Consider the following 113481-nt stretch of genomic DNA (forward strand, 5'->3'; position numbering starts at 1 on the left):
AGATTAACAAAAAAAAAAAGACTTGTGTAATATTGTCAGCATATTTATAAAGTGTTTGCAGTGAATGTGAAGACAAAGTGAACAACAAAAGGAATAAGAACAGAGACTACAAGGCATTTGTTTTAATGCATTGCAAGACTAACAAAATTTAGCTACCGTATATGTTCTCGTATAAGTGGGTCTTGAAACCCAAAAAATCGATCATAAAATCAGACCTCGACATATACGCCCATTCAAAAATGCAACACATTTTTTTTTTTTTACATCTTCTTGCCTCCTTCAATCTCGCACCATTTTCTCAGACGCATCAAATTTTGTTGCAGCAGCACAGTTGCCAATTTCTTTCGCCACTTCAATGACTTTTACTTTAAAACCAGCTTCATATTTTCCCCTGATCAAATGTTCCATTGTAGATAAGGGATGCTCTTACAATAAAGATGCATGAGGGTGTGAGATACAAAAAACACAAATCAGTACAAATGTTGCTTCAGAATAGTTTGGATATTACCGTGTGGTCACGTAGGCACAACAGAGTGAGAGAGAGGTTAGTTAGGAGCACACGCTGATACAGTACATTACCGCACCCACATAGAAAAAAAGGCAGTGTGCGCCATGGTTACTCTCTCAGGTGTGCTTTAGCTTATCATAATCTCTTGGACCAATAGCATGAGTTTTCCACATTCGACTTATACAACCATCATTATAAAATACCAGAAATTATATGATAAAATCAAGTCCCGACTTATCCACGGGAGAACTTATCCGCGAGTATATACGGTAAGTCTCACTTGCTGGCTACGGTTCACAAGGAAGTTCTACAGATACAAAATTAACTTTGAATTAACCTAAAGTTCTATCAGCTTATCAGTACTGAACAGACTGCAGAAATCTCCAAATAAACCTTTACTACCCCGAATATTTGAAAATGTTGTTAGGCGTGATTAACCTCAAGACTTCTTGCTACTTAATACGCATTCTGTTTTGGGTCTAAATGGGATGTCACCTTCAGGTGAGCAAGCTTTAATGCATTTTTCAAAACACTACCTTGTTACTGAAACTTAACAACTTGACATGGATCATTAATTATCCTTGATGTATTGTTCAATGGCACAGGGACGTCCCTGATCCACTCAAAAGGTTAAGGACTACCTCACAATCCACTAAAACAGATTCTAAGAAGGGTGTGCTATTGGGTCTGCTCATGTTTTTATAGTCTTCAAAGTACTGCAGTACCATCTAGGCCATGAGATTTCTTGGTTTTCCATGTTTTAAATTCCAATCTTTTAACATCCTTAGTTATTTCATTGTCTATGGTAGCTGGAACATGACTTGAATGCTGTTAGCCATTTGTAGCTGCTTTTGTCCAAAATTACCAAAGTTCTTCAGCTTTTAGTTTACTTCATAGAACAGTTCAGGCAATAGTGTGATGTATGTTGAATTAATTCCACAATCCAAGCATCTTCATTTTAAAAGTTTTAGTAAAATTCAAAGCAAAACACTTCACACAAAAATAGACAAAAAATGGTATTGCTAAGCTAAGAAAGTTTTATTCCAGTTAACTTACAGGGGAGTGAAGAATATACTGTAATTTAAGTAACCACAAGAAACGGATATTCGATTGAAATTAAGAAGACGCTTATGTAGATTTAACATTAATATTAACTTCCTAAGACTGGCTCTAACAATATTATCTGTTCTAAAATAAAGTCATTACTAATAAACCTGCAGTCAGAGTGAATCAGATTGCTTGCCAATAGAAGATGATTCTCCCCAGTAATACTACATCTCTGGGGTTTACAGACAGTTCTTGTTTGTAATCCTTGCCGGACTTTCTGTTCATCATTCTAAACGGACGCTTTTAGATTAACTTCATATTGAAATAATGTTCTCCATAATAAGCCTCTGCATAATTAAATTCTCACCTCCATTTGCTGCAGGAGACATCTTATGTAACTACTAACACATTATTACTTTTGTTTGTTTGTTTTTCTTTCTGATTACTCCAGTTTTCCTCACAATCCTTAAAGAAGCGCTTGTTCGATTAATCAGTCAGTCTAAACTGGTTTCATTTGAAGTGTGAACTCTGTCGGGAGCTGACGTTCCGTGAATAGTTTGTTCCTGTCTACCTTGCAGCACTGCCAAGAGAGGCACCCTGCCCATCTAATCCTTAATCAAGCTGCTTTACAAAAAGGATGCATGGATAAAATATAATTAAACTCAAGTTGTCAAAAATACTTGTTGCAACAGTCATCCTTTCACAACATTATTAGAAAAAATTATTGGTATTTCTTATCTTCCTGTGTTTGGTGCAGAAAATACAAGTGCCTTCTTGCTGTCTGTTTTTTTTTTTTTGTGTAGCACTTTCCACCTCATGACATCTGGGATTTTCTTTTCTGATATTGTTGCCAAGTCCAATTAAATCATTTACATCAGGCCTGTGCAATAACTAAAAAGGAACAGAGCTTAACCATGTAAGCAGAAACATATATATAGTTAGTTTACAGTGCTTATTCACCCCCTTGTAAGTTATCACATTTTATTGATATTTAATTTGGCTTTTCTGACACTGAACAACAGAAAATGACTTTAATGTCAAGGTGAAAACAGGGATGTACGGGCAAGGGAGGCAGTCATCATGAAAAGTAAAAAAACAAACAATGATAACATACAATAAATGTGTCCACTGGTCTGTGCTATAAATCTGTTTTCTGTATGATTCCAATAATTTTGATCATTTATATAGTCAAAATCGCTGAATTGGCACATTTTCTATTCAAATACAGGGGAGAAATGCGAGGTGTGGCAGTGACGAGCCTCACCTCACCTCGGACTGTGCTCTCCCACACACTCTGGATTGTATGCAATTAGAATGTGCCTGTCGCTGTCTCTCTGTATGTCGCCAATATAACGTTTGCACACACGTTTATTATACGCCCTGACTTTCCACAGTCTAGCTAATATCTCTAATAATTGTGTGAGACATATTTAGTCTTTCTGATCAGACATTAAACCACAGTGAAAAGGCACAAGGTGAGGCAGACAGTACCGTGCCGCACTGAAGGGGGCGCATGTGAGCCCAAAAGGTGTTTGTTGCTGCTGTTCTTCAACACAGAGGCGCCAATAAATTACAGATTTCATAAAGTCCAGTGCACTGCATTGGTCTGTTTATTTTTATGTTTTGTTCCGACTGACTGCCAAAATGGAAGATTGACTTTTAAAACTAAAGGAAAATAGTGCTGAAGATTTTTGTGGAGATGGATAGGTGCATGGACTTCATTTACAAATAAAGGTAAGACCATAAATAGTTTTCAATTTTATAAAAAATGGGATCAGACTAAGAAAAAAAATCCAAAATTTAATCACTAAATTTTGACCTTAAATAAAATATTCCTTTTTTTCTTGTTATCCTTTTGTTGAACAGTCTGTATTAAAATTGATTAAAGCATCAGAATTAAAAGCTTTTAAAAACAACAAAATATTTTAATTAAGGTCAAAATTGAAATCCGTTTTTTTTGTACACCACTGTATACTTGCATTTGTTTTAAATGAGTATGAATTGTGGAATTGCAACGGAAAATTTAGAATACATGGAGGGTGCCGAGCAAATGAGCTCTTTCTACTTGCTCGCTGCTATAAATCTAATGTTCTTTCTTAGCCAAATATGCACCTTACTTATGTGTGTGTAAAGAATGCTAATGAGATATGAAACATAACCAGTAGTCAATGTGCATGCTGCCAAATGAATGGTGAACAAGCTACTCTTTTGGTTTCATATATTTGTAAATCTGACTCTGAAGGAGTCCGTGCCTCACCAGCCATGAACCTCACCGCACGTCACTGGGTGAAAATGGATCTGTGCAGAATAGTTTAAATTAATTACAAATTTAAAACACAAAATGATTGATCACATAAGTATTTGTCCCTTGAAGTCTGTTTTTAGTAAATGCCCCTTTGGCAGCCACGACAGCCTTAACTATGTGTTGCCAGGTCTTGCAAACCTGGATACTACCATTTTTTCTTCTTTGCAAATCTGTTTAAGGTCTGTCAGGTTGCATAGTGTCCAGTTCAGTGGCCTTAGAATGGTGTAACTGCTTTTTTGCTGACAACATGGTGTTGTTGACTTTATCAGGCTGTGAACTCCAGTGAACATTTGGGTGTTTTGCAACCGACTGTGAAGCGAAATGGATGAGGATCAGGATCTCCAAATCTGAGGCCATGGTCCTAAGTAGGAATAAAGGTGGACTGTCTTCTCCAAGTGAAGGGTAAGTTACTGCTTCACGTAGAGGAGTTTAAGTACCTTAGAGTCTGGTTCATGAGTGACGGGAAAAGGGATGGAGAGGCTGACAAACGGAGAGGGGCGGCAACACAGTTATGTGGTCCCTATACCAATCCATAGTGGTGAAGAAGGAGCTGAGCCAAGGTCTGAATTTAGCAGTCGATCTACACCACTACCTTTATCTATGGTCATGAGCTTTCGGTAATGGCCAAAAAAATGACATTGTGGGTAAAAGTGGAGAAAATGAGCTTTCTCCACAGGATGGTTGGGCTCTTCTTTAGAGATAGCATGAGAAGCACAGACATCAGGGAGAGGCTCAGAGTAGAGCCATTGACCATCTGCATTGAAAGGGTTCAATTGACATAGTTTGGGAGGTTTTAAGGGCATGAACAGCTGGGAGGAGGCCACAAGGAGGCTGAGAGGATTATATCTCTTATATGGTCTGGGAATGTCTTGGGATCCCTAAATATGAGTTAGCAAATGTGACTTGGGAAAGAGATTTTTTGGCCACATTGCTAAGACTGTTGCCCCTGCAACTCGGTCTCAGATAAGCGGTTGCTTGGGGATTGTGAGTGAACAGCGTTTGTAAAGTTCGGCCACAGATTTTCAGTTGGATTGAGATCTTGGCTCTGACTCAGCCAGTCCAGAACATTATCATTGTTGCATTTCAGTTACTCTCGTGTAGCTATGGCTTTGTGCTTGGGATAATTGTCTTGCAAAAAAACAAATCTTCCTCTAAGGTGTCCATTTCTTACTGATTGCATCTGATTTTTCCTCCAGGATTTTGTCATATTTTGCTGCATTCATTTTATCTTCTGTAGCTTCAGAACTCTTTTAGGACCTGCTATAGGGAAGCATCCTTGCAGCATGATGCTACCACCACCATGCTTCACAGTGGGGATGGTGTGTCTGTGATAATCTGAAGTGTTCAAACATGGTGATGAGTCTAATAACCTCATTAGACCATTGAATCTTTTTCCAACTGGAGATCTGTAGCCTAAACATCGTGAGTGTTTTTTTTTTAACAGTGGCTTTCTCTTTGTCACTCTCCCACAAAGTTGTGACTATGAAGCACCCAGGCAACAGTTTCTAGTCTCTTCCACTGTAGCTGGTATCTCCTTTAGAGTGCTCATAGATCTCTTGGTAGCCTCCCTCACTATTCTTCATCTTGCACCAGCACTCTAGGCACATTTACAGCTGTGCTGTACTCTTTCCACTTCTTACTGAGGGATTTAATTGGATATTCAGTGACTTGGATAGATTCTTGTGTCCATCCCATGACTTTTTACCATGTTGTTTTGAGTGTTTTTTTGTCTTTATTTTGTAGGTTAGGCCATCATATTGACTCACCATAATTTGGACCTTCCAGATAAGGTGGATTAAATCCTACAACCAGTTGAAACCCAGACAGGTGATGTCCACTGAAGCAATTATGGAACCTCTGAAATCAATTGGCTGTGCTAGTGATGATCTAGGGATGACATATTAAAGGGGATTACAGTGTATTTTACATTTCTACATTTCAATTTGATCCGTGACAAAAAAAGCCAAATTCCATCCACTGTGATTCAATGTTGTACACTATTAAAATATGAAAACTTCTAAGGAAATTAATACTTTTTGTAGGTACTGTACAGGCAAAGCAAAGAAATTCAATCTGAGCTGTATATAGCAAGTTTTGAATAACCTGCAAGAATATCTAATTCTGTGAAAAGTTTGCTTTGTTCAGTCCCAGCAGCAGTAACACATGTGATGTGCATAAATAAGTAGAAAATGAAGAGGCCAGGAAAGCCTTGGTGGCAGATATGATAACTTGTTTTTTACTAGCCATGTAAAAGACAGGTAACAGAATAAATGTACAAATATTTGATGTATTTTGTCCTACTTACAGTACCTACCTTCATCACCTTTCCTCTGTACCCTAGTGTGTCTGAACTTCCCTTGATCGGCATTCCCTCTGTTGACATGTTCTCGTAAACCCTGCTTCTCAGACTCTGCCATTATTTTTGAGGTGCCTTGTTCACCTCCTGTCTGCTTTTATGCTTTCCGTCTTTGAAGGCGACTCTCAGTGGGCCTTCTGCACCTTGAAACCTCCTTGTGTATCTGACACTTGCACTTCCACTTTAGATTGCGTCACTAAAGCCAAACTGACCAACCACACAAGCTAAACTGATTGCTTATAGGGACTGGGCACACACATAAACCTTTGTGTTTTACTATATAGTAGATTTCCATAATGGCGTAGTGGCAGTGCTGCTGCCTCTCAGTAAGGACAACCTGGGTTTGCTTCCCGAGTTTGCATGTTCTCCCCGTGTCTGTGTGGGTTTCCTCCGGGTACTCCAGTTTCCTCCCACAGTCCAAAGACATGCAGGTTAGGTGCATTGGCGATTCTAAATTGTCCCTAGTGTGTGCTTGGTGTGTGTGTGTGTGTGAGCCCTGCGGTGGGCTGGCGCCCTGCCTGGGGTTTGTTCCTGCCTTGCGCCCTGTGTTGGCTGGGATTGGCTCCAGCAGACCCCCCCGTGACCCTGTAGTTAGGATATAGCAGGTTGGATAATGGATGGATGGATAGATTTCCATAAATAAAGACATCATCCACTAATACAGGTAACATATGTTGCATGTTTTATCCACTCTCATGTAACAATTATATAATATGAGTTAATAAAAAATGAGATTTTGAGCTATATTAAAGAAATTCAAAACAGGATTCCTAAACGTACATAACATTCAGTTATTCTAGTAGTTTATGTTATTCTAGCTGTGCCTTCTGGCATTTTCATTGTGGTAAATTTTACTTTACACGCATCAGATCAAGTGACATACAGTTGATTGTGAGATACGAAAATTAACTAATACAAACAGTCAGCAGTTACTGCAGCCATTTGCAACTGATGAGGCGATTTGACAAAATGAGAAGTATTCAGTGTTAGAAATTCACAGGCTGCCCTGAGCTGCTCCAGTTGGACTGTCACCTTTAACCAATCAGTTTTAAAGTTATCCCCTGACATCATAAAGGACAATACAGTCTAGAAAAATATTAGATTCGCCTAAGCTCACTACTACATCGAGATGCCATATTGCCTGTATTCTGTGTTGGACCAGAGTGATGCCTGAACAAACATGCAGACAGACTCAATGTCAGCTTTATTTATGTAGCTGTGTTTCTTTTCTTTCCCCAGACATTATTTCAAAAGTATCCTGTAAAGTTCAAGTGGGAAAATTATTGTGTTTGGACTAAATACGATTGGCAAGAGATGTGACTCTGATGTGGCGTTATGACTACATGTTAGCAGAATCCGGCTTCGAGTATGACAAGTTTGAGATGGTGGGTTCATGGTGAGAGATTACACTTGCAACCAGTAACCACAAATTGAAATAACTCCAGAAACAATATGACCCAGGGATATTTGGCTCCACATCAAAAACAGTGACTGATAGGCATGATTAAAGAAAAGACTTCAGAGCATTCCCTGCTTGAAAGGCAAGATTTCTAGCCATTACTCTTCCATTGCAACCTGGGGGGAGGTTTGAGGTTGGGGGCATTCTGTTTCTCTGTGGACAGATCTGGCATTAAGCTGCCTGAGCAGCCCTTACAGGGGATCAGGTTAAAAGTCAGTAAGTCATCATCCAACCCGCTATATCCTAACTACAGGGTCACGGGGGTCTGCTGGAGCCAATCCCAAGGCAGGAACACCAGCCCACCGCAGGACACACCCACACACCAAGGACAATTTAGAATCGCCAATGCACCTAACCTGCATGTCTTTGGACTGTGGGAGGAAACCGGAGTACCTGGAGGAAATCCACGCAGACACGGGGAAAACATGCAAACTCCACTGTGCCACCGCGCCACCCCAGGTCAAAAGTTATATGTCAAAAACCTGACTTGTGATGAGAAGTTTCTGTCGGCTCAGCTTTCAAGTCGTTGGCATGAAAAACTAAACAGCAAACAAAGACAAAGATGTTGAGATGTATATTGATTTTTATAATTTGCCTTGGACAGAGGCATCTGCTTTATACTATCAATAACAATAACCATAATATCCTATCATCTTCCACACTACATATCCACTTTAGGGTTGTCTATCCTGTTAGTTTTGGATGCAAACCATGAACCAACCGAGGGCAGGGTGCCTGTCCAACAGTGGATCCAAACACACACACAGTTACCCTCACACATTCTTAGTTAGTTTAGAGTTGTAGATTAACCTCACAAGAATACATTTGGTATGTGAGAGGAAAACACAGTATCTGGAGAAAAGGAGGGGAAATAAATTAGATTTTTTTTTGTTCTACACATTTTCCTGTTTGTTTGCCATACACACATTTTTATGCTTTATAAATGAGGTACAGGGTGTGTATTGTTATACCAGACCCAATGGACAATCCATGTATTAAATAAAAACATAAGGCCTATGTTGATTACTTAGATTTCATCTCATCTTAGACAGGGAGCACAGCTAGTCTACTCCATACATGAGTGTAGTCAGACATATTTTCATTATAAATTATCCTGCTACCTTGTTACCTTTTTCCAGAAACTGACAGTAAAGTTTACAATTGCTCATAATTCTGTTTCTGGGGTTTTGTAATCTCCATTACTTATTTAATGTGAAGTATGTGTCTTTTCCAAGCTGCAGAGCAGCAGTACTACAGTAAAGGCTTCCAATTCCTAGTAGGACATCCTGATAAGTCAAATTAACAGCATGGAGTAAGAATGAGTTCAAACATTCAGTGTGGTGTTGTGGTGAAGGCTTTGGACTTCAAATCCTGAGGTTGTGGGTTCAAGTCCTGCTACTGACACTGTGTGACTCTGAGCAAGTCACTTCACCTGTTGGTGTTCCAATTGAAATGTGACCAATTGTATCATAAATGTTTCAAGTCACCTTAGATAAAAGAATCAGCAAAATCTGTAAATCATTAATCACTTTTTCTGCGTCACATTATGTCCTTCTGTTTTTTAATATCCCATTTGTCTGCTCTGGTTTTAGACACCTATTACAAAGACATGCATGCTAGATGTATTGGAAACACCAAGCTAGCCCTGTGCGTGCCCACTGCATTCACACCAGCCCTTCCAGAGCTGATTCTTGCACAAGGTTTGAAGGTGAAGTGTCAGACTCCTGTAGTCCTCAGTTGGAGAATGCAGCTTCTTGAAAAGAAAGGATTCAGCTTTCCTTACTAGCGGCCCAGTCTGGGAGACAGTACATCAGTTGCCTTTTTGTGTTTTTCTTTTTTTAAGTGACGCTGCCCTAATATAAACTAAGTATACGTTCATTGTGAATTCTAGATAACTACACAATCAACTGAAGTAGTCTGTATAATTCCTATGTGCAATTTTGAAAAAACTGGCTGTACGTGGTGCCTTTGCAAATGAAATGATTTTATATATCTGTTGTTCGCTTTTCCCCTTTTACTGTAAAACGTTAACAGGATGAACTCCCAAATGCTTAATTTTCTCCGGTCAACTTAACTAGTTAGGAGTGCTGCTCCTTTGTTTCATACAGAGTTTGTGAAAAGTCTTAATGAATTGTCTTCTAAACTGATTAACTCATCCCTAACTTACCATGAAGTTAAACCATTCAAGAGGCAGGTGTGCCATCTCACCTTCCACCTCAAATGGTAACAGACAACACAGGATTGAAATATATTTGTAAAGTGCATTCATTGTGAGTATTTACATTACACAGCAAACATTTGGCTTGGCATTTTGAAGACTTTTGCCGTAATTCTGCTCCTTGAAAAGTTTTGTTGGCCACAGGGTTTGGAAAAATTCATACCTTTGTTCCCATTTCCTCGAGCATGTAAAGAATTCTCTACATAAAGAGACTCATCTGTTCTTCATTATACTCCATTGTGCCACAGCCTCTTTCAGTTTAAAGGTTTCCTCGCTAAATATTAAGTTTCATAATTTAAAAAACCATAGTACTGAAAGTTTTACACACATAAACAATGTAGCCTATAAAAAAACTGACATGGAATTGTCTCAGCGAGTCAGCAACTATAGGATGCCACATGAATGGTTGCTGTACTTTTCCTCTTTATTTATTATACAATGGACTAGCATCCCTTCCTCACAAACCAGTGTGTTTCTTTGTGCCGGTCCCAAGCCTGGATAAATAGGGAGGGTTACATCAGGAACGGCATCCGGTGTAAAATTTTGCCAAAGCAATATGCGGACAGCAATACAAATTTCCATACCGGATCGGTCGAGCCCATGGTTAACAACGACCACCACCAGTACTGTTAGACAACAGGGTGCTTGTGGAAATTGGGCTACTGTTGGCCGAAGAAGAAGAAGATGGGGAAGACGTGTCCGAAAGCAGAAGGAGAGGAGGAAAGTAAAGGAGAGTGGAACTCATGTTAGGAACTTTGAATGTTGACAGTATGACTGGTAAGGGGAGAGAGTTGGCAGATATGATGGAGAGAAGAAAGGTTGATGTATTGTGCGTGCAAGAGACTAAATGGAAGGGGAGTAAGGCCAGGTGGATCGGAGGTGGATTCAAATTGTTCTATCATGGTGTGGATGGGAGGAGAAATGGGGTAGGGCAGCGTTTCTCAACCTTTAAGTACTTGCGACCCGAGTTTTCATAACAGTTTTAATTGCACACCCTAACGTTTTTTTGAAAGGAGCCCACTAATACCAATTTGTTCTTGTTTAATTAATGATATATCATAGATGCATATTTTCTTATACCTACTTAACTTTTATCGACATTTATCTAACTCTATATTTATTTTTCTAGTATCAGAATGTAGTTTAAGTTAATTTGTTTTGGTTTCAATAGATGTATTTTTCATATTTTTGATTCTTGTTTTCTTTCTTTCACGTCTTCATGTCCCCCTTTTTGTTACTTCGCGCCCCCCTAGGGGGGCCCGCCCCACAGTTTGAGAGCCACTGGGCTAGGGGTTATTCTGAAGGAACAGTATGTCAAGAGTGTTTTGGAGGTGAAACGAGTGTCAGGCAGAGTAATGATTATGAAGCTAGAAATTGGAGGTGTGATGATGAATGTTGTTAGTGCACATGCACCGCAAGTTGGGTGTGCAATGGGTGAGAGAGAAGATTTCTGGAGTGAGTTGGATGAAGTGATGAACAGAGTACCCAAGGGACAGAAAGTGGTGATTGGAGCGGATCTCAATGGACATGTTGGTGAAGGGAACAGAGGAGACAATGAAGTTGATGGGTAGGTATGGTGTCAAGGAGAGGAATGAAGAAGGTCAAATGATAGTGGATTTTGCCAAAAGAATGGACAGGACTGTGGTGAATACGTATTTTAAGAAGAGGGAGGAACATAGGGTGACGTACAAGAGTGGAGGAAGATGCACACAGATTATATCCTATGCAGAAAAGTCAATCTGAAAGACATTGAAGACTGCAAACTGGGGGAAAGTGTAATTAAGCAGCATAGGATGGTGGTCTGTAGGATGACATTGGAGATCATAAAGAGGAAGAGAGTGAGGGCAGAGCCAAGGATCAAATGGTGGAATTTGAAAAAGAGAAACTGCAAGGTTGAGTTTAGGGAGAAGGTGAGACAGGTACTGGGTGGCAGTGAAGAATTACTAGACAGCTGGGAAACTACAGCAGATGTAGTAAGGGTAACAGCAAGAAGGGTGCTTGGCGTAACATCTGGACAGAGGAAGGAGGAAAAGGAAACCTGGTGCTGGAATGGGGAAGTACAGGAGTGTATACAGAGGAAGAGGATGGCAAAGAATAAATGGGATAGTCAGAGAGATGCAGAAAGTAGACAAGAATACAAGGAGATAAGCCTCAAGGTGAAGAGAGAGGTGGCGAAGGCTAAAGAAAAGGCATATGATGAGTTGTATGAGAAGTTAGAGACTAAGGAGGGAGAAAAGGACCTGTACCAACTGACTAGATGGAGGGACAGAGCTGGGAAAGATGTGTAGCAGGTTAGGGTGATTAAGGATAAATATGGAAACATACTCACAAGTGAGGAGAGTGTGTTGAGCAGATGGAAAGAGTACTTTGAGAGAAGGGGGATGTGCAGAACTGCAGTAACTACAGGGGAATAAAATTGATGAGCCATAGCATGAAGTTATGGGAAGAATAGTGGAAGCTAGGTTAAGAAGTGAGGTGATGATTTGTGCGCAGCAGTATGGTTTCATACCAAGAAAGAGCAGCACAGATGTGATGTTTGCTCAGAGGGTGTTGATGGAGAAGTATAGAGAGTTGCATTGCGTCTTTGTGGACCTGGAGAAGGCATATGATAGTGTGCCTCAGGAGGAGCTGTGGTATTGTATGAGGAAGTCGGGAGTGGCAGAGAAGTATGTAAGAGTTGTACAGGATATGTGCAAGGGAAGTGTGACTGTGGTGAGATCTGAGGTAGGAGTGACGGATGCATTCAAGGTGGAGGTGGGATTACATCAGGGATCGGCTCTGAGTCCTTTCTTATTTGCAATGAGGATGGACAGGGTGACAGACGAGATTAGATAGGAGTCCCTGTGGACTATGATGTTTGCTGATGACATTGTGATCTGTATCGATAGTAGGGAGCAGGTTGAGGAGACCCTGGAGAGGTGGAGATATGATCTAGAGAGGAGAGGAATGAAAGTCGGTAGGAACAAAACAGAATACATGTGTGTAAATGAGAGGGAGGTCAGTGGAATGGCGAGGATGCAAGGAGTAGAGTTGGCAAAGGTGGATGAGTTTAAATACTTGGGATCAACAGTACAGAGTAATGGGGATTGTGGAAGAGAGGTGAAGAAGAGAGTGCAGGCAGGGTGGAATGGGTGGAGAAGAGTGTCAGGAGTGATTTGTGACAGACGGGTAGCAAGAGTGAAAGGGAAGGTCTACAGGATGGTAGTGAGACCAGCTATGTTATATGGGTTGGAGATGGTGGGACTGACCAGAAAGAACAAGACAGAGCTGAAGGTGGCAGAGTTAGAAATGTTAAGATTTGCATTGGGTGTGACGAGGATGGATAGGATTAGAAATGAGTACATTAGAGGGTCAGCTCAAGTTGGACAGTTGGGAGACAAAGTCAGAGAGGCGAGATCGTGTTGGTTTGGACATGTGCAGAGGAGATATGATGAGTATATTGGGAGAAGGATGCTAAGGATAGAGCTGCAAGGCAAGAGGAAAGCATAAGAGAAGGTTTATGGATGTGGTAACAGAACAAGAAGCAGAGGACAGAAAGATATGAAAAAAGATGATCCGCTGTGGCAACCCCTAACGGGAGCAGCCGAAAGAAGAAGGACTAGCATCCCTTCCTGCAATGGCTCCTGCTTTAATTGTCCTGCATGGCATTTCCTCCAGTGTAATTGAAAATACAGCTTAACTAACAGGTAGAAAGAACAAATGCCTTATTTTTTGGTTGCTTTAAAATGCTGATGAACGCCTTCAATAGTATCAAAATAAAATATTCTCATACCCCTAAAATATGTTGGTGGAATGACAGAGGGCCTATCTTTCATCACACACATCAGCCCCAAAAGAGATGCCAGAGACAGTGGTATGCCACACTCACATATACCCACATGGGCCAACATCAACTAAGGGAAACTTTTTTGCTATGTGGGATGAAAACGTGACACACTAAAAACAAAACTACATGCAGACTACCATGGAAGTGATAGTGCTAGTCACTGCGTCACCATGCCCATCCATCCAGTAAAACATTAGAAAAGAAATTAATTGTAAGATGAGTTTGTGTTAAGTAAGGCTCCGGTTTAGCCATCTTATATTTGTATATATCTGCAGGTTCTCCGCCAATCAGGTTTTCGATGTTTCATTTTCCTTCATTGGGTTAGTAGTGGGAGGACAATGGAGTAAGAACGCTGTCGACATAAAGGACACCTAGCCTGCAGCTGTAAATGGAACCGAAGCGAAAGTGGAGTGGTGCAGAAGTGCTTAGGATTGTGGAAGTTTCAGCAGAGCCTCAGATCACGTGTGCCCCATTCTAGCTTCGGGTCGCGCCGAGTGCAGCCGTTCACGGCACCAGGTGAGCTGAGACACTCAGTCCGCTTCTGATGAACGCGACATACTTGCGCTTCCTCTGCCCTCTTTGTCTTTGCTTCAGAGTTGCAGGCTGCTAACTCGTTCGTTGTGTTAAGTGGAAGGTTGAAATATTAATAAGCATTCTAATGCTACGCAGTTACATCTTATATTAACCATCATGAAACTTTAATTATTTCTTATCGATGTTCAGTTCTGTTAACTGTTAACGCAGATCAGTCAGATTTCCTCTAAATACTGATCGATAATAAAAAATGTATTTAAACCAAGTGCACAATCAATTAGTGGTAAATGGATTGGAATTCTCACAATTAAATCTGACGATGAAATTCAATTAGAGCTAAATTCCCGCCTGTGCAAAAAGAAGCCGGATGCGATTGTCCGTGGACCGAGCCGCGAAAGAGTCGAGCAGATGAGGCAGTGCCCTCTCGGGGGTCCTCCAGTGCTGAACATGCCTGAGTCGTTCATTTCTTTTATGACTGACATAATAGAGATTCTGGTGTGCCTGGTGACGCAGCGAGTAATGCCTTGGGAGACGAACCATAAAAAATATTTGCATTGTTTTAGAATTAAAATCGTACTGCTACATAGTTACTCTTTATCTAGTCACATATCAGAAATTATTCGTAATATAAAGTTACAATATAACCTAAATTTCACTTAGGATAATGTTTGAGTTTCAAATTCTGACAAAGTACACAAGCTCCCTTAACGATATTTAAACAGCAGAAAACTTTTTTTTGTCTGGTTATTGTAATTCTGGCAAAATAACACATTCTAATTTTTTTTTACACAAGTTAGAAAATGTATGCATGGCATTGAGTGTTTCCTGGGTTTGGTTAACTTATTTGAAAGGTGGGTTGGCGATGCTAAATTTGCCCTTGATGCTTGTAAGTGTGTGTTTGTGTGTGTGTGTTTGTATGTGTGTGTGTGTGTATTTATGTGTGTGTGTGTTTGTATGTGTATGTGTGTGTTTGTGTGTATTTATGTGTGTGTGTGTGTTTGTATGTGTATGTTTGTGTGTGTGTTTGTGTGTGTGTGTTTTCCCTGCCATGGGCTGTCATCCTTTCTAGGGATTTTTCTGTCTAACGCCCAAAGAGTTTCCCTGTATCTTGGCAGTGGAAAAGTGGGTTTATGGAAAGTTGGAGTAAAAAAAAAGAACTTTTTAAAACAATTTATTTACTTCATCAAAGAGACGTTTTTGTTTAATAATGATTTTGTTACGGTGGTGTGTGTGACGTGACTGAGGTTTGCTCAGACCGCCGTATCACTGATTGTACAGACGACACATCCAGACATAAGACGCAGACACAGGGACAGTGTGTAACTTTGCGGTGATTTAAACAGTTGCTGGAGAATCTGTTTGCCACCATGAGTGGCTATTTCACATATAAAGTACGATAGGGCATCTGGTGGGAGCGCCATGACACCCCAGCCAGCCCCCTTAAACTGTGCGTATATCTCTTAGACTCTAAAGTTGTCAGTGTGAAGTTTGCATGCGTGCCACCGTGTAGATTTGTGAATTTCACATTGGCGCAGTGTGCGTGTGTGTGGCCCCCGAGGTGGACTGGCACCCTGCCTTGTGCTGATGCCATGGGCTCTGCCCCCCACAATCCTGAGTTACATTTCGCAAGGTTTGATGATGTCATGCTGGTATATGAGATCCTTGCTTAAAGAAACAACACATTTAAATGAATATGAAATTGGGCCAGCAAGATTTTTTTTTATCAATTTTGTCTATTCCTTTGCATTTTTCTTTATCTAATAAAAATAATTAATTTATTGCATGCTTTCCTAACTATTAAAAGCGTTTTACATAGACAATGTGGAGCCCCTTCATCCACCACCAATGTGTAGCATCCACCTGAATGATGCAACAGCAACCATTCTTGTGCCATTACACTCTCCACACATTAGGTAGTGAAGGGATGAGAGAGATAGTTAGCCAGTAAGAGACAGGGGATGATTGGGGGGCCAGTACGGACAAGGCTGTGGTGGGCAATGTAGTCAGAACACTGGGAAACACCACACTCTTTTTAAAAGATGCACAGAGATCTTCTCTGACCACAGTGAGTCCGGACCTCAGTTTTATGTCTCATCCCAGGGACCGTGTCATTTTTACAGCCAACACTGCACTGGGGTATCGGCATCCACACACAGGTGCCAGAGCAGGCGATGCCCCAACAACACCTCTTCCAACAGTAACCCAAGCTGTGGTCTGTCATCCAAGCACTGGTTGGCCCAAGCATGTTTAGTTTCTGGTGGATTACCTATTCTGAAGAGCAGGTTAGTGTACTGAACTCATGCTAATACAGGATTATTGTCACACTCTACTGATAGATATTCCTATGTACCCTACAATACTGATTCAACACTCTATTAACTTGTAACAAAGCAAGTCATAATAATAAATAATAATAATAATATATTTTATTTATATAGCGCCTTTCCTATGCCCCATGGTAAAATCAGCTGCACAAGAGAAATGATCATTAGAAGAGACAGACATCGTGGCACGTCACTGCTAACCGGATTGGCGTTCTCCATCAGTCTGCCCAAATGAAACAACAACGCCATTGCATTTGCTTTTCAGCTGCAGGGGCCGGAGTTCAGTTCCCAGCCGGGGCACAGCCTTAGGGCAGCTGGAGTTTTATTCAGGTATGCTCGTTCCCACCCTCATTCGAAAAACACATCTCATTGGTCTAAATCATGGGAGTCAAACTCCAGGCCTGGAGGGCCGCAGTGGCTGCAGGTTTTCATTCTAACCATCTTCTTCATTAGTAACCAGTTTTTGCTGCTAATTAACTTCTTTTGCCTTAATATGAATTCACTTGATTCAGGCCCCTTAGTTGTCTCTTTTTCCTTAATTAGCAGCCAAACAACAATGAGACACGAAACAAGCCGCCCTATGACCAGCTCACCTGTGCCCATCACACAATATCTGAAAATAAAGAAAGGTGAAGGTCTCAGGAAGGTTGATCTCTCAGGTCACCAACAGTTTTGGAAATGTCTACTGTGGCAGAAGTAGAACAGCAATGAGCCATGGAATTAAATAACGGGCTTAATTAATAGCAAGAATCGACTTCTCATTAAGAGATTGGTTGGGGTTTGAAATCCCAATCCATTGGCTTGTTTCACGTCTCATTTCTGTTTGGTTGTCATTTAATGAAGAAAGGAATAAATATAGAGGAATGAATCGTTAAAGACAAGGCTATTAAAATGAATGGAAGTAGTGAAAACTGGTCACTGATTAGGAAAAGGGTGAGAATGAAACCCAGCAGACACTGTGGCCCTCCAGGCCTGGAGTTCAACACCCCTGATGTAAATTGACCCTGAAATAGACTGATACCTGTAACATACGTTTAACATGTCACTGTCCTCTGTACAGATATATTTTATAAATCTACTTTTCTTTCTACTCACATGCACTGTTGACACAGATTTAGCACAGAGGCTCATCATTTAGAACTGCTAGGCAAAGCATAAGACAAGACAGATAAAGACAGACTTATTCATCTGTCAGAGTCAGCAGGAAATTGTATCTTCTTTGCCTTGCTTGGAATTGTATTATTCACCTAAGTGGGGGTCTGCACTTGAAGAAAGAGTATAAAGCCTTGGAACCTTGCATTTATATAGCGCTTTTCTCACTACTCAAAGCGCTCACCAATTGCAGGTTAAGGGCCTTGCTCAATGGCCCAACAGAGCAGAGACCCTTTTGGCATTTATGGGATTCGAACCGGCAACCTTCCAATTGCCAGTGCAGATCCCTAGCAGATCTCTAGCCTCAGAGCCACCACTCTGTCTGGCACGCCTTTGAAGGTGACAGACAGATGGGAGATAATGTCATCCAATTCTGAAAATCCTTCCAACGCAGCGATGAGAATGGCAGACACTACTCATCGGGCCCCCACTCCTGGGTTCTTGTCATGGCTTTCTTCATCTGTTATGCAGTGTAAGCCGTCAGTAAGGAAAGCCAAGTTATTTCTCCTATGTGATTTCTTATCGCCGTATCACTAAGGGAGAGGTATCACCTTTTTATATTATATCTATATAGGTTTGGTTTATGTAACACGCCACAATCACAAAAGAACTCATTCCAAAGCTGGATACAATACCCTACTGCCGAGGCAGGCTCTGACCTCTCGCGACTCTTAATTACATCTGTGAGGGCCACAGTGCCTGCAGATTAATTAATTTCTTATTTGAAAAATGTTTATTTACTACGTTTTTGGGGGTGGCTTCGTTTTAGTTGACTCACTTGTTATGATTTAGAACCCTTAATTCCCTCCTTTAGCTTTCAACTGCTCCATGAAGGTTTAATTGTTGCCTGTTTTCTTAACCAACCATCAGTTAATAATGAGGTGAAAATGACAAAGGAACCACCAGCTCTCCAGCTATTGTGCTTCCATTTAAACCTGTGCATATGCATCATGAAGTGTCTGTGTTAATACAATGTCTGGAAATAAATGAAATAGAAAGGATGGACCAAGAACTAAGTACAGAGACCACAAAACATATGGATAATGTTCTCAGAAAAGTAAAAATCTACAATGCGATAAAGATTCACCATGGATGATGTCTTTCACCCTAATTTTCCCTTTTGGAATTAACCCTTCTCTTTCACCCTAATTTTCCCTAACGTAATTAACCCTTCTCTTATACCCTAACTTTCCCTTTTGGAATTAACCCTTCTATTATACCCTAACTTTCCCTAATGGAATTAACCCTTCTCTTTCACTCTAATATTCCCATCCGGATGGAATGAAAGCACTAATAAGACATATCATTAAATACCAGGTTTTCTTATCTGCTGGGTTTGGCTTCTAATTACAAAACTGGAGGAATGAAGACTTGCACTCCCTGTGTACAGTCCAGGACCAAAACCGAAGACCCCTGGATTAGGCTGTCTGGGTAATGGGGTAAGCTAATTTAATTATGCCGTCCAGCTCTTGTTTTTGATGGTTGTAGGTTCTTGCTTCTCACAACCTAATAATGAAAAATCAAGTGCATTAACTGGGTCGATGAGTTGGTTGGTTACTGTGGAACTGTGCCTCCAACAATGGAAAACACAGGTCCTAAAATGGATGGTTATATCATGAAACAAAACGAGCACTCAAACTCAGATTGCTTCCATTTGTACAGCACCTTTCATGGCAGGCTCTAAGACAAATAACAAATGTGGTTGACATCACGGCCTGGCACGCACTCACTGATGGACGTGTAAGGCAGTAACCATTCAGGATGAGGGGTAGCAGTCCGTCACTTACTGCCGTGTAACAACAGGCTCAGTTACTTTGAAAAAGTGTTCAATAGATGAATCCAACTGAATTTTATTGTCACAAGAGGGAAATTTTGCTTGTCAGTAGGTTTTACAGAGTGATAATGACATGACATTAAAAACACAACAGCAAAGAACGCAAGCATCAAACATAAACTTAGTACAAATAAATAAAATATAGCGGTGAGCGTAATACTTATGGTAAAACATTCCATCATTCATCTCAGACATAAACAATCATTGAACATTTAGACTTGACTAGTGAGTGATGTAAATTCTACCTCTTCATCCTTTGATTAAGCCCATGGATGTTTATTAAAATTCAACTTATTTAGAAAATTAATAGCAGTTGACATGAAAGAGTCTTTGAACAGGTTGCTTTTTATCCTCGTAACCTTAAACTCGTGACTTGATGGCAGGATGTTGCGGGTGAGTCCTTTATGAGAGAAGACACTCTGCTGTGCTTGCTTATTAAACAGGTCTATGAGATCGGACTGTTGACACCTTGTTACAGTTTTCTTGCTCCATTTTACAATTTGATTTTGTTGCTGACATTAAGATTTCCAAAGCAGGCCAGCAGAACATAAATAAAGACCGACAAAAGAGTGACATAACAGCAAGGCTCGCATAAAAATCCTCTGCCTCCTCGAACAGTACAGGCACTGCTGTCCATCTTTGCAGATGGCTTCTGTATTTTCCTAATTTTGAGTCGTTGATTGTCAGTCGATATTAAACCTGTCGACAATGTCCACTGTCTGGTCTTTGATGAATGTTTCTTGTGAGTCAATGGTGTTTTCTCTAAAATCCATTATGAGTTCTTTACTTTTTGTATCGTTAAGACTCATCACACCAGTTAACAAAATTGTCTACCACTGGACCATGATGTGTTTTGTTCTCATTCAGTAGGCCGACAATTACTCATTATCAACATATTTTAAGATAAGCCTGTTTTTAAATTTACAGCGATAACCATTAATTTTCGAGGATGTACAACAGACGTGAAAGAACAGAGCCCCGAGTGGGCGCTGCGGATGAGGACTGCGTGTCATTCAGACAACCACTGACTTTCTGTCCTTGAGTCTGGTTTGTTAAAAAGTCAATCAGCCACCCCATTAAATTGAAGTCCAAATTAAAATCTTGGCAACACAAATGCAAAAACACATCCATTCCTCCCTTACACTTATGTAATAAGACCTTAACAAAAACTTCTTTGGGTCTTCATAACATGTACAAACCATCGGTAAAGTATCACCGCAGTGATAAGACGCATCACTGGTGGGGATGAGGCGGCCTACACGAGGGAGGTGGACAGTCTGGCGTCATGGTGTGAGGACAACAACCTCACCCTCAACACAGACAAGTCGAAGGAGATGATAGTGGACATGAGGAAGGAGAGGAGACGTCACCGCCCACTGTTCATCAGAGAGCTTGAAGTGGAGAGGGTGAGCAGCATTAAATACCTGGGCGTCTACATCAGTGAGGACCTCACTTGGACACTTAACACCACACAGCTGGTCAAGAGGGCTCAACAGTGGCTATACTTTCTGAGGAGGCTGAGGAAGTTTGGTATGTCGTCTAAGATCCTTGGCAACTTCTACAGCTGCATTGTTGAGAGCATCTTGACCAACTGCATCACCGTGTGGTATGGCAGCACTACTGCTATGGACCGCAAACGCCTGCAGAGAGTGGTAAAGACTACTGAGAAGATCACCAGGACTCCACTGCCCTCTCTGCAGAGTCCACAGAAGAATGGCCTCGATCCTCAGGGACAAACACAAACTGTTCACACTTCTACCCTCATGCAGGAGGTACAGAAGTATGAAATGCAGGACTTCAAAGCTAAAGAACTCTTTCTTTCCCAAGGCCATTAGACTCCTGAATAACTGACTGGAGTTTATAACCATCACTCACCTCATTCTATCTACCTCACACAACTGTATTGGACTTGGCCATCACACACCTACCTGCACATTTACACTTTATACTTCTATTCTGTTTTTTTATACTTTATGCTGCCCTTGTTACTTATTAATTTGCTACTTATTATTTATGTTGGTTTGTTAACCATTGGCATTTGGTGTGGACAGGAAAGAAAGAATTTCATTGAAGAGGGAAACGTGTTTCCTTACTGTGCACATGACAATAAACTTTGAATTGAATAAAGTGGGTATTCATCTCTGCAGTGTGACTTCACTATGGAGTGGTCTGAGGTGGCTTATCTCAATATTGCACATGTAGTCTAAGACCTGTGATTCCTTCATATTAACAAGTTATTTTACCGTCTTGTCAATGTGCCACACTGCACGGAGATGAATAACTGATCTACTGATGTTTTGCAAGTGTTACAAAGACTAAAAGAAGCCTTAGTTAAAGTCTTGTAAGTGAGTATTAGATTAGCACGTTTTCTGTACCTAAACTAAAGTGTTACCCAAAACTTTTTATAATGGTGGGGCTGAAAAAGCTGAAGAGAAGTCACCTTGACGCCCTCCACATGGTCATATAACAAATGGAGTAAAAGGACAATGGCACCATCTGTACCTCCACAGTAATAGACTGGTAGGCAAATGAAAATGGATTTAGCAAAGCCCGAGTTTTCTCTGTTAGCTTCCCATTTATAAGATTTGCAAATGATTTCATAACCAGTAATGTTAACGCTGCCACTGATCTGAAGTCATTTAAGGTTTTAGTTTTTAGCTCCTAGAGTTACTGTTGCCTGTTTCCATTGTTTTGGGACCTTCTGTTTTTGTATTGCCAACCTAAAAAATGAAGTAAAATAATGGAGCTGACCTGCTCTGTGCAACATCTCAGACACTATGGGGTCAGTTTTGGTTTCAACCCACCTAATAAATTAAAAGACAATAATTGCTCAGGCAACATATTTGTGTTTCATTTGATTTAGGTTGCCTGTTAGGCCTCCCAGGCCTTAAATGCTCTTTTTTTATTATTTTTAAATCGTAAACAGCTGCCTTCTCTGTTTTTAATCGTTTTAACTGGCGGCCAATTAACACGGAGATGCAAAGCACAAAGGGCCCGCAGTTTGCCGTCTCACTCATTACCATTTACACTTGTGTCTTCTCATCATGAAGCATCTGCTTTAATAAAATATCTGAAGAGAAATGGGGGAGGAAAAGTGGAAGACCGAGAATTGCCAATCTACTCCAAACCACAAATCATTTGGATGATATTCCCGGAAAAGAAGTCCTACAATGTAAGAATGACCTGACTTGGCAGAATTAAAGAGGAGACAAGCTATAAAATGTAACAAATTCTGTTATTTAAGGGTTGGCTTCTGATTTATGGAAAATATTTTAGAGAAAATTAAACAAATATACAAAAAAATCACCAAATATATTTTCTTGCTTTTTTCTTTATGTATCTATTTAATTATTTCTAATTTATTATTTCAGCAACTCCTCCCACAACATGAAGTAAGCCCTGATGTGAAAACTGTGAAAGCCAAGTCCTGTTCTTTAATTGATGAATCGGCCACAGAGTGGCTGTATTTGCTGTGCTTGATTCAGGAATCCTGTGGCTCAGGCTCAGAGTTGTGACTGTGCACCTCAGATACGAGGGAGAGAAAACGTTGTTCAGAACTTCTAGGTGAAGCAACTCCTCTTTATTCAGATCCAACAATAGGAGTTTGCTTTGTAAATGTCTGCTGTAAATGTGCCACTTGATCTCTGGATGTTTGCCCTCACGCTGCTGACAACTCACCAATCAACACCGCACTACTCACGTGAGCCCGCCCACTCTGCTTTGACGAGCGAAAGTGACAGGCGGCATCTTAGGGCCAATTTCACGTTGTGTGAGTGTCACTGAATAAAAATCAATGAAGAAAGAGAGGAAGAAAAATATATTTCATGACACGTTTAATTTTTTATACTAATATGTTGTTATTATGTATTTATTGCCACATTTTACAGTAGTTGCAATGGGCACTGTAATGGATGCTAGCTATGCCAACTTCTTCATCGGCTGGGTAGAAGAGCATGGGAAAGATTCTATATAAATAAAATGTATTATTGTTCTTATTAGTTTTCTCCCTACCTAGACTTTGTACCAGACCTGTACAAATGATATATTGATTATTATTATTTTTTTATTATTATTATTATTAGTTTTCTCCCTACCTAGGCTTTGTACCAGACCTGTACAAACGATATATTATTATTATTATGATTATTATTATTATTATTATTATTATTAGTTTTCTCCCTACATAGGCTTTGTACCAGACCTGTACAAACTATATTATTATTATTATTATTATTAGTTTTCTCCCTACCTAGGCTTTGTACCAGACCTGTACAAACGATATATTATTATTATTATGATTATTATTATTATTATTATTATTATTAGTTTTCTCCTACCTAGGCTTTGTACCAGACCTGTACAAACGATATATTATTATTATTATGATTATTATTATTATTATTATTATTATTATTTTCTCCCTACCTAGGCTTTGTACCAGACCTGTACAAATCTTATATTTGATACGTGTAATACGTATAATATTTGATGCTTCACAGGAGCCTTTTTTTCTGCACTCTCCCTTGATCCTCTTCCATTGCCCGCCTAATCTTCACAAACTTCATGTAGGCAGCTTACTTCAACGAGGAGAGCCCCATTCCTCACCAGGCACTTTGAGCTGTGACATGAGCAGCGGTGTCACTTGCAGATACATCACCAACAATACCCTTGTATCGAGTCCCTCTGGTAAATGCAGTATTAAGTAACGGACCTCGCATGACTCTAAACACCCTATTTACTGTACCTCTTGTAGGAAGTGTCCAGCCATCTACAAAGGTGAAACAGGGAGATGGTTAGCTGGCCATTTCAGGGAGCATATTGGAGCCACAAAGACCTCACAAAGCCTGTTGTACAACACATGACACCACTTGATCACAGCCGCACTGATCTTTCTGTCTGTGTTCTTTCACAGGGCTTCAAAGACACTTTCACTTGCTCACTCTGGGCCTGGGATCACAAGTGTCTGCAGGTCTTAATGACCAGCTAATTTTTTAAACTCTCTCTTCCTCTTCTCTAATGGCAGTGTTTCCATTCCTACTCTCACCGTCTCTTTTTATCTGCCTTGGCTTTATTCAACACACACACAATATATATGTTACCTGCTTTTGTGTTCATAAGAATTACTTATGAGAGCTTTGAAATAATTTCAGTTTTATTTGCCTACTTAATTAACTCAGTGGTAAACAAAACCCCCCAACTATGACATACCACTCGTACTCGTCCTGATGTCTAGTTGTGCGAGACATCAAACATCTTGGAATTCCCCCCATTTTGGGCCCTCTAGGCACAAGACACCCTCACTTTTAGGCCATTTCTGGGCCATATTTTGAGCAGAATGTTACAACTTCATGATAAAAAGTCAACCAATCGGTGCCTTCAGCAAAAATAATCAGAGCCACACCAATCAAACTCAAGCGGTTCGCTGCCTAATGGGATACAAGGGGTCAAAGTTACTCCTATCCACACCACTTAAAAAAATGGTGATTGGTAACATAAGCACGCAGAATGTCATTTTAGGATTTCAATATTGCCAATCATGAATATGATAATGTGGTTGATATTTGATCCTATACTGGTGGTCGTAGCCCTTTAAGACTCCCAGAAGGTTAAAGGTCAGTGATTACGAATATGATGCTATTTTTGATGTTTGATCATTACTAGGGAATCGAAACCTCTATGGACGTCTGTTAAAGAGTGGAAAATAACACATTTCTATTACAATCGAGAATATTTAGACACTTCAATTAAAGCACACATTTTAATATTTCAAATATGTGAAACCACTGTTCTTGTTCATCATGTGCTTCTACCTCATTCATTACATTTCGTATCAACACCCCGAATTATGGTGCCCAACGCTAATTTTTCCTTTTCAACTGCACACCCGATGAAGACGACACAGCCAAAATGTTGGCTTTTATACCTTCTTTCCTTTTCAGCGTGGAAATGACCTTTTAATTTTTTGTTTCTTTGCAGACTCACACTGACACAGTCCAAACCTAGCCAGGGCCCTCTTAACAGCATCACAGACCCCCCTAAGGCAAAGTAGTGTGCTGGGACCCCTATTTGGATACCAAAACAGAAACATACGTAGGTATCAGAAACATCAGAGTGCCCATTGCCCCCATACAGTAAGACGGCCCTGACTAAATTGCATTTTTATTTATGTGCATGTTAATTTATTTTGCCCTAAATATCCCTCCACACTGATTATTCAATTGGGTTTGAGCAAAGACCTCCAGGACCGCATGTGAGTAACCTTGCAGGTGAACAAACCTTTACAGCTCATATTCTAGGGAGTCGTCACTGCTGTTGAACATTTCTGTACTTCTGAAGCCTTCGAGCCCACTTCCATCACTCTGCATTCTGAACTATCATATTCCGGAACAAATCCGAGACAGGACGCTCGCGTCTTAATGCGCAGGTGCCCGCAGGTTTTGACACGCGGAGAAAAGTGCAAAGTGCGCCTGCGCGGAAATCTCAGCTCATTCGGGTGTTTCTTGCCGGATTTGTTTTGGGCGCTCGGTTCTGATGGGATGGGATGGTCTCTGCCTTCTCGTGAATGAAGTCAATGGATGGCTGGATGAAACTAATGAGCTGGGAGGAAGGCTCCTGTTACTCTGTCGTCGTGCGTTGACAGCGCTGTCCACTGCGACACCGGGCAGCTCGTGAGCATATGCTTCTTTGCAAATGATTTTCGAATAATTTTTGTCCTCTGTTACAATACAATTCAGTAATATACAGATATTGGCAAAACCGGGCAATACTCAGTCATTGCATACTGTCGCCAACATAAAACCAACGCTGATTTCAAATCTGTGGACCCTCACGCAAATTGCTGTTTATGGAAACGCACGTGCTGTATAATGCATATCTTGCGTGTATGTGGCATGTTGAAATTCGATCTCCTATTTGTGCTGACATCCATCACTTGGAAAATTAAATAGATGGATGTTGTCCATCTGGACAAGTAAGTGCCTGAACGAGAACGAGGAGGCATTAACCGTTTGATTTGATTATGTCATTTACTGGAGGCCATTGATTTCTCAAAGGGTTAATTTCGTTTCCTGCAAGCTGAGCAATGCAGTGAAATTCCGAGAAACACACGAGGATTCCCAGGAAAACATTTGTGTTCTGGGAAGGAGAGACTATGAAACGGGCTTTCCTCTTAAAGAAGCCGCGCTCATTACCGCTGGCCACGATTTACGAGTCTCCACGGATCGATTCGAATAAAAGATCCGCTTCTGTGCGTGTGCTCAGTACGAGCGAGCGAGCCACCCAGCGCTACCAACTAATAGGAGACAAGGTCGCGAAACACCCGACAAAAACCCGAAGATGTTTAGTGGGAGCGCGCACACGTCGCTTATTCTCTTTCTTTCTTTCTTTCTTTCTTTCTTTCTTTCTTTCTTTCTTTCTTTCTTTCTTTCTTTCTTTCTTTCTTTCGAAGAGCCAAACAGAGTCCCGAGGATGTGCAAGTGCCCTGCCCTGCCCTGCCCTGCCTTGGAGAAAGCGGCAGAGATGCAGGAATCACCTAACAATCAATCGCCTTTCACTGTGAGCTCAGACTCATTTCAGTTCGGACCGGTGCAGGCAATGGTGGCTGCAAGGCTGTAACCTGCCGGGGGGTCACACAGTCCACCCAGAATCAGGCTAACCTGCACTTCCTCGTTGAGCAGAAATGCAAGGAGAGGGTGAACACTCCATGTGTCCGTAAGTATACTGTGTAACGCAGAGGTTTGGGGGTCCTAACCGTAGCACAGCAGATCGGAGTCCAAGTCAACCTCAGGAAACACGCGGGGTCAGATTAGAGATGCCAATCAAACAAAACAGCAGTATGTGTGTGTTAGGAAGTTATAGTGGAAAACTGGTGAACCCGAAATCCCACATGATCACGAGGAGAACGTGCCAGCTCGTCGCCCACATTGTCCGTGAATACTTAAGAGTTCCATCCATCCATTATCCAACCCGCTATATCCGAACCACAGGGTCACGGGGTCTGCTGGAGCCAATCCCAGCCCACACAGGGCGCAAGGTCGGAAACAAACTCCCGGGCAGGGCACACACATACCCACACACCAAGCCCCAGACACCAATCACTCACTAGGGGCAATTTAGGACTGCCAATGCACCCAACCTGCATGTCTTTGGCCTGTGGGAGTATACTTCAGAGTTCTTACACCCACGTAATCCAATTCGGGGCCGCAAGAAAATCGTTCTGGTATGGCAAGCCGAATTAACATTTAGGGATATCAGAAAATGAATTTTAAGATATCTGGAAATGCATTTTAGATATCTCAGACTAAATTACAGATATCTAAAAACGCATCTATTTTAAGATATCTAAAAAGCATTTTATGATATTTCAAACAGATTTCAAGATATCTTGAAATGATGTGCTGTATATTTTGAAATATCTGAAATTTGAGGATATCTTAAAATAACTTCCTGTGCATTTCAAGATATCTCAAGTACATTTTGAGATATCTCGAAATCACTTTCTGTAAAATTTCCTGTTCTTTCAATGGGACTTCCTGTCTATTTTCAGATATCTCAACATCACTTCCTGCTTATTTCAAGATATCTCAGATACACTTTAAGATATCTTATAATAAACAAGAAGTTCCATGAAAATAATTGGCAGTTTTACAGGAAATGATTTTGCGATATCTTAAAATACATGAAAGGCCAATTTAAGACTTCTGAAAATTCATTTGAGATATCTTGAAATGCAGACAATTATTCTGAGATATTTGAAAATGTATTGCAGATATCTTAAAATGTGAAGGAAATGATTTCCAGATATCTCAAAGCGAGTTTCAGATATCTTAAAAAGTAAATTACATTTTAAGATATCTGAAATTTATTTGGAGATATTTCTAAATATTAATTCGACTTGCCATATTCTGGACAAGATGCCAGTCGAACGTAGGGCACCCCGGCCCACACTAATGATTTAGACTTGCCAACCTAACCTGCATTTCTTGGGAACGTGGGACGAAATCACATTCAAACACGGGAACGGTCTACCCGAGTGCTGAATCCTTGAAGTGGCAGTGCTACCAGCCGCACCACTGTGTCGCCCAGCGCCAATATGGCTCCCTATAAGCGTTAGTCAAACAAGTTTAGTGGCAAATGCTTTATATGAAAAGTTTAAATGTTTTCAATACGCAATAAAATAAAACCATGGCAAACACTGTAAAAAAAAAGTCCACAATATACCCCAACAAAATCCGAAAGCTGTAGGCGCGGGGCGGCAGTGCTAACCACTGCGCCACCATGCCACCCTCTGCGATTATAGCAAGTGACCGCCGCACGATTTTAGGGACAAATTTGTAATATAATCAATGTGGTAAAATAACTAAAAAACAAAAATTACGGTCTACAGTCTCCGAGTACAATGACGGCTTATTGATCTCTAATAAAATGTTTCCAGAAATATTAATGGGTGGATTTTCAAGGCAGCTGTTACTTATAAGGATCGTAGCTCGGCCAAATAAAAAAAGCACACCGCTGTTATGGAGAAGAAAATCCACTGACATCCAGCACCATATAGATCGCCCACATTAAGTAAAAAAACAGATGTATTGTTTTAGTATGTTTTACAAAGATATGTCCAGTCGTCTCTGGCCAATTACTTTGAACAGATTTCCGTTGTACGTTGAGCAGGTAAGTGATAATGGAAATCAAGCAATCATCCCACCATTATTGAGCTCCGTTTAATTTCGTTCGGTCTTGGGTTTCGACGCCTACGTGTAATTGAAATGCTGACAAAACCGCAGAGCAGAGTTGCCGTGTTGAATTAACGTTTAAAGTGTGTGTATGGAAACATCGAGTCAGTGCTGTAAGCCAGGCCATCACTCACACGGGGCTAATTCTGAATGATCAGTTAGAAGAGGAGAAGCAGCCCATAGGGACCTTAAATACACACACACACACACACACACACACACACACACACACACACACACACAGCGAGCCGCACAGACTAAGCGAGAGGGGTCAAGACTGAGGCGCTCACAACTACTCCGTCACTCAGCCGTCAGTATCAGTATGATCCCATTGTGCCTAATTCTGTATCTCAGCCATTCATTAACAGTATTTTCCATTGCTGAATGCTATCTGGATTGAAAACAAAAACAAAAACGAAACCGCGTGTCGTTCGCTTTACCGGTGACGAGTTCAAGAACAGGACTGAAAAGTCAGGGCTCGCGCTGACGCGATTAACGGCACTGCCATCTGCTGGTTGCGTTTGGGTATTGCACAGTTCATTATTATTAGGCTTATTTAGCCATACAATGTTGAATTAGAATGTTAATTAGTCCTAAAACATAAGGTGATAGAGCGTAATGACAGAATAGATTTCAGAGTGTGTAATAATGATGAAGTAGAAACTAAAAATTTCAGTAAACGTGTCTGAACTTCAGAGACCCTAACATTCATTTCAAGAGTTTGTTAAAAACCGAGTTGGATTCTGTGCAATGCGTTAGTGCAGAGGGCCGCTCACTCGGCGCTGGGGACCCTGTGTGGCTGCAGGCCAACTGCTGGTTTGAATTGGACTCCTAGGCTAATTATGCAAACGTTTTCCCCCAGTTTATATCCTTTGAGATAAATGTTAAATGAAAAAAGAAAAAAAAATTGGTACATTTTTGGTGGGTTGTAACACTGGCAGTGGATTCAGAAAGTGCTCAGACTTCTTCACTTTATGTTTCAGCCTTGTACTAAAATCATTTAAATTCATTTTTTCTCTCATCAAGCAAAGCCCAAAGCCCCAGAATGACAAAGTTAAAAACAGGAGTTTATACATTTCTTGTAGATTTATTAAAAACAAAAAATAAAAACAACATGAAATTTCCCATTGACACAAATATTCAGACCCTTCACTTAGTGCTTTGTTGAAGCCCCTTTGGCAACGATTACAGTCGGGAGTCTTCCTGGGTATGACGTGACAAGCTTTGAGGATTTTCTGCCATTCTTCTTCTGAAGAAGAAGAAGATCTGAGAGGTTGGATGAAGACTTGTCAGTGCCTAGCTGTTTTCCGGAGTCTTCAGAGATGTTTAATTGGATTTCAAGTCTGAGCTCAGGCTGGGCAACTCAAGGACATTTTCAGAGATGATCTTACACTATGCCTGGGTTGTTATTGCTTTGTGCTTAGGGTCATTTGTCCACCTTGTGCCCAGTCTGAGGTCCATAGTGTTCTCAAGTAGGTTTTTATTAAGGATATCTCTGTGCTTCGCCCTCTCTGAATTTCCCTCAGGCCTCTCTAGTCTCCCAGTCACCTGCTGCTGAAAAGCAACCCCACAGCATGACGCTGCCACCACCACGCCTCACGGTTGGAATGGTATTGTACAGATAGATAGATAGATAGATAGATAGATAGATAGATGTGAAAGGTACTATATAATAGATAGATAGATAGATAGATAGATATGAAAGGTACTATATGATAGATAGATAGATAGATAGATAGATAGATAGATAGATATGAAAGGTACTATATGATAGATAGATAGATAGATAGATAGATAGATAGATAGATAGATAGATAGATAGATAGATAGATAGATACTTTATTAATCCCAAGGGGAAATTCACATAATCCAGCAGCAGTATACTGATACAAAAAAACTATTAAATTAAATAGTAATAAAAATGCATGTAAAAGCAGATGAGGAGCGATGCCTGGTTTCCTCCAACCATGACACTAATCTTGGAGTTATCTTGATTTCTCACAGTCTGAGTGTCCTTTGGGGATCATTTTGCAAACTTCAATCTGGCTTCCATGTGCCTTTTACTGAGGAGAGGCTTCTGTCTGGCCACTCTGCCACAAAGCTGAGATCTGTTGCAGTGATGGTTGTCCTTTTGAACGTTTCTCCCATCTTCACAGAGGTTCTCTGGAGCACAGGTGTAGCGACCATCAGGTTCCTGGTCATCTCTTTTACCATGACTCTTCTGCCATGATTGCTCGGTTTGGCCGGGTTGGCCAGTTCAAGGAAGGGCTGTGGTTGTTCCAAATTTTGAATTTCAGAATACAATTTATGTTTGTATCACCCAAAATCACACAAGGAGTGCCGCAATGGGCTTTAAGAGGCCCTGTTTTTGACAGCTCCCCAGCCTTGACTCTCTAAACATGTGGTAAATAAAGTATCTATCTATCTATCTATCTAGACAAGAAAATCCTCCCAGAAGAAAACCTTTGAAGGGAAAAACAAGGAAGAAGCCTTAAGAAAGGTAATTCAAAGAGAGACCCCTCTCCAGGTAGGTTGGGCATGCAATGTGTATACAAAAAGTATACAGAAGACAAATAATCCTCAATACAATGCAATAGTACAAAAGTAATAGTATAAATACAGAGCAAAATAATAGCACATAATACGATTCCAAGACCTGAACCATCAAGCTGCCTCTCTCTCCCCTACTAGCCATTCCACAGCTGAGTCAGTGCTGGGCCAGCCAATCAGATGACAGGACCCCACTACCTGATGATTCCAGTACTCCTCCATCAGAAATTACTTTTTCTTAGGCCGGTAAACAACTTGGCAGGTGGGCAGTGGCACCAAGTGCCACATTTGAGTACCGAGAAGAGAAACGGAATAGGTAAGAGTTGGTAACAAATTATAACTATCATGTTACTTATGCTTTAATAGTAATAATAATAATAATACATTTTATTTATACAAGGTGCCTTTCTGAGAACAAGGACAAGGAACAAACAATAAATAAATAAATAAAAAGACACATTATAAACAACTTAAAACATCAGAAAAAGACCAGAAGATATGAAAATTGCAAACAAAGCCACTGTAATCATAAAGAAAAGGCCATTTTAAACAGATGCGTTTTAAATTTACATTTAAAGGCTGAAGATGATTCAATATTTCTGAGCTCAGTAGCTCAGCGTTTCTCAACCTTTAAGTATTTGCGACCCGAGTTTTCATAACAGTTTTAATCGCGCTCCCCCTAACATTTTTTTTAAATGTAGATGCATATTTTATTATACCTACTTAACTTTTATCAACATTTATCTAACTCTATATTTATTGTTCTAGTATCAGAATGTAGTTTAAGTTAATTGGTTTTGGTTTCAACAGATGTTTTTTCATATTTTTGATTCTTGTTTTCTTTTTTTCACATCTTTGTGCCCCCCTTTTTGTTACTTCGCACCCCCCTAGAGAGGCCCGCCCCACAGGTTGAGAACCACTGCAGTAGATAATGAATTCCAGAGCTTGGGAGCAGAACGGCTGAATGCTCCTCTCCCCATGGAGGTTAGACGCGCGAGAGGGACGGTCAGGTGGATGGAGGAAGAGGATCTAAGATTACTGGAGGGAATGGCAACATGAAGAAGGTCAGACAGATATGGGGGGGCGAGGTTATGAATGGCCTTAAATGTTAATAGCAGAATCTTAAAATCAATTTGAAACTTAATCAGGAGCCAATGAAACTGCTGCAAGACCGGAGTAATATGGTGAATAGATGAGGTTGAGGTAATGATGCAAACTGCAGAATTCTGGACTAGCTGAAGCTTATGAAGAGATGTATTAGAGAGACCAAAGAGGAGTGAATTTCAATATTCCAGACGAGAAGTAACAAGACTGTGAACAAGAATGGCAGTGGTATGGGGAGTGAGGGGGGGGCGGATGTGATTAATATTACGTAGGTGGAAGTAAGCAGACCGGGTGATGTTATTAATGTGAGATTGGAAAGATAAAGTACTGTCAAAGATGACACCCAGACTCTTAACCTGAGGTGATGCGGAAACAACGTAGTTATCAATAATAAGAGAAAGATTATCGGCTTTGGATAATGATGATTTTGAGCCAATGAGGAGAACCTCAGTTTTGTCACTGTTTAATTTAAGAAAATTTGAAGAAACCAGGATTTAATTTCAGCAATACAGTCAATAAGTGAAGATGGTGGAAAGGATGAGGTGGGTTTACTAGCAAGGTAGGGCTGAGTGTCATCAGCATAACAGTAAACATTAATGTTATGTTTACAAAAGATATTGCAAAGGAGAAGAAGGTAAATAATAAAAAGAAGAGGCCCCAGGACAGAGCCCACCTGAAGTAACAGTAGTGGGTTGGGATGTGAAGGTTTTAAGCTGAATGAACTGAGTGCGGCCTGAGAGGTAGGATCTGAACCAGTCTAGTGGAGTGTGGGTAATGCCAATCAAAGATAATCTAGTAAGGAGAGTGGTATGACAAATAGTATCAAAGGCCGCACTCAGATCAAGGAGGATGAGAATAGTAATTAAACCGGAGTCAGCAGCCATAAGAAGGTCATTGGTCATTTTAACAAGTGCCGTTTCTGTACTGTGAAGGGGGCGAAAACCAGACTGGAACTTTTCATATAGATTATTATGAGATAAGCGGGAGTGAAGTTAGATAGCTACTATTTTTTCAAGAATTTTGGAGATAAAGGGCAAATTAGAAATAGGGTGAAAATGATTGAAGTTAGCAGAATCAGCACCAGGTTTTTTCAATATTGGAGTTATTGCAGCAGTTTTAAAAGATAAAGGAACAATACCAGTAGTGAGAGAAGAGTGGATTATAGCAGAAATGAGAGGGACCAAAGAGGGGAGGCAGGCTTTAACCAGAACTGTAAGGAGGGGGTCCAGCTGACAAGTAGATGACTTAGATTTACAGATGAGATCTGAGACTTCTGAGGAAGTGGAATGCTGGAAAGAAGAAAAAGAGTGAACAGGTGAGTGTAGTTCAAAAGAAATACAGAGAGGATCTGGACTGAGGTGCTGATGTATCCTCTGGATTTTCTCATTAAAAAAGGACATAAGAGAATTACAGAAAGCAGTTGAGTAAAGGTGACATGGTAAAGAGTCTGGAGGTTGTGTAACATTATTAAGTAATGAAAACAAAGACTTGGTGTTACCTTTATTACAAGAAATTAACTGAGTGTAATAGTTAGATTTGGTTTGTGCTATACAGTCCTTGTAATAAAGTAAATTATTTTTATGCATCTCTTTGTGGACAAAGGGTCCATTTTTTTATATAGCCATTCAAGTTGTGTGCCCTTTGTTTTCAGAAGCCGAAGTTCAGGCGTAAACCAGGGGGCAGAAAAAGAAAATGACCTGGTTTTAGAGCTAATAACAGAAATGCAGTCTGTACAGTTAATCGGCAGCTCTAGTCAGGGTGTGCTAAACTGAGGCAGTGAGCCTTCAGCTGGGATTTAAAAGCTCTGACCGAAGGGGCATCTCTTATTTTAACAGGAATACCATTCCACAGTTTAGGGGCCCTTTAACTAAAAGCTTGACCTCCTACTGTTATTTTATTAATCCTTGGAATCATAAGCAGACCGGCATCTTGAGATCTTAATCATTAAGGCAACTGTCTCCTTGGGAGCCAGGCCTGAAGTGCCTCAAGATACATGTGGAAGTGCCGGTACTTTGTAATTGAGACTGGTTCATTCAATTAAAGAACTGAGAGTGGGAGCTTTGATTGCCATGATACAGTTACATTCTGATGATAAAGGGGGCTATGGGAGTTTCAAGCACCACGGTACAATGACACTCAAGTTGGGGTTTTCTTGGTTATGCATGTTGTGAGCCATCCCTTGATCTGTCTTTACACTTCTGCAGGCAGTTCCTTCAACATCATGGATTAATTTTTGTGGAACTGTGGGACCTTCTACAGATAGATGATTGCTTTTCCATATCAGGACAAGTCAACTGCACTGACCACAGGTGGACTCCAGACAAGGTGCAGAAACATCTCAACATTGATGAGTAGAATGGGACACACCTGAGCCACCATTCAAGTGTGATAGTAAAAGGTCACAAATGTACTTGTATAAGTGTGATAGTGCAGGTTTTTTTTTAATTTTTTAAATCAATTGTGAAAAATTTCCAAAATTCTCTTTTCATTTGATCTTTCCGGTGGGGTGAGTGTTGGGGGAAAAACAAATTTTAATAATTTTAACACAAGGCTGTAATGTAAAGAAAGACGAATGAGATCAGTCTGAAGCGAAACGACTCACTGATTGTGAAAAAGGTGGAAACAAAAACCTGCAGTCACAGGGGGTCCCCAGGATTGAGCAGAGCCAAGACAAATAATAAGTCATGCGTAACACCACTAGCAGCCTACAGCTCAAAGCATTTGTCTAAATTTGCACTTTCCTTCAGCATGTGCAGAGGAGTACATACAGGCCATATTATAAAGTTCAGGGTAAATTATACACCTCACATGCAAAATATTTATCACACACACAGAATATTGTAGGAGCCAAGGTAGATGGTCTGGCATCCTGACCACGATAGAGCATAGTTTCTTACCTGCTATGGATGGCAGGCGTCCCAGCCGGGGAATTTGCAGGTACCTTTCCTAGCTGGATATAACAGAAGGACAGGGAAGGACTTCCTCTGGTGGCCAGGTAGTCAACCAATAAACCAAGTAGCAGCATCCCTCAGGTAGAGCTCCCATTTGTACACCTGCAGGACCCCTTGAGAATTGTAGTCCTACTGGACAGACCTGTCAGGGTATATGGATGCCACCAGAGGGAGCTGTAGGGAGAGGACTCACACATTTTAAGGCGGTTCGACCTGACCCGAAAGTGCTTCCATGGTGTAATCATGTGGCACCAGACATACGCCTGGGTCTGGCATAAAAGAATCCACTCAGCCTCATCCATGTGAATTGAAGTTGCAAGGTGGAGGATAAGGCTTGCCCAGCAGAAGAGAAGAGATTTGTTATTGTGAGTGCTGGTTTTGGAGGATGAATTTGTGAAGAGTGCTCAGTGTAATAAAAATACACTTTGGCTGTGTTTTTGTACTTGTGTTTAGAGTGTGGGACTCTGGGGCTCCCCCTTTTGGTCACCGCATACACACTCACCTAAAGGATTATTAGGAACACCTGTTCAATTTCTCATTAATGCAATTATCTAATCAACCAATCACATGGCAGTTGCTTCAATGCATTTAGGGGTGTGGTCCTGGTCAAGACAATCTCCTGAACTCCAAACTGAATGTCAGAATGGGAAAGAAAGGTGATTTAAGCAATTTTGAGCGTGGCATGGTTGTTGGTGCCAGACGGGCCGGTTTGAGTATTTCACAATCTGCTCAGTTACTGGGATTTTCACGCACAACCATTTCTAGGGTTTACAAAGAATGGTGTGAAAAGGGAAAAACATCCAGTATGCGGCAGTCCTGTGGGCTTAAAATGCCTTGTTGATGCTAGAGGTCAAAGGAGAATGGGCCGACTGATTCAAGCTGATAGAAGAGCAACTTTGACTGAAATTACCACTCGTTACAACTGAGGTATGCAGCAAAGCATTTGTGAAGCCACAACACACACAACCTTGAGGCGGATGGGCTACAACAGCAGAAGACCCCACCGGGTACCACTCATCTCCACTACAAATAGGAAAAAGAGGCTACAATTTGCACGAGCTCACCAAAATTGGACAGTTGAAGACTGGAAAAATGTTTCCTGGTCTGATGAGTCTCAATTTCTGTTGAGACATTCAAATGCTAGAGTCAGAATTTGGCGTAAACAGAATGAGAACATGGATCCATCATGCCTTGTTACCACTGTGCAGGCTGGTGGTGGTGGTGTAATGGTGTGGGGGATGTTTTCTTGGCCCACTTTAGGCCCCTTAGTGCCAATTGGGCATCGTTTAAATGCCACGGGCTACCTGAGCATTGTTTCTGACCATGTCCGTCTCTTCATGACCACCATGTACCCATCCTCTGATGGCTACTTCCAGCAGGATAATGCACCATGTCACAAAGCTCGAATCATTTCAAATTGGTTTCTTGAACATGACAATGAGGTCACTGTACTAAAATGGCCCCCACAGTCACCAGATCTCAACCCAATAGAGCATCTTTGGGATGTGGTGGAACGGGAGCTTCATGCCCTGGATGTGCATCCCACAAATCTCCATCAACTGCAAGATGCTATCCTATCAATATGGGCCAACATTTCTAAAGAATGCTTACAGCACCTTGTTGAATCAATGCCACGTAGAATTAAGGCAGTTCTGAAGGCTGAAGGGGGTCAAACACAGTATTAGTATGGTGTTCCTAATAATCCTTTAGGTGTGTGTATATTCATTTATACATATATTTATACAGAGTGGTCTCAACTCCAAATTCCAACCATCCCAGGTCAACTGTTATCTCGAGAATTCAATAGGAAGATGATGACAATATAATTTGGATAAGACATCTACAAATAGATGTGTGTCCACAAAAAGGTCAACCTGAAGGCCACTATAGACACCAATGACAGCAAGAAAATGTTTAAGACCAAAAAAGAGAAGCTACCATGAATTAAAAAAATCAGAATACAGGCTAAAGTGAAACAAGGGGACACAATTGGAGACTTGTTACTTGTTCTAAAAAAATGTTAGGTGTTCCTTCACCATAGACACGAGGAATATATTACCAAGTGGTGCTGTGGAGAGTAGGACATTAGGGACCTAAAGTTGATATTATGAGGGAGTTTCCACACTTTTATCTTTCCATTGGAAACAGTGAAGGCAGGAGTAGTAGTAATTGGGCATTAAAAAGGTGGTACGACGCTGGGAAAAGGTGACTTTGTAGAAAAGTGATGTCATTTGTTTTTGAAATTCTTCATAAATAGAGTTAAAAAAAGGATGGAAACTTTATGAACATCCGTCCCTCTTATTTTGGACAATCTAGACGAATAGGATTAGCAAGCTTCTTGGGCTGATTGGCCTGTTCCCATCATAGTTGTTCTGATGTTCATTCTAAACCAACTCAGTGGTGGCTGTAACAAGTGAAGGCTGTGCACGGGCACAGGGGTTTATAACCTTTAATTACATCCACACTTCTATGCTTTCATTTAAAAAACTACTTTCATGATGATCATTTGAAAAAGTACTTTTGTCCATATTAAAATGACCAAAAATGCATATGACGTAATGGTACACCTACACTGGGCATGCACGCAGCATAGACGTCTTTAACCAGGCAAATGCTATACGATTTTAGCACGATTTTTAGCTCAAGTTGCTGATTGATTTTCTGAGTCAGTCTGGATCTCAGATTAATCGGCTGTCGTTTCACATTCAGAACTGGTGGGGTTGCAATGCCTGACTGCATCTTATGACTGGGCTTTGAGAGGAATTTCCTGTCATGTCAGAAATTTCAGTTGGCTGTCTTGCATTGTGAGCAGTCTCATGAAGCCAATCTTTTAACGTTGCCATGAAATTTTCTAAAAATTATTGTGCAGTGACCGCTATGAGAGTCCACTGCACACATGTAGTCTCAGCACTCTCGTCATGGGATGAGAAGCTTTCTGAATGGGCTCATTTAGTCTGAACACATATAAGGCTGCCGATTCTATCATGCAGTGCGACTAGTCACTTGACCACAACTTCTAAAAATCACTCCAAATGCAATTTAGAAGCATACAGGTAACCAACACAACACGCTCCATGGAAAGCAACTCTTCTGTGCCTGCTGTGTCGGAATATGATTGTCTTCTGTGAAGGTTGATGAGATGCTGTAATAAGCAGGATCCAATCAGGGAAAAGCCACATAATAAGCACAAACCAACCAGAGTGCGATGGAATCTGCGTTTCAGCAATCTTTGTTTTTCACCCATTGACCCTGGGCATTTTTTTCAAAGAATCTGGCTCTGGAAAGTGTTTTCAGAAGTATTCATTTTTGTGAGCTGTAGTGTTGATGAAAAACGAAAATGGAGACAAAAGTATGTAGTCGTGGCCTAAGTTATATGAGACGAGTGGGGCTTATTACTTACAGGCAGACCATTTTAAAGTCAGGGTTGGGGTTCTGAAAATATAATATACTAGAGGGTTCTGACCCCTGCTTTCTTCTCTCGCCAATCCCCGGATGGGGGCTACGCGTTATCCACTTTGCGGATCTGCCGCTTGCGTATGGAGAAGCAGATGTACAATTTAAACATTGTCATTTTCATGGGAATTTTTACATATGCATAATATAACTAACTATATTACATTACAGCAAGTAATTAACCATACTAAAAAATAGTAAAACATAATAAATTGAAAGAAATTTATGTTTTCATGTTACGTATCGTTGCGTTATATGTTTTCGTTCTGTTTGGCTTTGAAATTAACACACAAATCCTTTTTAAACTTATACTTTTGCTGTAAACTTCAGTAAAATGATTTTTTGAATTTCATGAATTTCGCATTGAATTTTGATTCCGTGTTTGGACTTACAGCATGACAACGCAACATATAACTGCCCGTGAGTGAGTGTTGTTTTTTTTTTCTCTAATAAATAAATAGACTTTTTCGAATGTTTGTCCCTGTAATTTGTTCATTGTCACAGCAAAAACTATTCTAAACGGGAAACTGTAAACATTTTAATATGAATGGCATATCAAGATCTCCTTTGGTGTCTAATGTTAGCCGCGGAAGTTGTACTACATTACCTTTCTTTTAAAATTTTACATGTCAAAATTGTTCGACAGCACAGTCTATTGATACTCATTTAACCAATTTGCCGTGTAACTGATCAACAATTTTCACGCTAATTCGTTTGACTTCATCGTTTCTCATAATTGTTCTTATTTTATTGGGAACTTAAAGTGAGAAAAACATAAAAATTTATAAGAGCTGACAGCGCAGGAACTGTGTCTGACAAAAGCATTCACAGGAATGAGAGGTGAGAGGACCGTGGGCGTGGTTGTAAATGGATGAGAGGAGGGCGGGACTTGGAAAAAAAATCTCTTGGCCAATAGTCTCATCTCAAGATTTTCTTTTATAATAGAGAGATATTGTTAGCACCTTTCAAAAGAACATAAAGAAGCTGTCAGAGTGGGTACCCTATTTATCTGATGTGCTTTGTTTCGGGTTTGTTGTGTAATAGTTTAAGGTTTAACGGCACAAAGTGTCTGATTCTCCTGCTGGTCCATATATCTTCAGTTTATGTTGTAAGTAAATTTGCTGTTTTTTAAGGAGCCTAAGTTTTTTGAAAAAACTTACTGCTTTGCTCCCTCCCCCACCATAACCTATCATCTATGAGGAAGGATCGAAAGCTTTAGATTCGTCAAATATTTCGATCTATGGTTTTCTACAGATCTCGACATTGATATCTCGATGATGGGTTTGTGTCTGTCTGTGTGTTACAGTTTCTTAAGGACGATCTAGAGCTAAAACGGCTGGATGGAAAAATACCAGACTGTTATGAGATGACAATGTGCTGATTAGCTTTTGGGCCAAATCATGCAAAAGAAAGAGGCACTCTAGAGGAACCCTCAAATACCTTAATTCTGCAATTACTTATGTATTCTTTTCATCAATTGCTTTCGTAATGACATATTTTATGATTAGAAAGATCAGCATCAGAGCGGTAAATAATTACTGAAATGTTAGAGAATAGTTTGGCTAGCTTGGTTCTTGGGCACAAAGCCTATTGATGCTCACAACAAAATATTTTTTCTTTCCAGTTATTCTGGAGTTAATACCAATGAGATTCTCCCCTTTGCCTGTGACATAAAGTATATAATACTGTGAAAGTCTTTAGACTCTCTGAAAATATTTTTAAGCCATTTATCTGAGCAGTAGAAGTTTATTTGTTTGTGAAAATACAATGCCAGTTTCGGCAACCGAGGATCGGAACGCCAGAGAGTCAGCACCTCTAAATCCGAGGCCACGGTTCTCAGCTGGAAAAGGGTGGAATGCTCTATCCGGGTTGGGAACACATTACTGCCTCAAATGGAGCAGTTCAAGTATCTCATGGTCTTGTTCACTAGTGAGGGAAGAATGGAGCGGGAAGTTGACTGACAGATTGGTGTGACATCTGCAGTAATGCAGGCTCTGCAACGGTCCGTCGTAGTGAAGAGAGAGCTAAGCCAAAAGGCGAGGTTGTCGATTTACCAGTCGATCTACGTTCCTACCCTCACCTATGGCCATGAGCTTTGGGTAGTGACCAAAAGAGCAAGATCACGGATACAAGCGGCCAAAATGAGTTTTCTCCACCGGGTGGCTGGACACCTCCCTGGGGGGGTGTTCCGGGCATGCCCCACTGGGAGAAGGGGAGGGATTATATCTCCCGGCTGGCCTGGGAACACCTTAGGGTCCTCCCTGAGGAGCTGGAGGAGGTCTGGGCTTCCCTGCTTAGGCTGCTGCCCCCGCGACCCGTCCTCGGATAAGCGGTGGATAATGGATGGATGGAAAATACAATGCATAAGTTTTGAATAAATACAAATAAGCATCGACACAATACAAAGTAACAAAGAAGTCTTATGTTTTCCAAAAACTTACTGATATCTCCCGAGTTGGCTGGAACATTGCAGATTTTATTCCCAAACCTCTCCTTGAAGAGCCCCAGCCATTCCATGTACAAACGTCCGCCAAGAGCACACCTGATTCATATTAGTGAGGTATTGATTGGATGACACGCCTGCTGGAGGTGCAATTTAATACGTAAACAAGTGTACTGGATGATGGCCATAAATACTGGGGTGCCTCAAGAAAAGCTTTGGAAAAGCTAAGCTAATACACTATCAAAAATCTAACAGTCAGCAAACAATAGCCCACCAAACCCTAATTTCAACATCTGCTCAATTTGTCATAAAGAAACTAGGAAAGGTGAAGGTGGGAAACGTAGAGGAAGGTCTCACAAACTAACTGCATCTAATGGAAAGGACTTAAAGGTCACTTCCTTAACAGACAAAAGGAAATTCGATAGATTGCTTGCACACATTTGTTAGAGTTGTCTGGCACCAACTGGCCATGTGAACAAGTCTTTAATAAAGTGTTCTTGGAGGGCATGGTGCAGCTAAGAAAATATTCTTTTGGCAAAACAATACGAGAAAAAAACAGAGAACACAGAGCATGAAGCAACAGCATCTTATGAAATGAGAAGTCCAAATTTCAAATTTTTGTTTCACAAAGATGCCAGTATGTCAGAAGAGTTGTCAAGGAGTACAGCAATGTCTTTCTGTGGCCTTCTGTGAAGCACAATTGCTTTTCTGTCATGGGTCTGGTCAACTTCAGATGATTAAAGAATGCTGCAAAATATTAACCATTTTTATTCATCATGCTGTGTTTTTGACAAAGTCAGAGTACAGGAAGGTTTTGGAGGATGTTGTCTTGTGGTGCAGGGACAACGACTTGCAACTCAACGTCAGTAAGACAAAAGAGCCCGTTGTGGTCTTCAGGTGTGCCAAAGAGCCTCTAAGAGCTGTCACCATCCAGCCTTCCATATGCTGAAGAGAAAACTTAAAAGAAGAAACCCCAAAACAAGCTGCATTAGAGGCTTAGCAGAGCATCACCAGAGAAGATGCTCAGCACCTGCTGATGTCTCTGAATCACAGACTTCAAGCAGTCACGGCATGCAAGGGATATGTGGAAAAGTACTAAATATGACGGCGTTAATAGAGCTGCCATTGCTGTGTCCGAACATGAAAGTGACCTGAGATGGGGGAACCATGTAGAGAAAGTGCCATTTGTACATGGTGTGACCAAAATGAATACAAATCCCCTTATATAAAAGTCTGCAATGTGCACTTTAATCATGTCTGAACTGTTTGGTATGTAATTTAAAACTGTGGAACAGAGGGGTAAATCAAGGAAAAAATGTCTTTTTCCCAAATATTATGGTGGAGACACACACACACACACACACACACAACTGCACACTGATTTTTTTTCTTTCTAAACCTTAACCTCCTCATTACCTTTATGCCCACTTCCAGCATAAAACACTTTTAAAATTGGGAAAACCTGCTTGAATACATACACAATTAACGACTCTTAATGTATCGGCCAACTCAAGGTAAACTTTATCATGCTATCTCTTAATGTATCGGCCAACTCAAGGTAAACTTTATTATGCTATCTGATTGTCTACCTGGATGACATCGAGAAATTTGTCTGTTTATGTGCCTAGCAATCAAATGACAAAAATAGGTGACGATTAACACAGCGAAATATACAAAGTCAGCTGCAGAAACATTACCTGCACCTGCGTACAACACACATGGAACTGTACGTCCCCTATAGTAGGGTGTAGCGGTGCACTTGTTTGTGCTTCTTCCTGACATATCCAGGGCTCTAGGATCGATTCCCACACTCGGCCTTGGTCTGTGTAGTTTGCCGCCCACATCCCTAAAGACATGCACGGTAGATTAAATGGCCATTCTAACCTGCACTAGCGCATGCAGGTTGTATGTGTGATCTGGTCCAGTGATGGCGTTTCAGGGCAGAACTCGACCTCAGATCAGATCAAGCATGTTTGAGAATGTTATTTACATTCTTCTATCATCAAAGCAGATTAATCCAGCTCTAAGATTTTTTTCTGAATTTATCATTCCTATTCAGGTGTGTTAAGTCGAGATTCAGACTGTCAAATGATCTCTCACATCACAGTGGTGGACTCCACAGTTGCAGGAAAAGCAGTAGAACATCTTTCAAAGACAATCATGTCAGTTCCACCTCCTCCAAAATCAACTGTGTTTAGACAGGCAGCCAGGCTTTAGAATTTTTGAAGATCTTTTCACTAAATAAACAAATCATGTGTCACAACATATCAGTTTAAATATTTTTGGTGAAACTGACAAAATGGTTAGCAAATCTTCAGCTGCTGAGATTTATGGGGATTAAGAATTTGTGTCAAATGCAGGTGTTTGAGGGCCAAAAAGATTTTGTGGAGGTCGAGAGGACATCAAAGACGATGAACAACCCGGACACCCACCCACGCATTTAAAAAAAAAAAAACAAGCAGATTGTGCTAAACGTCCAAGATATTGTTTACAATGATCGGCAACAGCATCAGAATGATGGCAGAAATGGCCCACATCAATAAAGAGCTTGTCAGGCAAATTTTGAATTTGTCAGAACACGACAAAAGTTGGTGCCAAAGTAGTCCCAAGGCCTCTGACCCACCCAACCAAAAAGAACATTGCAAGCGAATTTGTGTCGATATTTTTGGGGAAATTGAAGCAAACTAGAAAAATCAGCACTTGCATCTTCCAATACAATATGGAGAACGAAACAACAGTTAATGCACTGGAAAACACCGTCAACACCATGGATGAAGAGAGCATAACAAAAGCAAGTGCCAATTCAAGGTAATTTTTGTTGTTTTCTTTTACATTAAGGTTGTTGTTTTTTTTTATTTTTGGAAATGTGAACCAACACTACAAACAGGGTCTGGTCATGACGACAACACACCGGCCCACTTGACGATGGCAGTGAAGGAGTATTTTGGCTGAAAATAAAATACATTGCTGCGCACGAATGTCCACATGAACACAACGTCCGTGTAGTTTTTTTTTTCCATTTCCCTAAAGTCAAGTCTGCACTCAAAGGAACCCGCTTCGAGTCAGTTACTGAGGTGAAGAAGAAAACAACAGAGCTTCTGAGACAACTGACGGAAGAGCGGAATGCAGCAGTGCTTCGATGAAGGAGGGTGGTATACTGAAGGCGAAAGGAACTGAAATGCACATTTTCTTAATTAAAATTAAATTACAGTACCATTCTAGTTATTAGGCACGGCATGGGCAATTAGGCAGTGCCTACGGAAGCCAATTAAAATGTAAAATTAAAACAGAAGGTTCAACTACACTACGGGTCCCCAAGTCTAGTCCTGGAGGGTCCCAGTGGCTGCAGGTTTTCATTCTCACCCTTTTCTTAATTACTGACCTGTTTTAGCTGCTAATTAACTTGTTTTTTAAGATTCGTTCCTCTGAGTTGCTTCTTTTCTTTCCTTAAATGGCATCCAAAAAGGAAATGCATTGTGAAGTGAGGGAGCCAAGAGAAGACCAATTAAGTCAGGACCTGAAACTCCAACCAATTTCACTCCAACCAGCCGATTCTTGTCGTTAATTAAACTCGTTCTTTAATCCTGTGGCTTGTTGCTGCTCTTATTGTGCAATAGCAGACATTTCCAAAATTATATATATTTTCTCTTTTCTAAGAGCATTGTTAAAATGTTTTGGGCACCTGAGCAGATCAGCATTCCCTTGACCTTCACCTTTCTTTATTTTCAGATATTGTATGATGGACACTAGTTGTTTTGGCTCATTTTGTATCTCATTATTGTTTGGCTGCTAATTAAGGAAAAATAAATAATTAAGGGGTCTGAGTCTTCAAGAGCACGTCGATTAAAAATAATTCAAAAGAAGTTAATTAGCAGCAAAAACAGGTCACTATTTAAGTAACGGGTTAGAATGAAATCTGCTGCTACTGAGGCCCTCCAGGACTGGAGTTGGGAACCCCTGAACTACACTCTCTGGACATTTTCTCTCTAAGAGTTTTCCTCCAGTTTGTAGTAATTAATCTCATCAAGAACCATAGCTTACATCAAGATGGCCATGGAGATAATGGGAAGAAGGCCAAGAGATTCAATTAGCCGTGTTGCACAGTCAGTTGTCATTATGGCCCGTGTGACAACCTTCATTAGTTTGCAGGCCTGGCTCAAAGTCCTCTCCTGCTGACTCTGTGTACTTCACATCACCGGCCAAGAGTAAGGCCATCCAGTGTGTTTGTTATTTAATTAGCAGGACAGAGTGTTCTCTGTGCGACTCATAACCAATTAAATCAGCTGAAGCAGGACTGCACATTTGCAAGCCGCTATTCATTTTATTACCCCCTTTAGCACTGTTTTTTCAGTGAAAGTACTTAATGAAAGAGTTCCACATGTGAGACACAGGATGATGGGGGGGGAAGATGACGCCTTATTAGGAGAAGTGTTAAAATGTTTCAATTTTGGTCTGTGGGGAGGACTAAAGGGTTAATTATGCTTCCTGAAAACCGAGCCGTCCTGTAAAATTCCGAGAAACTCTAAAGGAATACGAGAAAAAAGACTTTCCTATTCTGGGAATGGGTGGCTGTAAGCAGGCATCACTCTTAAAGAAACAGCAGCAGAGGTGAAGAGTGTAAAATTGACAGCCGGCTTAAATGGCAGGGAAAATAAAATGTCGCAACTCTTTGATCATCAGCCAAAATTGATTTCCATGGAACTGAATGAAGAACACATCAGATTGTTCTGCATGACTGGTTTTGAAGTGCAGCACAAGTTCACACAGCTGGCCTCAAGATACAAACCTGAGCATACCAGGAAAATAAAATGATATATGGGGGGAGAAGGGGGGTTTGGAGGGTACGACGGAATAGGAGACACTCGGTGTGATGTGGCTGGGAAGTAATCTAAACACCACACAATCAAATGAGTTTACACCTCACACAATAAGAAACCACTAAGTAACAGGATTGACTCACCAGTCTCTCCCCGAGGCTGCCAACGCCTGATTTTTCATATGACAGCTGTTCACAGCCTACAGCGGCTCAGTCTGCTGATGTGGGCTTATTTAGTGACACTTAGCCATGATATACAGCTCTACCACACTGGGCATCCAGTAACAACAATAACAGAAAACCACTGTAATGGTGGAACAACCTGCCCAGTGTATCTAGAACAGTGAATGCATCTCCAGATTCAAAAAGAGCAAAAACCTGACATGTCTCCTTCTAATCTCTACCACTATGTAGTACTTTGTGTAAATTTGTGCTTTGCATTGCTATTGGCAACAGCGTTAAGCACTTGTGATGGTGCCACACGTCTTCAGATAAGCTCTCCATTTCCCTTAAGCATGTATCCAATTCAGGGCCACTGACCTTTCCTTTATATAACCTGCTCATTCAGTTCAGTGTTGATTGGAGCTTGTCTCCAAGTAAGCAGCACTGGAAATCTAACGTGGGCATGGGAAGAACATGCCAGCTCCACACAGGCAGTGAATAAGCCAGAGATTCAAACCTGACCCTGTGATTCAGCAACAGTAACCCTTCACTCACCCACCTACCCACAAAGTCACTTCCCCTAAGATACAGTAAGCTGCAGATTAAATACATTTGAAACAAACAGGACTGGGTAATTTGAGAGTTTGTTAGTTTATATGAAATGAGACATGAATAAACTACTTTGATTTGTATACTCCAACCATAAATTCTCAAAGGTGACCTAAAAACCATTATTCCCACACTGCTGATATATGGAAACAGCATCTATCAGCGTGTATGGGGGGAAAAAAAAATCTGATAGTAATTCAAATGATATATCAACATGATATGAAGAGCAAAGGGAAGCATGGCGGCGCAGTGGTAGCACTGCTGCCTCGCAGCAAGGAGATTAGGCTTCCCACCCTTGGTCCTCCCAGTGTGATGGAGTGGTGCATTGGTTTTCTTTGACAGTGCAGAGTCATGAAGGCTAGGTGGATTGGTGATGCTACATTAGCGTGTGTGTGAGATGGACTGGCACCCTGTCCAGGGGCTGTTTCTGCCTTGTGTCCTGTGCTTGTTGCTATAGGCTCCACTTGCCCCGAGACTCTGCTCAGAATGAAGCAGGTTTGAAGATGGATGGGATAGTCACTGTTGACAGGTGGATAATGAAAAAAATAACTTTTGCGTCTATCAGACATACATGACAAAATGTTAACGTATGGAACAGAAATTCATTACTGTAATTGCAAATCAATTAATATCATAACAAGGAAAAAGGTTACACTTGAGCTTTCTGTAAACACGCATATCAAGTTCAACTGCATGTTAAGTGCCGAACCATTAAAGGTTCCCCTGAACCGCAGCAGTGCTCAGTCTGAAGTGGTTTTTCAAAACAAATAAATGGAATGGAAATCTATTCACTGCCAAGACAAATTTTGAATAGACTGTTTCTGCTCTGCTTGGCAAAGAACAAAGTGCGGAGGGAGAGAATAAAGTGCTCTTCTCAAACACTAGACAATAAATAATGTTTGTTTGAATCATGTAAGCAGTATGTCTTCATTAACATTTTGCTTTTAATCAACAGATCGAATTCTGGTTTCTATTTCTCAGTCATATACAAAAATACTGCTTAATATTAATAGAATGATTACTAATATATACTGCACATTTTAGGAAAAAGCAAGAGATTCAACTAAATCAGACTAAATTGCCAAAATCATCATCATCATAATGAAAACAACATACAAAAATACTGTGCACCTGAAGTCATGGCTGTCCCATCAATCCCATGATGACTCTGTCCATTCATTTGTCCACCTCTTACACCTGTGTTGTCCTCTGGTGGGTCAGCAGCCCAATTCGGTAAAGGCTGAACCTGAAGGCACGAAGAGCAGGGGAATTGCTTCCCTGGAGCAGTAGGTCAGTCAGAAAAAGGATATCCTGCTGCTCTCTTCTTGTTGATGGGTCTGTTTTGGTTTGAAGTGACATACTCCTTCGATGTCAGACTGTCAACAAAGTGTGTGTTTCCTAGCAAGTGTCTTGAACTGCCAATGTGGAATGGAGCAGGTCTTGCGCAAATGCTTCAAGTGGAACTTCTAGTGTTTCTTCAGGCTACCCTGAGGTCGAATTCACCATACAAGACCAGTTGGGGAACCCGAGACTCACCCATGCAAATGACACACCTGGTCCAGCAGAAGGCACAGCTGAGCAGCATTCCAGAATTATAGGCAGTTGATGTGGCACACTTGTAGGACATGTATTTGCTATCAGTAGGCAGTCCAAGACTTGCATCCATACAGGAGAGTTGATATACACACGGTTTGAAAAACCACAACCTTGGTTATTAGGCAGAAAATCTTTTTAGAGAACAGATAATTGTAGATTCAGCCGAAAGCTGACACGGCATGATGGTAGCAGTATGCAATCTCCTCAATCACAGAAGCATCACTAGGGATTATACTTCCAAGGTACAGTAAGGATTGAGCGTTTCCCAATTCTTGATGTGCTTTTGGAGGATCTGTGTGCTTTAAGGCAGTCTGAATGGTTAGCGTCTTGGAGGTGGATGGAAGGAACAGCCGGCGCAAGAAAATTGTTCATATCAGTGGTAGTGAGGGTGCGCAATCCTCAAACTTGTTGCTTCACTTCCAGTTGGGATTCCACATGGAAAGCCATGTGCAGGATGATGAGGGATGGCAGGAATTTGCACCTGTTTGCCTTGTTGACATGAGTGGCCCTACAGAAGTACACAACTCTCGATGGCATTGCTTAGGGGTTCAATGATCATCCAAACCATTCTGCAATTTTAAGGTGCAATGGAGGGACAAAAGGTAAGAATCAAAGTGTAAATATCAGCGTTTGGATTCGAGTGGTCCTGGTTACAGGGAAGAAAACTTTCAATATATGCAAAAACAAAAAACCAAGTTCTGTGCAAAAGTTTAAGTACTTTAGATAGTTCACCAAATTTGTGTTAGATGGGTTATTTTATGACTTCTTGATTAGTATGTCATTAGGAAAGAGAATATTTGAGCCACAAATATTCCTCTTGCAAAAATGGTCGAGAGAGTATCTTCCTGTAGCAGGCTACGGAAAACAGAGACATATATAGATAGACGCCGCATTCACTGTGTTGCCCAGTTGACACAATAAGTCAGCGCGTCCGCCCTATTGCAAGTGGTAAAAGTGCCATTTAAACTAATACAGGTAGACGTGGAAACCGGGTTTTCTGATGAAAAAACAATAACGTTTTCAACAGTATCATTTACATACAACAGATTTTGGCGAACCGTTTACATACAATTATTTATATCCATTTATGCACCAATAATGGAAATTATTTAAATAAAATAATAATAATTATTATTATTAAATAATTCCTCCTGTATAAGTAACATTTCTCAGACTGCTTTCTTCCATCTCTGAAACATTTCTAGACTTCGTCCTGTTCTTACGCAACACAGTACTAAAATATTGGTTAATCCCCGAGTCACCTCACGTATAGATTACTGTAATGGTATTCTATCTGTCATCCCACAAAAATGCATCCATCGCTTACAATTTATTCAAAATTCTGCTGCCAGGATAACAACCTGCTGTTCTAAATCCACTAAACATACTACACCTATTCTCTCTCAACTTCACTGGCTCCCTGTTAACTACAGAATACAATACCAAATACCGCTCTTAACATTTAAAGCTCTCCACAACCTCACTGATCTCCTACAGACTGACACTCGTCTCACTCACTCTGATTCTCATCAGCAGCTGTACTTTCTGTGCCACACATCAAACTCTGTGCTATGGGAGCTTCAGCGTCTCTCATAGTGCTCCTCAAGTCGGGAATTCTCTCCTCTCTCCTATACATCAGCTCGATTCAATAACACATTTTAAAACTACCCTCAAAACTTATCTTTTCAAACTGGCATACCAACTGTGAATTTTGCACTGTTACTGCCAGTTATCTTTGTTTGTTTGCTAATTATTGCTGTTTGATCGAGAGCGACAGTGGACGCGGAAGTAGGATTAGAGATGGCGGGCGGGGCTCTGTCGTGTGTATCTCATGGTCTTATTGGTGGGCGGGGCTTTGTGAGTTGGCGGGCGTGGCTCTCTGTCTTGCTTGCACTTAGTTAGAGTTGGTGGGCGGGGCTCTCTGTCTTGCGTGCGGTGTAAAGTCAACGTGGCTCAGAGGTGCATGTGGACTTTTGCACAGACTAAAGTGACTGAGGCTGTGTTTGGTGAGTTGTTGCGTGCCTCGAGAGTGACGCTGGACTCGGGAGGACAATCACAGTTGCTGTGCGTGGCTCTGTCGTGCGTATCCCATGACGTGGTAGGAGGGTTAGAGATGGCGGGCGGGGCTCTGTCAAGCATATCCCAAGGTCTTAGAGTTGGTGGAAGGGACTCTGTCTTGCTTACACTCACTGTCTTGTGTGCCCTTAGTGAATTAACTTATATATATATATATATATATATATATATATATATAGATATAGATATATATATATATATAGATATAGATATATACAGTAGATACTTATATAGACATAAATAAAAGTGCTTGATTAATCAAATGTAACAAACACTGACAGGAACAAATGATCTGTGATATCATGTGCAGGATGAATCAAAGTGATTCACAGAAACAGAAATGGCTGTGTAGAGGGACTAAAACGTGTGCTAGAAATGACCGTTCAGCAAGGAGGACAAGAGGAAAATGAAATCATATACCCCAAACTTTATTATAAAGCAATGTAATAAAAAGACTTCACTATGGTGCAAGAACCTAAACTAGGAAGTGCATTGGTTTAAATTATGTTTCTTATTTATGCAAAATACTCTCCTCCTCCTAGTTCTTCATTATCTAATCTCCATGCCCAACATCATCTAAAGTCCATCACCTGACGAGAAACTGACCATCATTACTTCATACTCTGTGCAGGAGTCCAAAACGTATTCATTGAACATTTCCCACCGTTAGAGTCAAGACTAGCAGGACCCTCAACTGTGATAATGTTTTCTTAAGTATTCTTATATCACACAATGTCCTTGGCTTATTATCACCTCATGCCAGTGTCTGAACAAGCAGGCAAACAAGCCTTTAATAATTAACTCTTATATAACCTAATGCTAGCTAATGCAACACATTTTGCTTTAACTTAGATTGAGAATGCACGGATACATAAAATCTCTATAAAAGCAGCTTATCCGATACTAATCAATACCAAACGTTAATCAATTAGGATAATTCCACAAAAGGGGAGGCTTGGGTAGATGTGACATTATGCATAAACAGAGTATTGTGGAAAGACACAAGGCTGTCATCCTGCAGCATCAAGGTTTCTCCCAGACAGAAATGTGTTTGCATATGTGCTGTACAAGCTCTTCTTCAGAAGCACACATGAACAGGCAAAATGTAACAGTCAGTCACAGAAAATTAATGCAGCAAACAACAAATACATCAAGAACTGTTCCCTTTGAAATCAGAACCACTATCAACGCACAACTGGCAAAAACCACTGGGACCCTGGTACACCCATCTACAGTTCAGAGAAGTCTTGTATCAAGGAGGATCTGACACCAAAAATACATTAGTCTAGCAGGAACATAAAGATAAATGATGAACCTGAAAACACAGTGACTGGCGTGTAGGAAAATGGCAGCAGGTGCTCTCGACTGATGAGTCAAAATTTGAAATTTGTACCTCTAATAGAAGGAAGTTGTCAACAGAAGAGCTGGGGAATGGTACATACATGAATATCTGCAGCTAACATCAAGGCCTGGGGATTCCTAGCATGTTTTGAAATGCATCTGCACAGATTTTGTACATTTGATCAGTATGGGTTGTTACTCATCATTCACGTGAAAGTACAGATTGCATATTTGTAACTAGAAATCCACAAAGGGAGAAAATCAATCATGTATCTTGAAATTCTTTTATTCCTGAGTTTGACACCTATCATTTGTTATAATCAGAGGAAAATTATTAGATATACAGGAAACAAAGGCAATACATAGCAAGGAGCAGGGCAGGTGGGTGTAAGAAAGGTGCATCAGTAAGGTGGGGTTTGAAGGGTGTTGGTCTTAAAACCTTTTTTTTTTTTTATTATTGGGATGCTCTTCCTTTTTAAGCATGCATATACTGGGTTCATGCCCAAGTGTCTGTTAATGGTGTTTTCATTTGATTGCCACGATTCAGCCAGCTCTCTGGCACTCTTAGTATTTACCCTGAACGACATCTGTACATTTCAGGTTTTTTTTTCCCCTGACGATTTCAATAGTTTCTAGGACCCCAGAGTTTTTAGCTAGTATGTATGTGCATATATAGTATATACAGTATGAGTGTATGATATTAGAGATAAGATGGTGATTGTATATTTTTATATGTAAATAAAATCATACAGGTCAGTTTTAGAAACCATGTACCACAGCATCTTGAAACATGCTGCACAGAAACACCAATATAAATTTTCTCTGAATGAAGACTCAAACTCCATCTGAAACATTCTACATAAAATAGTTTAGAAGTGAAAAATGCATTAAACTGTACTTACAGGCATTAGCATTTGCCATGAAAATGTTAGGTGAAACTGGAGCCCTCTTCTCCCTTACAGTCAGTCAAAACAGTCAAAAAAAATTAAATCAGGGCCTGCTGCCATTTAAGGCCAACAATAACAAAAAAAAGTCTCTTCTTAGAAGAAAAGGCTATTTAACAAATACACATGGAAACATCAGTGATTGCATATCTTAACAGATTTCAGTAAATCAGATATGCTAACCCACATTTTGTAATAATCTTTCTTCTGAATATGTCCCTATCTGTAGCCATTTCTTCATAGATTAGTTCATATTACAACATAGACATGTTTCAATTTAGAGCGAAAGTGCAAGTAAGGCAGTAACTCTCAAACTGTTCTCTGGAGCATAATGGCTGCAGATTTTCACTAAATTCATCAACTCAGAAACTGAACCCAGATGAAATACCAGTTTCTCTCTCTTGGGATATACACATCCCTGGCCAGATTATTAGTCACCTTTTTAATTTAAAATTTGGGAATAAATCTGCATGTCCAGAGAAAATCTACAGCAGTGAGCAAACCTGAACTCAAAACTAGCCTCATGGAACTGGGATCTGGTAGTATTAATTGACTGTACCATCTCACTACTGTAACTGCAACCATTTTTTCTTTCTTGTCCTCAAATCAACTCTTTCTGCTGTTCTTCAAAATTCAATCTGCAATGGAGAAAAGATGTACACATGATCAATTTGATGCAAATAATTTACTATTACGTTTTGCGGTGCAGATTCTTCAGAGCAAGCAATGTGCAATGAAAAATATTTCTACCAGAAATTATTACTTGTTCTCATTGAGAAAAGGTGTTAGGAACTCTAGATAACTTGTGCAATTCAAATATTGTTTTTTCTTTTTTTTTTTTTTAACATGGACATACATTGATTAAATTATAGCATACACATAAGAAGATGCCTTTTTCCTTTTATAAAGTTAACTTGCAAGAAAAGCGGAGTACAAACCTGACACAATTCAAGAAATTAAATGCAACTACATGCTTTTCTCCAAAGAGCTCTTCACTTACCAGAACTGGATGGTTTTAATAGTAAAAACACTACCATAAAGACCAAAATCTAAGCATCTTAATAATTCATTTGATGAAGGTAAACTTTCATTTCAGCTCACTTACTGCAGCACAGAAATGGCTGCCCATGCCCAAATGGTGTAACCACTATGTAACATTTCATAAGATAATGAGCTTCGTTTATAGTGCCGCCAGTTAGTCAGATGTATCAGAAGTGCAATGGAATTAAGTACTTTTCTGAATAATACTTGTAGGTAATTTTTATATACAAAAATAAAAAGGGCCTACTAGTTTGCTCAAGTGCTATACTTTTAAACATACTGCATACCATTGGCGACGAGTTGAACATTTCTGCTGTAGATTAATCCTTGCCTTCCCTAGTGACAGATGTTGGGATCAGTTGATAGTCACTGAAAAACACAATTTTAAATGAAAATAATTACCTGTCTCACTTCATAGTAATGCAACAGGAATAATGGGAATTTATGGATATACATAAATATAATTTCTCCAGTAGGACAACTTGTAAAAATGGTAGCTTTAATCAGATTTGAATGTAACGTTTTATCTGTAATCTTGTACCATTATGAAGTTTTGGAGGATTTAGATGAAAAGCAATACTGCAATTGAAACAGGACTAGCATATGGTAACACCAATTTCCTCAATGAAATGAACCTCAAATAAACATAAAAAAACTGAAAACAATGGAAAGTCAAATAAAGTACAGAAACTGCAAATCGAATGTTGAAATGCAGAATACAACTATCAGACACCTCAGCTTCAGATGTAAATTTATTACTTTGTTCAGTCAAGCATGTTTTTGAATTTATCACCAGTCATTTATTTACTGGGATGCAAAGGGATGCAGCACTACAATAGAATTCATATGATTGGATGTTTACAACTTTCATTTATTTAAGTTGTTCACTTGTACATTTGTTTTAGTACTTTTCATCAGTTGTATGTGAAAGTTTCTACTTTTAATGTTATTAATATGGCTTTACCACAAAAGCCACAGCCAGACAAATTTCATAATGAATTGTGTTTTATTTCACCATATTACCATCAGCAGTAACATTCACAGGCTGGAGATTTATGTGGCCCATGAAATGAACTGAATTATTTTCATTTTGGGGTTGTTTGCCCTTGTGAAAGTATTATAGTGACCACTTTGCAACATTTATGCTCATAGCCACAACAGATGGCACCCGGACTTCAGCTTATCTAATGCTTGTTAACCACACCTTGAGCTTTGTAGAATTTTCTTCCTGCTCACTCTCCACACCATATATCTGTTATGTCTTTTTCTTTCTTCTTTGTTCACCCTATTTGTTAGTGCCACTCTTCATGTGCCCCTCCTATTCATTCTGATGCCAGCTTTCATTTGTATAAACTTGAAAGCCACAAACAGACAACTTGTCTGTCTGGCTTTATTTCAACACTGAACCAAAAAAAAAAAAACAATGTGGCATATTATTATGTCCTCCTGAATATAGTATTATTATTATTAACAAATAAAAAAAGTGCCAGCTAATTTTCTGTTTTCCATGACATCACCAAATTTAAAAAAAAAAACAAAAAAAAACAGTCAAAACTTTTTATAGACTTTGGGAGGCTGAGATTGTACAGAGTTGTTTTTACCACTAAATATTGAAATACCAACATGCTGTTTCTTAGCATATACTAAGAAAGCTATTATCCTTGATGAACAATCCTGCCAAAATTCAGCTAAACAGGAAAAAGTGTTTTTGTTGTTGAGTATGTATGTACAGATAGATAGACTTCTAGTATAGTAGGCAGGATATGAGAGAGAGAGGATTATAAAACATTATGTACTTAAAACAGGAGTACAAAGAGAATTAAACAATGTATGCATGGGAAATATACTACAAAAAACAAAGCATGGAACCAGATACGCATGTAGACCTTCTCAGTCAATAATGTCAACATTAGTCACAAAGCAAATTATGTAAAGAGGTTCTAACCATTTTATAAATGCTTATCTGTTTAATACCTATAACCAAAAATAATTAAATGAGAAGGGTAGCATATTCAAACATGTTTAAGCAAAGCAATTTTTCTGTTTAATTGACAATTACAATAAATTTATAATGTCCTATACACAAAAAAATACAGACAGGCTATTAAAAAGCTCATAGCAAAAATATAATTTCAGCATACATGAGAGGTGGTCATTTTTTTATACAGTACTAGGTTTCAGTGATAACTCAGTCAATTTAGTTCCGTTGAACATGAGAAGAAGCTTAAAAATGTCATTGTTATACTGATCCTTGCAAACATAATTTCTGGATTTTTCTTACTGTGTTAGGACAATGAACAGTTGCAGCTGTTTCAGACCGATTTCCAAAATAATCCATCAAAGTTTACAGAGTCACAGACCTCCAAATGTCATGCAATAAATAAAGAAGATCGTAAACTTTAAAATTATCTGTGCAATTCTATTCAGAAAAATGGTGCCAAAACCATTTGGAAACTATTTCATAGAAATTGAGAAGGTGTTGTTAGACTCTGTGATGGTCATCACATGGCTCTGTTAATGTATCCGGCCTTTTCTTCTGCTTTTCTTCCCTCCTGCTATTTTATTTCTCACACCAGAGGACTGTTCAGTGTCATCTTCATCTTTGCCCTCATTCCGTGGTCTCTTTCTTTTCTCAATAGCCTCTCTTAGCTCCTGGCAAAAAAGTAAACCATACACAAAAGTAAGAAAATTATTTTGGATAGTTAGTTTGCTTTAGACAACACGCACCAAAGGCTTCTGCATTATATTTTGGCAATGAGAAAATAAACAGAAGTTTTCACTTACAATCCGTGCAAATCTCTGCGCTTCACTCACTCGCTCCACCAGTAACATGACTTCTTCCTCTTGTGTTGGGAATGCAGGCAGTTTCTTACCAATCAGGTGCTCTATTCTCTGGAACAACTCTACATCATACCTGGTGGGAAAAGGAGCAGAGTAACTCTATAGTCCAAGACAACCACTTTGTGATAACTTGGCAAATAAATAGTGTTAACTTTATTTTCATAAACTATTAAAACTACAATTTGATTAGAATTACTACATCTTCTTGGTGTAACTTGGACACAAAGCATTCAGCACAACAAAACATTCTCAAGCCCTACTAATTCCAGGGTATCAGACGGTACACACAGAAGCACTATGTGCGGAGCAAGTAACACTATTTGAACTGAGTGCCAATTCGTCAGAGGGCCCACCCAGAGGCAATATTAAGAATTTTCAGTAAAGTTAATCTTTGAGGATGTGGGAGGGAACCCAGGTACCTAGAAAGGAAAAGAAAAAAAAAACAAAAAAAAAAACACAGTGCTAGCACAAGATATGTTGTGCAGCACTATCTATTAAACTTGCTGCCCACATTCAAGATAATTAAAATGCACAATAAAATACATTTTGAAAATGTAATGATTGTCTCCAGAATTCAAACACTGAGCCCATGTCTCTGTGTGCTTTACTCCTGATGCCCAAATGTTCCTTCTACATTCCAAAAATGTATGAGATACTTTAATTGGGGGGTCAAATCATCACACTTTTGGACCTCATCATCACAGATTTTAACGAAACTTGGTCCACTGATTTGGTCATATGACTAACTCATGGGTGTGAAATTGCATGCGTCTTGGATAAATACTAAGGGAATTTTAAGCTAACAAAGTTTGAGCTTATTCGGGGGATTTGGGTTATGACTTTAAGCTATATCTCCCTAACCTATTTTGCATAAATACTATGCTATCCCCAAAATGAAAAACATCAATAGCAAAAATGTATATATTTTAAAATTAATACATTTTTACGAAAGCTAGCTTATAATATAATGAACATCTCCAGGAAATTTGGTCTTTGGTTTTTGAGTCATTGCTGAGATATTATTATGTATCTGAAGTGTGCATCATAACCACAATTCTGAACAATGTTGTTGAATACTGTGATGATTAGACATAGAATTACCCTTGTGACTCTAAATTTTCCCACAATGAATGAGATTTGGATAATGCGTGAGTGCACCTTCTAAAGAACGTGCAGTAATACAAGTATAAAATAAAAATAAGAATTGTGTTAGGTTGTTACTTTAAAAAGTAATCGGACTACATAACACGTTACTTTTAACAGGTTACCCCCAACACTGACTGTAACACTAAAAAATCTCTAAGAAATATAAAAGTTCTGAGAAATAAAAAAAATTGTTTCCCTGTAGCTCTTATGTCAACATATTTTACTGTATTACATCACTATTGACATATTTTACATAATTGTAGCATTTTGAATTTGGTCGAACGTACTGTGTAACAAAAGTGATTGATTTGCCTGATCTTCCAGCTCTTGCTGTTCGTCCCACTCTATGGATATAGTCCTATGAAGGATAAAAGAAAGTGATAATTAGTTTAAACATGTAAATCAATGTAGGAAAACAGGCTCAAAAATAAAGATATTTTACAATTTGTAAACATAAAATATCTGTTGTATAAAATGTACAACAAAAAATGTATTTGAATCTGTTTTATAACTCCAAATATTCCAAGTGAAAAATGTTATACATCTATCTATTACCAGCATCTACAGATGTCAAAACCAAGATGGCGCCTATATCAGGCTGTCCCTCTTAAAGTGTAACGAAGTTCAAAGAGGCTCTCTCTCTCGAGAGAGAGAGAGAGAGAGAGAGAGAGAGGGAGAATTAATCCCAAGGGGAAATTCACATACTGGTAAAGAAATATACAAGTGTGAAGGCATAACTCTTGAAGCATTTGCATTATGTTGGGCATAAAAGCAGAAGTTACTGGGTGAATGTTTCCAAATTAGAAAAGCTAAACTTATGCTCTAACCCAATTCACCAAAACATGGAGTAAACTTCATTGCTTTGATTGCCACTTACTGCCAACATTCTGCTCTTTAGCAGCAAAAGACAGAACTGACAATGTTAAATAAATCATACCTGCTTAAAACATGTGAATCAACTCTGGTCCAATATGAACACTTAATGAAGACTACCAAATTGGCAAAGCCTAATAATGTCAGAATTGTTTTTATTTAAACACACTTCCATATACAAATAGGAGTTAATAATCCTAAAAACATCCTGTAAGACTTGGGGGCATAATACTGCCACAAAGTTGCTTTCTCCAAGTATTCTGTAGTTTTCCCTAATTAAAAAAGTGTGGAGTCTGGCTTATTGGCAAGCTGCAAAAAGTCCCTATAAAAACTTTTAACTCTGAGGTGCTGATATAACAACAGATAAAGGACAGAGTGTTGATTTTGAATTGTACTGTACCAACCTAAGTACCACATAATCTTGCTTATCATGATTCAGACTCTCAGTGTTTATATATGGTGTGAGATGTGGCCGGCTTGTCATCCTGGTCAATACCCCCAGGCCGCCAGATGGAGCCCTCCCTGCAGTATGGTGGTGCCCCGAAGAAAAGAACTTTTACCTGACCCGGAAGTGATTGAGGATCACATGGACTGGGGATTGAGAACACTTCCGGGTCAGGGAATATAAAAGGACTGGGGGAGCTCCCAGGCGGCAAGCTGAGCTGGGTGGAAGGGTGGGAACGCGTCTGGGAGCTGGAGTATTGGTTTATTGTGTTTATTATTGTAGTTATTGTTAGTATATGAGTATTGTGGTGGAGAGTGTGCTTTGTACACTGTGGAGATTAAATAAAGTCAACATTTGGACTTTTATCTGGTGTCTGGAGTCGTGGACAGGGGTTCAAGGGAGCGAGAGCGCCCCTATCTACCACAATGGCCAAAAAAAAAAAAATCTATGAGTAAAGAATAGAAGAACTGATCAAAGCCAAGGCAATCAGGGAACCATAAAACAAAGGCATTAAACACAATGTAGCTAATAATACTTCTAAATAAAGACAGCAATACTGAACCTTGGTGGCAATGGTTTCTATTGCCAGTTTGTGCTTACCTTGGAGTGTGTGGGTATATCAAAGTTGATGACAACATCCACATGTGGTATGTCTAATCCACGAGAAGCCACATCTGTTGCCAGCAGAATTGATCGTGTCTTGGCTTTGAATTTATTTAGAGCACCCAAACGTTTATTCTAGAAAAAAGTTAATAAGCATAACATCTAAATCGCCCAATCTGGAACAGTTAAACCACCATATTAAATTAATTTATGTATCCAGTTATTAGATATCTAAGACAGAAGTCAGGAATCAGATAAATGGAGGGTTAAAAAACACTGGATGAACCAGAAATAAATAATTCTGGCAAAATTATGCACAGTTTTTCTGATGTAAGAAATATCCACTGAAAAAAAAAAAAAAAAAAAAAAACTACTCCACTGATGCATAAATATGTCTGGATACAAGTATTTTTACAGGCAAAGTTATTTCTTTACAAACATGGTGTATATGCATTTGCCTCGCAATATTGTGTTCTAAAGTTTTGTGTTTTCTGCACATTTTATAAAATAAAAAGTAATCTTAGCATTTTAACAATTTTCCAAGATAAGAAAGTTATTGAGCATTGATCCGCATATTAAGATTGCACACAAATTGTAATATAGATTATATATTTTCAAACACAAACAACAGTATTAAGCCATTTTAAAAGGAGACTGGCTATGCACGTTACCTCAGTGCTCGTCTTTCTCAGTAACAGCCTTTCACCCACAGGGGCATGGTTCCGCCTCAAAAGATAAAAATCATATTAAACTGTTCCTGCCACATGCTTGGTATCATGTTGATTTAATTCCTTGTTTATTTAAGAACTCATCTCACAAAGGCCAATGCTATCATACAACTAAATATATTCTTACCTCAAGAAAAATGATTACTTCCAGATTCCTTTAGTTGTTTCATACATGAGTACACTTCAAAGTGGACACATTTTGTGATGTTTTACGCTTCTGTTTTCTTGTTGGGACCCATGCCCCATTACTTCCATTATAAAACTCAAGGAAATGCTTCACTATATGATACAATTTTGTGTGGCAAATGTATATATACACACCATGTTTGTGAATAAATAACGTGACTAAAAAACAATAATCTTATTCTTTAACTTCATTTATCTCAGCCTTTTTGGTGTTGCAAATTGGTAATTAGAGAAATATTTGTGTTTGCCCAGTTACATGTTTTTCTGTTCAATAAAAGAAGTATATATAATATTGGGTTGCAAGGTACTAGCTTTCTTGAAGTTCAATTCTTGGTTAAAAATGGCCAAAACAAAATAGTTTTCCCAAGACGAGTCAGTCTATTGTTTTGTGAAATTAAAGTTATTTTATGCGATAAATTTAAAAGAAACTGAAGATTTCACACAAATATGTACAATACTCTCTTGAGAGAAGAGCACAAATTGGATCAAGACAAAAAAAGAAGCGGAAGGCCCAGTTGTTCAACTGGATAGATGGAGGAATAGACAGATGTATGAATAGCTAGATAAAGACAGGCATCAAGCTTCAGAAAAAGAAAAAAAAAAAGATACACCTGGTAAACACGTGATCCAAAAAAAAAAAAAAATTACAAAAAAAGAGCTTTCCAAGGCAATCATGAAAAAAGGTTGTAAATGCCCAAGTCTGAATTTAAAAAGATCAAAATGATTAGAACTCAGTCTTGCCACTGTAAGAAAAATCATCAATAAGTGGCACAGAATTTCAAAAGACTGTGGTGAGGTGATGGTTGTAGCATGGAGGACATCTACTGATTCTCCTGCTGAGCAAAAGGTCTTTATAACCTACCATTTACTTCCAGTAACGAAAGTACCACACTGCTGGTACTGTACTGTTTTAAAAATTTGCATTTTCTGTACTTTTTCAGTACTGGTATTCTGCACAACCTTAGTTGGAAATTATGCAAAATACTTAAAAAAGTAATTTCTGATAAAGGGGACAATACCAGCTTCTGGGGTCAATAGACCATTACATCTAGTGATATTTTATTGAATAAAAGTTCCTTGCATTTTAATTTTAGCATACCATCTATTTGTAGGCACCGTTTATATGAAGATTTACTGTATTCCTGTTCAGATATGTTGAAAAAGTCAACATTTTCCACCAGGTGTACTTACTTTTCCAAATGACTGTACCTTTAAGCTGTCACTTACTTATTTTGTTTTTTATAGTTGGAATTAATTTAGACCAGTTTGCAAAGATCCATTTTAAAATTGACATTAAAGAGTCTGTAGATCAGTGTCAAAAAAGCTACTGTGATTCAATGTTGTACATAACAAAAAACATGTGAGTGGGTGGATACTTTTTTTAGTCACTGTACATACAGAACTCTAAATTTATCACTACAATATCACTACTCCTACAAATAATTTTTGTCTGTCATGAAACATATTCCTAATATACAAACCGGATTCCAAAAAAGTTGGGACAATATACAAATCGTGAATAAAAACTGAATGCAATGATGTGGAGGTGCCAACTTCTAATATTTTATTCAGAATAGAACATAAATCACGGAACAAAAGTTTAAACTGAGAAAATGTATCATTTTAAGGGAAAAATATGTTGATTCAGAATTTCATGGTGTCAACAAATCCCAAAAAAGTTGGGACAAGGTCATTTTCACCACTGTGTGGCATCTCCCCTTCTTCTTACAACACTCAACAGACGTCTGGGGACCGAGGAGACCAGTTTCTCAAGTTTAGAGATAGGAATGCTCTCCCATTCTTGTCTAATACAGGCCTCTAACTGTTCAATCGTCTGTGTCCTTCTTTGTCGCACCTTCCTCTTTATGATGCGCCAAATGTTCTCTATAGGTGAAAGATCTGGACTGCAGACTGGCCATTTCAGTACCCGGATCCTTCTCCTCGCAGCCATGATGTTGTGATTGATGCAGAATGTGGTCTGGCATTATCTTGTTGAAAAATGCAGGGTCTTCCCTGAAAGAGATGACATCTGGATGGGAGCATATGTTGTTCTAGAACCTGAATATATTTTTCTGCATTGATGGTGCCTTTCTAGACATGGAAGCTGCCCATGCCACACGCACTCATGCAACCACATACCATCAGAGATGCAGGCTTCTGAACTGAGCGTTGATAACAACTTGGGTTGTCCTTGTCCTCTTTGGTCCGGATGACATGGCGTCCCAGATTTCCAAAAAGAACTTTGAATCGTGACTCGTCTGACCAGAGAACAGTCTTCCATTTTGCCACACTCCATTTTAAATGATCCCTGGCCCAGTGAAAACGCCTGAGCTTGTGGATCTTGCTTAGAAATGGCTTCTTCTTTGCACTGTAGAGTTTCAGCTGGCAACGGCGGATGGCACGGTGGATTGTGTTCACTGACAATGGTTTCTGGAAGTATTCCTGAGCCCATTCTGTGATTTCCTTTACAGTAGCATTCCTGTTTGTGGCGCAGTGTTATTTAAGGGCCCGGAAAACACGGGCATCCAGTATGGTTTTACGGCCTCAACCCTTACGCACAGAGATTGTTCCAGATTCTCTGAATCTTCGGATGATGTTATGCACAGTTGATGATGATAGATGCAAAGTCTTTGCAATTTTTCGCTGGGTAACACCTTTCTGATATTGCTCCACTATCTTTCTGCGCAACATTGTGGGAATTGGTGATCCTCTACCCATCTTAGCTTCTGAGAGACACTGCCACTCTGAGCTCTTTTTATACCCAATCATGTTGCCAATTGACCTAATTAGTGTTTATTGGTCTTCCAGCTCTTCGTTATGCTCAAATTTTGTCCCAACTTTTTTGGGATTTGTTGACACCGTGAAATTTTGAATCAACATATTTTTCCTTTGAAATGATACATTTACTCGGATTAAACGTTTGATCTGTCATCTACGTTCTATTACAAATAAAATATTGACATTTGCCATCTCCACATCATTGCATTCAGTTTTTATTCACAATTTGTTTAGTGTCCCAACTTTTTTGGAATCCGGTTTGTAAGATACATTTAAACTTTTTCATATATGAAAATTCATGTTATGCAGAGTTTATAGAGTTTTCAATGAATTTTAACACAAATCTGCTATGTTTAATATAATAGCTTACCTGGCTCATTTGTCCATGAAGTGGAATCGCAGTGAATCCAAGACTCCGGAGCATAAGGGCAACTCGCTGAGCATTGTTACATGTGCTACAGAAAATCATGAATGAGTTTCCTGCCAACTCGTTAAGAATATATACCAAATAGCAATCCTAAACCATAAAAAGAAATGGAAGGGAGGGAATACAAGTAGATGAAGTAAAAGTTACACTGGATACAATGTACAGTAAAAGAAAACAAATTGATTTATTGATCTCTTCATAATCACTGACATGTCACTGTTTTAATAAGCACTACAACAATTTTCCAACAGTACAAGACTTTGCATTGTAGACATTTAAAACTGAGTTTAGGCTTAAGGAAAGAAACAGGGAAAAATATGTAGCAGTTTTACACTATAAAGGCTAAAATAAGGAAATTGTACATTTTAAAAATTCATAATACTTAATCAATTAAGACATTATTAGAATAATACAAGTTTGTGCTTTGTGGATGGAAAATGGTTACCTTAAATTTAGATGGAATAAACAAATAGTACTGTTGTAGTTTTTCCACAGTTTGATATTTTGTTGAGACAGCACATTTAACAGGGTCCTTCAGAGCAGCACGCTGTAGCTTCTGAACCTGAATGAAAAACAGTCATAAATACTATCATTAAAAGCTGTAAAATAAAAATCACAAAACTGATATACTTATCTTTTCATTATTACTGAAATAGGATTGTTAAGTAGCACTAAAGCAAGTGGCAAAATCTTAGAAACCAGGCTGCATTAAAAAAAATATTTTACTGTACAAAGCATAAACATTTTCATTGGGATAAAAAATACAAATGCAAATAATAAAAATAGAAAATTAGCTTGGAGGCAAACACCACCAAGGTAAATGCAGAAAACACTAAGGTGATGTTTGGACACAGGTTCAGGAGGTATGAAAGAAATGGATATTGTATAGCTGTGAGAAATGCTAAGCAGAGGTGTTGGGTGACACTCAATTCAAAGCACAGTTTGCGGTAAGTGGATATATTATTTCTTATTATTTGACTGACACCTTTATGCAAGGAAAATTAACATCTGAGATAGTGCTTTGTAATACCCAGGTTGCCAACAATTGGCATACTTTTCCTTGAAACTGGAACATTGATAGTCATAGACCAAGATGTACTAGAGCGAATGAGGGGACGCAACAGGAGATTTGCAAAACAGTGAAAGTATTTATTTTAATCAAAGTGTTCAACAATAAAGAAGGTGACTTGCAGCTGAAATAAATAAGTCAATGCAAAGGTCCAGGCTTAATAGTATTTATTGTGCAGGGAGGGGGTACCACTCAGTGTCCAGAGAACACCTACCTCGAATTACCAAAATGTTGCCCCTTGGTGTACACTGTGCATCCAGGCAGTTAATATTGCAGAGCACACAGTACAGGCCAAAAGTTTGGACACACCTCCTCATTCAATGTGTTTTCTTTATTTTCATGACCATTTACAGCACTCCATCACTCTCCTTCTTGGTCAAATAGCCCTTACACAGCCTGGAGGTGTGTTTGGGGTCATTGTCCTGTTGAAAAATAAATGATCGTCCAACTAACCTGACTTCTGCACAACACAACTGCTGGTCCCAACCCCATTGATAAAGCAAGAAATTCCACTAAATAACCCTGATAAGGCACACCTGTGAAGTGAAAACCATTTCAGGTGACTACCTGTTGAAGCTCATCGAGAGAATGCCAAGAGTGTGCAAAGCAGTAATCAGAGCAAAGGGTGGCTATTTTGAAGAAACTAGAATATAAAACATGTTTTCAGGTATTTCACCTTTTTTTGTTAAGTACATAACTCCACATGTGTTCATTCATAGTTTTGATGCCTTCAGTCATGAAAATAAAGAAAACACATTGAATGAGGAGGTGTGTCCAAACTTTTGGCCTGTACTGTATGTCTTGAGTTACATAAGCGGCACCCCTCAGTATCATGACTACATGCCCCTTAACTTTCAGGAACAGCTCCCTAGGCAGCCACTGATGTCACCTAAATGATTGACCAGCTCTGTTACCAACAATCTACCTTGAACAAAGAGGAAAAGTCAGATACAATGGCGTTCATGGTTACAAAATATCAAGAAGTTACCACAATTATGGAATCCAGTCCCAAAAAGAACAAATACTATAAACACTTCCATCTACTGTAATATACAAAGGAGTAGTGTACAGTTTTGCAGAAGGGTGATGGGTGTGGCTTGATCGAGAGTGGAAACATAGTGTAATACAAAGGAAAATCAAAGGGTTGTTGTTTAACTCCTGCTTTGTTGGCAATTTTTCATAATTTAAGTACTACAAACTGTCTACCTTGAACGAAGAAGAGGACTCAGACGTAACAGCATTCATAGTCACCGCTGAGGTGCCCAAGCCTGGTTCCATTACCTCATCACGTTTTCTTGGTTATCTGTAGGACAGTCTCTAAGGCCCTTTGGCCTCTCCTGCTCCTTGATTGCCCAACAGGAGCAACCTACCACTGGGGAACCATCCACTCGCTCCCCATGGACCAGACACCTGACCACCATGCCTCTTGCCTTGTGAAGAAAGCTTTCCAATCTACCTTTATCATCAGATGTCTCCTCCTTGATTTTCTCCCACACATCCTTCTCTTTATGCTCTCAATTTTTTTTTCTCTCTCTGCCCTACTCAGGCTCCTTCTATACTTCAGTGGGCACATGTGAATAATTCCACACCCTAGAGCATTAATGATGAAATCTGCTAAACTGCACACATCTACACATGAATGTGGGCTTCACCAGTTCTCCCATCAACAACACAGGGCCACTCGTCCATGCTACTGTATGCATCTATGCCCAAAAACACTGTTTTTATTTTAAAACTGCACACTGCCACAGACACAGAATGTGTTTTACTACACGGTTACAATTTTTGTTTTTTCAATTGGAACATAAACAGGTGAAGTGAATTATTCAAGGTCACACAGGATCAGTACCAGTCATAGGTCTAAAGCCTTAACCACTTTACCACTCTACCTACCTACATGCATAAAAGATGTAGTGGTGTAAAGGGTAATCTACAAACGGCAAGGTAGACCTTTGTTTGTAGAAAATTTGTGAACGGGGTGCAGACTGCTGATGTAGTAAGTGTACATTTAGATATTATTAATGGAGTTGTTCTGAAGAAAAAAGTACAGAATGTGTATTATAAAGGTGATATGTTTTGAACACACAAATGTGTGGGCAGTGATAGCCAGATTGAGATGTGTGTGGAAGATATTCTGGCAGCTGCATTCCATTTAAAATTTGAACAGTTTCTCTCTCTGGCATTTAAGGGTAAAGTCTGTCAAAACTGTGTGAGGAAAGAACTGTTCTGTGAGATGGGCAAATGGCCAATGAAAGCTAATCAAAAATCAAACTAAAGGAAGATGTGAAATATCAGGTGGATTCGTGAAGTGTCATGGAGTTGAGAGGAAGATGCTGAGTTAAGACAAAGGCTTGGCTTGGATTCAACAGGTGCTACGCTGGAGAGAAACAGACGGATGGTTTGGGCATATCAAGCTATAGTCAGAGGTTGACTGAACCACAGAAAATGGGAGGAAAAAAATGTAGGGGCAGCTGGCTAACCAGTGTAAACCTGTAAAATGGCCATAACAGAGCATAAGTGTATTTATATAAACATACATCTTTTTTATGATGTCAAGATCACATAATACTAACCTTTTTGGTCATAGTTGCTGAAAACAGGAATGTTTTCCGATCACGTGGAATAACCTTAAGAATCTTATCTACCTAAAATGAGAAGAAAAACAATCACCACAAAAATTACAGTTGCATTTTACACCTTACCTGAAGAGGGCCCTGAGCTGAGTCAAAAACTTGCATATTGTAATTTACTCAATATGCTAATAAAATGTGTCATTCTGCTTCAATTATCCTTGGATATATAAATATCTAACATGGTACATAATTCCACTACTACTACCGAAGTATTTAGAGAAACACATTTCCTTAATATCTCTGTACACATGTTATTGCCTGAAGGACAATTCACAATACAATATTTAATACAACACACCACCATACCAAACCTTAAATGGAACCTTATCTTATTTCCTTTAATTGTGTCTATTGAGTTGTGGCATTATGTGGTCATAACCCATCTGTACATGGCACACCCCAATTCCTACCTCAGTCTCAAAGTCCATGTTGAGAATACGGTCAGCCTCATCCATGACCAGATAACGCAAAGCTCTCAAGTTAAATCCTTTGGTATTCTCCAAGTGATCAATAAGACGCCCTGGGGTTGCTGCTCAGAATGAAAAAGTGGAAATTTATGAATTAAACATCACTGATCAATTGTCAAAGAAGGTAAAATTAAAATTGTTTTGAATAAAGCTAAAATTGTGTGTTTTGTAAACATTATGAATTTGGACCAAAGGATGGATCATAATTCAGGAAAATAAATTTGTATTGCTTATTCCTGTAGAGCGTCTTGGTCAAATAAAACAAGATTAAAAGGGAGAAGAAAATTAGGATGTTCTTTTAACTCTTAAGTAACTTCCATTTCATAATTAACTTTTTAACTTGGTTTGTCTTCTGTTAATTTCAGTCATCTGTCACAGTACTACGCACATCTATGTATTCATAACAGTACAATTATTGCAATTCTTCTTGTAATAGCTGAGACAGTTCAGACACGTTCCGCAGGCTGATGTTATAATAACACACAGAATATTCCGAACCCAATCAGTTCAATATAATTGTGATCTTAAAAATCCTGTTTATGGTCTATAGCTGTCCTGTGGCTTGTGAAACAATAGTTTAATGACATTAAAGGATTCGGTAACATACAGTGCCTTGTAAAAAGTATTCAGTACCAAAATCATTTTCAGAGTCTCAGATTCTAAATTTACAATGTACTAAAGTAAGAATTTTTCCAGGTGATCTACAGTGTACAGTATGTAAAAAAAAAAAAAAACCTGAATGAGTTTACCCTATGTAAAAATAAGGCGAACTGTTCAGGTGCAGTGTATTACCTTCTCAATTAGCAGATGGCCTACACCTGGTATAGGAAGTCAGTAGGGTAACCTGTTCTCTTTATTTATTCTCAAAACTGAGATTTTTCACAAAGTAAAGCAAAACAAAGAGAGAACCCAGTGATATAATTATAGAGAAGCAGAGATTTGGCAAATGGTACAAGACCAGCTGACAGACACTAAAGCAGTGGTCTCAAACTCCAGTCCTGGTGGGCCGCAGTGGCTGCAGGTTTTCATTCTAACCCTTTTCTTACTTGGTGACCTGTTTTTGCTGCTAATTAACTAATTTCCTTTCATTTTATATGACTTTTTTTTTTTTTTTAAAGATTTCTTCCCCTAAAATTCTTCATCGTTCCTCTGCATTGCTTAGTTTCTTTCCTTAATGGGTATCCAAAAAGAAATCAAATGTGAAGTGAGTGAGCCAACAGAAGACCAACTAAGGCAGGGTCTCAAACTCCAACCACTTTCACTCCAACCAGTTGCCAAATTAAGCAACAATTCCTGTTGTCAATTAAACCTGTTCTTTAATTTCATGGCTTGTGGCTGCTCTTATTGTAATATAGCAGACATTTCCAAAGTTGTTAATTTTCTCTTTTTTAAGAGCACTGTTAAAATGTTTTGGGGACTTGAGCAGAGAAACATTCATCTTTCTTTATTTTTAGATATTGTATGATGGACGCAGTTTGCTGGTCATGTTTTGGCTCATTTTGTATCTCATTATTGTTTGGCTGCTAATTAAGGAAAAAGAATCAATTAAGGGGTCTGAGTTTTCAAGAGTGAGTCAATTAAAATTAATGCAAAAGAAGTTAATTAGCAGCAAAAACAGGACACTAATTAAGAAAAGGGCTAGAATGAAAACCTGTAGCCACCGAAACCCTCCAGGACTGGAGTTTGAAACCACCACACTAAAAGTACGCCAGTGCTCTGTGCATTCCACCATATACAAGTGTAAAAAACAAGAACCTGCCACCCTACACTTAGCTGTCAACTGTCACTTTGATGGAGTTGCAGAAGTCAATGACTATGACTAGAGAGGTTGTTCATGGCTCAGCATAAAAAGATCCTTTACAGAAGTGTGGTAGGATAGATACCCTGGCTGAACCAAAACATTTTTGCACATAAAGAATTTTCAGAATATTGCTTAGAAAATACTCCAAAGATGCAGAAGATCTTGTGATCAGATAAGAGTAGGTTGAATATTAAGGGCATGTGTAGTGTAAATCTAACACTGTACATCAACCAGATAACACCATCCTCACTGTAAAATGTGATGACGGCAGCATCATGCTGCAAGGATGTTTTTCAGTAGAAGAGTGAGGCAATCTGGTCAAGACTGAGAAGATGATGAATGTTGCACAGTGCAGGCAGATCCCAGAGAGAAAGCAAGCTCCCCTCTGCCAAAAAGCTTAAACTAGCAGGGAAGTTTTCCCTTCAACAAGACAAACACCGAAAGCACACTGCCACAGTAACAATGGAGTGGCTTGAAATGAAGAAAACTGACGTTCTCACATAACACAATTTTGAACATGCGTGGTGAAAATAAAAATGTCAGTGTCTACCACTGCTCCGCTACTAACCTGGCACAGCTTGAGCAATTTTTTGAAGGAGAAAGGGCTACTTTTGCTTAATCACATTATGCTAAATTAACACAGACTTATTCAAAAAGACTTCTTTTTGCTATATTTGTGAGAGGTGGGTCAGTCAAATACTGCAAAGGTAGATCAGCAAAATACTGCATGGGTGCATTAACACTTATAAACTGTTGACACTTCCCTTTTAAGAATTCAGTTTTTTTATGGTTTATACATTTCAGCCTTTTTGGCAGGACTGTGGAATTTTTTGATTTACAATTATGCATTTCCAGGAAAACTGATCAAAACCCCAGGTTTCAACAATCATTCATGTGAAAAATCTTTGGAGGATCAATATTTTTTCAAGACACTATAGAACATTAACATTTTTTATTTCTTCATAAATATACACTTGAAAATCTCATTTGTGTTTGCCTAAAAATAAAAATATATCGTTATGAGAAAGTATTTGTCTGTTTCTCAGTTTTGAACATTGTTGTGCATTTTTCAGTGTTTTTATTTATTTATTAAAGAGCACCCAATGTCACTTGCTAGAGAATCATTAACCACTTGAAGCGATGGTGTCACTGCAGGAGTGTATATAGCACCGGGTGACACCACAGCGATGGTTTACAATATTTGTGTGCAGTGTTTCAGGCTGAAATCACAAAGGGGGAACTAAACTAGATGAAACAATCTAGTGTGCGCAGAGCTGAAATCACAAAGTGAGACAGCCACCCTCATACAAAGTTCAGTAAAACTGCTGAGTCCTCGTGGGATAAAAGCACCAAGCAGGATGTCCCATGCATGCAGCCCACACTTGAATAGCCACACACCATTAATAGTGGGAATTAGTGTGCTGCATAAAGTTTAAAGTATGATCAACTCTCTGTTTATTAATTGAGTATCCCAGGGACTTCTGGAGCTCTTAATCCGGCCATGGTTACCACAGTGGGTGACCCCAACCCTAGTGACACTACTTTCTTGGAATTATTTGGCTATGCCAACTTAAGCAGGAAGATCTGCAAATAGAAGTTTATTTCATCAGTCATCTACAGAGTCGTGGCATAATTATGAAATCCTTTTCCATGTAATAATCTTTAATTCAGTGACATATTTAGGTTATTAATCATGAAAGGACCATTTAAGGTTTTAATAAAGAATCCCAGTGAAGTTTAAGCCTGCATGATTACTAGTTCACAAAAAAACTGTACATTTATTTTTCTTCAGTCGTTCTTATTTAGACTTGCTTCAGGAGTTTCAGTATTATATCTGGCTATGCAGCTCAGCTGTATTTTAGCTCCTACTAATTGACAGATGGCCTAACTTTCTATTAAGAAATCTTTCAGGGAAGTAAAATTCATGGTCCTCTCAAAAACAAAGTATTTAGTCTTTACCTGTGGAATGCATTAATATATTTTTGTTACGTATAACAAGTTCCAACTTTCACTCATATTTTAAGTAGAGCACTGTCTTAGAATTCTTGAGTAAGTTATTATTAGTAATCAATGGTGGTGTCCAACTTGCTATACGACCATAGATTCATGAGTTTACTTTGACTGTAGCATAAATCATAAGAAAAGTTCTGACCAAACTCAATAAACATTCTGCAGAAGTAATGAAAAAAAGGACAAAATATTTCCTATGGTACTTTAAATGCTAATTTTCTGTAAAATTTATTTCTAGAAGATAAGGTGCCTTGAAATATCAGAATGTTACAGAAATGTGTCAGTTATTCAACAAATTATTTATGTTATCAAAAAAAAAAATCTTAAAATTACATGCCTCTCCCTACACAAATCAAATAAAAATTAAGAACTGTTTAATACTCATACCAATTATAACATGTGGTTTCTTCGCAAGAGCCAAAGACTGTGACATCATGTCAATTCCACCCACAATTACAGCTATGAGAAGAGAAAAGAAACAACAATAAGCAAAAATAACACTGTTTTGACTTTTGCTCTCCTTCTCAAAAATGTGCTGCATGAGGATCATGGTATACACACACTTGAAAAAAGTTATATATAAAAAGTTTCATAAATCAATATTGACCCCTCACCCATTAATCAATTAAACCACATAGGCCAAGTATGTGTGTGTGTGTGTGTGTGTGCACAGCATAGTAAAAGTACACCAATATTCTGAAAAATAGACAAAACAGAGAAATTACAGAATTCACTTCAATAGTATTTAATTATTCCTTGTATCACTGTGGGCAGCATTTTAGCTGTGGGTGATAAAGAATTAAATTATTAGATGAAGGAGATGTTGAGTATCATTAAGAGTGATAATTATTTTAGCAAAAGACTGGTAGCAAGTAAAAAGCAAAGCAGAAGGCTTTGTCATTGTCATTGTCATTAAACCAGGTATTGGTACTTTTGGCAGTGTGGGTAGGTACCAAGTCCTTCTGGAAAATGAAATCAGCATCTCCATAAAGCTTGCCAGCAGAGGGAAGAATTAAGTGCTCTAAAATTTTCTGGTAGATGGGCACGCTGACTTTGGACTTGATAAGACACAGTTGACCAACACCAGCAGATAGCATGGCTCCCCAAATCATCACTGACTATGGAAACTCCACGCTGGACCTCAAGCAACTTGGATTCTGTTCCTCTCCACTCTTCCTCCAGACTCTGGGACCTTGATTTCCAAATGAAATGCAAAGTTTACTTTCATCTGAAAAGAGGACCTTAGCCCAGGTAAGACACTTCTGATGTTGTCTCTGGTTCATGAGTGGCTTGATACAAGGAATGCAACAGTTGTACTCCTGGTGAATCTCACCCAAATTCTTGAATGGGATGTGATTCACAAACAGTCTCAAGGCTGCAGTTAGCCCTGTTGCTTGTGCACCTTTTTCTGCCACATTATTTCCTTCCACTCAACTTTCCATTAATATGCTTGGATACAGCACTCCATGAACAGCCAGCTTCTTTTGCAATGACCTTTTTTGGCTTACCCTCCTTATGGAGGGTGTCAATGACTGTCTTCTGGACAACTGTCAAGTCAGCAGTCTTTCCCCATGATTGTGTGGCCTACTGAACCAGACTGAGAGACCATTTAAAGGCTCAGAACACCTTTGCAGGTGTTTTGGGTTAATTAGCTGAGTGGACTGGGACCCCATGAGTCTACAATATTGAACTTTTTCACAATATTCTAATTTTCTGAGATACTGAATTTTGAGTTTGCATTACCTGTAGGCCATAATCAGCTAAATGACAAGAAATAAACGATTGAAATATATCACTCTGTGTGTAATGAATCTATATAATATAGGAGTTTCACTTTTTGAATTGAATTACTGAAATAAATTAACTTTTCAATGATATTCTAATTTACTGAGATGCACCTGTAGGAGCATTCATTGTTGTACTACTACACTCTAAAACAGTTTCCACACTCAGCCAACCAACTATAAATGTATATAAAATTATCTGCTTGATTTGTTATAACACTCCATTATGTAAACACCTATACTAACAATTAATCTAAAGTAGTAATTCAGGTTAACAGTCTAATTGTTACTTATTTGTTCAAATTTGATACTGATTTCATAGCGATATTATTAATTTAGTACTGTTACTTAAGTTATGTTATTTCTTTATTTACTGTCACTACTCTGTTTAATAAATTGTATCTGCTGCATTTTTCTGCTAAACAATTTGTTAGCCCAGTGTGTTTTTATGTGTCAGTGAACCTAGTAACAGATTAGTTTATATTAATCGAGATTGCAATTAGTGTTTCAGCATTGGCTTCTCTATCATAGTGCTGCAGAGTGGTTTAATGTTTATATCCAATACTGGTGGGATAGATTTGGGTACCACGACAACTTTGGATTAAGCAATGGTAGTAAATCAATGGATAATTCAGTTGAATAACTTAAAAGGATGTGTAACATTACTCAAAGCTATTTTTAAACTACTGAAGCTGTAAGAGTTTTTAACTTATTTTAAAAATTTGAAGGTAAAATGAGGAATAATGAGTGCACCTGAAACACTTACCACTTTTAACCCCTATTGAAGAGCCTAGAGCCTCAAATTGCTCAGAAATTTGAAACGCCAGTTCTCTTGTAGGGGTCAGAACCAGGGCAAAAAGTCTCTGTGGTGTATCCAAGAGTGTTTGGAGGATGGGCAGAGCAAAAGCACCAGTTTTGCCTGAGCCAGTCTCTGCCAAGCCAATTATGTCTCGACCTGGGAAGGAAAAATATAGGTAATTATTCAACAAACAACAAAAACATTTTCAACTCTTTTAAGACTTCATTAACTTGTTCATCCTAATCACTGGCATGGTTACTGTATGTTGGCATGCAAACTGATGATAATCGTATAGGATGTGGCCTTTGAAAAAAATCACCTGGTGCAGTTTTTATTCCTACTGATAACACATTTTTTGATGAGCCTACTGCATCTTCTCTTGTCTCTTCTTTTTGCTTAACACTTCTCTGACCACATTTTTCACTACTGCCCCTACCAGTTCTGGTACATACAGAGGACATGCTGGGTGTTCACGTCAAAACAAGATAGTTTTCAAAGAACTAACTAGGCTTCTGGCACTGTCAACAACTATGAGACTGAGAGATGCAGCAATGTTCAAAAGTTTGAAACGACCCAGAAATGGTAAAGTTTGAGATGTATACTTTATTAAGCTTCCAGAAATCTTATTTAAAAATACTGCTAAAGCATTACTAATGTTGAAATGACTGATTTTTAATGTATTATTCACATGAGACTGCAAAGTGTCATTTTTAGCCGCCATTACTCCAGTGTCCTTAATGGTAAACTCTTCTAGATCATCCTAATTAATCATGTTTAAAGGCTACTAGGCTGATCTTTGTTTGTGTTAGCATAGTTGAAACCTATTATTCTGTTTAATAAAGCAAGGGTTGCAAGGTATTGGAATTCCTAAACTTTAATTCTGGGCTAAACTTGTCCAAAACTAAATAACTTTCTCAAGAAACTCAGACTACTACTGTTTTGTGAAATGAAGGCTATTCTATAAGACAGACTGCCAGGGAAGCAAAGATTTCATATAAATACGTCCACTATAGTCCTCAGAGATGAAGGTAGACAACGTTCTAAATAGGACATCAAAAATGGAAGGCTGAGATACACAAATCTATACATTAGACCCTGTAGTTTGAGAAACATATGCCTGTAAAGTCATTAGCTGGCTGCTTCCTTAAATAGCTAAAACCAAATACCAGTGTAATTTGCAACAGTGAATAGAGGACTCCAGGATGGGCTTTAAAGACCACCCTAAAATTGGCAAATAAAAAGAAAAGGCAAAAATATACAGAAGTTTGGCATCATCTAGAAATCCATTGATAAAACCACTTTTTTTTTTTTATTTTATGCAGGTTAGGTGCATTGGCGATCCTAAATTGTGCCTAGTGTGTGCTTGGTGTGTGTGCCCGCCCTGCGGTGGGCTGGCGTCCTGCCTGGGGTTCGTTTCCTGCCTTGTGCCCTGTGTTGGCTGGGATTGGCTCCAGCAGACCCCCGTGACCCTGTTGTTGGGATATAGCGGGTTGGATAATGGATGGATGGATAAACCTTTCTTGCATGCAATGGGAAAGTAGGAAATTCACAATTCCAGAGTTAGCCTGTCTGACAGCAGTGTAACTTTATAATCTTGGTGCAGTGCTCGGTGTCAATTCAGTTATGCAGAGCCATGGCTATCCTGGAACAGCTAAAACAATCTGCTTAAAAGGTACACAGATAAAGGTGAAATCTTGGTGAATAATCATGTCCACCTTCAATATAGTCTATAGTTTTGAAAGAGGTTTTTGAAAGGTTTGAAAGACAAAGAAATGGTAGAGGAAAGGATCATAGACTGGGATTTTAAAATACAGGGCAGCGGCAAAGATGACAAAGGGGAACTGGATCTAAACCAATGAGGTGACATCTCCGAGGAGTACAACATAAATTGCGGACAAACAAATTGTATGTGATGGGGATTAGGATTTTTGAAAGATACTGAGGTTTTGAAAAATTGTATTCCAGCACAGCACCAGGCTTAAAGAAAAGTCTGTAAGCCAATTAGATTTACTAGAAAAAGGCTTAAGGAAAACTTTGCAGAAGTGCGAACGGAAGCACAGTTTTGGACTTAGGAGAGACAGCTGAAGTAGAAGAATACAAGGAAATAAAGCAGGAAATCAGGACCAATCATACATCTCGGCTGCAGATAGACATAAAAGTGGGTCCAAGAAATTGTCCCCCTAGACCAGAAGATGGAAAGATTCAAGTCCCAGCGGAATAGAAATGTCACCAAAAGTGGAGATACCTTAGATCATAGAGAGGATAGAGTAGGACAGCCACAAGTACAAAGTTAGGTCCATAAGTCAACTCATCTCTTATGAGTTTTATACATGAAGATGATATGGCCAACAGTATATGAGAGTTACTTTAATTTATTAGAAAGAAAAGGGAGATGCTGGACAATAGTGCGAGATACATTTTATTTTAATCAAAAGCCAGGAAGGAGGGGTACTTGGGAAGATCTAGCAACAGATCTGCCGGAGGATAAGGCACAATTGTACAATTCAATGTCAGTAAGATAGACACACACATCCAACATGTCATCAATCAAAATAGAATATTGTATAAACTGGACCCTGAATTCACAAAAATGTGAAAAAAATTAATAAATTCTAAATTTTAAAAATATTTTGTTTTTAGTTTGAATGGAAAGAAATTAACATTTATGCCTTATTTAAAAGTCAGTGTTACAAACTTTGTGCCCACAAGAGGGTGCTCTTCACCAAGAAACAATACAACTACTGTGCACTTAATTAAAATATGAAATCAACTTCAGCATCTTGTGAAATAAAATGCATGTGCACTATAAAAAAACAAGGTCTTGAATTAATGTTCCCTTGCAGGATCAGATGATCCAAAAACAATATTTCGTTTATCTTTATGGATGATGAAAACTGAAAGGAACTGATTGAGTGGTAGGCAACCAGCTTACAGGAAAGGAAATAGATACCATTATTAGCATATGACTTCACAGATAGAAAATATTTAAGAAATATGTTTAGAAATGTTTTAAGGGAAGAAAGAGACAAAGCCATCAGTGATGTGAATAATGGGGATAAAAATAAGAAACAGGGTTTAGGCTTGACAGTGGTGAAAGACCAGAAGCAATAAACATGGTAGAGCTCAGGAAATATGTATATCTGGATTTGGAAAAAGAAGGTGAACAGAGAAGAAAATTAAAAAGATGTTGGAGCCAAGCGGTGGAAAAACAGATTTATGGGAGGAAAAGTCAAATTACATGCAAAAAAGCGATCAGAGTGAAGGAAGGCTGAGTGAGTTGGAAGAGAGGCAGAGACATGAAAGGGGACTGAGGAAGTACATAAATGAAGCTGGACATTAAGAAATTAGTTGAACTGATCTAGGTGATGAGGTTCCCTAAAAGAATGACAGGAAAACAGAATGAGGAACATGATAAGAGGCAATAGGGAAATTCAGGAAGAAAGTCTTTGATATCAAACAGCAGGATATCATATGGAAACATCACATTCAAAGGTTAAATGTGAAGGCCTTTTCTTCTTATAATGAAATGGATGGATGGATGGATGGATGGATTGACAGACAGACAACTGCTTTATTAGTCTCAAAGGAAATTGCAGAGTTACAGCAGCAAAAATATACATATAACAAGAATTATCCTAATATTAACTATGCTAACAAGGTTCAAATACATAAGAATTATCTATAAGAAAATTAACAAAGTGTAGGTGTTCACCAAGTGTAAAGTGATTAGTACTAGTCACAGTTTTACAGTACAAGATGTCATTGGCACAGTACACTGCACATAGTGTCACTATCAAGATGTCTTCTAAACAAGCCAAGTACCATTTAGCACACAGGCAACAATACCAGCTCCAGCGAGAGGTAACTCATCATAAAGTCTGATAGCTGGGGGTAGAAACAACCACATATAGCTCTCCGTGGAGTAACAAATGTGACTCAGTCTTTTACTGAATGCACTCCTCTGCTTAGCCAAAACCTCATATAAGGGTTGAGAGATATTTGTCCAGAATAGTTAGAGGCTTCCTAATCCAGCGAGTCCACCCTGACCCTCAAGATTGTACTAGCCTTTTTAATCAGCTAGTTTACTCTCTTGGCATGACCTGCAATATTGTCATTTCACCAGCATACTACAGCACAGAAAAATACACTGGTCACTGCTGACTGGTAGAAAACATTTAAGACTGGCCTGCATATACTAGAAAACAGAGGTGACCCTGACCCTTATTGTATACAGCCTCTGTGCTGGTACTTCAACTGAAGACAGTGGGTTCAGATGCACCCCAGGGTACTTGTCCTCAACACTTCGTCATCAATGAGAACTCGGCACAGGAGTGGGCTTGGGACTCGTGAAGTCAACGATTAACTTCTTTGTCTTACTGATGAGGTGTAAGTGGATCAATTTGCATCATTCAACGAAGTCTTTCACTGGTGTCCTGTATTTATTCCCCTACCCATTGTTGATACATCCAGCTATGGTTGTGTCAGGAAATTTCTGAAGATAACATAACTTGGTGTTTATGTGAAGTCTGAGACATACAGCAGAAAACTGGAAGGGAGCCAGTACAATTCCCTGTGCTATTCTTGACCATGTCCAACACAAAGTTCTTAGGCTGCACAAACTGATCTAACAGTTAAGTAGTCCACTTTCCAGGCATCAACCCTCAATGAACAGAGCCTCCCCCGAGGCAACTTGGACTGTATGGTATTAAATGCACTATAGAACTCAAAAATCAATATCCTCATCCTGGTACTCTGTTTCTCAAGATGGAAGTAGGTTCTGTTCAGCAGATAAATTATGGCATCGTCCATCCCTTGGTGGTTCTGGCAGGGAAACTGCAAAAGATCCAGGACTGTTCTGACAGCTGTTATACAAGTGAGCCAATAGTAACCTTTCCAAAGTCTTCATAATGTGCAAGATCAGAGCCACTAGTCTGTAGTCATTAAAGACTTTCAGCTGCACTATCTCGGCAACTAGTACCACATAATGTTTTCCAAACAGCAAGAATCCTTTGTAAGATTAGACTCAAGATGTTTCCTTGCTATTGATCACTTTGCTTGGTTACAAATCAAGAGATGACTCCTTATTTTGTTTCAATTTCCACAGCAAACTTTCAAGTGAACTAAATATATTAATGTACACCCAGTGAATGTGTCACGGATTTCTTTCATTGGGCAGAACATTTTTTTTCCTGGGAAAAAATAATATCATGAAGGATCAAACTAGTGCTGGGAGCTATACCGGTCCATACCAAAACCCGTTTTTTATTTTTGTTTTAAATAGCCTAAACAACGTTTGGAATGTGGCGCTGCGGGAAACTGTTTAAGGGGGACCTTTTTCACTGTTACACCGCTAAACACGCATGCAACAGAGTACATGCGTTAGTGGAGGTATTGAACGGTGCAAATGGAAAGAGAACATTCCAAAACTGAAGCTGTAGCAGACAATAAAGTTGAACATAATGACACAGAAGAACTTTTGCTGAAAAAAGGAGTCATGTCTGTTGTCTGGAGATACTTTGGTTTTAAAAGGTCAGATGTGAACCATTATTATGTTCAAATGTGTGAATACTGTTTCTATACTACTGGACAATACTGCAAGCCAAGTTGTACTTGTTTTATTTTTTTTCCAATACTGTGTAATGTACCTGGGTACTATGTAATAGTGTGACAACATGTTGACTTTATTCTCGACATTTCCACTTTAATCTCGATGCTTATGACGAGATTAAAGTTCACATGTTGACTTTCTTCTCGTAATTTGTCATTTAAGTAGAACATAGTAAGCTAAACTACATCTTAAAAAGAATATTTAATTTACTAGATTTTCTCAAACCCCATCATAAGTTATGTAGCACATTAAATGCTTTGTGTTAAGTGTTCCCCGAGCCATGGGAATTGCTACGTGCTTCTTAAACCGATTTCCTCTTGCACTAAGTGGAGGTGCAGGCAGCAATCGCCACACAGAATACATTAATTTCATGATATTCCTGCTCCCTAAACACTTAGAATGCTAAAATAAATACTTGATATAATTTTTATGATGAAATGCATTAAAGCATGTATTAATCATGTGGGGGCATGGAGGTTGCACTGCAGCCTCCCATTAAGGGGGTCCCAGGTGTTCCCTGCCTTTTCGGTTTTTTGGTCGGGTTTAATTAGCATGCTTCAGTTTCCTTTCAAAGTCATGTAGGATGTGAGGTTTTGTTATGCTATATTGACCCTACTAGTGTATGTATTGCTCGTATTCACCCTGCGATGTGCTGGCAGCCCATTCAGGATTTGCTCCTGCCTTGCAACACTCCATGGTCTAAGTTTATAACTAGTTTTAATCTCACAAAGATGTTTATCGTGTGGTGATTGGTTATGTGGAGAAAGAAAAAGGAAGGATAGGAACTGGGGGTTTGGTACGTCAGACAGAGACAGCACGCATGCATTAAAGAAAGCCCGCTCAGAAGAACATGCACTGAATTCTGTGTTAGTGTCTCCGACCAACCGGATCACAAACCCAACATCTACACAATATTTAAGTTAAACCTGTGCAATACCCATTCATACATCCAGTTTTTGGAGCCTCATCACACCTGCCATAAAGTTCTCTACACTGAACGTACACTTGGGGACCCCTTACTGTGAGGGAGCAGCACTACCGCCACACTACCGTGCATGTTTAATACCTGCTTTAATGCATTTCATCATGAAAATGATATCAAGTATTTATCTTAGCATTCTAAATTTTTAGACAGCAGAATATCATGAAGTGAATGTATTCTGTGTGGCGATTGCTGTCTGCGCCTCCTCTTAGTGTAGAAGAAGTCAGTTTAAGAAGCACGTAGCGATTAACAACTGGGTCGGGGAACACTTAACACAAAGCATTTAATGTGTTACATTAACTAATGACAGGTTTTGAGAAAATCTAGTAAATTAAATTAAACATTGATTTTAGGGTGAAGTTTAGTCTACGACATTCTACATTAATGACAAAATAAACTATGAGAATAAAGTGGAAATGTCGACTTTAATCTTGACATAAGTGTCGAGATTAAAGTGGAAATGTTGAGAATAAAGTCAACAAGTCAAAATAAAGAAACTTTTTATTGAACAAATTTTGCAAACAACTTAAAGTTAAAACACTTTCCTTCAATGATGACTACACTTGGTCTAATCATTACATTTGCAAGTAATGTAGCAATTACATATTTTTACTTCTGATCTTCTAATATAATTGGATAGAATACGCATACATATGTGATTTCATTTACCACCAACCATTATCTGTGAATGTTGTTAAAAATTGTGATCAGATTAGGAAAGATACACCCAAACCCAAAGTTTGGAAGATGCTTTTGTGTGCAAGTTATCAACAATCTCCAGGGGTCTATGGAGGTGCTTTCAAGGTGCTACAGATTACCTAACATGTACCAAAAATACACACATCTTAGATAGTACTCCAAATTGTCCTGACATGATTAAGCATAATTAAGCATAGAGTACTGTATCTGCCAAGTATGCTTTACATTGACCTTGGCATCTCATTTTGGGTTTTTTTGTGCCTTGTGCTAGATACTGCTGGGTTAAGCTTTGTCTTCCTGCAAAATAATTAACTTGGCTTAACATTCTTTTGGCTTATGCATGTTAGGTTGTTGAAGGTATATAATATGATGAAAAATTATGCAATTTTTAGAAAACTATTTGATCAAATAAAAGAAAAATGCACATTTGTCTTAAAGGTGTTACTAGGGCCCTATGGAATCAGTTTTATTTTTTCACAAATTCAGTTTTTTATTGATTTTCACCATTTTATTTTTCCTTGGTTAGATTGTGTTTTTACTTTTTTTTTACTGCAAGAAAGTAGCAACAGCTACAACAAAACAAACAATAATGAAATGGCAGTTTACATTCCTTTTAATGAAACAGCACACTAGCACAACTAAACCTTATTTTGTAGTCCCGTTCATCAGGTAAGAGCCCAGATCCTCCATGATGCTTCATGCTGAGACTACAGTAAGACAGGGAGTGCCTTCCAGAATAGTAAGAGCTGTTACTAGTTTGAGGTATCCTTCTGGGATGAAGGTTAACTTCACTTTTTAGGATCTAGGATATTTGTAACAGCCTGAGCTGATCTGTTCTCAGCCAGAAAGAACTCTTTGTAGAGGTGAATATGTTCAGTGTGGTACCCTACTATGTTGAACCAGCTATTCCACCAGGTGTTTACTGCCTCAGAGTTTGTGGGGGAACAGACTTTGGGAATTAAACAGAAAAAAGAAAGAGAGACCCACTTTTAAAGGCTCATTGCATCTGGGGAGAAGCCTGCTCTTTTGCCCAGGTTTGTAGGTGCAGAGTTTATAACGGAAGGGCCAAAAGTGGACCTTGTGTGCCTCGTCACCGCAAGGCAAAACATTAATTAAATCCAGAAACATTGTTAATTTTTAAAAGGGAACCCGTTACTAACCAGTCCCGTTTGCCAATAACATTTTTCTACGGGATAGACTGTTAATACCGGTTAAATACATTTTAATCTGTTAAATGATTTACAGTAAATACATTGTGTACAATTAGAACTGCCTACATAAAAGAATTAGAGAATTTGAGAACTATGTGGTCCCGGCTAGCAGTAGTTTTAATCAACTACAACATAAATTTTCTTGCCACAAATATTTTGAAGAACGGCATCCATATGTTGTTCAATGACATGGGGGAAAAAAAGAGTTTGACAAAGACTGCTCATTTTCTAGCAGTACTCCTCCTTGTTTACAATGCCTAATAAAGGACGCATCTTCGCCATATTTCAAGTGGTATGTCTGACTCACATGGCCACAAAGTGGCTTCTTACATCCGACTATTTTGTTGTTTCATCTATAGTTACCTGAAGGGGAACACTTTATCTTTCTTAATTTCTCCTTGTTCTTGAGATGGGTTTTAGATTTGACATGGTCATTCCAGGTATCTTTTTGTGTACAGCCTATGGTATGCTGCCAACACTTGCAGAAAAGTTGTTGTCCGGATTCATAAAAGTTGCCGGGATACTGTTGTGCCCTCATTTCTACAGTTAAGCTCATGTTTCTTAGTTTTATCGACATAGGGTATCCGTTACTGCTCACTTCCAACATTTTTGTCTCATGCAACTGACTAATTTGTGTGCCTTTAATGAGAAACCATACAGGAAATACACACATAAACAGAAGCACGACTGAATTTCTAGGACGAACTGTGTTCATTTGAAAAACAACAAACTAGAAAACAGTATCTGAATGATAGAACTACAGATTATACAATCATTTAATTTATTGGGAAGTTTTGTATCATCCCTTCGGTCTCTAAATTCCACATATTTCCATTTTTAAAACTAAAATCTGTTTTTATGCATTGATTCCATGATTCCGTCAGTGTTTTCTGTATCTCAGAAATCATAGGGCCCTATGTTACCAACAAAACAAATAAAATACTGCTGCAAATTTCAAAAAACATCACATTTCAAAACATGAAATTGCAATTATTACAATCCCTGCCACCTTACTTATGATTTTGGTATTTATTGATTTTTAAAATTAATGGTTCAACTATTTAAACTGACAGCATTTTTTTGTCCTTGGGGAGGAAATTTGTTTTTTTTACAGAAAGACAATAAATAAAGTTTTGTATTATGACAATAAGCAAAGCCCCTCTCAAACACGCACCAGAATGGCTAAAAAGAAAAAAAAAATGTCTGTCTTGGCTAAAGATGAGAAGAGCAGTAAATATGCATGTAAATAAGCAAATACATTCCGACTAATTTTCCACCTTCTGTTGTGAAAGGATCACAGGAGAAAAAGCCTTACCTTGAAGGGCTACAGGAATTGCTTCTATCTGAATTTTTGTAGGAGACTTCCACCCCAGGTGCTCACAAGCTTCACACAGTACTTCGGTCACCCCCTATGGACAGATAACAGACCAAAAACATCATCTATAAATTTATTTTATAGCAAATGGTAAGAACAAACAATGTGAATAGAAAAATGTTAAAAATAAAAACACATTTGGAAACACAGTATTCAGTACATTCAAGATAAACATTACACTATTGTAAAATCAAAAAAGAAAAGAAAAAAAAAACAGGATACACAGAAAAGTAGAAGGCATTGGTATTAAAGTAAATATGAAAGTGACAATAACCCAAAATAGAAAGGAAAGTTAGAAGTGTCTACAAATGTAAAAAAGTGTTAGTAAGACTATAAAAAGAGCAAAAAAACAAAAGCATCCTACTTCCATGCACTGTGAGAAAGGTAGGGAGGGGAACCCAAGGGTCAATGTTAGTGGGCTCTAGTTGCACCAATGACTTATATACAGTCTTTTGCACCAATGACTTATATACAGTCTTAATATGTGTAAATATGTGTAAATGTTACCATAAAACTCATAACTAATAAATGAAACAAAGTAAAGCAAAAAGAATTTGGACTTTGAATTGAATGTTAAGTTCAGAGTATTTAACTGTGGTCACTTACAACTATGTGGTTATTTACTGTCAGAAAATAGGATGCATATAGAAAAAAAAAATGTTCACAATGAAACAAAGCAAACGACTGGTTATGTTATGAGGATAAGTTACTGGCACTGACTCCAAAGCTCTTAACAAGATTTATGGTAAAGAGCAAAAGCCCAGTACTAGTGCATCAATTGGTTACCAATATATATGCAGTATCTATTCCTAATAGTTATTTCATTCGACTCCTATGGTGACAGGCAATAGCAAAATCTGAAAATCTGAACTGCAAAGGCCAAAGCAACATTCAGTAAGAAATTATTAAACAAAGAATATAAATGGAGAACTCAAGAAAACAATTATTAAAAACAACAACATGGAGCATAGCTCCAATAGGGCTACAAACAAGAAGGAAGCAGTTAGAGACATTATAAAAGGAGACTAAAAAGTGAAGCAGGCACAATAAAGAAAAACAAATATGTACTTCATTCTGTATTCAAAGCTATTATAACACATTTTCAGCACCAAATGTAGATAAAATGAAAAAAGGCAATAAAATATTTCATTAAAATCCTTTATAGCTGGTTAGAAGTCTCCAAAACAGTGACAAGGAAGACTTTAAGATTTATAAAAAGAATGAGCACAATGAAGACATTATGGAGCCTTATGATCTATAACTGATTCATGGACAACTGTCTTAAAGGAAACTCTCACAAACCTAGCCCTCATTTTCTCAAAATGTAATATTACAAATGGGTATTATATTCTAGAAACCTATTTCATTTACTGGTTTTCTGTGCTCGACTTGCATTGGCAGCATTAGATTTAAAACAGGAACCAGCAGTAGATCGGGTGCGAGTCCAAAACAGGGTGCACTCACTCGCTCAAATGGGCCAGTTTAGCAACATTAATTAACTAAACATTCATGTCTTTGGGATACTTCAGGAAAGTCCAGGTAGAAAACACCCAAGGCACTGACAGGAGTCAAAGCCTGAACTCTGAAGATGTAAGACAACATCACAAGCCAATATTTAATTGTGTTGTCTTGATACATATCTCATTAGATAAGATAATTAGTTATGGCACACGAACAGTTTATTTGTAAAGGTGTGAACCGCTCTGCCATAATATGAACCAACAGCTGAAACTGAAATATTTCACGTTTACAAATTATTTTATTTAGCTGTTTGGAAACGGGTTAAAAATTTTTGGTAGGTACACTGACACTTTCAAATAAGACTATTGATGCTTGCAAGGAGCCCATTATTGGGCTGTTTTCAAAACTAAACATTAAACTTTCAGGTCACCTGCCAAGAAAATAATACATCCTGAAAACATACTTGGTTCTCCATTACAACAAATGCAAGCATCAATTAATTATCTACTTTGTTCATTTTGTTCCAGCGCAGGAGCAAGATCAGATGGCCAAACATTACACACCTGTTCCTAATTCCAAAGAGTGTGTTGCCAAGGCACAGCATACTGCCTAATTTGAAGAAAACTTGAGCTTTTCCTCCAGCTTCTTCAGCTGCCAACATGTAACACACCCACAAGACTTGGCACATTCATTTCCTTCTCCATCTCAGACAAAATAACATTTTTATTTCTATGATACATTTTCATATTAACTAAATAAATATATAAAAAATAATAAAAAATCAATATACATCTATATAAGACAGATGCACAAGTAGTAGAATTCTAATTTGAAGATAAGTTTTTAAGTCTATTATGTGCAATCCTATAGTCAGATGGCCAAGGAGCACAAAAAAAAGCAAACAACCCCACACAAACACACTCCAGGTCAAAAGACTGCCCAGCCACCCCTGGGCATTCTACCTAGCATAGAAAAAGGTAAGGCTGACTTTAGCACCTTTAATCTTCATACCGGTCAAAAATGGCACTCTTCAGTGAATTTAGAAGACTGTTCTTTGTCACTATCTAACAAAAATACAAGTTGAAAGTTCTTGGAAATGATGCACAAAAAGCCAAGTTAGATGGAAGAAAATAGGAGAATCTTACAATGTTGCATCATTGAGCCGAAAGTAATGCAAAGCTGAGTGGTGAGAATTTAAATGTTTAATTTAGCTTTCCTTAATTATGTATTAATATATACCTGAATATATGCAAAATTTACAAATGAATGCGACAATCCTACTTATTTTTTAACTTGGTTTGAGGGAAATGGTCAGTAGTTTGAAAATTTCAGTAACAGTTCAATAATTTGCTACAAATTATGGAGTAAAGAGATAATTACAATCCTGTATATAATGCTACCCTTGAATATAAAATGCTTGTTGAGCACTCCAGAAGTGATAAAGGATTAGCGCTGAATTTCTCAAGTAAATGTCATTTATTCACAATTATGGTCTACAAGATTTTGTCAAATGAAACAGCCTTTAAAAGTGAAGCACATTTTACAAATTTTAAAAAATAACTAGCTCACTCTTGAATTTTATAATGCAGCTAATAATGAGTACCAGAGTCACAAATGAAAAGTTTTAAAACTTACAGAAAACGTCCACTTTTAAGTAGTAAAGGTTTCCAATCATAAGCCATTTTTGCACTCAGTCCATTTGTTCTGTTTCGAATCTGGGGATGATTCGTTACTTTGTTTCAATTTCCACTTAGTATAGTTGTGCTTCACACTGCAAACTTTCTAGCAAACTAAACATACAGTGGGATGCAAAAGTTTGGGCAACCCTGTCAATAGTGATTATTTTCCTGTATAAATCGTTGGTTGTTACGATAAAAAATGTCAGTTAAATATATCATATAGGAGACACACACAGTGATATTTGAGAAGTGAAATGAAGTTTATTGGATTTACAGAAAGTGTGCAATAATTGTTCAAACAAAATCAGGCAGATGCATAAATTTGGGCACCGTTGTCATTTTATTGATTCCAAAACTTTTAGAACTAATTATTGGAACTCAAATTGGCTTGGTAAGCTCAGTGACCCTTGACCTACATACACAGGTGAATCCTATAATGAGAAAGAGTATTTAAGGGGGTCAATTGTAAGTTTCCCTCCTCCTTTAATTTTCTCTGAAGAGTAGCAACATGGGGGGCACAAAACAACTCTCAAATGACCTGAAGACAAAGATTGTTCACCATCATGGTTTAGGGGAAGTATACAGAAAGCTGTCCCAGAGATTTAAGCTGTCTGTTTCCACAGTTAGGAACATATTGAGGAAATGGAAGACCACAGGCTCAGTTCAAGTTAAGGCTCGAAGTGGCAGACCAAGAAAGATTTCGGATAGACAGAAGCGACGAATGGTGAGAACAGTCAGAGTCAACCCACAGACCAGCACCAAAGACCTACAACATCATCTTGCAGCAGATGGAGTCACTGTGCATCGTTCAACCATTCGGCGCACTTTACACAAGGAGATGCTGTATGCGAGAGTGATGCAGAGGAAGCCTTTTCTCAGCCCACAGCACAAACAGAGCCGCTTGAGGTATGCTCAAGCACATTTGGACAAGCCAGCTTCATTTTGGAATAAGGTGCTGTGGACTGATGAAACTAAAATTGAGTTATTTGGGCATAACAAGGGGCATTATGCATGGAGGAAAAAGAACACAGCATTCCAAAAAAACACCTGCTACCTACAGTAAAATATGGTGGTGGTTCCATCATGCTGTGGGGCTGTGTGGCCAGTGCAGGGACTGGGAATCTTGTCAAAGTTGAGGGGCGCATGGATTCCACTCAGTATCAGCAGATTCTTGAGACCAATGTCCAGGAATCAGTGACAAAGCTGAAGCTGCCGGGCTGGATCTTTCAACAAGACAACGACCCAAAACACTGCTCAAAATCCACTAAGGCATTCATGCAGAGGAACAAGTACAACATTCTGGAATGGCCATCTCAGTCCCCAGACCTGAATATAATTGAAAATCTGTGGTGTGAGTTAAAGAGAGCTGTCCATGCTCGGAAGCCATCAAACCTGAATGAACTAGAGATGTTTTGTAAAGAGGAATGGTCCAAAATACCTTCGACCATAATCCAGACTCTCATTGGAACCTACAGGAAGCGTTTAGAGGCTGTAATTTCTGCAAAAGGCGGATCTACTAAATATTGATTTCATTTCTTTTTTGTGGTGCCCAAATTTATGTACCTGCCTGATTTTGTTTGAACAATTATTGCACACTTTCTGTAAATCCAATAAACTTCATTTCACTTCTCAAATATCACTGTGTTTGTCTCCTATATGATATATTTAACTGACATTTTTTATCGTAACAACCAACAATTTATACAGGAAAATAATCACTATTAACAAGGTTGCTCAAACATTTGCATCCCACTGTTATCAATAAACAAATGTATTTCACTGGGCAGAAACATTTTTTCTAGGGAGAAAATATCATAGACGGTCAGCAACAATTGTGTTTGCGCACTGCTCCATTTTCCCAAATTATTTGTTGTATTTACCAAATACAGAAGTGTAAGCAAAACCCTATTATTGAACAAGTGGAATTATTCGCTACTACACTTAGTACAAAAAGGACTTTTCTGAAACAGGCGAGTTTACAAAAGAAAGATGGCTTGACTGAAGGTATGAGTTTCAGTTTTATGACAATAGATCTAACAGGTTAAGCTTCATACAAACATATGATATCATATTTAATTTCAAGAAGCCAGCATATGAACATAATCTCAACTGGGTTTATCCCAAATGACATGACTGCTGTTTTAACTCTTGTGCATATTTGTAAATCATTTCCATTTTGAATTGATTCATTAAAATGTAATGATTAAAATTTAATGCTCATGTCAAAGTTAGTATGTGCATTGAAATGACGCCCCACTTCACCCGCATGCTTTACTTTCATAGTGCAAGATTAGGTGGTGTGCTTGTCAGTCTCACAGGGCACTGCTGATTATCATTCACTGCCTGTGTATGAGTTTTGATCATCCCAATTACTAGAGAAAAGAGCAACAAGCCTGATCAGGTGCTTTGCTTGCACTAATTGACTGGTATTGTTTTATGCTAATTGTGCTACATTTGTGCCTGTGTGTGTTCTTAATTGCACCTTTTTATTGTTTTCGATGCTCCATGTTAACTCTCCACTAATTATGTTGTGAATGACATTCCTTATTACCGAGAGAAGGCACATAAGCATGTTTACCACAGCATACATAATTTCACCCATAATGCACAGAATTTCATGGAGATTGATCGTGCCCGTGTTTAATTACATTCGTACCTCATGCAAACTGCTTCAGGATTCACCTGGTACTGCAGCAAGACCACCCTTTCCAAAGGGTCTCGGTACAACTGTTTTAGTCTATATCATGGTGCAACTGGAGTCTTCACATCTATCTAATTGAACTGGGCATTTGTGAAAACTACAGCATAGTTTAAAGAGCTATATTCACAGCAGGAAGAGTGTGAATTAAAGCCCCCACACCACCTGTGTAGACACTATATGTGGTGTGTGGGTTGAGCCGCTAATTATTCATAATCCATCTTTCTATCCATCCATTTTTCAACCTGCTGAATCCGAACAAAGGGTCACGGGGGTCTGCTGGAGTCAATCCCAGCCAACATAGGGCACAAGGCAGGAACCAATCCCGGGCAGGGTGCCAACCTACCGCAGCCATCTTTCCATGTCCCTCAAAAAACACACCTCTCTGCATAAGTGATGATATCATACATCATCAGTGTTCCGAAATGACAATGTGAATTTCAGACATCATTCAGTCCCAGCTCTTATGTGACACAGAAGCTACCCTATTAAGTGTTTCCCAAACTGTCCCTAACTTGTGAACTTTAATGAGTAAATACAAATTACTAAAGACAGCCCTTCAGTTACAAACAAGTTTCATTCTCACTGATATTCATAACCCAATTTTGGATGCAAATTAGAACTTGCACTAAAAATTTGTATTAATGTAAATGCTGCAAAATGCTTTGTTACTTATTTTTTCAACTTATTCTTAAAATGACACTAAAGCAATATTAATGTGCAATTTGGTCATAGTGATATGGACTTAAATTGACATTGTGAGACATTGCAATTTTTTTTGACTCAAAATGCATTATTGTAGACATCTCAATATATTGTCAAAACACCTGAAAGGGTGAAGATCAGCAACACCATACATACACATATATGCACATTTTCTATATAGTGTACAAACATGGTATATTTTGACAGAAAAATAAAATAAAGGTTAGTTAAGGAAACAGCTTTTTGTTTTCAAAATTGAACTACTTCATGAATACCTAGATCTTATCAAACCTAAAAAACATAAACCTAAAAATCAAAATCAATGAAACCGCAACATTCATTTTCCAAACTTTTTTTTTTTATATAGTGGCCAGTCATTAAGCTTTGCTTGCTCTTGCTCAATCTCTCTTTCCGTATTTTACATAATGAAAGACAAATGCAATTTAAAATACAGTGATCCCCCGCCTTTCCGGAAATGGCTCCAGACCCATCAGCGATAGGGGTGAAAATGCGCGATATAGAAAGACATTTAAATAAACATTTTTTTTATAGTTTAAGCTTTAAAAAAAACCCTCCCACACACTTTAAACACATGTAAATGTATTAAAACACACTTTGTAAACACATATGACATGTGGATGTTGGGCTAAGGATATGAGTAACATCTCTCTTTTATAAAAAAAATCTTGGCAGGGAGACGAGACGTGATCTTCTCGGAAGACAATTTGATGTCACGCAAGACAAGAAAGTGAGACAGAAGGACAGCTGCTGTACAGGCTTCTAAATGATCGACACACAGAGCAACAAGTAGAACACGCACCTTTGCAGAAGCAGCACAGAGCCAGTAGCTGATCTGTTCACTTCTCCTTAGCGTGCGTTCAGCTCCCCCCCTTTAAATGGAGCGTAGCGTGCCTCCGGGTGGGCTGAGTGAAGCGATCGAGACCAGATCATCTCAGAGAAACACTTTGACGACATACGAGACTAGACATTACAACCTTAGGAAGCAAAACCCGTGAGGCGGTGACTTTTGCATGTCACGCCCTACTTACAAACAATTTAAAATAAGTTCACAGCCATCTAACCTAGCAGTTGTTGGGAATGCTTTTGGCAGACACACTTCAGGTGCTCCTAGCTCTTAAAACAACGACAAGCAGAACATGCAACTCGACAGCAGCAGCAAGCCAGCAAATGATCCGAGTGCATCTCCTTAGCGTGCGTTCACCCCTCACAGAGCCGCCACCCCTCCTCCCCCTTCAGAACGCTAGCGGCAGCTGCTGCACAAGCTTTTAAATGATTGATGCAAAGTGCGGCAAGCAGAACACATGCCAGCAGCAGCAGCAAGACAGCCACTGAACCGATCACATCTCTTTAGCATGCGTTCAGACCGCCCCTTCACAATGCGAGCAGCATTAAGTCCTGTGAGAAAGAGATGTAACCACACACAGGGCAGGAAATAAAGGGCAAATGCTGTTTTTACAAAAGTTTTAAAGTAAAAATGAAAATAATGCATATGTAACAATTCCCATGAAAATAACAGTCTCTTTAAATTGTATATCTGGTAAACCAAACCCAGGGGTGGGCGAGCGAAGCAAGCAGCGGACGGAGCCCCCTAGTAGTAAAAATAATAATAAATCCACGATATAGCAGAAGTGCGATAGCTGAAACGCAATACAGCAGGGGATCACTGTATCTAAATAAATAACCGTTTCAAATACATATTTAGGTATTTTTTAAATTTATTCTTTGCCATTTAAAAACCTAATTTATGCTTATTTTCAATCTAATTAATGACTTCTCCTCTCCCGCTATAGCAGTTCAGACTGTGCAAATAAGCTGAGACATGATTTCATGTTTCCCTACTTTAATAAATAATAACTGTTACTTTTTAGCTGTTTTGGTATGTTGTCTTGCAACAATAGTCCAAACAATGTATTGGCTTTCCCAAATATTATAGCAACCCATGGGTAGCTTAGTGTTGATTCTCTTATACAAAACTGTTCAATAAACTAACTAAAATAACTTTATATACATAAGCAATTATTAAAACTGTTTTATTTGTAATTAATCGCATAGTTATTTCAGGTCTACAGAAAAATGTTAATAAGCTTGCAGGTTCACTTGTTCTGTTTCATTAAAAGGAATGTAAAGTGCCATTTACATGTGGCATTCCATAGGGCCCAAGAACATTTTAGGGAACTTCACTTAGTGGAAACCCATTTTGCCAGGGAGGCAAAGTGCACATAGCCAGCACCACACATGCCAGAATGATCTCTTCATATGCAGCTACACATCTTCTCTTTAGAAGTTGTACTGCTTGAACTGTCATTCCAGGTAAAACCAAACAATCTGCAAACAGCAGAGCCAGTCCCACCTGTTCTAAAATGTTTCTCTTCTGTTCCTCACTATTTTTTTTCACACTCAACACTGACTTGGCAACATGGGTGGAACTGACACAGAAAGAGAGCTGGAGAATTTATGGACTTTATTTACAGTTTAAAAGAAATCATGGAAAAATCAAAAGCGCTGAAAATCATGATGTTTTCATTTGTATATTAATTTTTCTTAAATATCAAATTAAATCATAAATTTGGGAAAGTTGGCCAGCCTTACCTTAAATCACACAACACATAATTAAAACTAAAATGAACCGCAAGCTTGGAATAAGACCTCCTGCAGTTATTGAAAATGACAAAGCCTATCAGAGCACTGGAAAAGAAATAATGATGGCACAAAAACCCAAACCTAACTTGCGATAGTTGCCTTAGAGGTGTCATTTCTTTGCTGAGAGATTGCTTAGCTGTAGCTGCTTAGCACAGCTGGGACACACACTTAAGAAAGTGCGAATTACAAGTAACGATTTGTACCTCTCCAAAAAAAAAAAAAGAAAAAGAAAAAAAAGGCCATCTGCTGATCGAACTGCTTACCTATGACCGGGTGTATTACACAGCTGCATGTGCTGCAGGTTACATTCTGGAACGCATGCACAGGACAGCACAAAAAGATTGAACATGGTGACAAATGTCAGTGCAAAATACTATTTCTCACTGTTAGTGAAGACTACTACATATTCTTCCAAGTCACAGCTAGTTTGTGAAATGAAAATTAATTAAGTAATTAATTAAATGAATCAATTATCATTCAGTTGACAAGAAAAATTAGGCTCTTTTACATGGTCATTTACATATGCAGAATTACTATTAGCACAGACCTGCCTGTACTTTATTACCCTCACCCCTGAGGTCACCTACAAAAGGTGTGTAACAGACAGATTGACTGAAAGACAAAACATTCACAATACATGCATTGTATAGTGATTTTTATAGTTCTTTAGTGGAATTACATAAATTTGTACAAAGTATTATGAAGTAAACATGGCATCATAATTTAATAAACAATAAAAAAGCAGATAAGTAGCCACATAACAGACACTTATTTTTAATAAGAAAAATGTATACACATCTAGTCTAACAAATCTTTTTTTTTTTTTACATTTTTTAAAATTTATTTAAAATCAAAAAACATTCCATACAAGCAAGTCAAGTTTACAAAACTAGGTTTGAAACAAATCAACCACTATCCAGGAGAGAGAGAGAGAGAGATAGGCCAACAGAGTAAAACTTTAATAGTAGGAAAAATAAATAAAATATAAATAGAATAAAAAAGGGAAGAGAATCCACTTCCTTGATTTAAATTCTTATTCTAAAATGTTATTGATTAGATCCTTCCAGGTTTTGAAAAAGTGAGAATCGTTTTTTTTCCATATTCAAATAGTATAACATCGGTTACCCACTGCCTTAAAAGAGGCGAGTTAGGATTCTTCCAGTTGAGCAAGATTAGTCTACGTGACAATAGTGAAGTAAAGGCAATCACAGTTTGTTTGTCCTTCTCCAGTTTAAGCCCATCTGGGAGTACACCAAACACAACCGTTAACCTTGGTTGTCACAATCCCTCCTAATCCACTGTCTGAAAGGCATTTAAAGATTTTGGTCCAAAATTATGTTAATTTGCTGCAGGCCCAAAACATGTGACCTAGTGAGGCCAGAACTTGATTGCACCGTTCGCAGGTTGGATCTTGCCCGGGAAACATTATGGACAATTTTAAACAAGACAGATGCGCTCAATAGATAGTTTTACGTTGAATAATTGTACTGTATGCTTTAAACATATGGAGATTGAGTGAATTCTGTGCATTGCTACCTTCCACTCCTTTTCTGAGATACTGAGTGAGAGATCCTTTTCCCACTGTACCCTGTGATCTTTGAAAGGGAAGGGAGGGACCTTAAAATATTTTTATATATTACAGAAATGCTGTCTGAGTCCTCAAGACTGATCAATATTTCTTCCAGAATAGAAGTAGATGGGAGGTGAGGAAAATTGAGCAGATTTTGTTTAGTAATGTTTCTAATTGGAAGTAGTGAAAGAAATGTGTTACTGGAAAGTTAAATTGGGAGTGTAATTGCTCGTAGGATGCAAAGACATGCATGTACAGATCTCTAAATGACCTAATCCTTAAAGTTTTCCAGACATTAAAAACTGCATACGTTTGAGAGAGTTGAAAAACGTGGTTCTCATGCAGAGGTGCCACAGATAAAAGCTTCTCTGTCTTGAAATATTTTCTACATTGGTTCCATATTCTGAGTGAACGAAGCACAATTGGGTTGCTAGTATATTGGCGATGACTTGCATTTATTGGGGCACAAAGCAAGGAATATAATGAAGTACTGCAGGATTTTATTTCGATTGTGGACCAGGCCTATGTATGTTCATCTATTTGTGTCAATGTCCATGTTTTTATAGCTTGTGCTATATAAATAAATGTTGTTTTTGTTGTTGGTGCCCAGTAATAAAACTGAAAAATTAGGTAGAGCCATGCCATCTTCTGCCTTAGGTGTTTGTAGGGTCGCCCTTTGGATACACGGATGTTTTGAATTCTAAATAAATGAGGTTATGATTGAATCTAACTTCTTAAAAATTACTTATTGATGTACTGTATATTGGGATGTTTAGAAATAGAAAAAGTAGCTTAGGAAGGATATTCATCTTGACAGTGTTAATTCTTCCAGCTAAAGTGAGATGAAGGGTAGACCATCTATGCAAGTCTTCTTAATTGTGTCTATGCAGACAGCAAAATTTTCTTGATAAAGAGCTTTATGTTTACTCCTAGGTATTTAAACTGATCTGCGATGATAAAAGGGACAGTGCCAATCTAAAATTGTGTGCTTGAGAGTTCACTGGAAAGAGCACACTTTTATTCAAATTAATTCCAAGACCAGAAATATTTTGAAATTGTGTTAGTGCTGTTAGGACTGCAGGCACAGTATTTTGTGGATCTGAGATGTATATAATACCAATCTAATATAAATCTTAATAAGCTAAATTTTCAGAGAACTGTCAGGACATGATTGTAATTCACTCTGCCCATGGACCATGTCTGTCACTACAGTTGGCGAAAGCATTTGCCAGTTTAAGCAGTTAGCAATTAACAAGTGAGTTAGAAAGAACATAAGATTATGATGGATTTAATATGCTGCATTATGAGCATTTCTCAAAACCCATCACACCTAAAGTAATAAGTGATCTTAAGATGAGGTTTATGATGTTCTCAGCATTACTATACTCTTGAAAATGCATACCTGAGCACTTAGTTGGTGCTTTAGAAACAAAGGCACTCTTATCACTGCAACGTTTGATGGGGTGTACCCGGGACAATACCAGTGAGAATGCACAGAGGGCATCAAACATTTAGAAAACCTCCATATTTTTTGCTGTGAAAGCTGAGTGCAAGTAGTAGCTAATCTAGCTAAAGGAATGCCAGGCTGTAACCTTTTCCACTGCAGCACAAACATACTTTACCTGCAGGGACTGTAGCACACGTATAGCCTAAATATCAGGCCTACAAATACCAGATAAAGTAAACAGGATGAAAAATGAAAATTCCTCCAAAACCAAACATTGCTTAATTAATTTAACTTAATGAGGTTTACACTGTAATGTTTATTCTTTTGGCCATGGAATCCAACAAAATGATGTACGATAATATCTTAAACTAAAATACTACATTTAAACCATTTTAATTACAATTAGACTAATTCTTGACTATGTATTAGCTGCAATTATACTGGTTTACTAGTTACAGTAAAAGTCAAGAATAAAGAATGCAATATTAAACCGGAGAGGGAGAAAAACTAATTACTTTTTTCCACTAGCCAGCATGAAGATAAACTAGACCTTGAACATAAATAATCACCTATTTATTTTACCATCAATGACAGTACAGGTTGGAACAGCACAAACACAAATCTCTAATGTTTTTTAGCAATACAATAACACCGGAACAAGATAAGACAGAGCAACATAAAGCATGTTTATTTTGAACCTTGCCATAACATCGAAAAGGATTTAAAAATAAGCTTCTTAAAAAGTTAACGTCGCTCTTTGAAAAGCATTCATTTAATCACAATAATTAGATAAGTAGGCTAATTATACTGAATATAATAATACTTGGTTACTGCTACTTTACAAAGTCCACAAACAGTTTATCCGACTTTGATGCTTTTTTTTAAACAAAGGAGCTATATTATACTTGAGGAGGTTTGAACAAAGGTCCATGATGAGATTTTAAAACTTGGAGCACGTGCTTCCCCAAAAGTTAACCAACACAGTTTAAGATCTGGTGGATGGTGCTAATAAAGCATGGCACCATCAAAAATCTGCACACAAGAACAACTGTCACGTACACATCATTAAATGGTGATATCTAAGAGATCAGAAGCACTCAGTTCAGTTTCTACGAAAAATCGTCTAACTCTACTGAAAGATATATATATATATATATATATATATATATATATATATTGTTTTTAAGAATACATGGAGACACTGACCCTTATTTCCCTCATGCGCAAGACTAGACCGTATGCAATACAGCATTGATCACGTTTTTGTTGCCTCTGTATAACAGACGTCTTTTGTCCAGTAAACTCATAAGAAGCAAGTATTACACTCTTACCAAATCCTTGAATGTTTTTGGTGATTCTTTCTCTTCATTTTCGTTTATTTGCTCCTCCGACTCCTCGGCAAGTAACTCATTCTCCGCCATGTTTGAAAAAGAGCGTGTCTGAATGCGCTGTGCATTGTGGGAGGCGTGATTAATATCACTGAATTGTGGGAAATGTATTTTACTTGTGCACTCGTTTTGCACATGTTTAACGTAGCCCGGGGTATGTCTTTCATTCCAGCGACCATCATCTTATCACCGGCAAAATATTTAAAAGCTGATTTTTTAGTCATAGCCGCACATTTCTGAGATTCTAAATGTGGAGAATGAATGCTCTTTCTGTGTCTCCATGGTTTTTCCTCTGGGTACTCTAGATAGCAATGCTATTTTGATTGACTCTATGACTAATTGGCTTAAGTTTGATAATCTGTTGGGCAGTTTTAAAACTATGTTTTTCCAGCTAGATCTATGCTGTTCTGTTCCTGTCTGTGTTTCTATGTATTTGTCCCCAGAGTCTGTTTTTTCATCATAATCATGTATTTCTTTTAACACAATTGTTGAACTACAGTTTCTTGTGTACATAAATTTATTGTTTCCAACATCTTAACAAAAACAAAATTTCAAAAATGTTATTATTAGTCTGTGCATTACCAAAATAACTTGGTGATTGTGATTGGTGACATGTGCCTTGACATCACATCCTGCATAGTGCAGATGCCTTAAAGTCAGTCTAGTCATGTGTTAATAGCAAACGAGGTCATTAAATATCAACTGCTACGTTTGGAAACCACCAAAATCTGTTATCATGGATGTTAAGGAAGAATGGTGCCATAAACAATGTGAGAAAGTGAAAAGGTACACATACACACAAGAAAATTTAAAGTTAAAGTTGTTGATGTGAGTGAGAATGAGTCCTGTTTAATGTTCTGCTCCTAATTGAATTTGACATTTCCTGCTTATTTAGGAATATGAAATATTTTTTTTGACACTTACTGTACATTTATTTGGCAGGCATGTGCTGCTGCTGTTGTATTTAATTAGAAAATTCCTTGTATACCTTATTAAACATGTCTGTGTTTATTTGGTTACATGGTCTATATCTTTTTTAAAAGATAGAGTGGCAACACTGCTGTTGGGGATTCCTGCTTTGTACCCGATTCTAGTCGAATAAGCACTACTAGTGGACTATTTACTAGAGGAACTGAACTGAATGACTTGCTTTAAAAGAATGAATTGATAATTCAATGGATAATATTAATATGTGTAAAAATAAAATACAATCAATTTCAAAATAAAACATAATGATGTAGAAAGTACCCAACAGAAGGGCAAACTGTTTATAACCTGCATTTTTATCACTCTTTAATTTAATATTGTTTCTTTGTATCAGTATACTGCTGCTGGAGTATGTGAATTTCCCCTTGGGATTAATAAAGTATCTATCTATCTATCTATCTATCTATCTATCTATCTATCTATCTATCTATCTATCTATCTATCTATCTGAAAGAAATACCAACAGGGGAAAAGGCATTATACGTTAGAACTGGGTTTATAACATTTTAGCATGCATTTGCATGAACTAAACTAATTTTTGATTTACTGTAACTTTATGGTAGTGGGTATGGCAGGTGTCATTAAAGACTAAAAGTTTGTTGCTAACTCCCATTGCAGTTTGCATCTCAGAACTGAGAGTTACTTAAATTGTGTATTATCTTGGACAAGTTCGGGAACTGGTATAGATGTGGTAAAATGGTTGTACACTCTATAGTGTTCGTCTAACTTCCTCTTCTTAACCAGTTTATCAAGGGCACTGTCACAGGGCAGTTGGATTTTATCTCTACACTCATCAGGCACAAGGTAGGAATGATATCTGGACAGGGATACAGAATCAATGACTCATATTTGAATTCATTACATTCTTAAAACAATTAGCTTAATCATATACACCATTTTTATGATTTATAAAATGCATGTATTGCTTTACCTGGCTTAGTGTTTACTACAGCCGCCTCACAGCTCCAAGACACCGGGTGTCAATCCTGGCTTGGTCAATGTCTGTGTAGAATTTCCATGTTCTTCTTATTCTTAGTATACATCTTTAGTTCTTTTCTTTTGGTTTTGTGAAATTTTTATTTTTTAATGTATTTTGATATATTATTTAATTTCTACATTCCTTGTGTAATTATATGATATGCATTCTTTAATAATAAAAGTATTTATGTTTTTATGTATAAGGTGTTTTTGGTTGTTTAAGCCTTTCTGTTTGGGAATAAAAATCATAACACCTATTAGATGTCTTCTTCTATTGTCGTGAGCTGTGAAGTAAGGACCAAAATAATGAGATTGCAAGTACAAGTTGCAGAAATGAGGATTCTTTGCAGGGTGTCTGGGCTGACATTCAGTGATAGGGTGAGAAGCACAGTGATTTAGAGGAGACTCAGAGCAGAGTTGCTGCATATCCTCATTGAATGAGCTTACCCAATTTTACACACCTCCCACCTATTTCTATTCCAGACAAAAATACTGAGTAGTCTTGAAGATTCAGACATCTAAACAATATATAAAAACATACAGTATTAAAGTTTCTCCCTTTTACAGATCCTAGGGTACAGTGAGGAAAGGATCTCTCACTAATATCTCAGACAAGGAGTGGAAGGCAGCCATGCATAAAATACACTGTAGCTCCATATGTGCAAAGTATTCAGTTGTTCAACTTAAAATCTTCCATCGATCACATTGTCATTTAAAGTGCACATTACAAAACTATCCAAAACATGTTTTTTCCATCTTACAAATTTTAGAAAATTAAGGTGTTTTCTAAACATGCAGGATAGTGAGAAATGCATTCACACATTTATTTCTAGTAGGATTAACTACTGAAATCCAGTGTTCACTGGCTGTTCAAATTGTTCTTTACACAGCTTTCAGTTAATTCAGAATGCTGCTGCAAGAATTATTACAAGAACAAGAAAATACAAACACATAATTACAGTTTTTAAATTCTTACACTGGCTCCCGGTTAAGCTTAAGGCTGATTTAAAAATCCTGTTTTTAACATATAAAGCCTTAAATGACCAAGGTCCGGCTTACTTATATGAACTTACTTGCAAACCAGAGCGCACATTAAGATCTCAAGATACCACTTTGCTTATGATTCCAAGGATTAATAAAATAACAGTGGAAAGTCGAGCTTTTAGTTGCAGGTCCCTGAAGCTGTGGAATGGTCTGCCTGCTACTACAAGAGATGCCCCTTTAATCTCAACTTTTAAATCTTGGTTGAAGACTCATTACTTCAGTTTAGCACACACTGACTAGAGCTGCTGTTTAGATGTGCATACTGCATCTCTGTTTCTGGTCATTAGTACTAAAATATAAGTAATATGATATTTATAAACTGTTACTAACCCTCCCCTGTTCTGTTTCTCTTCTTGGTATTATCATGTGGTACTTTGTGCCACTGCCCACCTGCCAAGTTTTTTCCCTGTCTATTGAAAAGTCATCCTTATATATAATTTGATGCTATCCGTATGTATGGTGTTCGTGTCAATACCTCGACTCAATACAAGTTAGAACCATGCAATGGGACTCTGCCTCTGTAGTTAGAACATAACTATGGCGTTATTTCAGTGCCACTATTCTGAGCACACGTAAAAAAATATTGAGCGCACGTAAAAAAAGATTGCAAGTGCAAGTGTTGCATTTTGAAGAGAAATTTATTTTGAGCGTACAAAAGCTGAATTTGAGTGAACAAAATTCATTGCTGCGTGCAAAAAATGTATTTCAGTGTTTGCGCTTATCCATATACACACACACAATAGCACCCCCTCTCGCTCAGTTTTTTCATTTGCGCTTGATCGCAATGTGTTGCTTGCGCTCACAACATTCTCTGCTACGAGCGCTCAACTCTCTGTACACCGTTATAAGTGTGCCACAAAACCAACCAATCACAGACTTGGTTTCAAAAATTCTGATTGGCTCTTACGGTCTCCAATCAGCTCGCTAGCTGCTGCATTCCGGAAACAGTCAGTTGGCATGGTTGTATAATGCAACTACATTATACTACACCAACGATAGTCTTAACAAATAATATATTTTAAAATAAAATAATTAAAGATATTATCCGCAAATTGGGGTTTAATTGAGTTTAGCTGGATTTAGCTACATTTCGGACTGTTTCCGGAATGCAGCAGCTAGCGAGCTGATTGGAGACCGTAAGAGCCAATCAGAATTTTTGAAACCAAGTCTGTGATTGGTTGGTTTTGTGGCACACTTATAACGGTGTACAGAGAGTTGAGCGCTCGTAGCAGAGAATGTTGTGAGCTAGCAACACATTGCGAGCAAGCGCAAATGAAAAAACTGAGCGAGAGGGGTGCTATTGTGTGTGTGTATATGGATAAGCGCAAACACTGAAATACATTTTTTACACGCAGCAATGAATTTTGTTCACTCAAATTCAGCTTTTGTACGCTCAAAATAAATTTCTCCTCAAAATGCAACACTTGCACTTGCAATATTTTTTTACGTGCGCTCAGAATAGTGGCACTGAAATAACGCCATACATAACGTGGCAAACGTGGAAGCAGTATTGCATGATTGGCTAAGAATGTTCGAATGCTTCAGTGACGCCACTGAATGGCCGAGTATAGTAAGTCGGTGTTGGTTCGAGCAGATAACAGTAAGTTCGGTTGTTTTTTGGAACGTTGGTTTGGTGGGGCGTACTTTCCAGGACTTATATCGTCGACTGACTTAAACCCTTCGACAGTTCCGTAACCGTAAGTAATTTAGAACATAATGCCATTTGCTTGTTACGTCGAAATCTACCTTTGGGCAGTTCGGTTTTGGCATCCGTCCTTCTGACATCTATTAGCAAACTGAGTAATGACGGCTGGGTATTAACAACGGTCATTATTTAAATTCTCGCCGATTTTACATCTAATATGACCACGGCAACATAATTATTACTCCGACTCTGATTAGAGTCGTAAAATACAGTTTGTTTTCAAAATTTCAAAATCAAATGAGGTGCGCTGAAGAGCTGAGTTCACGTCTCGCAGATCCGTTTAAACAGGAACCTCATCATTACATCTGCTGAAAAGGTCTATTTTAAGCACAAATCAGTGCCATGATAACAAAATCATTTCAAGGGCTTAAAAAAAGAAATAATTCTTTGCAGAGAACGTATGGATTTCACAAACATAGAATTTGTAGCCCGATTCGATCGGGCTCCCAGTCGCTAGTTTCAGATAAAGGAACACTGGAATCATCAGGTAGAAGGGTTCTCTCATCAGATTGGCTGGCCCAGCCTTGACTCAGCTGTAGAATGGCCACTATTTGGGAGGTGGCCCTGGGTGTCTGGCTTGTCTGACTCCTTTTCTACAATCTGGCAGTGGTTCTACAACAATTAGCTGATGGGCAAAAATTTTTTGTTTTTTATGTTAATTAGTTTCTACTTTGTTGTTGATGTACTTGAATAATGTGCCTGACAATATGAGAAACAAAAATGCTCCAAAGGTGGAGTTCTACCTTATAGCCGAACACACCAAAATTCACTTATATATAGGCTAGAAGTGTGCATTATGTACTTGGATGAAAAGAAACCTAACTATAGGTGTAAGAGCCAAATCTCTTAAGTTAATTTTAAAGGTAACTTTGCTTTAGTTTGCACTTGAATATAGTGTAGCTTTACTATAGATAATGAAATACTCAGTCCTTTAATGTTAGCTTTGTGAGACAAAAGATTAGCCTTTAGATTGAAGAAAGACAGCTGGAAAGAAACATGAACTGTTAGTTAGACAGACATTAAGGGTATATAGTTTTTTGGTCAATATGTAAGTAGGTCAAACATAGTTTAACATTATTCTTTGAATTTGTTTTGAATTTCACTAACATCTTTAAAACAAAGGAACTTGGAATATAGAATTTTTGTACAATTAGTCATACCACTGCTGAAATGCATTTCTGGAAGCTGCATTTGAACTATTTTCAATTACAGTATTTGGAAATCCTTGGCAAACATAGTTGAATTTACATACAGTATCAATTAATGCATTCATTTTACTCTGGTTGGTTCATTGGTTTACACACAAATGATTTATATAAAATAAAAGTATATTATATTCTGGTTCTTCTTACACCTTTGAGTTGCGCCACCACCGTTGAAATTTCTGTGCATATAACAATTGTCCATTCTTGTTTATAGGACATCTGCTGATTTCTTAGTCATCCTTCAGTTTTTTGTATATTACATCACCCTTTCTTCTGGTACGTTATTTACTTGATCATCTCAGTGTTTTCCTAAACCAATTCTTATATTTCAGTGTACATTTTGTTGTTCACTTTACCTTTATCTGGTTTCCCAGTGTGCCTGAACATGTTTCTGACATTTATTAAGCCTTTATGCTATTTCTTTAAGATGAATGCTATGTCACCCTAAAATTATTCTTCTACACACACCAGACCAGGGGCTGGCAGAGTGTGCTAATCCTTTCTCTTTTCCATTGTTTACCAGTTATGGGAAATTCCGCCTGGCCCTGTTGACGTCACTTCCTCAGCCTTCCTTTAAAAGTGCCATCTTTGCCTCAGCCAAATCAGTTCTGTTTTGGACTCCAATCTGTACACTATTATGCAAACAATTTAACATTTTGCAGCCGAGTTCAAGTATACGGGAGGCTGCCCCAAACCTTTCTTTTGGCTCTTTGTCTATTCTTTGACAATATATACAATTTCTGGTTTATTATTTTGTCAACCTCATACATTTTTGGGGCATATTCACTATTTTTAAGCTGTCCTTGGTTGTAATTGTTTTAAGGATCTGGCAACTCTTATACTGTATATCTATAGATACATAATAGTTGGACTGACATCCTGACTGTGAAGAACAGTGGTCCCTTAGCTGGCTGGGTGGCCATTATGGAAGGACAGCATAAACAGATATGCAACCTGGCTGAGATGTTCCCTTTCCTTTTCCCAGTCAAGGAGAAACAAATAATGGATAGACTGAGGTAAACTGTCTACCAGAAACAGTTCATCCCCCAGTTCATCCTATACCATCCTCTGGTATGGTTACAGTTAGCACATCTGCGGTGCTGCATTGGACTCCTACTTCAGGAAGGCAACTCCAGCCAGAGGGTGCTGCTGGGAGAAGACCTTCCTGTTCTCTGGAGTTTCTGAATGACCTGGAGGTGCTTCCTCCATGCAATGCTCTGGGACCAGAAGTACTCTTGGGTCCAGCATAAAAGGAGCCACTTCACCTCAATCTGGGAGTTGGAGTTGGAGTCAGGAGGAGGTGGACAACAATTTGCCTGAGAGAATTGGAATGGAGTGAATGGAAGTGAAAGGAATTGGACTATTTATTGTAGTGTTTTGGAAAAAAAAAAATTGGAAACATATTGTGATAAATAAATCAAGTATATCTGAATCCAAGACTTTGGCTGGGGCTCTGTGATGACCCCTAGTGATTACAAATCCTCTTTAATAAAACCCCTGTGTGTATCCAGGTGTCCGTGTGTGTGTGTGTCTTCTGGTGAAGTGCGCATGCGCGGGGCCACACGGTATGTGTTCAGTCTCTTCCTGTGCATTCCCTGTGTGTGCAGACAGAGAGAGAGAGACACACGCACAGATGCGTGCACGCGAGAGACAGACAGACATGCAGGCCTGCCAGAGAGACCGACAGACAGACAGACAGACAGACACACTCGCACGCACACACTCATGCACGCACGCACGCACGCACGCACGCAGGCAGGCAGGCAGGTCCACGCGAGAGACAGACACGCACGCACGTACACGCACACACACACACACACACACACAGGCAGGCCCGCATGGGGGACAGACACGCACGCACGCACGCACGCACGCACGCACACGCACAGGCCCGGGACAGAGTCAGACACACACACACAGGCGCACGCGTGCATTGTTGCAATGTTACTTTTCTTGGTTGTTTATTAGATTACGGATTTTTCAAATGTTCTTTTTTTTTCCCTGTGCTTAAAGCTCATTAAAAAGGTGTTTTTAGCGAGTGGGTCGTAAGGCTATAGCGCGAACTCTTGCAGTGTTAGTTTTCTCTGTTGTTCAAGGTTTTCTTAGTGTTATTCAATGTTTTTACATTTAGTTTACTATTACGCTGTGCATTCAATGGTATAATTAAATTAACTATATTTGTGCTTAAAATCTAAAAAAAAAATATATATTTACATACAGTTCATACGGCCTGGAACGGACTAATTGTATTTACATACAATCCTATGGGGGAAATTACTTTGATTCCACCGAGGTTCCACTGTATTACTGTCCGACAAAATTACAGGCATTTTACGGAAATACAAACCAGTATTACTGAGAGAGAAAATTAAAGGCACACAATACAGTGATGCCTATTACAGCCACATATAAGGTCCCTTGCCATTTAATATAGACTGTTCATACAAATGTTTATGCACTACTGTTCTAGTGTTGTCTAGTATGTATATATATATATATATATATATATATATATACAGTCGACCCTTGACATGCGAACAACTTGATTTACGACCAAAATTTTTGTTTTGATTTACGACCAACATCTTGCGTTACGACCCGAATGCGGTCACGTGTATAGATCGTTCGTAAGCGTCAGTTGGAGCCCAGATACATGTGTTTGTGGACGTAATTTCGGTCAGTGCAGTGATTTATCTATATACTGTATATAATTCACTAAGACCATGGCAAGCAAAACGCATAATTGCTAAGGAAGGAAGAGAAGGTAACTAAGGTAAAGAAAGCGATTGTTCAGGGATGTTAGCTAGCAGGCTGGCGCGGCACATAATGATGTCATCAGGCTGAGTCAGCACCGGCTTGCTTTGGAGTGTATTATTATAGCAGTTCACAACACGGCCAGCTTTGAACTGAGTGCTCGACTACTGTCATTATTAACTTAAGAAACAGAGATCACAATCGAAACAAAGAAGGAAATTGTGCGGAAATATGAGAGTGGCGTTCGTGACCGATCTCGCTAATATGTACAGCATGTCGAAATCCACCATCTCGACAATTTTACAAAGAAAAGATTTGCATAAGAAGGCTCCTTTTAAACAAAAACCACCTTCCATTTCATTCTCCTCCTCCTCCCTTCCTGCAGCCCAAAGATGTCAAATTAAATGGTGAGTACAGTATGAAATTGTGGTTTCTGGTAGGCTAGGCACTTTTTATAACTTTTTGGTTAGTACAATAGAAAAATTATTGGTGTTTTGGTAAATTATGCGCATTATACAACCCTTTTTTATTATGAAAAGGTTAAGTAAGTGTTAATGTGGGAGGTTCGGAGCGCATTATGGGTATTACCATTATTTCTTATGGGAAAAATAGTCTTGACTTACAACCAACTTAAGTTACAACCAGCCCTCGCGAACGAATTGAGTTTGTAAGTCAAGGGTCCACTGGTGTTTGTGTGTGTTTTCTTAAGATTAATTTAATTCTCAACAGCTTTATTAGTATAGAACAAACTTACCCAAAAATAATTGTTTTTAAGTTCACAAACATGAACTCAAGAAAAAAGCAGTTTTGAATTTCAGCGATTTGTATTTTGAAAATTGTAAACAACTTTACTTATTATCTACTTTTTAAAACTGCCATTTTGTTTGTAAAATGAAACTACCATCAAGCTAATAACCTGTTTATTATTATGTTATACTAGCTGAAATACCTGGTGTTGCCCGGGAGGAAAATAAGCTGTTTTTCTTTTTTTAATTGTTTGAGAAGATATAATTAAAATAACACAACTTTAAAAATAAATTAACAAACAATGAAGATTCACTAATGTCCTTTTTTACGGTCTTGTATGTATGTTATCATCCAGTTGACGCTCAGAATCGGCCAACTCTATTTAATTTCAAAAGCAACAGGGGCACGGTGGCGCTCAAACATAAAGAATGCCGGTAGTCACCTCCAGTTCGCCCTCTGGTGGTCGTTCCGAATGTCAACTGAATGATAACATGCATAGAAGACCGTAAGATCACCACCCACCCTACCCAGAAGGGGGAGGGTTACAGCTGATTTCACCCTACAGTATTTTTAGTGGACCAATGAGGAACATGTGTACCAAGTTTCATGAAAATCGCTCCAGCCGTTCGGACGTGATACTGGAACATACATACACACATTGACTTTTATATATATAGATAGATTGTTAATTTGACATATAATTATATTTGTGTTTACTAATTTTGTAAATAAAAGTAATAATTTCTAAAATGCTAAGTTAAATTTATATTCATTTATCTATTACTTGTAATAAATTGATAGTTTTCTTTGACGTAATTTACCAAGAATTGTGAAATTTAAAAAAAAAATCATACACATACATGAATGTGAATTAAAGGGGTTTTGTGGATTTTTGGAAGGTTGTAGAATTCTGGGCAGATCCATTTAAACTGCCAGATTACAAACAAAATGTTCTATTGGTAATACTGTAAAGGGTAAAATAGCAATAATTCTATATTATTAAAAAATTCTTATGTCATGAAAATGGTCATATGATTGGCTTTATTGTTACCTTTTACAGCTTTGCCCAGGGCAGCAGAAATGCTAGAGACGACCCTACATACGCCTGGAGCTGTCTGGTATGTAGATCTCTTAAAGGATGTGGGAAACAATATGGGAAGATGCTAGTTAACACATATTCCAGACTAATGCAGTCTTATCTGAGTGCGAAAGCAGACCAAACAGCTGTTTTGCAGGAGTTAAACCAACTAGTAGAGAGCTATGGATTGCCATTAGATATGCCTGGTGATCGATAGGTAACTTTCTGGAAGTGATGTCCAGGAGTAAGCAAAAGAACTAAGACTCTGATGGGTGTTCCATATCTCATATCACCTACGGGCTGCAAGGTTGGCAGTAAGAATGAACAGTTTGTTAAAACAACAGTTGGAAATGTTAACTTAACAACTGACCTCCAGGCGATTCTATACCATTTGATAGATTGTTAAGAGCTGGTGGAGGAGGATCCCTTAAAGATGTTAAATTACTTGAGAGTAAATTTAGAGACCAAGGGAGGATATACCTGTATAATGTCAAGGGCACTTGGAATTTGATAGTGGGGTTTTTAGTGCAAAGAAGCCAGCTAGGTGTAAAGGGAAAAGTGACTGTCCTGATTATTAGTGAGGTGACAAGAGAACCAGAACTAATGTTAAGGGGTGAGCAGAAATGGAAGGGGCTTGGACTGTCTTAGTAGGAACTTTCCAAGATATTAAAATTAATAAATAGAATATGCAGTTTAGTTTATGCAGTACTTGGGTGCTGGAGATAAACTAGTAAGTGGTGCTCATTGCTTACAGCCTGAAGATGCAGACAAAGGCAAAAACTAATTTTAGTTCAGGTATACTGATATGTCCCAAAGGAGCAAATCCTCAAAAATGTACTTAACCAGTTTGTGTCACAGGCTAGGCAGCCATATCTGATGGTGGCTAAGGGACATTTTCTTTACCACAGAGGTAGAGATGGCAGCTTTAATTCCAGTGATCTGTGTTCACATCCAACTTCTACCATCTCAGGGTGGTCAGCTAATGAGAGTAGGTGAACACTATAAGCTACTCCTGGTCAATGACAATGCTGCAGTTATTTTAGAAATGGGACATAAAAGTATTAGAAGAAGTTTGGAACATCTAGTTGAACCAATGGTGTGTTTCTGTTCATATGTGGTGAAGGCAGAGGCTACAATATGTTAACAATCAATAACCTTTGGGCATCACTGATATACACTCCTTCAGTTCATTTGTTGTAAATATTTTTAAAGCTTTGTTTCGAGGGACATGACAATATATTTGTTTTGGATAATTCTTTTGATTAGGAAAGATTAATATTTCTTTTATTTAAATTTAAGTGCATCACACTACCATTTTAGAGTCCCAGCATTTGCTTGGTGAGTTGGTAGGACACACTGCACCATTGTAGAATAATGACTTCTAAGAGGTTGATATACTTAAAAAAAAAGAAGCAGCCAAATTTTAACGACTTGTCTGTAGATTATCTAACATAGTTTTTAAATAAGTATAACTCAAATAGTTCTTCAGTTACTGCCTCGGAGTACTCAATGTTACACACGTGAGCCTGGGTTGTGCTGCATGGTCCTGAGTGTATTCAAAAAGGTTATAGGAAAGGCTTGTGGTGTGACACACCAGATAACACCATTTCCATTTTTCCTACAGAGAAGGAGGTCTCTCAAGAAGAAAAGTGATGTCACTTCCAATATCTTAACTCCAATCCTGGAGGTCTCTCAAGAAGAAAAGTGATGTCACTTCCAATATCTTAACTCCAATCCTCCCCTTCCACGTTTCTGCACTTCAGATACTGGCACCACCGGAAGATCTTGGTCATGTGCAACCTGAAATCCATCCTGGGCATCACTAGTGATAGAGTTGTCTATATTCCTTTTTTTTTATTTCAATACTGGCCATTAAACATGGTTACCCTTGGTGCCCCAACCCTTTATCTGTTTTGTGCTTTACCTTATCAATATAGTTATCGAATAGAGGTGCGGGTTCACAAACCTGGTGATGCACAAGCAGGTCTCAGGTGATACACAAAGGAGCATACAGAATGGAAAATTGGCCTTTAAAACACAGCAGCTAAACTGATGCCTCCATGTTTGGCTTCAATTCCATTTCTCTCATCCACTCCATCACAACCCACCTCATTCTCCTTGTCTATGTCCATTGCCTGGCACCAGTTTGAAGTTTTCCTCTGGTTACATGGGCTTTGACATAATTCATTTCTTGCTCCCCATCACTTTTTGAGTTGATCCATACCAGAACTGAGACTGCTTGGAAATCTTGTGTCAAAGCTGAGAGATGTTTGTGAAAAAGAGCATCTTAACATGAGTACTCTCTTCCTTACCCCTTCACTCCCTAATGAGAAGATTACACAGTGTGTGTATGTATCTGTCTCCTTTAGGTCCTGTCAACAACATTATAGTATTCCTGACTTGCACAGCACCATGAAAATTAACTAAATATTTCAGATGAAGAAAGTAAATCCATTTAATGGTACTATGATTACTGCGGTGGGTTGGCACCCTGCCCAGGATTGGTTCCTGCCTTGCCTTGTGCCCTGTGTTGGCTGGGATTGGCTCCAGCAGACCCCCGTGACCCTATTCGGATTCAGCGGGTTAGAAAATGGATGGATGGATGGTACTATGATTAGGGCGAAGACGTACACTAAGCAAAGGCTAGGAGGCAGAATAGCATTAATAGCTTAGCTATTAATATGACTAAATGTGATAAGTCATTATGATTTTTATTGGTTAAACATGCTATTTTGATTCGAAGGTGCACCTCCTGGACACTAGTTTTGATGAGCCAGGTGTCAAGGCAAGTTCTTCATCCAAAAAAAAAAAAAGTCTAATACATAGAATTGTGTAGCTTGTAGAACTGAATAGCTTTACTTAATACAAACCATTAAATCCTACAGTATGGTAAAAATTTTTATTAAGTTATACAGCAAAACCTGCTAAACTTTACATAGGTTGTTTGCTGTTTGAGTGATTCCTGCACTATACTAATGCAGTTCTAGAGATTGAGTGTATTCAAAGTTCAACAGTTTAAGCCAGCTGAGATGATGTTTGTTTGAATAAGCAGCCTTTAGTTTATGGAAACAGGTTTGTCAGCTTTGCACAGTTGGGACACTGAAATCCCCCAATATATTTTCATCTTTGCAAAACTTTTAAATCTCTTTTATGTTGCACAGAGACTACGAATGAACAGCTGTTTTCCAAGTCCAGATACAAACTCCCAGTTGGAGCAAGATGTGAGATTTGGTTCCACCACTCTAGAAATGTAACATTTTTTTTTTTAAGTGATTCCTGTGTAGCTTTGACTGAAGAAAAAGCTCCCAAGGTGCATACCGTATTTCATGCAGATCGCATCAGGATGTTCCTTGATTTTGCTGAACCAATTTACCCTCATTTCTACCCTTACAAGCCTACCTGAAGTGTTTTTTGAAAATATGTAGTGCAAAAATGCAATTTATTCTGATGACCGAAATCTCAATTTTGGTCTCATCAGACCATAGTACAGTAATCCCTCGCTATATCGCGCTTTGACTTTCGCGGATTTTAAATGTAAGCATATCAAAATATATATCACGGATTTTTCCCTGGTTTGCGGATTTCTGTGGACAATGCGTCTTTTAATTTATGGTACATTCTTCCTCAGTTTGTTTGCCCAAGAAGCTACCCAATCAGAGCACGTATTACGTATTAACTAAAACTCCTCAATGATATATGATATGCTTCCCGTGCAGTGCTTGATTGTTTGCTTTTCTCTGTCTCTCTCACTCTCTCTGCTCCTGACGGAGGGGGTGTGAGCAGAGGGGCTGTTTGCCTAGAGGATACGGACGCTCCTCTACAAAATGCCGCTTTATCGGGGTGCTTCGGCATACTTAAAAGCACGTATTGATTTTTTGATTGTTTGCTTTTATCTCGCTCTCTCTCTCTGACATTCTCTGCTCCTGACACTCCTTTGAAGAGGAAGATATGCTTGCATTCTTTTAATTGTGAGAAAGAACTGTCATCTCTGTCTTGTCATGGAGCACAGTTTAAAATTTTGACTAAAGGGTGTTATTTCATGTCTAGAGGGGTCTAATAATGTTAGCAGTGTGGGAGAGTTTATAAGGGCTTAAAATATATAAAAATAACTATACAAACATATGGTTTCTACTTCGTGGATTTTCATCTATCGTGGGGGGTTCTGGAATGCAACCCCCGCGATCGAGGAGGGATTACTGTACATTCTTCCAGCTGACTTTAGTGGCTTTTTCTTCCCCACTCTCCCATAAGCCTATGATTTGTGAAGCACACAGGCAACAGTTTTTGTCTGCACTGTCTCTCCAATCTAAGCCACAAATGGACTCCTCTTTAATCGCCTTCTTTCACAATCATTCAGTTGTGGGTGGCCTCCTCTAGGCAGATTTCCACATGTGCCATACCCTTTCTATTTCTTGATGTCTGATTTAATTGGATTCCAAGGAATATTCAATGAGTTGAATATTTTCTAGTCCCCATGTGTACTTTTCAATCACCTTTTTACCAAGCTGGTTTGAGTGCTCTTTTGTCTTAAT

At 38.6% G+C, this 113481-nt stretch overlaps 1 protein-coding gene and 1 long non-coding RNA gene across 2 annotated transcripts in view; one reads left to right on the forward strand and one right to left on the reverse strand.

Moving 5' to 3' along the window:
- Positions 1 to 6127, forward strand: part of LOC120536221 — an 8856-nt gene extending 2729 nt beyond the window's left edge. The window contains exons 2-3 of the long non-coding RNA XR_005635068.1: positions 4130 to 4262; positions 5604 to 6127. This is a non-coding gene — a long non-coding RNA (uncharacterized LOC120536221). The remainder of the gene's footprint in view (positions 1 to 4129; positions 4263 to 5603) is intronic.
- Positions 6128 to 56548: 50421 nt separating this feature from the next.
- On the reverse strand, positions 56549 to 98505 carry ddx47 (DEAD (Asp-Glu-Ala-Asp) box polypeptide 47). Its single transcript, XM_039765722.1, has 12 exons — positions 98395 to 98505; positions 84783 to 84876; positions 74935 to 75123; positions 72772 to 72843; positions 68517 to 68635; positions 68047 to 68118; positions 64850 to 64966; positions 64348 to 64494; positions 60283 to 60420; positions 58652 to 58722; positions 57162 to 57291; positions 56549 to 57029 (listed from the first exon to the last, which is right to left on the reverse strand). The coding sequence occupies exons 1-12, from the start codon at positions 98482 to 98484 to the stop codon at positions 56892 to 56894; spliced, it is 1377 nt and encodes a 458-aa protein (XP_039621656.1). The 5' UTR covers positions 98485 to 98505; the 3' UTR covers positions 56549 to 56891.
- Positions 98506 to 113481: the final 14976 nt, after the last annotated feature.

The sequence above is a fragment of the Polypterus senegalus genome, chromosome 10 (assembly GCF_016835505.1).
Source record: "Polypterus senegalus isolate Bchr_013 chromosome 10, ASM1683550v1, whole genome shotgun sequence".
Classification (NCBI taxonomy): domain Eukaryota; kingdom Metazoa; phylum Chordata; class Cladistia; order Polypteriformes; family Polypteridae; genus Polypterus; species Polypterus senegalus.

Bases quoted from the DNA above. Each gene is read 5' to 3' on its own strand.
- ddx47 (XM_039765722.1), bottom strand. From the start codon at position 98,484: ATGGCGGAGAATGAGTTACTTGCCGAGGAGTCGGAGGAGCAAATAAAC. The intron at 64,495-64,849 runs GTAACCATTTTC...TTTATGGTTTAG, and splicing joins TTATTCCATCTAAATTTAAG to GATTGCTATTTGGTATATAT. The intron at 57,292-58,651 runs GTACGTTCGACC...TTTTCCCACCAG, and splicing joins TCAATCACTTTTGTTACACA to GTATGATGTAGAGTTGTTCC.